We start from the raw sequence: 135116 nt of genomic DNA, 5'->3' as shown, positions 1-135116 counted from the left end.
TTCTCAGTTACAGAGGTTAATGCATATAAAATTCACTAGCTCTCTCAGTTATAAAGACAAAACAATTCCCAGATATAGAGGTTTGCTTCGTCCCACTAACAGAGGTATTTCAGGGCCAAAGTCTTGGGACCTCAGCATGAGTTCCAGTTATGGAAGTTTCTCACTTATCCAGATCCCACTTAACCAAGTTCCACTGTAGTACAGGGTTGTTTAGTAAGATTTTAACACCTGACCACTGATATCAGTGCGTTAAACAAAGGTACTCAAAACATTTAAATTTATTTTTAACGCTAAGATGTCAGCGCCGCGAGTCATAAAAATCTAACCATACCTGTTAGACGCTGATTTTTTCATTGAATGAAAAGACAAAAGATATCTACCTCATTTTATATTTGAATGTGCTGTTTCATATTTTCTCCCCTAGTCTTTTATAATTGCGATAGTTTTCCTACTTTTTGTACCATGTATATATGAAATATGTCCAAGGTATACTAAGTTTAGTTCCAAATTTATAACGCTTAAAAATATTGATGGTACGAACAAAAATTTGGTATAGGTGTTCATTAAATCACCTAATTAGTCCTTTTTCGGTTGTCTGCCTGTGAATACGATAACTCGAAAACGATAACGAAAAGAGATATCGAGCTAAAATTTATATAGCGTGCTCAGGGAGTAAAAATTGAGGTCGAGTTCGTAAACGAGGAACATAGGTCTTGGGTCCGTAGAACCCATCTTGTAAATCGTTAGAGATAGAACAAAAGTTTAAATGTAAAAAATTGTTTCTTATAAAAAAGTAAACAACTTTTGAAACGTTTTTTCGTAAACATCACTGTTTACCCGTGAGGACGCAAATTAGCTTAGAAACATTATATAATATGTATACAGGTACCTATTGTTTATATTTTAAATTTAAACGTTACATATATCATGTATATGATTGTTTGTTTATCTTTCTTTACTTTCCGTTTGACGTAAAAAAACAAAAGAATGCGTAATAAACACAGTCTATACATGGTATTTCAACAATTAACTGAGTCAATTGTTTGTTTTCACTTGTTTTTTTAGTAGTGTTGTTATATAAATTTTTTACATATAATTTTATATTTTTTCCGTTGAATATTATATATCTATGCAAGCTAACAGTTATAGTTCTTTTGTCTATGGCTAGATAGAGTCGTTCTTAGCATTAAAATTCATAATAAGTATTTGACTACCTTTTCAACAAATTATTAAACCACCTTCGGTATATATAAGTTTATCGTAATATTGCAAATGAATTTAAGGCGAGATTCTTTGCACAAAATTAAGGAAAAATGATCATAGGTAAGATGGAAGCTTTTAGCTTCCAAAATATACGATAGTAAATTTTCGAACTAAAAAGGTCAAATAATTAGTATATTAATGTGCGATATGAACTTATACTCAGGCTATCTATTTTCGAAATAAACAATTATAAAATTTTGAATTAATTTTTATGCCACTATACGGTGAAAATGAAAAGCAGAAGTTTCTGATCAAATATGAACTTATTTCTTATTTTAATGAACGTGGTTTCATGCGAAAAAAATTTACCATTTTTTAGTGTATCTCAAAAACTGAAAGTCTTTCATCATAAGTTTATATGACCTTTTTCTCATTTGTCTACAAAGAATAGTGTTTTGTAATATAAATTGTACACTCTGTAAATCCCCAGCATCACCAAATCAATTGTCCCCTGAACTCCCAAAATAGTATTCTAGGGTTTATAAAATGGACTCAAATTCATCCCTACGCCCCCTCGTTGACTTTCAATACTGCGCATAAACCAATATTTTCGGGGAAAATATGACTACAAACATTTAAAAAATAAATAAATAAAAATGTTTAACAAAAGTTGTTTTATTCAAAATAAAAAAAAATCAAAATTAAATTAAAAAAACAAATGAATTTGAACGCTTTTTAAATATGAACGATAATTTTATGGAAATAATCAAATAAAATGCATACATCCATCATCAGACTCAGACTCAAAATTGTTGTACAACATTTATCAGACGCATATCATTATTAATTCTTCACACTGAAATCAAATTGAATATATGATTTTTTTAATCACAAGAGCAAAAGAAAGAAAGAATTTATTAAAAATTTTGTTTTAAAATATTATATCTCAATGAAAATGATTAATCAATACATACAAATATAATAGTAAACATTAAAAAAATTAAAACAGCAACTATTTTTATTAAAGTCCAGAAGAATTGAGATCTTACGTATTCGAAGGTCGTGGTGCCATCTCATCGTAACAGGAATGTAAAAATATATAATTCTTCTTCATTGGGTTGTAAAATTCATGGCCCTATAAGCAAATTAAAATTTTGTTAGTTACAATCCAAAAAAACTATGTTAAAAGTATTATCCAATCTCCTCTAAAAGCCTAAGCAGATAGACCAGAACCTTTTATTCTTTTAATGGGAAATTTTCCGCGAACCTGTTTGCGGAACTTGGTGATAGTAAAAAAATTGAGTAGATTGGTACTTTTAATTAGTTAAATAGAAGTTCAATATTATTTTAAAAAGGCCTGTATGGTACTAATGTAAAAACATTTGTGATGTGAACTTAGACCTTGTTCACATTAGAACATTATTAATAATACGTAAGGGGTATATTAATAATACCGCCGAATAAAAAAATTATTGTTAATTTTTAAGGCAGCATGAGCACCAAGGCAATTTATGGTTGAAATTACTTGTACCTTATTTTCCACTTTGATGATGAATTTTCTAATAACTTCATGAATGTAGACGAAAAAATAATAAAACTTTCCCATATCTGTTATAAATGTTAGGTTCATATGGGTATGGTGTCACTTTGCATGAAGAAAAATGAATTAAAAAGGCCTGCGAAAGGATCACTTTGATTTTTAACGGTTAGACTCTTGCTCGCTACAGTCTAAATTGGACTTATCTACAATTGGTCCATTCAAATATGCTAGGTTAAAACAACCTAGGATTGCAAAAAGTAGTTGCAAAAAGTTCTGGGTCTTTTAACTAGATATGCCAATTGAAATACAATCTGACATCTACACAATCTGAGATTCTCTGACCAATAACTATAGGCAGCATAGATTATTTGGTTACAAAACTTTTAACCCATCTGCTTTGGAAGGATTTATATATACGGTATGATAAATTTTTTTTTCTTTATTTACCTTACTCCAGTCGTAACTAACGGAATATGCAAATATTTGACCAGTATGATTAATTGCACATCGTGTAATCGGTTGTTCCATTGTTTCGGATGGTTTTAATTTTGTTCGTGCATCTTTATCCCAAAATGAAAATGTCCCATCTGAACCTACTGTTGCTAAAGTTCCATGAATTGGATGAAAAGCTGAAAAATAATTATTATTAGTATACCGACATACATCATGAGAATGTGTCACATCGAATCTTACCTATATCGTTAACTGCGTATATATCTTGTACCCCATTTGGTACACCATTGGATCGATGGCACTTAAATGTAAAATTGTTCTTTGGATCTGTTGGATTCACGTACTGAATTGCAACGCGACCTTCAACACTACCTAACGCATATCCTGTAGGTACTTTTTTATCATCTCTAAAAATGGCCACACAACGATGTTGATACTTTAACGGCGATTCAACACGTTTAAATTCTTTTGGTTGTCCTTCTAATTGATATACAATTAAACCACGATTTGCAGTTCCAACAACAGCCATTGGATAATCAACATCAGCACAATAACAACGTTCCGGTAAATTTATACTTAACATTGGTGCAGGACTTCGTGTATCCCAAAATTTAAGCGTTTTATCCCACGATCCAGTCATTAAGCATGTATAGTTTGGTGCTTTTATCCAATGACAAGTTTTAACTGGAGCATCGTGCTGCGCAACTTGCATTGTTTGATTCGACGCTAAATCCCAAACTTTTACTTGTTTATCGCAACCAGCCATGAATACTTTTGTTCCATCCTAAATTAATATTAAAATTTCCTATAAAAATTTAGACCTCACATACCTACAAAGAGCATGCAACTTAAATACGTTAACAAAATTTATTAATTTAATTTGTTAATACACATAATCTCTATGTAAATAAAATCGTAATATTTTTCGTGTCTGAGCACGGAATGAAGCAATAGCTACCGAAAATACTCAAATCCGATTTGTTTTTGGAATTGTTATTGTAAACAATTTAAATTAGTTTTATATGACTACAAAAAGTCTACATTGTGTCCCAAAATTACCCCATACGAAGATCAGAGCGATATACAAGTAGTTGAGTAAATGAGGCATTTGATCAAGTAATCGACTCGTCGCCAGTTTATGGAAACCGGTTTAATAGAAACCGGTGGAAAATGTTTGTTAATGTGCACTCAACAAAATCATATTAATGGAAACTTGTAATTTTTCGATTTACTCTCATACGATCGGACAGAAGTATCCTAATTCCGGACATAAGTATCCTAATTTTGGACGATTCTGAGCCTTTTTTTATATCGAAACGTTTATATAAAAAATGGCGAGGGAAGGTAAAAAAGGTTTAGAGACAAAAAGCCTTTAAAATTGTCCAAAATATAAAGTCACATGGTTTTCACACAAATTTTTTATCAGAATCACAAAATAATCTTTATTTTCGTTAATAACAAATTTTCTGCAAAAATCCGTACTTTTTTTCTAAACGCTTATAATTCGAAAATGGTGAAGTTTGGTGAAAATTTCCACGAAAAAAAAAACTTGCCCGAAATATAACATAGAATGGATTTCAAATAAAATTTATGACCGTACCCACAAAATAATCTTTATTATCGTTAATAGCGAGTTTTCGGCGAAAATACGCAAATTTTGGTAAGAGGTAAGATAAAAAAAAACTTACTTTTTTTTAAGTAAAATAACGAGAATATGGTGTCCGGAAGCAGAGTACTTCTGCCCCACCGTATGGGCGTAAATCGAGAAAGCACAAATTCTCATGAATATGATTTTATTGAGTACACTCAGACAAACATTTTCCACCGGCTCCTATAAAAATCAACTGAAGAGCAGTCGATTTCTGGGATAGACTGTTGAATTTTTTTTATTTCCTCCGTTAAAGACAAAATTCTAAGCAAGGTCCTTTATATATTTTGGATCCATTATATCATTAAAAAGGTAGAGATTAGTTAACTATCGTTTTTTTGAGAATATCTCGATTAATATTAGAAAAAAAATGTTTAAATAGGTTTTTCGTTATAAAGGAAGTTTCTGCTTAAAATTTCATCCTCTATGTGCGATCTTTAATTTTTGCAAAACAAAAGGTCGTATGGGAAATTTATTTTTGTCAAAATGTTGAAATTTGTTCTTAGAATTCACAATTTTTATTTTGTTTATATATCTTACAAATTTACTTAGTTTAAACAAATTAGCTTATATATTTATAAGGTATTGCAACATTTGGTTACAGAAAACTACTATCAAGATGCAACACCCGGCAAATGAAAAATACAAAATTAAGGAAATTTTTAAGTCTAGGTTGACCTCAATCTGACCATAAGAATCGGAGATATCGAACATTTTGCGTTTGGCTGCCTCAATTGTTGATTAATTTTTTAACAAAAAACTGTTAAACTAACTAATTTTATATTTTCAATCAAATTTATGAAGTTTTTCAATTTTTTTTTTTGTTCTTAACATTAATTTATGAACGCGCTACAACGTCTTTATTGACCGTTTTCTTTAAAAAGTCGAAAAACTTTTTCCATTTTCTTTAAAAAGTCGATATACAATTTTCTGACGTAAGCCGATGTAGCTAATAATGTAGCAACGTAGCTAATAGTAAAAGTAGATATAGGATAGTTGTAGAGATTTTAAAGCAAATAAAAACTTATAGATGGGTGCAAATCGAATTGTGCTTATGAATTTGAAGTCATTTAATAAAGTCTTTAAATTTTACTTAAAAAAAAATATATTAATAACAGCTTGGTACCAGCTCGCTTCACTGGGCTTAAAAATAAAAGCCACCGCTTTATAAACCCCCCCCCCACCTCCGTAGATCTCACTTAGTAACTTTCCATAACACTGGAAGGGATTGTTTTACACAGCTAAAATATTTGCACAATTTTCAATTTTTTTAAGTGTAAGATAGTCATAATTCATAAAGTATATCAGAAAAGAAAGCCATGAATTGTTTGACAATTAATATTATACATTTTTACAATTGACAATTAATATTATATATATATATATATATTTAAATATATCTTTATAAATTATAGCTCATGTGTTATTCTGATGTATAATTTATATTGTTGTACAGTTTCATTCAAATCCATTCGATAGTTTTTGCGTGATAGCGTAACAAACAAACAAACAAACATTCTTTCTTTCACATGTATAATATGTATATATATAGATACTTACATCACTCCAACACACATCTAAAACTGGGCCAGCCATCGATTGCATGGACTTTGGAACTGTCTTTCCAGTTTGTTCGACTTCCCAACATCGTACCTTAAATGATTAAAATAAATGTAATCTTTAAACAATCTAAAAATATTTAATTTCAATAAACTTACATTACAATCCCAACTACCGGCAATTAAAAATATTTGTGGAAGTGAAGGTGGCGAAAATCTTAAGGAACTAACTGAATCTTCAGGGGGTGAAGTCACTTCAAAATCTTTCATAGGATTTACATTAACTGTAGTTGCTTGTTGAGTACCAAATGCCCCCAACGAACTCGGATTCATAAAAGACATTTTTGAAAAATTTCGTTATACTCAATTTGATTAACCTCAAAACTTATTTGGTTATAATTTTTTAACTATTTACACTTTAAGTTTTAATTTAAATATATATATTTTCATTCCTTATTCTTATTTTTTTAATCGAATCACAAGTTTAGAAACAATTAAATTATTTTTGTTTTTGTATTTACTTTCGCTTTCTCGAAAAGTTCCTTATACACACATTTCTTATATATGGCGGAAAATTTTGAAATATCAAAACATAGCTGAAGACATGACGACATGAGTCAATAAAGGTACTTAGTTAAAAATAAAAAATAATTTTAAATATTTTATTATATGATATCCATTTAATTATATCGAATAAATAAATTAATGAAATATAAATGAATGTATAACTTATAAAATATATTTATTTGTTAGAATTTCTTTTTTCCTTCATTAACTTTTTTTTTAAATATTTAATTTTTATAAAGCAGAATAGAACTAAAGTTCCTAAAAAATTTAAGATAATAATTTACACCAGACAAAATTTTTATTTTTCATTAAAACTACTTTTATTTACTTGGGAATTGTTTGGGAAGATTATTTAGGCTTGGAAATATAATATAAATATAAATAAAATTTGGGAATAATTAGTTTTCATGTAATTAATTATTTGTATACCATGTATATATGAAATATACATAGTATATTACGTTTAGTCCCAAGTTTGTAACGCTTAAAAATATTGATGATCATCTAATTAATCCATTTTCGGTTGTCCGTCCGTCCGTCCATCCGTCCGTTCGTCCATCTGTCAACTCGATAACTCAAAAACGAAAAAAGATATCAAGCTAATTTTTACAGCGCACTCAGGACGTAAAAAGTAAGGTCGAGTTCGCAAATTAGCAACATAGGTCAATTGGGTCTTGGGTCCGCAGGACCCATCTTGTAAACCGTTAGAGATAGAACAAAAGTTTAAACATAAAAAATGTTCCTTATCAAAAAATAAATAACTTTTGTTTGAAACATTTTTTTTGTAAATATCAACAATTAACTCAGTCAATTGTTTATTTTCACTTGTTTAAATTTATATTTATATAATAATATTATAAATAAAAAAATGTTTCAAACAAAAATTTTTTTTTTTTTAATAAGAAACATTTTTTACATTTATACATTTAAAGATACACGGATTAGTCACACGGATCTAAAAGAGCCAATCGACCTATATGTTGCTCAACTTTATCACTTTTTATGTCCTGAGCACGCTATAAAAATTTCAGATCGATATCGATATCTTTATCGTTTTTGGACTAGTCAGAGATTGTGTGTAATGTAAACAATATCTAGCCAACGACATAGATTAGACAAGGACACATAGGAACTAACTGGCAGTCTTCTCTCTCATTCATCATATCGCAAATTTTGGGCCATGGCGTTCTCTATGTATAATATCATAGATAAAATATAGTAGTGGGCATATAATATTCTATGGTATAGACAGTGTTGATTATGCAATCGTTTGTTTTATTACGTTATGTAAGTAAAGAAAAATAGCCACTCTTATAGGTAGCCATATACACATTACCGCATTACCGATATTCCCATATAATACATACTACATAATTTGCGCCTCATTTGCGCTCTCACAGGTAAATAGTGATGTTAACGAAAAAATGTTACCAATGAAAGTTGTTTACGGATATATTCTCTCACCCCAACTCTCTACAGGCACACAGCAGAAGAACTGTTGCATAGCTTAAAAGACATCGAAGTCACGATACAAGTCACTTTGCAATTTCACATAATATCTGAAAAATAAAAATTTTTTATGCCAAGCATATGGTGATTTATTATTATATCGGGAAACACACTAAATGACGTAAACTAATCAATATGGCAGTCAGAAAGCAGGATTAAATCTGAAAAAACAGCAGTAAAAGTCCATGGAACGATTAGCAACCATTAAAATAAGTGGTATATTTTTTTATTAGATAGTTTATTCATACATTTGGGAATTGGAAAGTATTGTTGTAAATTGCAATGGTTTCTTAATACCCTTCTATTTATTTAATTAACGCTTGCTGAAACCCTAGTTTTGAGAAAATGTAAGTCGTGCTTTACGATTAAGTTACATGCGTACCAGCCTTTACACTAATTTACTAATGTCAGTTATGTCAATCTTTGTTTTGAATTAGCAAACAAACAACATTGTATGTAATGTATAAAGGGCAAAGTAAAATCATATAAAAAAATTATTAAATTTATTAATTATGTGTTAATGAATTTCAAATGTTTTATTCATAATATGTCCAAAGAAAAATGTGATAATTGGAAAAACAACAAAACCGAAACACCAGAAAATCGTACAACACGACTGGAAAAAATGCGAGTAAGAATGGCAGTGGCTAGAGCAACAGAAACATTCCAAAGACGACAAATTCGGCTTGAAAAACAACGTGTTCGAACTGCAATGTCAAGAGCTACAGAATCAGACCGGCGAAGGAATAGTCGACTTGAAAAACAACGAATACGAACTGCTTTATCACGAGCGGGTGAAACAGAAGAACAACGTCAGACACGACTTCAACAAAATAGGACTTCGGTAGCATTAGCTAGAGCAACAGAAACAACACAACATCGAGAAGCTCGCCTCCAACGACAACGAATACGAACCGCCTTGATAAGGTCTATGAAACGCCAAGTTTTATCAAAATCTACAGAAGTCGTTCCGCAAAATAAACATAACGAGGTAGAACCTTCTCAAACGATGCATATTTTTAAGAATGTTAAACAAAATGAGCTAATAGAATCAAATACAATTCGGTTGAGTGATAAATATATGTTTGGAAAAGATACAGATGATATTAGATGTGAATTTGGTGAGCCCAATAGATCTTTCACTACAAAATGCGCTGACTCTCCCAGATATAAGTGTGAATTTTGTAATAGTTCACATTTTACACTAGTGTGTCCGGTAATGTCGTTGAATAATACCAGTTGAATACACAAAGAGATGATTTTGAGATGATTTATCAGAATATCTTCGTTGTTAAACAATTTTTGTTTGTTTAATTTTGGATGCAAGAAGATTACTCCAAACTCACAGGAATAAAGACAGCAGATATTAAAAGAAAGATTCGGCTATGATTAAAAAATGCGCAATAACAAAAGCAAGTTATATCAAAAAGAAACCTAATTTATCGTTTCCTATCACCGAAAATTCTTTACCACCGTAGCAGAATGGTTTCGCAAGAGGTTTTAACAGAGGAGCTTCTCCTATGATTTTCAACATGTTAAAACTAGTTAACTTGTTCAGTAATTAACGAGAATTAAATACAGTTACAAATCCGGTATAATTAGGTAAAGATGATTATTATTATATTTATTTATAATTTTGCACAAAATTTGTATCGCTCAATGCCGTTTTAAAAAAAATGTTTCACGTTAAAATTTCTTAAAAATAAAGATTCATGTAATTTAAATTTTTTTTGGTTACCGTATTTTTGTAAATAAAATTTTATGATTGGTAAAATGAAGAAAGATTTTTGCACACTTTTACCTATTGTTACTCGAATGAATGAAATCTCTAAACTGGAAAAATATTTGAGTGATTTGAGTAAATTTTATTTTATTATACCATGTATATGTGAAATATATCAATGTATATTAAATTTAGTCCCAAGTTTGTAACGTTTAAAAATATTGATGCTACGAACAAAATTTTGGTGTGCTTAGTCATGGTAGGGACAATAAAATCGATGCCAGGGCTTCCAGTGAGAAATTTTGGCGATAAAGGAGGCTGTTATGACTAATTTGCAATTGTTTACATGTTAATATTATAGAAAATGTCAAATTAAAATTATTGAAAAAAACTAATTAATTAAACTAAATGCATTAAAAATTGTGAAAATAAGAAATCAAATCGGACAAATATTATTTTTCAAATGTAAATTATCATAATTATTTATTTAAATTTGTGAGACAATAATATTAAATTTTCAATGTAAGTCCATAGATGCAATCCATACAATTATATATGCATCCATACAATTATATAATTAAAGTAGTGTATCGTTACCATGGAAACGCCTCCAATAAAACTCACGCACGGTGCGAATAGGTATTAATAAAATCACCTAATTAGTCCATTTTGAGTTGCCGCCTACCTGTCTGTGGACATGATAAATCAAGAACGAAAAGAGATATAATAAATTTTTATAGCGTGTTCAGGAATTAAAAAGTTAGATCGGGTTCGTAAATGACCAACATTGGTCGAGAACCCCTCCGTAAGACCCATCTTGTAAACCGTTAGAGATAGAACAAAAATTTAAATATTAAAAATGTTCCTTCTAAAAAAAATTAACAACTTTTGTTTAAAAAATTTTTTCGTAAACATCACTGTTTGCCCGTGGAGGCGCAAATTAGCTTGGAAACATATAGATAGTATGTACATAGCTATTGTTTATATTTTAAATTTATACGTTACATATATTATTCTGATTTTGAAACAATAACTTTAACAATAGCTGCTAGGCAGCCTATAATGCAATTTTAATAATAGCTGCTAGTCAGACTAATATTTATGTAAGCCGTAGATTCTAGCCGTGATAATAGCCACCATGTGTCCAAAAAATGTAATCTTACATGATCAAATAAATTATACATTAGTGCCGCTTTTCTCGATTTCATCATGCAGCAACGAGATTAATTAATAATTATGCAGAGATTTTAGGACAACGAAGAAAATGTTTTTTTTCTTAAATTATCGTAGGATGCTTTGTTACCGATCGCGCACAGCTTTTGCGAAGCACCTATTTGTGCATTTTCGCAAATTGTGCGGAAACCTAATATTATTTTGCAACGAAAATTATTTTACAAAAACATACTATTAAAAGCTAAAATTTAAGACCAGAATGGGTTTCTTGCAAGTCGCACATGCCGTGAAAATAAAAGTCGAAAAACGCGATAAAACCGTGTTTTCTCGTAAAGTTTCAAATGAATTTGACTTTAGCTAGTCTCTTTTTTTTTAATTTTTTTTAGCTCTGCTTTATTTTTGTTTTTTTTTATTAAAATGCTTTTTGCGCTTTCCGATTTTTTTAAACAACTTCCTTCAGTCTGAATTTTTTAAAAGTATGTTTCCTTAAAAACTGCTGTTTTTCTCCTTATTATTCCGTTGAAAAAACGGTCAGAATTATTTTTAATTTTAAACTTTTTTCTTGTACTAAATTAACCTATCGGCTTAAGAATCCCGGATACCTTGATCAGTGGCAAAGTATGAAAAACGCCGATCGTAAGAGTGTCATGAGCAGAATGGACACTATTTGCCGTGTGCTGTATTAGTCCCGGAGCTGACCGTAAGAACGCGAGCCGATCAGCGGTACGCATAAAATATATTTTCCCTACTACTACTAACCATAGTCAATAGGATGGGGCTTTAGTGCCTCAACGCAGTGGGCACATATAACATGGGTGCTTTCTTGAAAGTAAAATTTTTGTTGACGAACTGTACCAACTTTGTCCTGCTTGGTAATTACTTTAAAATCTTCTATTCATTGAATAGAACAAAATAATATTTAAGTGCCTCGACGCAACCGGTGATAACACGGTGGCACGGATTTTTCAATGAATTTTCCCGTGTGCACGAACTATACCCATTCCGATCCGCTTAAAACTTTAACCAAATGAAAATTTAAACAATTTTATATGCAAAAAAAAATAAGTGCCTCATTAGTTGCGGTTCTATATGCCTGGCAGGACGCCTAACATTTCGCGAGCTCCTATGCTACTATGTAGATAACTCGTCCGTCTGTGGTCACGATTACTCAAAAACGAAAAGAGATATCAAGCTGAAATTTTTACAGCGTGCTTAGGACGTAAAAAGTGAGGCCAAGTTCGTAAATGAGCAACATGGGTCAATTGGGTCATGGGTCCGTAGTACCCATCTTGTAAACCGTTAGAGATAGAATGAAAGTTTAAATGTAAAAAATGTTCCTTACAAAAAAATAAACAACTTTTGTTTGAAACATTTTTTTGTAAACATCACTGTTTACCCACGAGGGCGTTAATTAGGTACAAATTTTATAGTATGTATGTATTAATATAGGAATATCAAAGTGAATATCTTTTGTTATTTACATGATTGCGCATCAACACTTGCGCATTATATGAGAATATCAGTTAATTATGTCAGATATGTATGTACATATGTGAAATGTGACAGAGTTATCAACACTGCCTATACATGGTATTTCAACAATTAACTCAGTCAATTGTTTGTTTTCACTTGTTTAGAGTACTTTTAATATTTTGCTCAATTAAAAGCCTTATAAAACGATAAAAATGAAAAATCAGTGCTTTTTATGCCGTTATAGGTTTTTTATAAATTAATTTAAGTATATTGCTAATAAGATTATACCTTTTTCTATTAATATAAATTAAGATTAGCCTGTGTACATTGTGTTAAATAAAGTAAGAAATGCTTAAATGACAAGTAATAGATTATTGAAGTATTTATTCATCTTTCCCCATAAATCTCTACGATAATTGTGATCGAGAATCATTGGCCTTAGAAAAGGCGAAAATAGTTGTGATTGAAAAAATGTAGCATTTAATTAATAACAGAAATTCAGATCAATATTAAAAATATAAAAATTTTATTTTTTTAGAATTATTTGAGGAGATCGCCTCATATTACAACGGCATAAAAAGCACTGATTTTTCATTTTTATCGTTTTATAAGGCTTTTAATTGAGCAAAATATTAAAAGTACTCTAAACAAGTGAAAACAAACAATTGACTGAGTTAATTGTTGAAATACCATGTATAGGCAGTGTTGATAACTCTGTCACATTTCACATATGTACATACATATCTGACATAATTAACTGATATTCTCATATAATGCGCAAGTGTTGATGCGCAATCATGTAAATAACAAAAGATATTCACTTTGATATTCCTATATTAATACATACATACTATAAAATTTGTACCTAATTAACGCCCTCGTGGGTAAACAGTGATGTTTACAAAAAAATGTTTCAAACAAAAGTTGTTTATTTTTTTGTAAGGAACATTTTTTACATTTAAACTTTCATTCTATCTCTAACGGTTTACAAGATGGGTACTACGGACCCATGACCCAATTGACCCATGTTGCTCATTTACGAACTTGGCCTCACTTTTTACGTCCTAAGCACGCTGTAAAAATTTCAGCTTGATATCTCTTTTCGTTTTTGAGTAATCGTGACCACAGACGGACGAGTTATCTACATAGTAGCATAGGAGCTCGCGAAATGTTAGGCGTCCTGCCAGGCATATAGAACCGCAACTAATGAGGCACTTATTTTTTTTTGCATATAAAATTGTTTAAATTTTCATTTGGTTAAAGTTTTAAGCGGATCGGAATGGGTATAGTTCGTGCACACGGGAAAATTCATTGAAAAATCCGTGCCACCGTGTTATCACCGGTTGCGTCGAGGCACTTAAATATTATTTTGTTCTATTCAATGAATAGAAGATTTTAAAGTAATTACCAAGCAGGACAAAGTTGGTACAGTTCGTCAACAAAAATTTTACTTTCAAGAAAGCACCCATGTTATATGTGCCCACTGCGTTGAGGCACTAAAGCCCCATCCTATTGACTATGGTTAGTAGTAGTAAGGAAAATATATTTTATGCGTACCGCTGATCGGCTCGCGTTCTTACGGTCAGCTCCGGGACTATATTTGTAACAGCTAATGGCACTTCAGATCATTTATAATGAATCAACAGACAGGTTGGCATATGACAATATTACCTTAAACATTGTGATTGCATCTTTTATCTCCGGAATATGTCTTACACACAAAGAGAGCGTCTTCAACAAGTGCTCTTTAGTGAAATGCAATGCAATCATAGGTAACCAGTTGTGACATTCGTCATTCAAAGCTACCAAAACAAAGACGTATAAAGGCGGTTTTTCACTAAACGGATAGTTGAGTTTATGTTGTGTGTGTTTTCTAGAATCTGAAAAATAAAACTGAAACAAACCCAAAATAATAATTAACAAAACCCATATTTGATTATTATTATTAATTTCCATCTGTCGCAAAACACGCCGGTCTTCAAAGAGAGCGAAAATTTAAGTTATTATTTGAGTTGGTGTTTTGGTTTTGTTTGTACGTTTAGTGGAAAACCGACATAACATAAATACCTACGGGAAAGAGAAAAAATTTGTACGCGAGGACGAATGCACTTGATCGGGCTTTTATTAAAAACGTAAATAGGTTTAGGATTGACACGATAATGAAACGAAATTTTTGTAAAATAGTATACAAATCTTTATTTACAGTTTCATTAATTACAAAAAAATAAAAAAGTAAAAAATACAATATATAAAAATTTATTATATTAACAAATTATATCTCAATTTCGATACATCATTTTTTTATTTTGAGTTGGTTTTTTTAAATAAATAATTCTTAAATAATTTTTTTAATTAAATATAATAAAATAGGGCAGGCACTTTTTTTTAAATTTATAATTTCGTTTCATGTTTCACTTGGTTACGATATGCATACGGTCGTCGTAATACCATTTTATTACGTAAACCATTATTTACGGCACTTGAAGAATTATTGCTTGTATTTTGTGATTGAGGCAAGTTCGGTGGTTTTATTGATATCATCACACTGTCATCTGTATCATTATCATCGCCACTGTCAACATCACCTGTTAAAAAATAAAAATGCGTTCAATATATTGGGAGTAGATTCAAAAAAAAAAAAATTAATTAAAAAATCTTCTACATTCACAAAGTAAAAGAAAGAGTTGCTGAAGCTTTAGTTGGTTTGAAGACCAATCACTTTTTGGGACTTTAATATTTCGAAAGAAAAACATTTAACCTTTTGTCATACTCGGTAGATTTTATCTAAAAATTTCTTGATGAGTCTTTTCCGACTTTTAACAGTGCTGTAAGCCCTTTTAGTAAGTGTTTTACTTACGTATTGTTAAAATTTTTACTGTGTAACACCTTACACAGGATAGATCGTTCTTGTAAGGGTTGGAGCGGTATGAAAGAGAGAAAATGTAAAAAAAAACGGCTAGTGATTGTTGGTGTTAATTTATGTACAGTAGAATGAGCTACAAACAAAGTTGAATCAGCGACGATTAACTTTTTAACTTATAGGTATTGTATTTATGGATAAAACTTCAGTCAACGTGCTTAAAAAATTACTATCAAACGATTCTCGATCTAAAAATTTCAATAACTTAAAAACAAACTACAATGTACTACTGTAATAAGGGAAACAATGTACTCTACCACTTAAGGACGTCCATTTGCCACCCTGTTTTGCTACATGCGTTCATAGAGAAACTGTATATAAAGTTTAAATATTTTTAAATGAATAGGAAAGTGAAAAATTTTGTGAAATTCTGAAAATTTAAATAATAATTATTAACTGATAAAAGTTTCAAGTATAGTTATCGATATTATTTTTAAGAAATATCGATTTATATTTTCCGTTTAGTTCCATGTATAACCTTGCCTTTGTCACTTTTTAAACTTAAAATACAACGAAATTAACTAAAACCATTAAAAATTTTATATTATCATAATTTTTGTTATTTCTCTATTTCGGAAGTTCCCAAAAATTTACATTTTCTTAAGATCATCTTTAAATCGTGTATATGTTTCTCATTAATACCCGTTATAAGCGTGTAAATTTTTAGATTAAATCTGTATTTTTATGGCATTTGTTTGAGTACATATATATGGTAGATTCGAATGTAGCTCCGATTCAGATTTATTTTTAATAGTTCTATGATGATTTTAAGCTATACTACTTAATTACATCAACTCGCATAGAAAATCACTAAATTCTATAATAATTATCTGTAAACATTATTTAATGATTTAAGATAGTAGAAATCAGAGTAAAAATACTTCCTGATTGATAAGACCTGCAGAGTTGGAATCTTAAATTATACAATAAAGCTGAAGAGTTTTTTTGTTTGGTTGAACACGCTAATTTTGGGAACTACTGGTTCGAATTGAATAATTCTTTTAGTGTTGGGTAACCTTTTTATCGAGGAAGCTATAGCTCATACATCATAATAAAACATAGGCTTTAATTGACAAAGATACTAGCAGCAGTTACTCACAAGCTTAACTGGAAGATTACGAAAATTACTTACAATTATAATGAAAATTTACATTAATATAGCTCATACATCAGAATAACACATAGGCTAAACCCTCCCTCCCTCCGGACTTGTAACATATATTTCAAGTGTTATGCATGGTGGATGGAATAAGTGAGATAGCAAAGCGAAGCGGATAGGTTACATCTAGCTATTAAAAAAATGAGCTTGTATCAGCTAGTTTAACTTAAATATTCTTCATTTTTATCCAGATTTTTCGAATACTCGAGAAAATATAAATATTACCAAAATTCGATAATCGAATTTAAAAAAAGAGAGATAGAAGATAAAATTGTTAAAATAAAAATTTACCATCACTACTATTTGTCGATGCAATAAAATGATCATTACGTGTATTTTTTCGTACACGATTTCGTCGATAATATTTAAATTCTCTTGGCAATGTATATGATCTTGGTAATGATATTTGACTGTCGATATCAGATGGTGCTCGATACACTTTGTAATTAGTTTCATCTTGATGTATATCATGTTGTTCAATTATATTTTCATTATCACTAACACTATTTGGTTCATTGTTCGCCACTGATGAGACATGTTGTCGTTGTAATGTGCTATTGTTATCGTCGTTACTTAAAATTAAGTGTTGATCATGAATTCTGTAAATTAAAATTTAACTTATTAACATCAATTGAACGAGAAAAATCAATATTAAGAATCATTTTCTGGTTTTTACTGAAGAAAAATTATCTAAATTATAATATCGTCTTTGATACCATTTGTACAAATTAATCATCTCTTATATATTATACCAACGTTTATTTTTTGGTTCAACAAGAGCGACAAAAGCAGGGGACACTGATGGGATCATATATCTAATACTTCTGTATGGCAGTTGGCATGGGACAGAATATCCAAAAACTGCGGTGCCGACAATATATTATTCTCTATCTTCCATGACGCTTTGATCACGATGCGCATATTGTCAAATTTACTATTCTTTAAAATAACAGTAGCAGATACGCAGAACAGGCTTAGTCACTTGGAGGTTAGAGAGAGAGGGAGAGAGAGAGAGCGAAAACTATCAGTCTCCCTTTGCCGGGATACCTTCCACTTATAGGAGCTGGTCATACGGAAGTATTACATATATGGACAGCATCTCTTTATCTTATTCTTAAATTAAATGAAAGTTAAATGGTTTTAAATTTTACTGACATTCCAGACAGGGACGCGGACATAAAAATTATTAATAGTCCTCAATAAAATTTTTCAATTTAGAGCATTTACTCAGGTTTACTGCACTATAAAATAACACAAATAATAAAGTTTTTTGAGGGGCGGCTAATCGTTTATGGAGAACTTACTGCCATGAAGCAACATTCCAAGATGCTGGAGACCTCATTTTTGTCCACAGCGAATATTTAGAAAGAAAATATAATTAAAATAATATACATACCTATAAATATTGCTTTGCCCACAACGATCACCCCAATCATAATACACCCGTGTATTATCTAAATAATGCGGAGCTAATAATATTTCTGGAGTTTTACTTCGATTAATTTGTGTACGCACTGAAGAATTCACAATATTTTGTTTCGTTTTCGGTGGGGGAACAACATGATATGGTACAAATCTCGGTTGTGGATTAAAATTTTTAGTTGTAGATGCCGCATTTGTTGTCTGATATTGTGCACAATTCAAATTGATAATATCCCGTGGACTTAAACGAGCTGCACCATTATTTGTATCATCTAACGATAACATCATACGGCGATTATTTATATCGGCGATTTGTTGATGATGGCTTGTACATAAAATAATTCGTGGTTCACCACATTGCACATTTAATTTTGGACTGGCATCGTTATATAAACGTAAATTGTATATGGAATCGTTACTGTGTGATGTAAAACGTTGATTACGATTTAAATTCGACTCAGAATTAATACGCATTGGTTCGTTTTGATGAATATTTAAGCGGGGATCGTTCGGAGTTGCATCATACATTCTAGGGCTAATATTTAACGCGTTTCGTTCATCTGCATAATTACACGAGTGGTTCGAATTTAAACGTATTAATTCTTTATGTTGATACCGTTGATCAATCATTTCACGGCGTGGACTTTCACGATGTTGCGTCTCAATTTGATAATTCGTTCCACCTCGTACATTTAACATTGAATTATCGCATTTATATTCGTTTCGAGGACTCATATTTACAACACGTTGTAGGCGATTATTCGTAATTCGTTGTTGATCTTCTTTACGATTCATACGTGAATTATGAACCGATTTTTTTGGTAATTGTCGTGATACGATTTTTCGCGGCAGTGACCCGCTATCATCACTTCCCAGTATTGGACTTAAACCAACAATTTCATTGGAATTACCCCGTGGATCTATTGAACTGATATTTGGTTGATTATTTAGACCGGGTGATGAATTTGTGGACATACGATTCAAACTATTATTTAAAATTTGAGAATTGTAATTAAGATCGTTAAGTGTATTTAAATTATTTAAATTTTGTTTGTAGCTCGTTAATTTATTTAAATTTGTTGAATTTGTATTGATTTCACTTAAGTTATGTTGGTATTCGTTAATATTTTTGGTATACGCGTTTAAATCTGTTAAATCAGTTAAATCGGGGCTCGGTGGAGGCCAACAAATCGGTTCAACATGTTTCTTTGTTGTTGGTATCGGTTGACGGGGTAATGAATTAAATGTTTCGTCGGTGGCAGATAATGAATTTGTATTTGGTCCAACTAATTTTCCTTGTTTGATTTCTTCTTCAATTATTTTTAATTCGGCTAATTGTTTTTGCTTCTTTTCTTGAAGTTTTTGATGAATATTTACACGTGAACCAACGCTGCTGCCTTCATTTTCAGATGATCCGCCCTTAAAATAAATATTTAAAAAATATATGAATGAGGTCAGTTAAATGACTGACAAACAAAAATTTGCAAGTAAGAACGTGAAGTGATCATACGATGTTCTAAAATGTTTGAATGCATTAATTGATAGTAGCGACTTCACTCAATAAGTCACAAACGATTAGCGTCTTGGATATCAATATTCGAAATATTATGTCCAGTATATGGCTCAAGCTGCCCGACGTGGTCGAAAATCAGGCCTCTTGTTTTTAATAGAATAAAATATAATGGAAATGATGGCTAATTTTTTTTATCACTTCAGGTGAAGAATTATCACTGTATGAATAGCACAAAGAGGAAGATATCTTAAAAGTGACGTCATTGAACTGTATCTCCATAGAAATTATAAAACTCTGTTTTGCAAGAAAGAGATGGGCAATAATCTTTGAATGATTATAACTTCTTCGTTTTAATCAATTTTTAACTTTCAAATTTTGTTATGGTATCAAGTCTATTTTTACATTTTTATGGATAATGTGACAAATTCGTCATCAACCCAATTTGATGCTGAAATTTTTACCTGATGATTGTGCTGATTTGGTAAAGGTCGTCGCCAAAATGGAACTGAAGTTGGACCTAAATTTTGTGTTAATGTCATCGTCGGTGGTGGTACAAATGTTGTCGGTTTCTTCTTTTTCCTTTTAGTAGCGACACTAAAATATTGAGCAGTTTGTACATAAAAAACCAAAAAATGATTTAAATCAGAAAAGCGAAATTTTTTCGAGATAAAATTACCTAGCAATAACTGGATTTGAAAAGCGGCAATTAAATACGCCTGGTATTGAATGTTGATGATATCTATTGGTAGCAATTTTATTATTCTCCAAATTACTCATCTCATATTTCACATTTTCTTGATGAATTTCTTCTAGTTTAGAATTAGAAGGTGCTACCTGATTTTCATTACATTCACAAATTCCATTACACGATATACAATAGTTATTATTTGTATTCATTTGAGGTAATCTGTAATTCATGAGAAACTATTAATTTCAATAACAAAGAAATTCGACCAAGACATGATTCTAACCAAAATGATTATTTTTAATTTATGAGTTACTCTTAATAAGTACAGATAATAAGCCGGGGTGCATGGAAAAGTTGGGAAATAGCACCGATTTTAATGAAACTTTTTGTACCGTATTTATAGGACGTCGAGGAACATTTAGTCAACTTAATCTAGTCATAGGGGGCATATGTAGCCCAAGATTTTTTTGAAATGCTTATTTTGGCTTAAAATGTTATCTAGTAGATACTTTTGGCTGCTGAATACGAATCCTATGTCAGATAACACGGATGATTCTGTCACGTATTCCAAAATTCGTGTCATTTTTGACCAGCAATTCCACTTTCACAGTCCCAAAAATGTAAATTAAGTATTTTTTTCCTCCAAATTATGCTCTAGGAATTATGTTTGGTCGTTGATTACGAATTCGATGTCGAATTAAAAGGATTTCATCACGTCTTTCAAAAAATCGTGCCATTTTTTCCAGTACCAAAAAATTAAATATTTTTTCTGAACATAATCTCTAGAAACTACTAATACCTTGATTTAATTGTGAAAATCTTAAACTTAATAAAAGTGAAATTGTTGGAAAAAATGGGCCCCATTTTCGGAAGGCATAACAGAATCCGTGTTATCTGACATCGGATTGGTAATCAACGGCGAAAAATATCTACTAGGTGACAATCTTAAGCCAAAATAAACATTTCAAAAAAATTTTGGGCAACATATGCTCCCCACTGGGGCTCTATGTCTCCCTATGACTGAGTTAAGTTGGGTAAATGTCCATGTTTCCTTGGAGTGCTATAAACAATCTACAAAAAATTTCATTAAAATCGGTGAGGTTTCCCAAGTTGTCCACTATCGAGAGTTTTTTTCGGCTTATTTACTATATTAAACTGCATTTTTTAAGTCTCTAGTACGAGAACCCCAATGATCCCCAATTGCTACATTAATGCTGCCAGTCGTGTGGTTATTCAAGCGAAAATGAGATACCCTATGTTGTTTTTCTGGATAACAATGGCAATATCATTGCACCGCAGTTATCCATGTTAGTTTGTTTATAAAATTAATATTCAAAATAATTATAAAAAATACCTTCCACCAGCTTCGTATCCTAAACGACGTACGTGAAAATATCGATAATAAAGTAACATAAATACTAAGCCAATTGTAAAAAGGCCAGTCACTAAGAGAGGAACTATATACCAATCAGCAGGTTTATCGTACCAATTTCCTGCTAACCAGGCAGTTATTAATAATGAATTTTCTAACAACATCACTACGTAAAACGTCACCTAAAAAATAGCAATAGACATTTTTAGAAATGCTTTTCTTTACACAAACCTTACACCTACCATTTTTTGACGATGATTAACTTCTTGTAAATTTACATAAGCGAAGACATAAACAAAAGCGATTAATGCACTAAGATAAGCTTTACGGGGTTTGGAAATACGTTCACCATGGAAAACATTTTTTGGTGATATTAACCATAAAAACATACAAAACCAATGTAAACCAATTACAAGAAATATCCAATATCCGTATAATGAAGCATACATTGTTAATGATGTTACTCGAGCCGAAACGGTTCCAAGTCGCCATAAAAACTGTAAAAACAATATATAATTATTTAAAAATAAATAAAACAAGTGAAACTAAACAATTGACTGAGTTAATTGTTGAAATACCCTGTATAGACAGTATTGTATATCAGATGCTTTTTGAGTTATCTCGTGTTAACAGACGGATAAACGGAAATGGACTAATAAAGTGATTTTATGGACACCTATACCAAAATTTCCAAGTTTGTAAGACAATATCTAAGCGTTACAAACTTCTGACCAAATTTAATATATCTTGATATTTTTCACATTGGGGTATAAAAAATAAAACTGCTCAAATTTTATTTGAGCTATGAGTTATTTTAAAAAATGATAATTTGCAAATGAAGAACATGAATGTAATATGAAGACCGGTGGAAGACCTGTAGTAGATTGTGTATGCTTCACAAGTCAGACTCTCAACTTCCCAGAATAAAGCTGAAAGCTGAATGAGTCCAAGAAATCGAGTTTTATGTTTAAATGTTAATTTATGTTTAACGAGTATAAATTATGTTTTCAATCGTGGTTTAGAGATTCAAAGACTCAGTTATTAGGAACATTTGCGAATTTACACTTTTTACTCAAATAGGTACTGTCGAAAAAAGTCTCCACTTGTCTAAGTCCTGTGGCAGGTGGACAAATAGACACGAAAGTAATCCTATGAAAATCCTACCCAAAAGACGTTTTTGCTGTTTTTCCAAAATTTATTGATTGACGAAGTTTGGATCAATGATAATTTTAAACATAAACTTACCTGAAAAATAACACCAAGCCAAGTTAAAACTAATCGATGAACATTTTGTAGGCGAACATTTTTACTAAAACTAGCTAATGCCCAACAAACTGAAAATAATGATAAAACTGCAGACACAACATTTAAATCGTAGAATGGCTTTGAATGAGGTAAATCTGTTGATGGACACACCAATAAGTAGACTTGAAGTAATAACATTGGAGCTGCTTCCAAGAATGCATGCATTAATCGTAACATACCTAAAATATAAAAATTCGTTGAAAACAAAATGTGAAAAATACCAAAAAAAAGTATATTTTATCGAAAATGGTATTGTTTTATACCGATGATGAAATATTGCAAAAATTTCCTCAAAAATCCATCAATCATCCGTAAAAACATAGCGCACTTTCGCGCGGCCATAAACTCGATAGTATACGGGGAAAATAATTATGGGAAAAGTTAATTGCGCATTGGTTTGCATCAGATTCTGTCGCATAATTTCACTCTTAGTCAAAACCTTTTTGGTTAGAACTCAAATATCAAAAATTGCGATAAGTTAGCACTTTTTTACAATTTTATATTCATGTTTAACCAGCTTTTAAGCTCTTTCCATGACATGGTAAAATAAAAAAAATCTCAAGTAAATCTCAATCAGAACTGTTCTTAGGTGGTTGTGATGTGTTGCGGCAGGTTGGCATAAACTAATCATTTTTTGTGTGGACTCTTTTTCCAAAATAATATCTAACAAAAATTTCCCTATTTAGGCAGTGATGTTAGACCGCGGCTCAATAAGCCTGGCACACATGGCATTAAAAACTTACATTTGAAAAAAAAAATGGGCAATATCCTTGTATCAGTGAATGAACGCAGTCATAGGGAAAGCTATTAATTTTTTCTCCAAAAACTAGATAATTTTTTTCACGCTAATTATCTACTCCAAATTATCTTAACGTGAGTAGTGTATAGTGTCCGTATATCTTATTCGAAAATTTTAATGAAAAATAAAACTTACAGAGATCTCGAACTTCGTGTTTGACATGACGTAAATCAACAGGAATAAATAATTTTGCATATCTCCATAATACTCCACATTGGAAAATATGTAAAATTACTGCTAAATATACAGTCATTGTCCGATACAATGTTTTTTCTTTATTTGATTCACTTTGTCTTTGGGCTCTTGTATGTAAATACCATCTCAATGATACGATCTATAAATTAATATCATTTATAAACTAATTCTTTGCTTTGGCACTATAAATTTTGGGCACAAATAATTGAATACAATACCTGAGAAACAATTAAACTAAACGCAATCATTGTTAATGAGGCAATACAAATTAAAGTTTTTCCACGACCAGCAAGTGCCCAAGCCATAACTAAATCAAAAATTACATCACAAAAATACCCGGCTAAAGATATTACGGTGAACAAAACATCACAGAGTGGTAAAAATTCAGCCATTCTAAAAAGGATATCAACTCTTGGTGGGTGGTTTTTGTGTGATAGTTTTTGAAGAAGCTATCCACAATTATAATGAAAGAACCACATTCTAAAAATTAATAAAATCAATTATTATTTAATTCAATTATTGATTTATTATATATGTTGCAATTTACCTTCCCGATTTCCTTAAATTTAACCAAATATTATTTTCCACGTAAAAATAATTTTTTTTTTTTTTTTATTAAATAAATATTTTTTGTTAACCTACACTTTTTATTAACAAAAGGGCACTACTTATGTATATAAACATTTTTAATCATTTGGATTTATTCACATTTGACAATATTTAAAAACTTTAAAAGTTTTTTAAAACTTTTAAAATTCCTTTATCATAATTTTTCCAATAGTATGAGGAATAAAATGTTTTAATTCAAAAAATCCTTTCCAATATCAAAAATACCCTTAAATTCCTGAAATATTTTCGTAAAAAGTATGATTTTTAATTGAAGTAAAAACTATTTTTCTGAATAACTCTTTCTTAAAAATATATTTAATTTTAATTTTGGTAATTTATGAAAATAATCAATGGAAATTTATAAATTTTTGTATGAAAACTTGTTTGTAATGTTTTTTCTGTTTATGGTAAGAGTATAATTATAATTGAAGTCATATTTGAATACAGGTAAACGCAGATAAAGGTATTCTACCTTAAGGCAATTTAAAGAATGTGAAACAGTTATTAGAAAAGGAACAAATATTACTACGACATTGTGGAGTACATGAAGACAATATAATATTAACTAAGTATTCTTGTACTGAGTAATGAGTCTTTTTTCTCAAATATGTACATTATTATAATTGTTAAAAAAATTATTTACAATGTTTTGAGAAAGAATAGGTAATCAATTTTAATTATGTATTGAAATCATTTTAAAATTTAATTATTAACAAGTGAAAACAAACAATTGATTGAGTTAATTGTTGAAATAATATGTATAGACAGTATTTATTACTCTGTTACATTACACATACATACATGTAACACATACATAACTAATATTCCCATCTAATACAAACTAAAAAAATTACGCCTATTTTGCGCCCTCACGGCTAAACAATGGAGTTTATGAAAAAGTGTTTCAAATAAAAGTTGTTTACTTTTTTATAAGGAATATTTTTTACATTTAAACTTTTGTTCTATCTCTAACGTTTTACAAGATAGATCCTACGTACCCAAGACCCAATTGACCTATGTTTCTCATTTACGAACTCGACCTCAATTTTTACGTCCTGAATACGCTGTAAAAATATCATCTTGTATCTTTTCTCGTTTTTGAGTAATCGTGATGCAGACGGACAGACGACAGACAGACAGACAACCGGAAATGGACTAATTAGGTGATTTTGTGAACACCTATACCAAAATTTTTTTCGTACTATCAATATTTTTAAGCGTTACAAACTTGGGACTAAACTTAATATACTATGTATATTTCATATATACATGGTATAATAATACAAGCACATACAGCCATAGAAACTTCTCCAGGGATGTGATCAGAGGTTTCTTCTGGGGAGACAGGAAAGAGCATATTTTCTCAATTTTTGCAACAATTACCTTTTTTCAATATTGTTTGTCGAGAAAATAAAATTACATACAAGTGAAATTTACCAAATTAAAAAAATCCCTGAAAAATACGGTTTTTCCTTACAGGTCTCACCAAACTGAACCGATTTTCCAACTAAATACAATCTCGATTAAATTACCTTTCAAAAAAAAAAAAAATATCAAAATTGGTTCATCCGTTTAGGAGCCACGATGCCACAAACAGACAGACAAACACACATAGCGGTAAAACTAGTGCTATACTACCCTCTTTTTGCATCGGGGGTTAAAAAATCGTTTATCAGCTCAGAATGTTCAGAAATTAAAATAAAACTACGAAAATTATTTCACATACAACAAAGTTTTCCCGTAAAAATTTGCTATTAAAAAGATAATTATGCGATTCTTCATACCTGTTTTTTTAAATTTTTTTAATTTTTTGCTAAGCGATGGTCATCAAGATAGAAAGTTTGTTGTGTAGGAGTTCATACATAAACTTTTCATGAACGGATTTTGATCAGTAAATAATTTAATTTATATCTAATTTTTGTAGCGATTTGTGCACTGTATTTTTTTTGTTATATGAAATTAAATTACCGCGCCTCTCTATTTATGAGGTTTTTGCGATTTATTTATTTTTGGAACAACTTAGTTGTTGAACAAAATTTTTTTGACATAAATGGAAATATCGCTTATAAGTTATATAACAAAACTGTTCTTATTTTGTATTTTTTCATAATAATTTGAAAGTTAAATATAATTTTATATAATTTTCAAAAGAGAAACGAAAAAGCCCGAAGAAAAAATTTTCGTTAAACATCGTGTGACGTAATAATATTACGTATGCATGTTTATATTTATAAATAAGCTTTTGTATTTTAACATTTCTACGTCACGAACATAACACACTATGCCTAAATAACGTTTGCAATCTGTGAATTATTTTTAAAATTTTATTTATTTTAATTAACTTATATTAAATTACACATAGCTTTTAAACAGTTCTCTTGGCGAAGTTCAATAGTATTTATGATAAAAAATTGAATTAAAGTACAAAATATGATTATTTTTTATTCAACAACCCAATTGTGTTTCTTAATTTATAGATGAGGGAAGGGTTATATTGACCCGATAACTGTCTTTGGATTTGCCCTTGTTGATTACTAGGCCCTTGTTATCTGTAGTTTCACCAAAGAATTGTGTAACCTTGCTGTCAGCAAACAGGAATTTTCATAGAGATCAAAAAATGCCACCTATTCAGTTCAATTATGGGACAGTATGTATATGTAAATAGTTTGAAGCTGCTCATTTAGGCGCCCTTTATCTACTTACCTGAACTAATGAAAATTCAATACATGCATAATTTTTAGTCAGAATGACTCTTTTGGTCCAAAAAAGTATCATTTTTACAACATAAAATACAAAAAAAGGAAAATATAATCGTAAAATAAATACTTTTTTCAATAATTCCCACTGTGAGCAATTACGTTATGAAGTCGCGATCACTCCCAATGAATTGATTTCTAGCTAAAGATATGATTCGCGTCGATTTCAAATTTACTTGCTAATAATTAAAAAATGATTCATAGAATAAATATATTTTTAAAGTACTTTTTTACAATTGCAATATTTTTTTCGAAATCGATTCAAATCCACCGCGGTTGCTGTAATGTTTTTCAACAAAGCCCGTGTAATAAAAACTTTTTAGATAGGAAAAACGAAAAATTTATCAAGTTACAGATACTTGAAATTTTTTGAGGTAATTTATGTTTTTAAAATAACCAAATTGATAGAGTTTTAATTATAAATAGAAATTTTAAAGTTTGGGTTTCTGGGTAATTAATCAAAATCGGAATTTTAAAACAAAATAATTTATTTTAAAAACAACGAGTTTAAAAAATTAAGTACACTTAAATCACAACACTTAAAAATAAAAGTTTATTAAAAACCATTTAAACTCGATGTGAGTCATCGCCTCCAACATCAGCTGCTATTGCTTCTCGATTTTCATAAGCCCAAAAGCCATGATATTCAATTAAAATACTGATCATTGTATCGCCTTGTCCACTAAAATCAATAAGGAAAATCCAAATAGTATAAAAAATAATAATTAAACAATTAAACGAAAAACGTTTTACTTCTTAATAATAGGTATCTCTTAAGAACTATCATCTAAGGAATAAATTTGGAAAGCATTAAGATTCATTCTAGATAGCAAAAGTACACACCCTGAACGACGTTGCTAAGAACGCTAAGCATGTTTGTTCTTGCCTTATCGCAAGTTTTTTAGAAACGGCACTTTTCTGACCTTTAGAAAATTTTTTACCGATTTTTACCCGAAATTCGAATACGATATCTGGTAAATAAATAAAAAAATTTTAATTACTTACCAAGATATCAAATCTTGTAAAGTAATTTTTGTTGGATCAGCTGGTTTCACCATATCAAATATTTCATCTTTAATATCTTCAAAAATAACAGGCTCGGCACCGTGGGATACAAGTTGTTCTTGAATAGCCTGAAAATATCAAAACTTAATGGCTCAGAAAACTGCTCAAATTCTGCCGTAATATACAGGTAAAGTTTTTTTTTCTAAAATAATAAATCGTATATCGTAAATATAAAAATAAGTATCAATCGCGATCGTCATCCCAAAAATAAATGAAATTTAACGAGAAAAAATTATTCAACAAAAATTCCTGCTTGTCGATAAAGAAGACTACAATCTATAAAGTGTGGAAGCGATAAACATTTTTCTAAAAAAAAATTTTGAAACAAATGTGTCTTCTTTAGACCTAAATTTTGATATAAAAATCTCAGTTTTATTTTTTTAAATATAATTTTGAAACTTACACGAAAGAAGTAATTCAAATTAAAAGCTGTCAGATATCCTTGTGAATTAATATCAAGTATTCGAAATAAATAATGCAGGGATTGTGGTTCATGTCGATTTTCAAGGGCTAAAACAAAATCTAAATATGTTTTATAATCCATTTCACCATCATATGTTAAGCATTCTTGAAACACGCGATCCAAAAACACGCCAGTTAATGTTCCAGTACCGTATCCTGCTAATTCTTCTTTATTCAACATCCCATTATGATCCTTATCTAAATTTAGATATTGTCCATATACACGAAGTGCACTTGGTGCTGAAAACCAATTTTGTTCTTGCATATCTTTTGGAAAATCTTCATCCCTTAACTGAATAAAAATTAAGTTAAACCTTGCAAATTAATATTTGTTCGAGAGCTCTACAAATATCCTATGAATAAGATATACAAGGTGTCTAGCTAAGTTGGCAACATATGGAAAACTTCTTTTTATTCTATTTAAAAAACTCTGCTTTCAAAAATTTTAACATTCAGCTATTCACTTTTGACACCGAATATACAGGGTGTCCACAAATTGAGAAAGTTCTATAGGAATGTTAATAGCCGTTTAGGAATGTAGACCATTTTGAACAGATAATAAGAGAAACGGTTCAAGAAATCTTAAAAAAAGAAATTTGGAACGCATAGGTGGATACGTTGAGGCAAAAACGAACTGAAAATAACTGTTTTTACTAACGTCAACAATAATAATTGTAACATAATGTATGAAAAATAATTTTTGTGTATTAATTATTTTGTTATAAATGTTTCAAATTAACAAATAAACATTTTAAGTACGATGACTGGTTAATTTAGATAACAGATAACGTGTTTTCTAAATAGGATTTGCAAAATTTAATTTGAAATTGAAGTGGTCAAAACATCCCAATCCTTAACAATTCATTTCTAAACAGTTGTCTTCAGTTTGCTTTTGCCTCACCGTATCAACCTTCGTGTTCCGTACATTGTTCTTTTACAAAATTCTTTAAATATACTCATACATTTCTCGAAAATGGTCTACATTTCTAAACGGCCATTAACATTCCTATCGAATTTTCTCAATTTGTCAACACCCTGTATATTCGATGTCAAAAGTGAATAGCTGAATGTTAATATTTTTGAAGGCAGAGCTTTTAATAAAGAATAAATTTTTTTCGTAAACCTTATAATAAAAAAATTTTCCATATGTAGCCAACTTAGTTAGGATAAATGAATTTATGTACAAAATTTGCAAAGATGGTATTACAAAGATTTGAAGCTAATGTAGTCAAGATGTGGATTACTTAATAAAACAATGGCAATCTATTTTTTATAACTAATAGAGCCTAACATTATAATTTGAAAATAATATTATCGATATACTCAAAAACTTAAGAAAACATGGCTCACTATATGAATCCTTTTTAAAGCTTAATTTTCTAATTTGAAAGCATCATTTTAGCGCAAATTATTCGTAGGATATTATACGTACTGCTCATACAAAATGATAATCAATTTAGTTACCTCTAATAAATCATCTAAAAAACTACATGCTAAAATGTCTTGTATACGAATTCGGCCTGTTCGTAAAGGATCCAAAAAGAAGAAAAATTTTCGAACTGCAGTGCACATATAAAAACTATGAAATGATTTTTCCAATCCTTCTAATTGTGGTAATGTAGGTATTAATTCAAGAATGTAGTTTTCCAAATCCTTTAAAAAAGTAAAATTATTTTATTCTAGCTGTTATAGGCGAAAAACGTCAGGACTTAGATGAGTCCCTCGTCGAAAAATTATTTGAAGAAAGAATAAGTCTTAAAAACTCTGGAAAAGTCTTATGAACTCTGAATAACTCTGCATTTCTCAACGTTTTTGAACTGTCTAACTCAAAGTTATTCAGACTTATTAAGACTTTGGACAGTCCAAAAACGTTGAGAAATTCAAAATTCCCAAGGCTTATTATTTATTCAAATATTTTTTCCATCAGAAGTGTTATTGACAGACGTATAAAACAATTAATTTTATTTCACACTCATTTTACAACATTGGCAAAACACACTTAATGATTTTACTATTGCATTTCTACCAATTCTTTCAATTTTACGTTATAAAAATAAGTAAATAAATAAATAAATGAGTTTGATAGTTAATCGAGATAATAAAACCGCAAAATGACTAAAAAGTCGGAATTTAAAAGTACAACTCCGATTTTTACGGGAATGAGCGCAAACTGTTCGTATGAAGGTGTAGAAAAAGTCAGTTTGGTCAGTAAGTATAGGCTTTAAATTTACGTGCATGAGCACGCTTACAAGTTCGTAATTATCAATCATGATGAAAAATCATAAAAATAGAAAAAAATTCTATTGGATATTATACTTTGAGCTATTCTAAACGTTTTTTGTTAAACATTTTTCCTAAACCTCGCCGTTTTATAGTATAGCTTTCAAAAAAAAATTCGTTTTGATGAATAATAGATATTGACAAAATTATCGATTATATTGTGTTTTTGATCAAATATTTGATTTAAAAAAAATTGGACTTTTTTAACCTTACCTCACCGTTTTCAGGATGTCGACGTTTTAAAAAAAAATCGCTTTTCAGGCTAAAATTTCGTTATCAAATAATTTTTCACGACTATCGAGTGATTTTTATTAGAAAACCAAGTGATTTTATATTAAGCAATTAAAATGAGCATTTTTTGGAAATCAATAATAAAGGAAAAACTATTCAATGATTAATCTTACCGATTCTCGTAAATATCCTTGACCTGTGATATCGTATAATGATAAACCAATTCTTGTTTGATAAACCCAAACTTTTCGCATAACATAATTAAATAATGCAACTATCGAAATACGTCCATACGGATCACCTTGTTGTAATTTCGCAAAAACTGTTGCCGTAAAATATGATTTACATTTTGGATGTAACGACGCAACTTTCAAGAAATCCGTATAGTTAATAAACTGTTCTTCGGGGTTATATGGTGGTGAATGATGTTGATCTAATAACGACCATAATGTCTTCAACTCTTTATCATCTAATAAACCTCGACTACGTCTTTGTAAAAATAATGCACGAGTTTCTTCACGCAATTTTTGTGGAAGAATTTCATTATGTTTAGGTAATTTAAAATAAAATTTCGGTATTACTTTGTAAGTCTCGTCAACATCTTCCGGTAGTGTACCCTTCCAATTTTTATATAATTTTTGAAATTGTTCATCTTCAATTTTCTTATTAATTTCTTGTACATCTTCTTCTGTTAAATTCTTTTCGTTACGTTCAACTGAAAAAACATTTGTATTATCACTTTAATCAAATTTAGGAAGTTTTTCTATTTGAATTTTTAACAAACCTCTTATTTTTTCTACACGTTTCTTTAACAACGTCTTTATATCCATTATTTAAACAGATCTTTTAAAAATTTTAATTTTTGAAAACACTATTTAACTTTTAAAGTTCTTTAAAACTTAAAATAGAAATAAAAACAGATATTTGAAATACGTCATGTTGAAGGTTTGACAAGTTGTTTTTGTTCACAGGTGTTTCGTAACCAATAGCAACGTACACAGAGTGTATCAGAATCAAAGATATTGTAATAGTATTTATCTATGATCAGAATTGTTTCACAGTTTCTATTTTATTACAAAAATGTGACATAAATTCTCAATATTTTACATACTTTATCACAAATAAAAAATAAAAACGTATATTTTTAAATCCAATTTCATAAAAAACAGAAAGTCAATGGTATTATTCATTGGCATTTCTAATACTAGAAAGTCGATGGCAGAATCCTTGGTGTTCTCGTTACAAGTGCAAATACAATTACACCTACCTACAAAAAGCTCATATAAAAACATTTTATTTCGATAGTATGCGAAGGAATTTTAAAGCAGTAGCCTGGTCTCCCTTCTCGGTACGTCCATGACCTGCACATTCAACCGTCAAAGTTTACTTTCTCACTTTTTGGAGAGACGAGAGGGAAATTGTACCGGTTTGTACAGGGTGTACCGGTTTGGAAATTGTACAGGGAAATTTACCTCTCCGAATCCGTTTGCTGAACTCAACTAAAGCCAATCCAACAAATCAATTTTTTCAAATAAAATACACTCAAACTTAAAAATTTTCCCAATGGGAATATTTCATTCTCAATTGAATATATAACAATTTAAGATGCGTAAATTTTTGATTTATCCCCTGTACAATTCCTACTACCATTATTCCTTACTGTATTAAACACAATATTTAAACACAATATTTAGAAAATGGAACAACCTGTACACCCTGTATACAAATTTTGCAGCATGTTTACTTATAAAATGGAATTTTTATTTTCAAAATTTAAAATAATTTAATATAAATATAAGAATTTCTCATACATTTTTATAATAATTAATCTTGTTACTAATTTGGGCAGATATGTAAAAACTTTCATTTCGCCAAACGAAAACTCGGGTCTACATTTACCCTTATTTTTACCTATCCAAAATATTCAACAGGTTTAACATAAACGTACCAGAAAAACTTGTACCCTTGGTAGAACTAGACAACAAATTTTCATTATAAAAACAGACAACATGTTTGATCAATATTTCTTTTTAAATCCAAACGAAAGTTTTCCATCGTAACCGAGTGACAGAAATATTTTTGGTAAAAAAATTTAATTTACACGATGACTGAAAACGTTTTACTCGCAAGCGAAGCCGAATTTTACATAAATAATATCAGTATTGGAACTATAGAAGATATTGGAACTAAAAAGTATAAAAATAATCCTGTAGCTATAATTAATCATTAATTTCAATAATTTTCGTAGATGGATCAATTGGCACCAACGCTTACAAAAACTAAATCAACAAGCTGTTTTAGAGGCTAGTGAATTACGAGAAGAAGCAATTAAGGAATTTTTAGTTTCATACAATAAATTGAGTATTTTGGTACATGAAGCTATTTTAATGAGCGTATGGCGAACTAAAATTTTACCACGACTCTTAAAACTTCAACCTGAACCAGAAAATACATTCTTTCTGTATTCAGCTGTAAGTAGATTTTATGTAATTAAAAGTGTCGCCAGACCATTTCGAACAATAAACTGTAGATGTGATGCCTTTAAGAAACGTTAAGATTCGGTAAAACTACAGTAAACTCGGTATTTTACTTAATTTAAATTTTTACCGAAATAAAAAATTCATAATTTGCAAAATTAATCTAATATATAAGATAGTACAAGTAAAAGGTGAATAATTAGATTCGGTCCCGCGGCTAGAACTTTTATATAGTGGTTTTTGACGCAGTCGCCTAAAGGTTATTTTTATCTGAAACCGCAGTTAAAAAAATTATGAAAAACCGATTTTAAATCATTTTTCAATTTTTATATTTTGCAAAACACAAAAAATTTTGAAATGGCGATCACATATTGGTGCCCACTTTATATTGATGTGGGAATCCAATATTATGAAGCGACACCTCCAAAAAGCTATTCAAGTTTGTCTAATGCCTTTAACTTTTAAGCCCGTTTGCTAAAGCTTTTATTTGTTAAGTACAGTGTATTGGAATAAAGTGTTAAATAATCATTTAATCCTTCTAAAATATTCATACTTATTTGCCGTTTTGTTTCAGTTATATCATGAAGCGACAGCTATATCTTTGCTGGAAATTGTGCTCTATCATGCAGATAGCTGTGAAGTTCTAAATGATGTGGTCTTGGATCTAATCGATTATGTTTATGATGCTATTACATGTGTAATTGCATTAAAATCGAAAATAAAAACGTCGGTAACTGATGGTGAAAATATTACAGATATAGAACAAATTGTCCGTGAAGAATTCCCACGGCAAAGAGACAATTTGGTGTTTGATATTGGAATGCGTTGTATTTCAATAATATTTCATATAATTGTAAATGTAGAGAGGTAAAGTTAAATTAATAAAATTGTGACGTATTTTACTTTGTTCGTTATTAGATCAAAAACTGCTAAATGTATCAAGATATGGTATTTTTAATAGGACCACAGAAAACTATTTAAAAAAACTAAATTAAGTTTCTTATTTACAGATTTCCGCTGTGTGCGACTAATCGTATGTTAACAACGTTAGATGTTCCATTACTATTAGTCCAATTAATTGAAGATAAACCATGGATTAAAGTGAATTCTAAGAACGAAACTCTGCATTATATCGGTAATTATTCTGAAGATTATATTGTTAAGAATACAAATGTTATAATTTTTGTAATTTGAATTTTAGAAGGAAAATGGAAAGTTGTAACGGGTGAAGCTGAAATGAAATTAACTGGACATGAAGCGCATGTATGGTTAGCTTTACGGCAAATTTTGATGAATTCAAATACTCCTAATATTTATGAATACAATGAATATCGAAAAAATCAACTAATACGTGTAAGTCATAAAATGCGTAAGGATATATTTTTTGCTTTGAAAAGTACAAAATAATATATTATTCAATCTTTCAAGAATACAATTCATTTATGTAATACTCCTATATGGTCAGTTGGCATGGGACAAAATGTCCCAACATTACGGAACCAACAATATATATTATTCTCTCTACCCTCCAAGAGACGTTGACCACGACGGGGCCAACAATATATTATTTTCTCTACCCTCCAAAAGACTTTGGCCTTCATGCGCATGCTGGTCAACTTGGCAATTCCCTAAAATAATATTAGCAGATGCACATGAAGGATAAAGAGCACGAGAACTATCTGTCTCACATTGTAGGGACATCTTATAGGAACTGACCGTATAGGAATATTACATATATGGTACAATATATATATTTTGCAACTAGCATTACATTCTTGATTAATATAGTATAACTTTCATCACAGTTAACATTGTTGACAATAAACCTGCGTTAATTTTTCTATTATTTAATGCATTTCTATTATTTCGAAATATATCATAGGCTTTTAAAATAATTTTAATTACTTAATTAGTTACAGAAATACTTAACAGAAGTAGTTTTAGATCAAATACCGCCTTTAATTGATCTAAAACAATGGTTATGCCAATTAAGTGTAAGCGATCCTCCATCACAGAAAAAACCGATTATTATTGAGTTGGTCCCCGAGGTAAATAAATCATTAGTTATCTATTCATGATACACTAAATTGAAGTTTTTTGGGATCAGATAAAATACTCTTTTTGTATTTTTATAACCATTTTTTTTATTCCCTCGAAAAATGAAAAAAAAGCAACATTATTTTTATAATGACAAATTATGTATCGTATATTTCGATTTTTTATCTATAAAAGTTAAAAAAATTATTTCGTTTTAAGTTGATTAGAAAATATACATTTTTAACCATTTTCCGGAGTTGTTGTGTATCAGGCAAAACTAATGAGTTTCGAATTCCTTCGCAAATATAAAGGAGTAATTTTATCTGATACCCACCTTAAGAATTTCATTCTATTGGATTTTTAGTGACATATAAACTTACATGAAATGTAAAATGATAGTCTGTGTATACTTTTAGATAAAACAAAAAATTTTAAGTTCTATATCAAAGAAGTTAAAATCGATGACGATTACACATGCTAAACGATTTTTTACAACTAATAAAGATGAACTTTTGGAAATTGCTAATAGGTAATTTCATTAATATTTAAGATTTTCCTCTCTTTCACAATATCTTCTTCTCATACCAAAATTTAGGTTTGCCACCTTTAAATTTATTAATCTCGTTAAGCCTTACATGGAGGCGGTGAAAGTATTGGGATTTTTTACGAATTGTTTTCGTCGAGTTTTGTCCATAAAATCTCTACGTTACACTGGTCGAAACAAAAAAATTGATTCTTTTTTTGTCACATTGATGCCATGGGGTGATGAATTCGTGTTATTAAAACTTGGAAACCACTATTTTACTTCCCTCTTTCTTTAAAATACTTTTTTAATGCTTTTGATCTTTTTTGCTCTTCGAGAAATCATATATTTATTATAGTTAAAATGCACGTATAATTGTATCAAGTATGGTTATTTTTTACTCATGAATTATTATAATTAGTGCAATATTATTATAAATATTGCACTAAGATTCACATTAAGCACGTCAAAACCTATCAAAAAATACATGCTCCTAGGACAAAGTTTGTCTTGGCTAGTGTTATTATTCTAAATAACAAAATAACTCTACCTTTAGCAAAAGTGGAATTTGCAAAGAAAGTTTTAAATTAAAAAATAATTTTTAGTTTAAATGATGCGTACAATACTGATTTTCTCGAAAAAATGATAGAAAAATCGGAAAATAATCAAGGTCAAATTTGTGCGGGTTGTGGTCGCAATGGTTTAAAAAAATGTTCCAAATGTAAAAATGAATGGTACTGCGGTCGGTAAGTCTTAATGATCCCTGTATATAGTAAGTAATATTCACGAATACTTCATAATATTATTTTTTTTTAGTGAATGTCAAGTAAACCATTGGCCACAGCATAAAGAAAACTGTTTAGCAAATTAAATTTCTGAAAATTGTTAATAATTTAATGAATTGAAAATAAAAGTCTAATTTAAATTTTATAATTTTTTTATTATTTAATAATACAAAATTTACTTGGATGATTTACCAGACTTAAGGTAATCTTTAAGGACATCAAGAGCTTGTGATTCATCTCCATAATCCTATGAACAAAAAGAAAGATAATCGTTAAATTCTTTTTTTTTTTCTAAATTCACAAACTATATTTTTGAGATTTTTTTCAGTAGGCAGATTTTATCAGCATGATTTTTAAATTTGGGTTCTCTCAGAAGAGGGAGCCTGCCTTTAAATCATCACAAAAAAAAATTACCAAAAATTTCAATAGTAAACAAAAAATGAACAAACCTTAATGACAACACATGAACATCCTACAACTTTACGTGCTTTGCCCGTGCTGTCAATTTTACATAGTCCGGCCCATTCTCCTAATTTTTTGTTATTATCAACCTTAATTAATGGAATTTGATGTTCGTTACATAAACCACAAACTAATTTTTTGTACATTGGCTCATCGCAATTTTCAGCAAGAACACATAACATAGCTTGTCTCCTAAAACAATGTAATTATGATATTAGAAAAAATTATATGAAATCACTTCCTACAAGATATAACTAATGAAAATCAAGGGTTGATTTTCAGGGTTGAAGGAAATATTGATGCTTCGAACAAATTTAGATATGGATGTTCATAAAACCACCTAATTAGTTCATTTTCGGATGCGTGCCTGTCCGTGAAAACGATAACTCAAAAACGAAGAGATATCAGACTGAATTTTTTATAAAGTGAGTTTAATTAAAGTATTTCTAACGACATGTGCACGAAAAATTACCAAAGATTTATTAATTACCAACAATTTTTAGGGCTATTGTCCGTCTCTGTTAGCTGCTATAAATTTTCAGTTGTCAATATTTAATGTGTAATAAAATGAATAGCGCGAAAGCTACGTTAGCTAGACGAATTCCCTCAGATTCTAATAAAATAACGCATTTTTCTTAAAATCGAATATTAATTTTTCAAGAATTTTTATTTGGAAAACTAAACGCCTAGAGGCGGGCCCCATGGTCTAAGTGTGTTCCACCCTAGGATAGCCACTCTAACCTGACCTAAACGCCTAAAAGAAAATCACAAGTGCACTTTCTTGTTTAAAATTGATCAAAAAACACGAAAATACTTTTTTATTTTGAAAAAATTCGAAATTTTGTACTTTGCCGTTTAAGTTTACGAAAAAACAATAAACGAAGTTTATTTTTTTACGAATATTTAGTCTAATCAAAAGTTAAGCTGTATAAGCGACAACGTTGTTGAATTTACTATGTGCTGTGACTATGAAATATGATGATACGCAATGGACAATAATGGACAATAGACAGATGGACAATATATGATAGTATTCGTACAGTATTAACAGATTTATTTAAATAATACACTACTAGTTAAAGAACTATAATTTTTTGTCTGAAAGACATCGCATCGCGTTCTTTCATGTTAATAGAAATACCTTAAAAAGTTTTGTTGGAAACATTTTTTCCTAAACATCACTGTTTACCTGAGCAACAAAACTAACAAAAACTTTTACCGATGGATTCCTGTGAAATAAATTTTTTCACCTTAGCTAGACGAGTTGTTTTTGAACTATACAAATGAAAATTCGTTTTCTATGAACCGTAATCGCTCTAAAAAGTGAGTTTGTATTTTTCCATATCAAAGGCTCAAAAATTAACTTGATTGTCGTGAATTTATTTACTTTCTATTTAAGTGATAAGAAATATTCGAATTAAAGAACGATTTCGATTTTAAATATGGGATTTTGTCCCAATGCACAATCTGTTTAAAGAAACGATTTGTTAGTTTTGATACGAAAATAGAAATTAATGAAATATAAAATTTTAATGTTAGAAGACAAAAAAATACTTATTTTAAATATATTTTTATTGTGACATAGCAGGGAAACTAGTAATTGCATATAAAGACAACTACCGGTACTATGAGCATGTCATATTATAATCTTGGCTAAGTAAAAACAGTTCAATAATATTGAAAACATTAATGACCGCAAGCAAATCGTAGCCAATTTTTTAATAGAACGTTTGATAGAGTAATGGCCTTCATTATATTTAACTATCACAATTAAAAGAGATCTGGAGTTCAAATCCCGACTTTTGAGTGTATTTATTATAAAACACGAAATTAGTAATTAAGTGTTGGATTGATGGAGACCATTTCTCTACCTAACGTATAATTTCATATATAATATTAACTTACTTGTCAAGGGCTTTAGCAGCTTCATGTAATCCATGAACAACTCCATCGTGGATCAAAGATGTCTTTAAAACTTCTTGTAAAGCTTGGTTCACATCCATGGAACCTCCAGCAGTAACTGCGGAAGGAACATCATCGCTAAAATAAGTACCTTGTATTTAAAAACTATGATCTTACAAAATCAAATTACAATATTCGACATTATAAAAATTTAATCAGAAGGCAATTTCTCAGCAAATTTTTTTAAAAATTTGGGTTCTCTCAGAAGAGGGAGCCTGCCTTAAAAATCATCATGATAAACACGTTTTAAAATAAATACAAAATAAGGTTACTTACACCTCAACATCCGACATTGTGAATAAATATTTATATTACACCTAAAATATAAATAAAACTAATTACTACATAACAAAATATGTAATTATTAACAAATATTCTAAACAAAATGATAACAGATTGTTTAGAAATATATGGATAAAATGAAATAAATTTTCAAAGAGGAATGAAACATTACCTTCGTAAATGGTGAATGAAAAAGGAAGATTAAAAACAGTAAACACTACAAGTAAATTATTCTACGATACTTATTCCGTTTAAGAATAATCACTACGCGGTCATTTTAAAATTTAACTAACACAATTAAAAATTAATCGATTTTATTTGTTTATTTACTTTTAACCAACACTTTAAATTATTTTTAAATTATTAAATTAATTAAATAATTTAACTTAAATTAATTTTTAAATTCTAAAATCGTAATCAAATTTGTCCTTAATATAAAATTTTCTTAGTAATATACTGGGTGTAACAAAACGAACTAGACACACAAATAGATCACTATTTAAAAATAAATTTAAGGTACAGGGCACTTAGATACTGAGTTCACGATTGTGACACCTTTAACATTGTGTATTATTATCGTGGTAGCCCGTTACACCGATTTTACCACGTTTTTTATATCAACTCACTACGGCGGACGGCCACAATTTTTGACAAATCTCTCGTTTTACCGTGATTATTTTGATCTGTTTATATCGGCTTAGTTACTTCATTTTATATTTTTATTTAAGACTTCATCTACAAAGCTAAATTGTTTTGATTATTAAATTTAAAAAAAACCATTAGAGGATTATTTTTACGGATCATTATTCATACGGTGGGCAAACGTCTCTTTGAGAATTCATATACACATTTTCATACAATTTTGTTATTCCAGTTTTTGTGCCAGAACAACTTTCCTTACTTAACAGTTCTTAATTTCAAAGTGAGGCAGCTTGTTGTGAATTTGTCTTGGGACTCTTGGGTGGGTGAATCCTAACTGACAAGTGAGGGACGACCAATTTTTATATATTACTGTGAAATCTGATGATTTCGAAAAAATGTTTCCAACAGAAATTGTTTGATTTATTCTTTTTTAAAATTTTTCTTTATCCTCGTAGCATTATACTTTTCATTAAAACGTAGCAAAAGATTTAAAAACATAGTGGAAAACGAATTAATTAGAAACCTAAAAACTGTGTTTCATTAACTCACCCTGTTGAAATAATGCTTGGATTAAAAGAACAAATTAATTTTTGTTTATTTCACATTTATTTCGCTGTCTTAAAAATTTATAATTACAATTTATATTATTTTGGTCAGAACATTATTTTATTCTTTCATAAACAAAAAAGAATAATTAAATTAAATATCTATAATGTACATAGAAAAACTTAATAATAAAAACACCTTATTAATTTCCTCCTAACACGTTCCCTCTACCCCAGTTGTGCCCTCTAAATATTCCTCCAGCGGCTGGTTCTCTAGTTGGCTGTGCCCTACTTTGTGGTGGTAATCCAAAACCGTGAACACCTCTTGTTTCTGGGAAATAGCGTTTTCTATAACAAAAAATTATCTATTAATATTATAATTTAGAGAAAACAAATAGCTGCACCGGAATCGGTAACCAAAAAATTACAAAAGAGTTAATTTTTTTAATAAAATATTCTGAACAATATGAGTTACTTAAAAGTTCTCATTTATATAATAATTTTGCCTATATTTTTTAATAAATTTAAATTAACTATTTTTTATAGTGAGAAGTTGGTAGATTGGATACCCATGGCGCTACCTCATTTCTGAGGTAGTTGCCTCACCGCAGATCATATAGGGTCGTCAAAGATACTTTAAATTAACTTCTTCGTAATTTTTTCATTATGGGTGCTGCTAAATCATATTACTTACAAAATATTTGGAGTTGATAGCAAACTTGGACCGCCTAACTCTTGTGGATATTGGAACATTAAGAAGAAGTATAAGTGTCCAATTATAATTCCCATCAATTCCATAACACCTCTGAAATAAATTATCTTATAAAGTTTATTGAAAATAATATTTTCAATCGCTAACTTACCCTCCAGAGACAATTAAGTTGAACAAGAATAAGATCCATGGTAAATACATTGCTTTGAATCGTGTTCCAAACCAGAAATTCACGAGTACTTCTTTATTGAGTTGGCACCAAACATACAATACCGATAAAACCATTGGGTCCATTATATACTGAAAATATTATTTGTAAATGATACATATTAGTCTATTTCAATTTGTTTTTATCTCGGAAGCCAGTTTTTACTTTGAATATAACTATCTATATATCAAATATGGTGACACTACACACATTAAAAAATGTATATTTTTCAATTAGAAAATATATCTGATATATATAGTGTTGCGTTTTTATTGAACGCAAGCATACGTTAAGTTTAGTATAAAGTTTGTAAGGCTAAGAAATATTGATCGTCAGAAACCAATTTTTGAAAGGGTTAATTCCACGAGGCGCTGGATCAAAAAGAAAGCGATGATTATGTTAACGATATATTTTCCGTTTTTGATACCGGAATTTATAAAATATCCGTGCCTATCGATAAATGATAAGTAACAATTGTTAAGTCTAAATTGGAACTACTGAAAACGGGTTCACTTCCTGTTTTAGTTAGTACGAATTATTATCGCCAGTTATCGGAATTTATCTGATTTGAATATTTTTATTGGCCTTTAAAAATGGTATCTGGTAGTCTAAATTGGAAAAATTGAAAACGGGTCCACTCCTTTTGTTATTAGTGCAAATTATTATCGCCAGTTGGCGAGGTTGAAACTCCCAGTTATCAATCATTTCAGACACGGATATCTGTGGATATATAGTTTGAGTCACGGATTGAGAATTTTTTCTCGCGTGGTTTCACCCTGTGATCCGCGGGTTGGTAATGCCTTTAATGAAATCGAATTAGCACCGGTCCGCATAATCCTTAAAGGAATGGATTTCCGTGGCAGTTTGCAATAGCAGAACTCTTTTGAGATTTTTGCAAATCAAAAATTGTCCTCTTTTTATACACCTACATTCCAATTTTAGAAAAAATTAGCAATTTTTGAAGTGATAACTTCGGATGATTGATTCTTAGATTTGGCACAATGAAGAAATCATCCCAACACATTCATTATACTATAACTATTTTCCGAGAAACTATTTAATGGAATTGTTCCAAAATTTAAAGCTCACTTAAGAACTTTCTCAACTATTTGATCTACTTTTTTATATACTTACAATAAATTCTCCAAGAAGTCCCAAAACCACACAACATGCCCAATTAAATAAAAGCATGAAGAAATAGTCAGCTGGTTTTCCTGCATAAACTCCTGTTTCTAATCTCAGTGAATATTGATATAGGAAATAGCAGTTTATCAAAAAATGAAATCCAGTTTGTGGTGTGATGGGATAATAAAATAATCCTGTTGCTAAACGCCATATCTACAACGAGGTAAAAAAACTTAGCGTATTTATTCATATTTTTGGAGTTCCTCTTCGTTATTCTTTATTGAATGAAAATGTACTTACTTGAAATTTTTTTATTGGTTCATATAATAAGACTAGATAATATGGATGTAAAATATGAAAACGTCCCAATAAAGAAAATCCAAGCGTTAACGTTAACCACCATTTCGTAAAAAAGGGTAACGATTTAAACCAATCGGTTAAATCTGCCATTGTTGTAAAAACTTAAATTATGCTTTACCTTAAATGGGAAAACAATATTTTTATAAATTAAAATAATAGCAAACAAGTTGTTTCGCAATATTACGAATATAATTAGTACTTTTTCGATACCTTAAATACATTTAGATGGGATAAATCCTTTTAAATTGAGGGCATACGTGGAATTCAATGTTTGGATAAGTATTAAATGTCAAAATTTTGTATCATCATTTCAAAAACTTAAAATATAATTTACGATATATGTCCCTAAAAATATGCTAATTGATGGAAATAAAATCGTAACAAATTTAAACTTGGTTTTAAAATATTAAAGTAATTTAATTTTAAGTATTTACATTTATTAAAACTAATTAAATTCAAAGTTTTTGGCTACAAAATGAATTTTCGAATTTGTCTAGGGGATTTTATTTCTAAAGAAAACAGCTGATAAGTTAGTCGAATATTTCAGATTGATGAGGAGAAATCAAAAACTGAATGAAAAATAAGTCTATTTTCTTTTAAAATATAGAAGAATGGCTGTTTCAACACCAAGTCATGCACGTCAAGTTTGTACTTTGTACAAACGAGCTTTACGTAATTTAGAATGCTGGTATGATCGCAGGTTTGTGTATATTACATAATTTGACCCAAGGATAATATTTTGGAAGCAATGTCTAATAATACTTTCTTATTGCAGAGAAGGATACCGCTTTCAAGCTGTACTTCTACGAGACCGATTCGATAAAAATAAAAGTGAAAAGGATTTGGTAAAAGCTACACAACTTCTTAAAGAGGGCGAAGCTGAGCTTTTTAAATATATTCATTATCAACCCCGACAATGTATGTAAATATTATATCATTTGATTAATCTTTTTATTTAATTATGTAACGGGTTTTCAGTTCCTGAATCACCAGGAGGTGTTGCATACAAACGTCAAGTCATTCCCCCCGATTGGGTATTGGATTATTGGCATCCAATGGAAAAGGCTCAGTATCCTGATTATTTTGCTCGCCGAGAACAACGTAAAAAGGAATACTTAACCTGGTGGGAAAAACAGTATGGTCCACCTAGTGAGGCAGATTTAAAAGGAGGACATTGATCCTCTTTCGTTAAATCTTAAATGTTAGTTGAAATTGTGTTAAAATAATTACTGTAATATTTTGCAAATAAAATAAATATTCAAAATTAATAATTCAACAACATACGTTTCGCAACCTAGCCTTGAAGTGCAGAAAACAACGTACATACTTTCTCTTCAAATTTAAGCATTGTAAATTCAGCAGTAACAAAACGTAACAAAAATAGAAGAAAAATTCTTCAAAATACAAGTCATCTCATAAAAACAAGGTTTGTTATTTTGACGTGAAATAGTCACAAACACATTAAAGGCTACTGTGTTTTGTGGTGTATTTGTCAGAATTAATTCACAATATTTAATACACACGCCATTTGTTTTATATACAAACTAGAGTGTTACCCACCCGCTTTGTTGGGTTTAAAAGTAAAGATTGATAAAGATTGCTCTTGCTTATCCCCTTTCTATAACACTCGAAATAATGGTAAGGATTGTTTTACACAGGTAAAATATATTTATGGTTTTCTATTTTTTTTAAATGTATAATAGTCGTTATTATTCATTGAGTATATCAGAAAAGATGGCCGTGAAATATTTTATATTGACTATTTTTATAGAAATCTATAATTTATGGTAATGTCAAATGACTAATTTTACAGAAATCTCAAAGTCAAATTAAATTAATTTTTTTTTTAAATTAATATATCTTTATAAATTATATCTCATGTGTTATTCTGAAGTATGAGCGATATTGCTGTATAGTTTCATTAAAAACCATTCGCTAGTTTAAGCGTGAAAGCGTAACAAACAAATATGCTTACTTTCGCATTTATAATATATAGAGATAGAAATAGAGATTTCTGATGGATATATGGTTTTTTTTTAAATTATTAAATGTTATTGATTCAATTAGTGTGATACTCTTTATATGTAATCCTATGTGAGTGTGTAACTTCTGAGCGACTTAATCGATCAAATTCAAACAATATTTTATTTTTGTCGAGAGGAAAGCAAGCGAATGGAACAAGCTTTAAGATCCGAAGGTCTCTGCCGCACCCCCTTTTTATATATATAGGATTATGAAATATATCATAAAATTTTAAGTTCAGTCTCAAGTTTGTAACGCTTAGAAATATTGATGCTACAAAAAAATTTTGATTTAGATGTTCATAAATTCATCTTATTTAGTCCATTTCCGTTTGTCCCGGAGCATGGTAATTCAAAAACAAAAAGAGTTATTAAGTTGAAATTTTTACGTGTTCAGGAACTAAAAAGTGGCTTTGAGTTCGCAAATGAGTAATAGAGCCCAATTAGATAATAGGCTCGCAGGATCTATTTTTTGGAAAATAACAGATAGAACAAAAATTTAAATAAACTGTTCTAAAAATGAAAATTTTTTGTTTGAAATATTTTTCCGTTAATGTATTTTCCTTTTCTCGTCTCCAAAATAGGGAAAAACTATTTTCTATTTTCTCAAAAGCTATAAAAGATAGAGTTGAAAATTTGTAGGTGTAGCTTCAAATATTTAGTCTAATGATTCTAATTTCATACTAAACCCATCGAACAATACTATGAGGGTCAGAGATCAATTTTCAAGAAAAATTTTTTTTTGTAAACAAATTTGTTCAAGGTATGTAAATTCCAAAAACAAACAAAAATTCCTAGCAAAATTTTTGATTGAACACTGTCTATATAGAGTATTCCACAATTAACTCAGTCAATTGTTTATTTTCACTTGTTTGACTTGCTTTTAAAGTGTTACATGATACTTAAATATTAATATCATGAGGGAAGGTCTGATGCCGAAGACTGAACTCAGGTAATCGCGACTATGCTGACCATTAGAATTACTTGATATTAAATCATTTAAGGGAAATAATTATAAGATAATAAGGTGAGAATTCTAAATATTTTTAATTTTCGAGGAGAACTTAGGAAAAAATTTACTTGTAAAATTAATTTCGGTGTCAATATATAATTTTTATTAAACATAAAAGTTTTTCGTTTTTCTTTTAATACAAAATAGCAACTTTTTTTGTAAGCAATTCTAATCAGTTACATCGTTATTGAAAACACAAACAATAAAAAAAGAAAATTAAATAAAAATAATGAGAAAACAATAATAAAAATAAAACAATCAAATATTTTTCAATGATCCAAATTTAGGTCTAGGAGCAAGCACAATATTTGACAGTCATTTCAAAACGGCTGTAAAATTTGAGAGACCATTACCAAAGTTGAGTCAAACAACTTTTTAAAATATAAAAAAATTGCATAGCTAGGGAGTAGGAACTTCTCTTTCAGGGGGGCTGGAATATTTTTAAATGTGTTGCAAGATAAATTGAAAATAAATGGACGAATCATATTGTCTGAATCTCAACAAAGGCAAAGTGTTTGTGGCCCGACATCTTGAAAATTATTATTTTTCTAAGCTTCTTATGAGAGACGTTTCTGGCTATAAACATTTTTGTTATAGAAAAACTTGTTAAACACGATCTTGACAACAGTCTCACAAATTTCCAATCGTTCTGAAATGTTTGTCGAATACTACGTCTGGCCCTAGACATTTGGGTGATGTAAATCTAAAATTATCTAAATCAAAATAGTATACATTACATAATTTGTTGAAAATTTCAAAGAAATGATTAAGAATAAGCACAGTGCTATTTTAAGTCTTATTTTTTAAAGCAATAAATAGGCCCCCTTTTCTTAATTTCATTTCCCAAATAAAAACCGTATTACTCAAAATTGTCGAAATAATAAATAAATAATAATAAAAAAAAAAATAATTAAATCAAATATACTAATTTGTTTTATTCTCTTAATAAAAAAATTTCTCAATTATTTAGAGAAACAATTTCTTGAATAAAAAATAAAGCGTAAATTTCAATTAAAACATTTAACTGCATAAAAAATCGTTTAAATTTTCATTTTAAATTTACGTTCAATGTCAAAAAATAAATTTAACAATGAATAAATTAGTCCAATAAACTTGAAGTTACCTGCTGTAAAAGCAAGAAAAGCCTTCAGCTGTTTTTTCAAGTTATTATCCAGTCACAAATTCTAACAATCATAATTTTGTTTAACATTAAACAACACTTCTGTAATACAAAATTATAGAAAAAGAATTACAAAAAAATATTACCCGTTTTTTTCCATTGACTAAACCCGGGTAAATTACGTGTTAAATTTTTTTCGCACGCGGTTATTACATTATTACATTTTAAATAACGATTCATTTTTGTTTCGGACAGAATGTCTAAGAGTCAATGTGATAAATTGAATATTTTCTTTAACATATCCATTGCTGTCTATTTTTTATTTGTACCATTGTGAGAAGCTTGTAACAAGCATTGTTTTTCAAACTCGTACGAAAAGTGTGGCGTTTAAATACTAATAGTTAATGAAGATTAAATAACAGATCGGTTTTTCTTAGCTAAAAATATTTTTTTGTATATAAATATCCACAAATCGAATTGTTTAATCTAAAGATATTAAAGTTGAGTAGATTTTTGTTTTATAAAGGGCGAAAAAAATAGATTTTATAATTTTTGTTAATGTTCTTGTACACAAGACATGATTCAGATGATGAAAGCTAAAAAGCATTTCGTAACAATAATCATCGGACTTGGTAATCTTCAAGTTCAATTTTTTTTAATAAATTCATTACTAAATTAGTGATTTATCTAAGTTTAATGAGAAGAATATTGTTTAATATATTTCTATGTTTTAATTAGTAGTATAAACAATTAATTTTATTAATCCATAATTAACATATTTTAATTATATTTATATATATAATTTTGTTTTGAATAAATAAATTGGTTTTTCATCTAAATATACATACAATTGTATAATATTCAGTGTACACTATGTATAACATATCTATATAGTGAACACGCTTTATACTCTCTACTGGATAATACATCAAAACTCAAACTTTTTTTATACAAAAATTATAGATATTTTTATGAGATTTTTCGACAAAAGCTATGGAAAGGTTGTATTAGTAGCGTTTACGTTGCAATTGATGCTCATGAGGATAGTTCTCTTTAACTCAATGTATTGATAAAATTTCTTTGCTTTTTTTGTGATATCCCTGTGACTACAGACTTAATTATAAAAAACAATAAATTAAAATGCTTGAAATATTTTGCACTATTCTTGCGCTATTCAAGGAACTGGCGTAAGTATATTTTTATAGCCGAAAACCATACCTTCATAAATTGAATATCTACGACATAAAAATCAACCATAAAAGTAATAATACAAGCATATACAGTAGAATCTCGATAAGTTAAAGTCCAAGGGAAACACAAAATATTTTAAGTTATAGAGGTTTTAAGTTATCAAGAGTCTATGTTAGGTAAAGGTTAATATAGATGTATGTATATGTTTCTATGTACGCTAGTTAATATAGAGGTATGTACATGTTTCTATGTAGTTACTGAGGGCCTATACAGAGATTATTTATTTAAGTTATAGAGGTTGCGTATTTTAAGTTATAGAGGTTTTGGGCTCTGATGGGAAGGGAACATAGTATTTTTTGAAGTAACAGAGGTTTTTATGTTACCGAGGTTTAAGTTATCGAGATTCTACTGTAATATCATAAGAAAGGTCAAAGCTCTAATTCTGTAACAGTGATGACGAATCTATGGCCCCGCAAAGTTTCAAATAAACTTTGTTAGCATTTTTATAATATGAAATCTTGAAATTTAAAATTTTACTCTACTTCTTTGTTATTTTTAAATAAAATTATTAATTTTCGAACCAACACTAATAGATACAAACTGATTGTAAAGTGTCGATTCTAAGTTATGAATTGACAAAATTTTCCGTGATTAAATAAATTCAGAGCATAAAATGCATTCGCTAATCGATCTATAAGTTTATCAGAAGTTAAGTTTAAATCGAGTATCCCATAAAAATTTCTTTTAAATAATTTTTGGTATGAGTTATTGTACTTATCCGTTTGATTTTTGACAAACGATTCCCAGTATATATTTGTTGGAACTCCTTATGAAGACAAAAATAAAAATATATTATCTTCAATTTTTTTTTATATAAACAATTATATAACATCTATGAAATAAAATTAGTAGCGTAATCAGAGTATTAAAAGATTCTTCTAGAATCAAAATACATGCTTGCGTCATTTCAAAGTTTACTATTTCATCATCTTCATCCATAATATAAACTAAAGGAGCTCTCATTGTAATCCACACTGTCTCAATTTGTTACGCTTACAAGAGAAAACGCTACTAAATCAAAACAATTTCCCATTAATTTTCTCCTTTAATTTGAACTATCAGTTCCATTCTGAGCAACATTCTCAGTAGTTTCTACAACATCTGAATACATTTCAGATTTCTTATTCGAATCTAAATTTCTAACAGCATCATCAGTCGTTTCAGTATGTTCTGATTGTGGTGTCACACTCTCAACAGCATCGGATGTAGCTGGTGATGGTTGTTGATCAGTATTACTATCTAATGTATTATTTTCATTAGACATTTTTCTACCTCGTCCACGAGATATAAAATTGTTGTCGCTTTCACTTGGTGATATACGACCACGTCCACGTGGCGGTGTTACACTACCCGTATTATTATTTTCTGTTGGTGAGCTACGTCCACGACCTCGTGAAGATGTTCCTGAATTGGCACGCTCAGGTGGTGCAAGTATTGGTATTGCAGCTTTGGGACGTTTTAATGGTGCTTTTGGTGCAGCCGGTTGATTGTGTGGTGAATAATATGTGATACCACTTTGAGTTTGATATAATTCTTGAGGTGGCTGAGCCTAAATCAACAGAAACATATTAAGTTTATTCAGTAATATTTCTTTTATGATTTAAATCCGGTAAAGTTATCAAGTTTAAATAAATGAAAAACTTCCGAAAAAATATAGGAAATCGGATCAGACGGTCCATGATGTAACGGCTACCTAAGCGCGGGATATTTTCTATAATAAAACTGTCAGTCTACATTTAAAGTAAGTCTGTGTGAAATTTATTTTTCCTAAACTCGCTGTTTCTTTGTAAAGCAGTGTATCAGACACATCGAATTAATTAATTTCCAATAATATATTTTAGTTGAATGTTTATGCAATGCCAATTATGAAATTATGAATAATTAAATCATGACCAAATTTTTTGAATTTCAAACTTTTACTTAAACATGCAAATTATTTTATTAATAAAAAAACAAAATGAATACCGGTGGTGCAGTGTACGCTGGTTGATATGGGGGATATGGAGCCGGAGTGTACTGAGGAGGTTGAGCTCCTGGTGGTGCTTGCCCGTAAACAGAATTAATAACTCCATTCGGTTGTGATGGTATATAAGCCGTTGTACCAGCATTTACTGCTTGCTGTATATTATACACACCACTTGCGTTTCCTGCATTTGGTACCTGATATTGTGGGGCACCATATTGTGGATGAGTCTAAAAATTACACAAACAATATTCACAAAAAATAATCGGCACACACACAAAATATAAAGATTAATATTTGTTAATTACACAATACAATTATTTTGTCATGCAATTTGTCAGGAACGTAACAGAATTTAAATTTGTTTCTCAACATATAAGTGTATATATATGTGGTTTTGTATACGTGGGAAGAATTTTTTTCTAAAATTTGTAATAAATGAATTAGAAGTAATAATTTTATTTTCACTGAAAATAAAAAGTTGTACACAAACTTATCTTTATTATTATCCACGTTTATGAACATTATACAATGTGTTCATTTCCAAAGTATCTACCCTTAATAACTCTTGACTTGATTATAATTTCGAGTGAAAAATCGTCGATTTAGATATCGAGAGGGAAGTTCAAAAATGGTACCTAGAAAATTTAAGGTTTTTCATCCCTCCACCCCCCAGTTTCCCTAACTTTGAATTTTCCAATGGCACCCACTACCTTGTGATACGATATTTCAGGACGTTAAAAGTGAGATCGGATTCGTAAATGACCAGCCTCCATCATAACTCGAGAAGGGTTCAACCAATTCGATTGAAATTTATAAGGTAGATTCAGTACATGTAAACGCATGAAAATTTAAATCTTTAATAAATTTAAAATCATGATATTTTTTTCAACAATCTTCCAAAATCTAATTTTTAATACTTGCAGCTGATTCTAATTCATTCGTTGCATTTTTGCGTTAGCGACCATTTTTGGAGACGGGTGTCTTCGGAGTGGTACAACTTCCGTTCTAATATAGATGATTATTTGAAATTTGTTTTACATAATCTTAAAATAATAATTAATAAATGATAAAATTTTCAAAGTTCTATTTTTTCATTGTTCGTCAAAAGCAATTTGAAAAAATTCTTAAAAATGGGCCATCACACAGCGGGATCTCCTTTACGTAGGAAACTATGATCTTTTCAATAAATTTAGAAAAAAATAGTAGTTAAATGTGACCCTCAACACTACCATACTACCTTAAGTGTTTTTCGTAAGATTAAAAAAAATTTGAAATATTGTATTACCACAGTCTATAGTATTACTTCATAAATACTTCCAATAAAAATTATTTTAAGCGCGATGTTAATTAGAGGGGGCATATTTAAAGAAATAAATTTTATAATAATTTTATATTATCGCATCTTTTGGATACAATCGCCCTTCGTTTTGTGGGCTTATCAATGAACAGGTTTTTATGTTATAATGTATCTTTAACATCGAAACCTAAAGTTGATAACTTGTAATACTTTTCACGACAAAAAATGCAAAAATTTGTCTCAGATTTAAACACCAAATTTTGGGATCATACATTGTTTTAAGTATATTCTACAATAGTTGAATACAAATAATGGAAAGGGGTGTGCAAATCCCCTATTGTAACATTCACTTGTTTTGTCTTAAATATAGTTACGCTTCTGATTAGGTTACTCATTTTGTAAAAAACAAAAAACATCAAAAAACAAACAAAAAATGAATTTGTTAGTAGAAGAAAAGACAAAACATATCATATGATTGATGATGACAAACCTGCGCTGTTAATATTTGTTGTGACTGCGCATTCAGCATAGCTTGAGTTTGCGGAGACAAACCTTGCGCTTGTGTTAGTATGGGCTGATGCGGAGCAGGTTGCGGTAATGCATGAGTAATTATTGGCTGTGCATTCAACATTTGTTGATGACTCACTTGTGTATGCGCAGCAGCAGCCATTATAGCTGACTGTGCATTTAATATTTGATGATGTGGTGGGGGTGCTGGTGGGGCACCACCAACCGATTGTGGTTGTCCAGAAACACCTGCTGTATTGATATGAGCGGCACGAACTTGTGCATTTGTATGTGGTATCGGGATTCCCATAACAGATGCGGTTGATGGATTTGGTGATGATTGACTGATTATTTGCTGTGGTGGTATTTGATTCATCATTAGCGAAGATTGTGGTGGATTCGGTGACATTTGCATCTGTTGATGGATTGGATGTGTTGTATCAGTTTGTTGTGGGGTACCGGCTGTAAATTCTAAAACAGATTATTAAAAAAAAAAAGATTTTAAAATGGATCTCCACTTTAATTCTTATTATTCTTTAATCCCTGTTTCTCTTGATTCAGATTCTGATTTTCATGAGTATATTAAAACTTTCTATGGTCATAAATTCTTAAAATCATGAATCTTGAAAATAAAGGGGAGGTGTAGCAAAAGATTAAACACAGACAATGCACAAAGATAATATAAATATATAGTTGGAGATACAATGTCAATCCGGTCTTCGTTATTGGTATAATAGGCTATCCTTTCCCCTGCATTTAAGATTCTCCTCACCGAAATTTGTGATTCTCGTAGTATGTTCTTCGTAATTAAGGTTAAAATTCACTAGAATGTTTTTTAAGGCTACTATGGGAGATTGCTAACACCTCCACTCATTAGCAGAAGTTTGCTTTGTTTTGCGAGAACTCTAAGCAATAATCATGTATGGAGAATTATTGGAATTTAAGCAGTTATTTTTAGTAACTAACAGAGAGTATGACGCTAAATGTTCAGGAAATGCACAGTTGTTTCGGCCACAAGTCATGGTACTAGAGACCTGGTTGTAAAATTCTTTCTAAGTATCCTTTACTAATTTATTACCTGGTGTATAATAGCCAGTTGAATTAATCTGATGAGTTTGTGGAAAAGTTTGTGGTGTTGTTTCTGGTAAAGATCGTTGTCGCAATGAACTGTAACGTTTCGGTCCCATCCGCTGTTGTTCATTTTGAGTATGCTGTTGAAGTTGTTGCTGCTGTGCTTGTTGTTGTTGCAAACGTGGTGGAACACTAGCTTGTCTAATCAAATTATTTTGCTGTGGGTGTGTAATATTGTTACCACTATTTTCAATTACTTGTTGATCGACACTTAAATTATTCATATCTCTAGTAATCTCATAAGTATCATTTTTGATAATATTTTCGGTCATGGTTGAAGTAGTTTGTTTACTTCGATTCGAATTACTATAACTTTGTGAAGTAATTGGAGCAATTTTAGTTTGAATTTGATCTTCTTGTCGATATTTATTTGGTTTCGATTGTGGTGTTTGATTTATATTACGACCAGGACTGCTTTTTGGATTCTTTGTTACTTGCTGAGATTTTGATGAGACTTCTTTAACATGTACCACTTCATCGTTTCTACTATTTCTAGAAACTTTTGGAGTTTTATTTGACCTTTCTTTGGGTTGTGGTGGTGGTATATTATTTTCAATCGGAATTGCTTTTTTATCATCGAAATTCTTTTGTTTTTTCCAGCTTTTATTTGATCGAACACCACGCTCTTTTTTATTGGAACTAGCATCTCCACTGTTATCATTATTCTTATAATCTGAATGATTACGATGTTTAATTGGACTAACACTGCGAGATTTTCTTTCTGTTGGATTTAATGGTGGAAAATCTTCAGCAGTTGGTGGATTTTTCGGATTTTTACGTGTACGTAACTGTGTTGAACGGTTATATGCTTCTTCATCTTCCCAGTTTCGTGTGTATTTATTTGGGCCACGACTGTAACATAAAGTAACTTTTTTTAAGATTGTTTTAAAAAATAATATTTAGTTAGTTTCGAAGAATCTTTTCATTCTCTAAGAGAGTGGAAACAACTATTGAATTTCAAAATTAAATATTAACTCGAATATTAAGAGTTGATAATAGGGATTATGCATATCATATGAAAAAGATCTCTCATATCAAGGATATTCATTCTCTCAAGAGCCAAAATGAAAACTACCCTTAAAACAAAATAATACATTATTAAAGAGAATTGAAAAAAATACACTTGGATTCATGCCAAACACCTTAGACAATTCGTCCACACAAGCTCTACGCACTGAGTGTAATATTTGTTAACTCATCGAATTTTTATTTCTATCTATATATGTCAAATTTAACTTATTTATTTATTATTTATGTTTGGTTTACTAAATAAAAAAAATTTGTAATGTCAACTTTACCCATAAGGTAACCGGATAATTTTCATGTGAAATTATAGCTTTCACCTTTTCAAGAAATAATAGGTTGCCAGATCAACTCGGTGGATAAAGTATGATTAAAATCAATCTTATGGGTAAAGTTTGTATCCCAATATGGCATTACAAATTTCATCCCTCCTCCCACAGTCTAGTAGGGTTGCCATAGCCCATTCTTTTTATGGGATTACTACAACTTTTTTAGTTTAATTCAACTTATCGTTTCCATGGTAACGATACACTGCTTTATTAATATAATTATATTTTATATGGATGCATATATATACTTTTATCCCCTATTTCAACTCCTTAAAGCTTTAAAAAGTAGCCTATGTCCTTTTTCAGGCTCTAGAATATCTCTATACCAAGTTTCATTTAAATCGGTTGAGTAGTTTTTGACAGGCAGACAGAGTTATTTTCGCATTTATATTAGTAAGGAAGTAAGGATAAGGATAATACCAGACATTTTGAAAGCAAAGTGTTAATTTTGCTTTGTCAGTGATATCAGTGCTTTATTTAGACAAATATTGCAAGCTTTCGAGTACTTTTATTTTATACACAAAATAGTGTAAAATATTTTACATTTTATTTTATATTTCCCTGAATTGGGATGCAAATAACTCCCTACTCTAGACATTTCTTGTTAATTTATTTGAACTATTCAAAAGTTCTTGAATTTAAAATTACCCTACAATTAGTTCGAAATGAAATCACCACATAATTAACTAAATTGGTATGAACAGCAAATAAATTCAAATTTAAAAATCAATAGGAACAATTTTTTTAAGGTTAAGTAGGTTAATATAAATTTTTATTATAGTAATTTTTTTGAAAAGGCTTGTTATAAAAAATTGTAGCCATTTAAAAGAAGAAAAATAGTTCAAATTAGATATTAAAATATCTGAGAAATGATCAGCTTTAAAACACTTTTCCGAATAAATTCTTAAAAAAACCAAATGTTTATTTTGAAAAAAATGGAAATTTTTTAATTAAAATCATTTGCACTTTTTTATAGTACTTACCCGTATCGTCGTCTCCTTCTAGCTCTTGGAGGGCCATCTTCATTACGAATATCGTATCCGTAAGCATTAATCAATTCCTGTTTAGTTTTTGGTTGTTGTTCCTTTTCAATATATAAATCATGACCCCATTTTTCACCATCTTTCTCCTCCCAAACCTTCTTTCGCGAACGTGGAGTATCTTTTTCAACTTTTGCATTACCTTCAGTCGTATCAGAATTTTCATTTTCTGAATTCTCATCATCTTCTAACGTTCGATCGTCATGTTCGTAAAAATTTCCACGTTTTGGAATATATTGAGGATTCCTACGATCCTCATCATCATCAATTTTTTTATTTACAGTTAAATCTTGTTCTTGTCCATCGCCACGAAGTCGTTCGCCAACTATACTACCTTCAGGGCTACAATCTTCCTAAAATTTACATATGAAACGCAATTAAACGAAATATTGTTTTACTCTGATTCCAACTAAAGATTCTCATTTAAATTTTAAATAAGATAATTTTAAAATAGAATTAAGAATGTGAGTTCATTGGACCTCGAATATGCGGTCTTATGAGATTATTTAAGAAAAAAAAAAGTAAAGATAAAATAAAATAATGATAAATACCTTTTCAGAATCTGTAATTGATTCAGAATCTAATATCTCGCCTTCATCTAGATTTTTTATAGGTAAACTAACATTCGCAGACATTTCTAAAAATCCAATAACATTCGTCCAATAGACGTAATATATGCACGTACTCTTTTAATAAAAATAATAAAAACACAGACAAGTGCGGTGAATGTCTCTAATATCTTACAGAATTGCCAACTAAAGTAAAGTTCACACGTTTACTATATTCGATATTGAAGTTTGATTGAAGGTATTTTTCAGGTGTAATTTTATTAGATATTATTCATCTTCATATTTATTTACATTAAATATTTGTACACGTTCATGAACATAATAGTATTAGATAAATAATGCGCATGCTTATTAATATATTTATAATTATTTGTTTATTATTTATCATGTGATAATGATATGACCGTGCTGATGTCATTAAAAATTTAATTTTTATCATGATTAATCATAATTAATGTTTTTGTTACGAAATGTATTCTAAATCTTGATTACAGAATAAAATTTAGTTAAATTGAAATACGACATAAGGAAATGAGCTACAGATTATAGTTTATTACATAAAAAGATAGGCAACCACAGATTATAATTTATTTAATAAATAGATAGGCAACTCTACTGTACATGCAATGTTGTCCAAAAAGCCCCCTGAAGTAAGGCACTTACAGTGTACTATTTAAAAAAAAATGGCGGGAATTAGGTACTTTTTGAATTATTTCTATTCAGTTTATCTTCTTTTTTTTTTTTTTTAAATTTTTTTTGTATTTATTTGTCTTCCTATAAATAAAATAAATAGAATTTTTTTAAATAAAATAACAAATATTAATAAAAAAATAATTTATTGCAATATTTGAAACAAAATAGCATTTATTTTAATATGAACATTATTAATAACAATTAATTATTAGTTTGATGTAAGTTAAATGCAATGTTAAACCATTTTATTTCGTTATTAGTCAATTATAATCACAAATAAACACTACCTAAATGTAATAAATACGATTAACAAGACCTAAGCGCTAAAATAAAACCAGTAAATACCATAAAAAAATCGGACAATAATAAAAACACACGGAAATTAGGTATTTTTTGAATTATTTCTATTCAGTTAATCACTTTTTTAATTTTTTTCGTACTTATTTGTCTTCTAATTAAATAAAGTGAGGTTTTTAAATAAAATAACAAGTAAAATAATATAAAATAATAATTTATTGCAATATTTGAAACAAAATAGATACAATGTCTAACCATGTTACTTTGTTAATAGTCAATAATAATCACAATTCACAAATAATCACTACCTAAAGGTAAACAACACGATTTACAAGACCTAAACACTAAGATCAACTCAGTAAATCCCGTAAAAAAAATCAGAAAATACATTTACAAACACACCTAAAACGATCTAAATAGTTAATGAATATAATTAAAACGGCCTAAACACTTAAACAAAGTCACTACACAAATGGTCCAAAAAAAGTTAATAAACGCAATTAATTGAGAATATACACAAAACTTAACGAATTTTAACGACATGCAAAATTTTAAAGACGAATTATTTATTTATTTTAATATATATATAAAATATTATTTCCCCAACTACCATAAAAATATAGGTAAATTATTCTCAAAACTAATAGATTGCCCAATCATTGGATAGTACGTAGAGCCAACTGGAATAAGGCACCTTAGAACTAAAAATTGTAAAAATTTCTCAGAGAGTTGCACATCTGTTTTAAATTAAAAATTATGCATTTTTCTTCTAGGAGTGGTTAAAATTAAACATTATTATATCATAGTAAACTAAATTTAGCAACGTGTAATATATATTGCATATATTATTTTCATAAGCAATTAAGCAACTTAAAATGTTTGCTTGTAAAGATATAGAGATTATATTTTATCTTATAGTTAAGGTAATCAACATGTTACCAAATCACGGAATATATGTCACTGCATCGATTTCTCAGTATCCCCCAATGGTGTGCATCAATCTTCGATGGAGTGGTATCATTCAATATCTTTAATTGATTTTTCAACCTAAATTTTGTTTTGAATATGTCTTGTATTTCAATATTATAGGTCATTAGGAGGTCAATATAATACATTGTTCAACCAATTAGTTAGATTTTATATTATGTTTATAGTTTACTAGGACTAAGTAAATTGATGTTACATTAACTTTATATTAATAGTTTTTATGAATTTGGTTCCTATTCATCTTGAATAAAGGATCTTAAATATATTAAACTAGTGCTCAATATTGTAAATAGACGACAAAATGTACTTCAGAACGCACACTTTTAAATTCATCAATTTGTTTTCGGAAAAAGAGATTTAAATAATACTTGTCAAAAATCGAAATAAATAAAAATATGCAATTATCATGGAAAAAAATACTAAGTGCTAGTATGTAATTCTCATGCTCATTTTAACAATTTGTAGGAATATAATTTAGATATTCTTCGATATTAATTTATTCTACTAAAGAAAATTTTGAAGACAGGAAAATAAAGAAAATGTCTGTATATTTTGTAAACACGTGCGTATCAATAGTTTAAGAATAAAATTTTCACTAAATTTGCAAAAAATATAATTGTTTACAATTTTTTTCAGCGGTGAAACCGAAACTGAAGTTCGAGATGAAACACAAGCGGCCGAATTAAGTCCAACACAAACTGAGGCACAAACTGCCTTAGCGTCATTTTGGCCGAAGGTAATGGAAGATATAAAAAAAATCACACAAATGGATTTAAAACAACAAACATTACCTTTGGCTAGAATTAAAAAAATCATGAAATTAGATGAAGAAGTTAAGATGATCTCTGCTGAGGCGCCAATGTTATTTGCAAAGGCTGCTGAAATATTTATACATGAATTAACATTAAGAGCTTGGGTCCATACCGAAGACAACAAGCGACGTACATTACAGGTTTCATTTATATATATGAAATTATGCACTAGTGTTCCGTACAATGTTATTTAAGTGACATATATTTTCAATCTGTGATTGCATTCAAAGTGATCAGCTAATCCTCTATGATTGCGTCAATTCTCGGATCCACGGTTTGGTCATACATCTAATAAAGGCTACTTAGGAATGGCACACTTGAGAGTTAAGTTCACCCTGTGATCCACGAATTTATTAATAAAAAATTTGCACGGAACATAAATTGCGTAAATTCGATTTATCTTTAGCATTTCTTTACATTAAGTACTAATTTCGTTTTATATTCATTGTTAGCGTAATGATATTGCCATGGCAATTACCAAATATGATCAATTTGATTTCTTAATTGATATTGTACCACGCGATGAATTGAAGGCTTCAAAACCTAGAGAAGATGGACAAGTTAGATCGGTTAATGCAGATCAGGTAAATTAATCATTTCTAAACAAAGATTTTCAATTGAATCGATTATTTTAGTAAGGGCACATCTCCAGCAGACTAAATTTTACAGAAGGTACAAAAATTTTTTGTTGAATAAAAGACTATTGAAGTTTCTAAATAGTTTATGGAAATTAATAGGTCTATTCTAACACAACAGAGTTCTTTTTTGTGTTTTTATTTATTGGAAGTGACAGAAAATGTTAAAAAAAGGTGTTGGGCTTGTGTCCTTCCCAAAATTTACAAGAATATTCAAATAAGAAACTATATTATTAATAAAACACTGGACTTTATTGTTATAAAAACCTAAACAATTTAATATTAATTTTTTTAATACGATTAATTTTGTTACGGAGCATCTTCAATAGTTTCCGTTTCTTCGGTGGGCCATTTTGTAATCTAAAAAATTGAGTTAAGTATGCGGGCACACTTTACGTTAAGAGACGCATATTTTCACCGAGAATGGGTCTAGTCCAACTAATATTCTTTGAAATATGCCATTGTCATTTTCTGAGTTTGTTTTGGGAAGCGCAGGATATCCTGGACTAATGCCCTTCCTAAAATAAACGCAGAAAATGACAGTGGCATATTTCAAAGAATATTAGTTGAACTAGACCCGTTTTTGGTGAAAACACGCGTCTCTTAACGTAAAGTGTTATCGCATATTTAACTCGATTTCGAATAAATGTGGACTAGTGCCCTTCCCAAAAAAATGAATCAATTAAGTTTTACCCTTAGAATTATTTATACATTTTTTTCAGATCCACTATTATTTCCAACTAGCCCAGCAACATCAACAAGCTTTACAACAAACAACACCCATTGCGCAGGCGACCACACAGCAAGCAATACAAATTGTTCAACCTCAACAAATTCAAACGTTAACAGTAAATCCATTAGATCAGGTATTTGTACGTGGTTTTATTAAATTTCACTAATATAAATTATATAGATAGGCAACCCTAAATTTCCGTTTAAAACGATAAACCGGAGCAGTCATTGATTAGAGGGCATACATGCATTAAAACTCCAAAGACGAAGGTCTTTCCAAAGCAAAGCAGTAGTCGATACATGTCCCTCTAGTGTTTCCACGTTCAACATCAAACGTCTTTTTAAACATTCTAAACAACAGCGAACTACAGTCTGAAAGAAACTGAGGCGAAGGAAAAACTTTTCAATAATCCATATAAAACAAATAAATTCTTGATACAAAAATTATGATTTTATTTTCGTGGCAGAGAAAGTTTAAGTTTATAAATAAAATTTGAAAAAAGACAGTTCGCAACAAAGCCAATTTCATTTGTCAAAAAAAGTATCTTCAATAAAATTTTGAAACATACAAAACTATTCTTGAAAGGACCCCACACAATCACAGTCACAAAATTTTTAATGGGTAATTTCAAGCTACCATGTATGGAATGTGTGAATCACTGTTGAACATAGTCATGAATGTTTGTGTATCTTTAATCGCCTGTAGCCTGAAAGCCACCCCTTAACAATTTTTGTAGCCGTAAAGGCTTTTGACAGAACAAAAGACATTTTGGGAGCGGTTAGAAAAACTTTCACAGAAAGCCATTTTCGTATCTAATCGTGCGGGGTTCTTTGCTATTTATAAGAGTAATTGATCACTGTCTAAAATACTTAATTTATTTTGTATTTTAAGCTGTTTTTATTTCTGCTAAAAGGCTATAGAGAGAATCAGGATTTTTCGAAACACACTTTTAAAATTGCTAGCCTAGATGATATAATATAGACATGCATGTAATATATAAAAAAAAAAATTATTCTTTGGTTAGGCAAACAATCAACAAACCAGTACAAATGCAACTACACAGCAAGTGGCGCTACTACAACAAGCGGCAAGTACCGCAACTGTTGGACAAACGAATGTAACAAATACCCAACAGCAAACAACACCAAATATACAAATTGTGCAACAAATTGTAACACCAAATGGTGATGTACAACAGATACCTGTGCAATTAACACCACAGCAGTTACAAATGATACGAATGCAAGTACAAAGTGGTGGAAATGCTCAACCAATTATCATACAAGCGGCACCACAAATGCAAGCAACTACTGCAAATCAACCTCAGTTAATTCAAGTAAGTAGTACAAGTCTAATTTTCAAAAAAAGACTGACCAATTTTTGGAATGCGAAGTAAAATATAGTCGAGGAAATTCCATCATTTTCTATAAACGTCATTTGATAGGACAGGCGGTTATACTTACGGATATATAATCGTACCTAGGCCACTCCTACATAAAAAAGGGTAATTGTTGCTTTAAAACCAAATTAATATATTGCCTCGATTATTAAACTCAAAATTTCTTCTAAACTCGAAAATAATAACCTCATTAAAAAAAGTTGTCTATTATATGATAACTGGGAGTTGCAACCCGCCATCTGGCAATAATAATTCGTACTATTAAAAACAAGAAGTGGACTCGATTTAAGAAGTTCCATTTTAGACTACCAAATAGCAATACTTGTACTTAACATTTTGAAAGGCCAATCAAATCAGATAAATCCCGCCAACTGGCGATAAAAATTTGTACTTAAAAACAGGAAGTGGGCCGCCTTTTCAGTAGTTCCAATTTATACCAATAGGTTACTTACCCGTTATCAATAATTATAAATAATAAAGATAATAAAAGAAAGTAATTATATTTTATAAACTGTTTTACTGGTATAACAGTGCATAACCATAGCTAGGCCATTCGACTGTGCTTAGTTGAAACTCACAAGAACACAATAGAGAAGGGTGACGGAACTCTTAACAGGACACTGTCAATTGAACTACCACCTTCATGATTTGGGGATTTCTGATGATCCCACTTGTAGGGCCTGTATGGAGGACGATGAATCCTCCATACATTTCATTTGCACCTAAAGGATGTCATTATGGAATGTTTTGGTTCAAAACCTTGAATCTATCAATCCCGGCGAAGGAGTTCCGTGCTTTCTATGCGGCGTCTGGCCTCGACAGAATCCTAAAGTTTCATCTGCTTAAAATATCACCTCTTATCCGGAGACATCTTGCCTTGGGGTAACGTGACAAGTTGTTCTCAAGGAGGGCACAAACTCTTTTGTATTATTATTTTTTTTTTTTAATTTTAGGTATCACAGCAAGCAAATACAGCACAACCTGTGTATATTACACAAGCAACAAACAACCAAGGTGATGAACAAGAATGATAATGAACTAGTGAAAGTTTCTATTTGTTTGCAAATTAATTCTTAGAAGAATGTATTTATTACACAGTGAAGTAATCGGTTCTCAACTAAAATCGATGACATAAATTTTATAAGCAATTTGTGTAATTAACAAAAAATTTATATGAAATCGTAACCTCTGAATGTTATAAAATAATATAATTAATTATTTTAGATATATTGATACGGTTACGATTTTGTGGAAATTTATGTGATGGACATATTACATAAGTTTAATTGTAATTGATTTTGTATTTAATATTTAAATATAGTTTTACATATCTCGAATTGCTTCTTTTTTTTTTTAATATTATCTTAAAATGTAGACAAATCAAGTTGACTCATTTTCTCGCTTTTGTCTCAAAGCGGGTCGAAAAATATAACATTTTTGAGTGGAATGAGAAAAAACTATCGAAATTTCCGTGTGGTTAACATATCGAAAAATTAATTTATTTTTGGAGATTACCACGATTTTGTTGAAATGTTTACTTAGTGAATTTTATGATAGAACTTAGGCATTGGAAAACGGTACGCATTAAAGTTGAAATAAAAAAGAGATAATTTTCTAGGTAAATTATCTTTCATCTGAGAAGAAAATTTTAAACTATAATAAGGTTATACTAGTTATAAGATTATTGAAATACTAACTTAAAATTTGAAATTATAAGAATTCAGTTTTTTGCCATTTGGAAACGGAACCCTAAAAAGCAGTAAAATACAACTTTCAAAGAGTCCGAAATAACACACAGTAAAAATAATTACTAAAATTAAAATAAATAAAATCTATATTAATAGTTAATGATTATTACAAAAATATACATTATTAGAAATGAAAAACATATCTTGTAACTGAAATACAATTGACGATAAAATTACAAATCGACCTTTGGTCCTAATGATAAAGGTATCTCACGTAATTCAGTTCGTAAACATAAAAATTCGCCACATACACACATTAATGTTACACATGCAATATTCAAAAGCCACCATGATAATGAACTTGGAAAACTTCCATTATAACTCCAACATATCAGTAAATGTAACAAATGCCATGTACAACTGAAGTCGAGACATTGTTTGGTTCTTTGGACGATAAACCAAAGAACTAATGACCTAAAATAAATAATTAAAAATTTATAAATTAATTTCAATGTGTTATGAAAAACAATAAAAAAAACTAAAACTAATGAAAAACAATAAATGGAACAATTAAGACAATTAATTGTTTAAATCTCCTGTACATAGTTAAGTCCTGTACACTGATAATCAAGTATTAATGCTTGAATTAGATATAACATTAAATTTAGTTAAGGAAATAAGGCATTTGAGAATGAAGCTGAAGCTAGCAGCTGGGTTAAAAAAAACAGATATAACGATTTAATTTATAATAACTCTGGTTTGCAACATTGGGTCTGATTAAAAATTTACAAACGCGTTTGTAATAACATGACAAAACTCGGAAAATTTTTCATCTGGAAAATCCACTCCCTTCACTTGTTAAGGGTTGGTTAAATAATGGTAATGCTTATAACTCTGGACTGCAACACTAGATTTGCATCTAATAACATCAATTAACAGAGAAAAATTTTTCATCCGAGATACCCACCCCCTACACATACTAAGGGTTGATTAAATAACGTAAAGGCTTATAACTCTGGTCTGCATCACTAGATTTTGTTAAAAATGTACACAAAGCTTTATTATAACATCAATTAACAGAGAAAAAATTTTCATCCGGGATACCCACCCCCTACACATACTAAGGGTTGATTAAATAACGCCAAGGCTTATAACTCTGGTCTGCATCACTAGATTTTGTTAAAAATGTACACAAAGCTTTATTATAACATCAATTAACTGAGAAAAAATTTTCATCCGGGATACCTCACCCCTTTACATGCTAAGGGTTGATTAAATAATGTAAATGCTTATAACTCTGGTCTGCAACACTAGATTTGGTTAAAAATGAACACAAGGCTATATTATAACATCAATTAACTGGGCTTATTCGACGCGTAATCGCGTATTTAACAACTGAAAGAGTTTTCAGCAAAATTTTTTGAACCGTTTTTTAAAGGTAATAAAAAAAAAAGTAAATGAAACTCATCATTTATCTGTGGAGATCGTTCCAGCATAAGCTGCAAGACATGTTAGAAACATGATCTATAAATGCTAACAAGACCTATATAACTTTTTATTATACTGGGAACTTTTTCGTGTTAACCGAGGGTCGCACCAGACTCAAATTATTAATATAGTATTAAACCTCGTGATTTATATATTTGTAAGAAACAATATTTAACCACTTTACTACACTTAGTACTTCAAAATGGTGGTCTGATTATCGGACCATTTCAAATTTATTGATCCCAGCGTACACACATTTTTTTGCTTATGGCTCTCAGAGTATTAAAACTCCTAACTGTTTTTGATAAAAACTTAATTTTAGGCCTTAATCGACTACGTCGACCGAGAACGTTCCGCGTATGACAAATTGTTTTTTTCGGTATGAAGCCTTTTTAAAATCTATTCAATTCTAATTTAACTTGCGTTCTTAAAGTACTGCCCATGCTTCCCAGCCCGATTTGACATTTTATTATAAATTATTTAACATCATCATTCTGGTGATGCCCAACATAATTTCGGAACGCAATTACTTTATAAAATTTTCGATTCTGATTCTTACCCAATTAATGAATTTAATATAAACGCTATAATAACCATTCGACCTCCAACATCTCGAATATGTATTTCCTGGAACAAATATCCAAAAACTTAGCGATAACATTTGGTATTCAATAATACGCTTTTACTTACGTGATACTCAAATAAGTGTTCCAAAGAATTACTGTCTCCTGTTAATAAATCTAAAACAGCCATAATAATGCCTAAACTTAGATAAACAATACATTGAACCGCGATTATTTGGGAAATAATTAATGCTGGATCCCATTGCGTGTTTCGAAACGAACCACTCATTTTTTTCATCATTTTCACAGATTTATAATTAAAAAATGAATTTAAAATGAAAACATGACGAAATAATAAAATGTATTAGGCCATTTTTAACGCAATAATGATTCACAATAATTGTAATCTTTATTTTGGTTTCGTTTTGACAGCTGCATGACTTTTTTCTTGTAATATTTGACAGCTGTTTTAAAAAAAAAAAAATTTTTTTTAAGGTTAACAAAAATTTTAAGTCAGGCCTGAACAAAAGATAACAAGTTCTTATCAATAAATAATGATGCGACAAGTTGATAAAAATGACAGTTCATTTAGTAATATTGAAAAGTTAAATAATGAATTGCAAAATGTAAAATTGGATTCAAATCCTAAAGTTTCTGTATATTTTGAAACTGATTCGAAAAAGATGACTACATCACCATCTTTAAACAATTATTTTGGGGCAAATGAACAGAGTGATAATTTACAAGTTGTTAATTTTGGATCGACAAATTCGTCTAAAACTTCAGATACCGTAGATGCAACAGCAACGTCTTCTAGTAAAAGTGAACCAGTGGTATGTCGTATATTTGCTGAGACGCCACAACCAAAGAAATCAGTTGATCCAACATCAAGTTTTTTTGATACTATAATGCAACCAGATCCGCCTTCAGCAGCAAATTCATCAGGATTTATTTTAGATATGGGTTTAAATAATTATAATAATGAGGTATTTTTATTTTGAAAAAAATTTTGAAAGTTGAATGATATGCGAAATTTTTGATAGGAATCGTACAGTGGTGGACATGAAGTCAATCGACGAAGAGATGCATGGATTCCATCAGATCAAACAAGAGAAGCTTTAATTGCTAGTGCAACTTCACCGCCTGGTACTTACATTCCAAATTCGTATCAATTAACAATGCCTGGTGTTATTTTGGAAGATGATTTGGTAAATTTTTTTGCATTATCCATTGAGCACTATGAAATATGTAATTCGCTTATTCGATTTTTTATAGAATGATATGCTTCAAGAAGATGTGACTCATTATTTAGGAGCAGCTGAGGCTACTCAACGTAAAATATTGACAGCCGATGATGTAACACAAGATGATCGAGGATTACGAGAGTTAATTCAAGCAAATTGTTACCGTGCAGCTGTAAACTTAACTGGGAGGTTATTAAAAATTTATGGCCAAGGTGTTGGTGGATTAAATCGGCCCAGCAAACATACTCCTCACTCATTACAACTCTGGTTTACACGTATCGCTTTGCTAGTAAAAATTAAATCGTTTTCAGATGCGGAAAAAGAGAGTGAAGCATTTGGTGACCTCGACAATCCTGATTTGTATTTCCAAGTAAGTAATATTGCTGCTATTAAATATTCGATTCGTGAACAAATAAAACTGAATTCGTACTAATATATTGCTTTGTAGTTTTATCCAGATAAATTTGGTGGCAGACCTGGGTCAATTGTACCATTTTCATTTCGAATACTTTTAGCGGAATTACCAATGCATTGTGGAAAAGCTAAGGAATCAATGAATCGTTTAATAAAAATTTTAATTACTGTGCGACAAATTTTAACAAATTTAAATAATGGTGCTACAGAAGATGGTAATCCAATGGAACTAAGTGAAACAGATCGTAATGAGTCGATACAATTGTGGACAGATCGACAACGGCGTGTTCAACATTCTATTGTAAATTGTGCTTTGCAACAAGAGGTAAATTCGAAAATTTTATGTTTAATAAGTCTGAATTATTAAATTTCTTGAAATATTTTTAGTTAAATTTGAAGAGAATTTTTTATATTTGGTTATGAACTTACTGTTTGTCGGCGAGATTAAAATTTACAGATTACGTATCGTATTCGGAATACGATTTACAATAAATAGTATATTATACCTTTGGGAGCAGAGGTAAAGAATGTCTCAGAGCTCATGTTCATTGTCACCCGTAGTGAAGCCTAGGGTCGTAGCCAAATATAAAAAATAACCCTCTGTCCATTTCTCTCATTTGGCACATAGCACAATCCATTATAACTTTTTATAACAACATCCTCTTTATTTTATTTATGTTTGTTTACTCTCTTGTATACACATTTGTTTACCGTCAAAGTCTCCCGATTATAATTGACATTTTTATTATGATCAAAATGGCGTAAACGTTATATATATTGAAAAAATTACACTCTGTGTCTGGAGCTCTTAGGCCGAAATGGTTAAGCCGCTTAGCATGAATCCAAGAGGTCCGGGTTCGATCTTGGTGCGAGTGTATTTTTTTCAATTCTTTTTAATTAACATCATTGTTTTGCAATAAACGTTTGGCTAAAAACGTTGATCGATATAATTCGCAAGACGAAAGTTGTTGAATTAAAGTAATTTTATTTTCAGAATTATGAATTAGCTATACAAATTGTACAACAATTATTAACAGAAAAAGATTTAAAAATCAATCAACAAATTGCATTACATTCAACATTGGGACGCATTCTATTACAAGTTGGTGATATTGCAAGAGCTGATGAAAGTTTTATTAAAGCAAATGATTTAGCTGGGTAAATATATTATTATCTTATATATTATTTCACTAGTTCGATTTTCTTTTAACCCGCGAGATCTTAATTATTCATTTATCAAATTCCATGATTTACTCCTCATTTTAATGCATATCGTGTTGGCTAATGAGGAAAACTAGATTCACGGTCTATAAATGCACCGCACCGATTTAGTACGTACCAATTTGTTTTTTAAGACAACATTTTGTTCAGTATGTTATTTGTATATCATATCTGTAATAAAATTGCCTATACACAAAAGCAAGTAAATTACTCACTTATATATTATTTCTCTAGCCTGTTTTTAGCCACGGGTACCGCATTGCGGAATTCCGCGCGGGTCAACTAGTAAATCATATTTTTAGATAATGCTGGCATAAAATTTCAATTTTGGCATTGTTATTTTTCAAAATTTGCATAATTTGTTTTACTCAGTTTTCGTGATAGACCGTGGGACAATAACGGTACATTGTAAAATGATTAATACATACTTGAAACTTCATGAGTGGCTTACTTTTGGCGAGTCTACCAAATTTCACTTAACGACTTTTTTCGAAAGTGCTGCGTTCTCAAATAAGCACGATAACGTCATATTTCAGCTATTGGTCTGAAAAAACGCAGCAAGGAATTTTTCGGACACTATGACCATTTTTGATAAAATTAATCATTATTTTACAATTCAGCAAAAATGATGTATGTATTGAAAGGCAAAACATGCCGTACTTAAGTACGGCTTAATAATTATTAATTTTATCAAGTAGTTATAGTGTGCGACAAATTCCAAGCTTCGTTTTTTCAGACCGAAAGCTTAAATATGATGTTATCGTGCTCATTTGAGAATGCAGCACTTTCGAAAAAAGTCGTAAAGAGAAATCTGGAACGAAGTTTCAAGTATGTATTAATCATTTAACAAAGCACCCTTTTTGACCCACAGTCCTATGATAGGACAACCTTAAAAAATCTGATTTAATGTATACTTGATTCCATAAAAATCACAACAGTTAAAACATTCTAAGCGTACTCATCATATGTTATGTTATAATAGTAACACTTAGAATGTTTTAATTCGAGCGTTTTTAATGACATAGAGTATACTTATAGTATTTTCAAATAATGTATTCATGTTTTTGTGCTTTTTTTTTTTACAGAAATGTAACAGATGTTAGAAATATTGTGGATAGATCATTGGTAGAAATAGCTAAAAATAATTTCAGTGAAGCATATCAAATATTAGTACAAGGAAATCAAATTGATCCAGCCAATATAATGATATTAAATAATATGGCGGTATGTTTATTATATACAGGACGATTAAAAGAAGCAATATCACTATTAGAGAATGCAATCAATGCAAATCCAACAAAAGGTTTAAACGATTCATTATTGTTAAATTTATGTACATTATATGAATTAGAATCGTCACATAGCAATACAAAAAAATTAAATTTATTACGACAATTAGCTAGATATAAAGCTGATGCGGGTATGAATGTTCGTCAATGTTTGAAATTACCACTGTAAACTTGTTATTTTTTTTATTTAGATAGTTTTATGATTTTATTAAGTGTCGTATCTACTTACACAATAGCATTATAATCAATTTTTATTTACATTTAATATTTAAATTCGAATTGATGATAATCATATTATTCGAATCACCTACCATGAGATCAAGAATTGATTTTTTTTTAATCATAAAGAAAGATTTAAGAATAATCTGAGGCTTGAGTAGAAGCGTTTGTAATGATAGATGTTTAAAGTCTGTGATACAGAAATTTCACACTATTATTGAAAATATTGTTCAGTTACAGAAACAAACTACTTATGAGAGTCGAGAGTACTTTTATAACAACAAATTATATTATAGAAGTAGAATTGTCAATCATTTCCTCATATGATGTCGCTATGACCTTAGCCAGAAAAAATTCACAAAATAGGATAATAGAGAGATTTATAAAGAAGCCAATAGAGAGATTTATAAGGAAGATTTTCCACCAAATTTCAAAGGAATAGGTCGGGTAGAACTTGAGATATCATGTCAACCACTTCGAAAAAAGTAGTTTCGTTAAAAACGTGTTTCAAGTTTGAGAGACAAGTCCAGCAGATTAACTCTGATAATACGAATCCTCAAGTCATCGGGCAACATCTGTCGCGTATTGTGTGATGCGCTCTGTTCGGCCGGCTTAGATGCCGCGTCACAAAATCCACTGTATCTTCGTAAATTAGAATTTTGAAAAATTTGTTTAAGGGCACATTCTTAAGCGTTTAAACTTAAGAAGTGGATTTTTTCAAATTTCTAGATTGCCTTTAAAGAGCTTATTCTTTGAACAATTTTAAGTTGAAAGTGCCTTATATACTTTTGTCCAAAACTATTAAATTTAACCAATAAAGACATTGTTGAGTAAAGTAGTTGAATGTTTTCTAATTAAAATTTTCGTATTGCTAACACAAATATAATTAAAATTTCAATTCAAAATGTCCCCCCGCTACCTTCAATTATTAAAAGAGCAATAATGAATATGTTGAGAGATTGGACAAAGGGGAGACATTTTGAGCCAAAACTTTAATTACATTGGTGTTAGCAATACAAAAATTCTTAATTAATAAAACAATAAACTACTTTACTCAACAATGTCTTTACTTTTTTGGTTAAATTTAATAGTACACATAACTTCTTAACTATTGGGTTTTGGACAAAAGGTATATAAGGCACTTTTGCCTTAAAAAATTGTCCAAAGAATACGCTCTTAAACTAAAACTATCGAGTTACGGGACTCTGTATATTTGGACAAATGAATATGGGATAAAAATGGGAAACTAAACTTATTATCATAGCAAGAAACATTAAAAATTTCAATATCAATGTTATTTTTCTTAATAAATTAAACAAAATTCATTAATTTGAGAAAACGTAATCAATTATGGTGTGTGTTCTGAAATTCAATAAAGTTTACTGACCACAGTTTACTATGGCAGTTACATGGCTTATTCAGTCCAGTGCTAGTGTGCTGGATTACTGTTAAAAAAGACCCATTATAACGCTAACGTGTGACTAGATACTGTTTTAATACTGTTGTTCTAGTAATCTTTTATTTTGCTAATTTATACAATTCGTATGATGGAAGTAATTCCATGACTCTTAAAATTTAATCTTTTTATAGGAAAGAAATAAGGAACTTGCAAAAATTTTAATTAAGAATTTTGAAAATTCGTAAATTTTAAACTAAAAGCCATATTTTTCATTTATAATCTGATTTAGTATTTATTTTAAAAACTTTCGTTATTTTTTATTTATTTTATTTAAATATTGTAAACTTTTGTGTAATTGTGTAATATTGTTTTCTACTGAGAAATAATACTTTGAATTTGTCAAAGTGATCAAAATTATTATATTTTTATCTTAAAAATATCGTCGCCAAGTAGCCATAAATTAATATGTTAGCCTTATATTATATTCAATATTTAGGGCGTATATACCTTGATTTTATTGAAATACCACCTCTTAAAAAGAAGTGAAGAGAAGATTAAATTAACGACTTTCATTTTCATAAAGGAGCCCAAAATATGTATTTTAAGCCGAAAACGGTATTTTAATCATTTCAGTCATTTGTATTTTAAGTTGCAAAAAGCTATTTGTTTTTGGCTAAAAATATAAACTTTTGTTATGATCTATTTAAAATTTTTTTTGTATTGTATGTCTCTTCATAAGGTCTCATTTGTATTACAAATTATTACAAAAAGCTACTTGTTTTTGGCTAAAAATATTAACTTTTGTTATGATCTATTTAAAATTTTTTTTGTATTGTATGCCTCTTCATAAGGTCTCATATGTATTACAAATTATGCAAACCTGCAAATGGATTATAAAAGCAGTCTTGTGTAGCATAATTTGATAGAAAATCTAGAGTTTAAATGCGGGTGCAAGTTCTTAATTATTTATATACACGAAAAGTTTATAATATTTTATTTACGCCCGTGAGATAGGACCTATTTAATGAATTCATTACCACAATCCAAATTACTGTCAAAATCTAAACTAATAACAAGTTATTATAGTAAATTTTTTAATTTTCTATTTTTCTCAATAAGTCATGACAAATATTAAATAATATCATTTATTTTCACATTTTAGAGGCGTAGATAAAGTTTTGTACGATATACGTATGATAACGCCTTATTAACGTACTTCTGCGATTGTCCAACTCGTGCTACGCACTCGCAATGTAAATTTCACATGCATGCGTTAATAATGTTGTTATTTCACTTGTACCGTAAATCACCATAATTGTATTAATTGTATGCATTAATTCATAATAATGTGATGAGTCATATAAATCATCCTTTAAAACAACATCCATTTTACTACTTAAATTTCAAATTCACAAATTATCAATTATAAAAGAGCTTCCTTTGATTATCTTTAAGATAGAGTCATTGTTTATGGTGTCTCGTAATCTCTGCATGCGAATATTAAAGTGATTTAAAAAGTAAAAACGAGGTATGCTTACGTTAATTTTAATTAATTATACCAATAATTGCAGTAGTAGGTATGATTTAATGGTGACTCGTGTGGCCACGTCTTCGTTTTCACAGAAAATTTTTAGTAGCCTCAAAGAAAAGATTGGCAATAATGTATACGAGTGAGAATACAAGGGAAAACTTAAATCTTATTACACCGTATATGAGACTCATCGTATCACTTACGTTTTATGTAATTAGTTAATAATTGAGCTGTTTTGGAATTGATTAAAATGTGATAATTTTTTTTGGAGATTAAAATTGAATATTTTAATTGTATATTTCATAGATACCTACTACTTATCACCTATTTCTAAAATTAGCATTTATCTTGAATTCGATATAACAAAGCAGCTTTCATCTATTAAATAAAGTCGTCTACGGCATCTATGTTTAAAATTGATTTTGGAACTTTTATTAATGAACATGAGCATCAAGTGACAGATTAGTCGTTCTTTGCAAAATTACTGTCTCTTCACTATAAAATAGTTTAGCGGAAGATGTTAAAATAAATAAATTTCTATATAATTAATTATGATACGGGAGCTGGAAAAGTTTGCGAGGGTTATTTTAAGAAAACTCTTACCTATAAAATAATTTAGCGGAAGCTGTTACATGAAATAAATTTCTATATAAGTAATTATGATATGGGAGCTGGAAAAGTTTTCGAGCGTTATTTTAAGAAGACCGAATTTCGGATTTCTTTAATTATAAAACTAGATCTTGTTAAAATTACAGTCACACAAACATGATTTGAAAAAAGAATGTTCTTTTTTTGTTTAATTATCAGAATAATAAGTGGCGTAGTGTTAGTAATGGAAATACTATCTGGTAAAAATTTTCGCGAAGTTGATTGCATTGTATTTCTTTGAAAAATACAATACAATCAACAAAGTTGTTATTTCATTGAAAAAATATTGCTAATAATAAGTAAAATAGAATAATATGCAAGTTTTCTTTTACCCACGGGAGCAAAGTTGGCCGATATGAAAGTAGGCAACTGTAGGCCTTCTTCAGTGTTTTTTTACGAATACGAAATAAGTACCAACTTCAGTGATTGATGTTTCCATAAATATAATAAATGTACTATACAGCCAAAAGAGAAGGAGGTCCGGCGAAATCATTAGAGTGCAGACAATCGTTTTTCTCTCGCACAGTTTATTCTTCGCCTACGTTCGCGCATCATATACATCCTGCATGACAATGGTATATAAACACAATCAACGAAAATCTAACACCTCGTATTTTTTTTAACAAATGTTTTAAGTATGTTAAATAAATCATAAAAATAGCATTACAGAGCATATCGATGCGCTCACACGAAAGAAACTATTTTCGCCTCTCTTTGATTTCTTTCTTTCCTTTCCATGGAGTAAATGGGACACACGCTATATAGTATGTTTATTACATATATGGATGTATCGGTCGGTAATTAGATAATAGATTGGGAAATTTGACAAATGGAAGAGAGTACTTAAATTGTATTTATCCTGCATGATATTTGCTTGAAAAAGAACATTCCGTTATTTTAGAAAATATGTTTTAGTCCCAATTTTATATTAAATATGTTTACTTCATACTCTTTTGGAACTTATAATTAGTAGTTTTGAAATGTTGACTGAGAATCTATTTTTACGAGTATGGTTTCATTAAGCTTGCCTTACTTTGCAAGTATTATCATTTGTGCACAATAATATTTGCCTTGCAAAGGATTTATATGATGAGGAATAATTTACTTTTGCCCTCAATTTTAAATAGTTTTACTTCTTCCTCGTAAGCGCGTCTTTAGATCCACAAATATCCTTCCTACATAACCATTCATCAATACAATTCCAAAAATGATATTTTTTGCAATGTAAATTGGAAAAATTATCCAATAGAATCTGAAAGTGGAGACGAACAATTTTTTACAACAGAGAAACATTGTGAATAAACATTTAAAAAAGTTATTAAAAATGTTAAAATTTTGAATTATAATTTATTAAAAATAAATAATATACATATTAAATATACATAAAATTCTTGTTAATTTTTTTAAAATTAAGCATACAATAACAAAATAATATTGGCCAAAAACAGCACATAAATGGCTGTATGTTAAAATAGTTCCGTAGATGGTAAAATTATGTTTTCCTTAAGGCATTTCTATCGGAATGAGGTAGAACGCGATATCTTAGAAAAAAAAAAGTTCTCTAAAAATTAGTTGTAATATTGCAGTAAATATGTCAGTGATCCAACACAGTTACTCCCATATATTGCTCATCTGTGCACACAGAATATCAAGCAGCAGAGAAATAAATTGAACAACGTAGCCGCTTATACAATTCACTTCTGGATTAAATATTCGTAAAAAAGTAAACTTTGTTTATTGTTTTTTCGTAAATTAAACGGTCAATTACATCCTATTTAGGCTCAAAGCATCCTTAATAAGTTTATTTACATATAATCTAGTTTTATTTGCATAGTTACTTTCTGTAGCAAAAATGCGAATTAAAAAATGTTCAAAAATGTTTTGAATTCCTATCCTTTAATTGTTAAATATCGATGACTTTGAAAATTTATAGCAGCTGACAGAGCAATCGGTGCTTCTAAACTTACTTTCACTCTCATGTCGTTAGAAATACCTTAAAATTCAATGTGCATTGATCGTTATATTAAAATTGTTTCAATTCCAGTTATATTTATTTATAGTACGTTTATTAAGGACGGAGATGTGGGCTAAATGATTTTATTTTCAATAAAAAAAAAGATTGCAATAGGTCACTTAAATGCTAAGAGATAATATATCATTTTTTATTAAACTCTTTTTCTGTGATTATAAAAAAGGTGTATTAAAGAATATAATGTTTCTTTAATAACACTTTAATAGCCTATTCGAATGTTTTTGTATTGATAATAAAATCATTTTACTCAGGATCTCACTTATTTTTTGAACGTGGTATAGTACTGTATTATACCCTAGCCTCCGAAAATAAGTTGCCAAGAATTAAATTCTAACGATTAATTTAACTTTTAATTACTCTTACAGAGCTATTGTCTGGAAAATAGTATACAAAAATTAAGGAATCATATTTTTCTAACAAACAACACATTTTTTTTAAGTCCCTTTTAGGGTATTTAATTGACACTATTTTTGCCAAATCTAAGTCACTTTATTTTGGGTATATAATATTTTTAATTTCTTTTTCTGTTTGGTGAGATTTGTGTATACTATATACAGATTATTTCTTAGGACAAAAATATACTATGGCTAGATTTGATCTATGTACAGAGATTTTTTCCTGGGAGCTATATGCCATGAATTTAAGCATAGCATCGTGAGATGTGTATGAGGTTGCTCATACATTTTAATGCTGAAATATGCTATTCTTAAAAAATGCGAAATTTTGATATCATAATATCACACAGTTTTGATATTCTGTGTGATCTCTCAAGTAGAAATTTTCAAGAAGAACATCCTAGACCTAATTCGCTGATTTCTAAATGATTTAGCGTATGTGATTGTAGCCATCAACTAGCGACTTCACATATCTGTGTTTATTCATGCGTAAATCTATTTATGGTGAAATATTTTAAAACACCCTGAACACATGCTGTCTGTTAACTATCAAGTTGACTACTTCTAGAAACAGTGCTGCCTTGTATACTTTTTAGCAACGTTTATGCCAATAGACATAACAGAAACTATATCGTAAATAAAGAAACCCTACATATGCCCAAATCATGTTTAAAGTATTTCTATACCAGGTATAGGTGTAAAAATAAACATGATATCAAAATTTTTTTAATTTTACTTATCAATTAATCACCTTTTTATCCGTCTTTTGTAAAAAAATTATATCTATTCTCTGTATAGTTTATGAAAAATTAATTATTAAAGTCAACGCGACTTCAATAGTTAATTTCTCATAAGCCGTACAGAGAATCGATATGAATTTTTCAGAAAAGACATATAAAAGGTTGGTTGATTGATGAATAAAATTTTAAATTTTTTGTATCATTTTCATTTCACTCTTTATCACAAAAAAATGCACATGTGTTTTACCATTCTAGGTATAACATTATATGTGAATCACATATAATGTTATAGTAATAATACTTAGAATGGTTTAACTCGTGCGTTTTTAATGACATTGAGATATTGGTATCGAAATACTTTAAACATAAATTATATTATCTTTCCAATAAAGCCAATACCATGGTAATTAACATTAACAGCTCAAACTAGAACAGTATAGAGTTCTAACTACAGTCACTGTAGCTAAAGTAAATTCGTTGGGTTCATGCACACTCTCTGAATAGACGAAACGATGCTTACGCTCGTGTTGTTCAAAATTGACAAGCGAATACATGTAGGTTTAAATTATATGTAACTGTCAACTTTCAATTAAAACGTAAAAGCAAAATTTCTTTTTCTGCCACTGATAATGACGGCACTTTATGCACCGACGAATAATATGTACCTTAAAAGTAGTATGGTATAAGAATTAATCTGTATAAAGCTGCATAAACCTTGATAGTATCTCAGCTGTGTAGGGAAAAATGGTCATGATTGTTTCCTGACGGATTTTAGACATACACTATAAAACTACCAAGTCATTTCATCGAATTTTGTTCGAAAGATAGGGTGCCAACCATAAAAAAGGTTTAAAGTTAGGTAAATAAATTTATCTGCTTCCCGAGAACAATTGTGGAAACAGGTTAGTAATGTATCAGCTGACTCGAATATATAAAAGTCTGCCGATTCCAAGAAATTTCAGAATTAATAATTAGAATGATGGTTCGAAAGTTTTTTAAATTATTCTTCGAATTTTTGATATATTGATAAGTTTTTGTTACCTAAACTGTACCCTTCGTAAGACATTTTATCATTCTGCCTTTCGAACAAAAATTGGCGGATTTGTAGCAGGCAGCGCGTATTTTAGTGTATATCTTAATTTTGCCGGGAACTACTTATAACCATTCTTTCTAATATAGCTTCGATACTAAGACTGTTTCGGACGCATAAAATCACAGGGAATCCCATACAGTACAATCAAGCCTACGGAAATCTAATATAACAACTAAGCGAATCACATTTTTTTAAACAAATGACTCTCACCATTTCGAAAAAATATACTTTCTAAAAAAATAAATTTTATCACATTATAAATATTTAAAATAAATGAGCTTTTTATTTTATGCATCAAAATTTATCTTCCCAATTTTGGAATGTAGCAACAATATTTTATGTCCAGGTACGTACGTTATTTTTTATTTTTTTGAAATACTGAGCGCATTTTTTTAAATTTTTATTTATAATCTTTACATCATTTCGCTACCACACCGATAAATTTCGGTTATCACAACAATGTTAATACAAAAATAAAAGAACAAAATATATTTTATTTGGTGACTTGCACCAGAAGCTTAATTGATCAATAATCAATTTATTACATGGTGGCGAAAAACGAACGTTATAACTTGACTTTCTTTTTTATTTGAATGTTCCGCAGAGAACATGGATAGTTCTAAGATGGCTGTTCTCAACTATCCAAAAATTGATTTTTTTAAATTTATTATTCGTGTAGAAATGGAAATTTGCTGTAATAGTCCAAAGACCAGCACACTAATTGCTTGAGATGTATAAATTCAAAATTTATAAGAATACTTTTTGCGTTTTTCTTAAAATGAATGTTTAACTTGGTGGAAAAAATATTTGAAGAAAGAATAAGAAATTCTGAAAAAGTCTTAGGAACTTTGAATTTCTCAACGTTTTCGGACTAGTCTAATTCAGAGTTATTCAGAGTTCTTAATACTTTTTTAAAGTTTCTAAGACTTTTTCAGAGTTTCCTAAGACTTATTCTTTTTTCAAATATTTTTTCCACCAGGATATGCACTGTATTACTTGAGCGATTTAAAAAAAATTTGACATGTCCTGAACAGCAACAACTTCTCAAATTTCCAACCGTTCTGAAATGACCCTAGATTTATTAAATTAAGATTTTTTTTAATATTTTGATTTCAGTTCGCTCAGTCCTGAAGTTATCCCTAATGACAGAGATTATGGACTCCCTCATTATTACCTACTACCACCTGAAATAAAAAAATAACAATTGAATATAGACCCAAATCATTAATTTGAGAATATCCTTAAAGCAGAAAATACATAAACCGTTTGGCTGCAAATATGAGAAATGAAAAAATCATTTTAAATTTTCTTACTGACGCATCGCATACCATGAAGACGTTTATCAAGCAAAAGGGATTTTAATTGATCACCCTGTTTACCGAATTAAATCACTCCCATAAATTGTTTTAAGTCTAGGATATTTTAAAGAAAGAGCGTAAGTTATTATCTCACTCAAAAAAAAATTTTAAATCATAATGTTCATTTTGCGCCATCCTAATGGTTTCAATCACGAATAATAACAAATACAAAATACAATTAAAATTTATAAACGTCTACGATAAAATACTTAATTATGGTAATTCATATTTTTTTGTGATTGTGGCTATGCTCCCATCAATTATTAAGCCCGCGCTATTACTTAAGTGTTTATATCAACTTGTAAAAAAATATTATGCAAAATAGGGTGCAAATGATCCATTCAATTTGAAACATTTTGGTTTTGTAAAGTGCAAACACTTAAAATGTATGTACAAAATATTGGCTAAATTAAATATTTTAAGGCTGATTTCACATTAGCGGCCCAGTCTGAATTCTGCATTTTGATTTCATGCCTGAAAGCATGTTATATTTTTTCCAGTCTACATCAGAGACAATATTGTCTAAGCAAGTACCGAATATTTATTACCTGGAGGGTTTGGTGGATAGACATGGCAGAAATCTGACTTTAAACTTCGAAAAGTTCGACATTATACAAGGCTTTTCAATGGTTCATTTAATCTCTGGTCATCATTAAAAATCAAAATAAAGATTCTCAATTTTGTTCTTCTCTATGTTTGCGAGACATGGATTAATATTCAAAACTTAATAGGTCAGAGAAATATTTTATAAATCGAAAAACGTTTTTAAAATCAATTTCCACCGAAAATAGAGTTGGATAGTCTGTATTCAGAGAAGAGATAATAACACTAAGTAAGCAACAGCAACACTCAGTAAACAAGGAAGCTAAAATAACACGGAGTTAAAAGCTGTGGCCTCAAACATAGTTAAGTAGTATCGTAGTTGTAGCCAGAAGTTCCTAAATAGTGATAACAGAATTCTTATCCTTTAAATATATATATATATCCTTTTCTTACACCATTTTTGCAACACAATCGCATGTGTTGTACTTTTTATAAGCAACTAACGAACCCAATGCTACAATATTATTGTTTTTGCTTTTTCCCGATTATTTCTAAATCTCATAGATTTTTCAACATGCTACATATTATTGCTCTTACTTTTTCCCGATTATTTCTAAACTCATAGATTTTTCAAAAGAAGCAAGGCTCTTTATCAAATTTATTTGATTATTGAATCGCTTAACAGAGTGTACGAAAATGTGTAATGCTGAACTAATCTCGAATACTCGCGGAAAAGGCGATTAAGTTTTATGATCGAATTGATGCACTGACAATGTCTACATTTCTAGACAATTACACCAAAAACATGGTCGAACTCTGTGACTGTGCCTCCAATGTGAAACCAGTCTTTTAATTTCGCATTTATAGCTTTTAAAAGCTGATTTTGAGGTTACCACACCCCCTTCACCATGTTTCATGCGAAATTCCAAATATTACACGACTTTCAAATCGTATAATCAATCACCAGGATCCAATAAAGAATTTCGCAAGTATTATTATTTTTTTTAAATTCAGGTACGCGCTACTACAACATACAAATATAAAAATATTCAAAAGGCAATTTCTTTTTATGGGCAGAAAGTTACATATTCTTTGGTTCAAATATATAAATTTTTTTTGGTCAATTTTTACTAAAACTAGGTTTGTTTAACGCGTCATCATCTACTGCGTAATCGCTGCAATGTTTCAATGAGACAGTGCTACTGGAGGGATGTAATTTTGTGTAATATAAGAGCATAAATAATAATCCAAGGAAAAATGTTGATAATTGTGCACCGACAGCGCCATAATACAATCGTGGGTTTGTGGCAGAAGAATTTTCAACACACCTGAAAACAAATCATTTTGAATTATAATTTATCCTAATTAATGAAGGTGTAAAAATGTGTGCGCAAAGCTAGACAACTTAAAAATTCCTGTTTTGTGAAACACATATAGATTTTCTTGGATAATTAAAAAATTATTTTTTACTGATAATACGCCATTTGATTCGACCATTTGAAGATTTAAAAAAACACCCATCGAATGCGGGAAGTCAAATTTCATCAAGTTATGCCTGTCTGAAAGTTTAATAATTCTAGTATGAATTTATCCATAAAGCTTTTTAAAATTTTCATTGCTTTATCGATTCTTGAGTTATTTTGAAGGACAACATTTCCAATATCAAAGTTTCTATATTTTGACACAGGGTGAAAAATGAACATTGATAATTTCAAAACACAGTGAAAATCCTGTTTCGATGTCTATTAGTATTTAGAAGTTAGCTTTTTCTACTAGACTAAACAGAAGAAAAACTTCAAACTAGGATAACTTGGTTAATATTTAATCAAATTATATCGGCGAAATCAAATTCTATTTTTTTTTTTTTAATCTGTGTACTTTGTTATTGAGTTTGAACTCATGATTACCAACTAACAATATATTTTAAATTACGTAAATAAACAATTTCTATGTCAGATATTTCATCTTTTTTTGTCAAATGTTCAGCTTTTTGTATGAATGGCTTAAGCGGTCAACCAGACAGTTCATTAAATGTTGTATTAGACATTACAGCTAAATATCATTAAGGCCGCTAGTTAAACGGTGTTGTTTAGTAAAAAGGCTAGGCTGTTAAATGAACGGTTAATTAAGATATCTGGCTGCGACATATACGTTATCAGCGAAAATTAATATTTTTAAGTTTGAGTTTTATGTACAAAAAATGCTTTGGGAGCTTTACAAAAATAGGACATACTATAAACGTTATCAGACAAAAACCTGAAATAAAAGATAAATTTTAAAACATGAATTATCAACTTTAATTTTAAACATGACATTGTTTAATTAGGATTGTTTAAATTTAATTAGTTAAAGTGAAAAGATAAAAATCCACTCAAATTATTAATTTTTGTATCGTTTTCAATTTACATTAGATAACACACCTTGTTACACTTTTATCAATTGTTTGACAAGATTTTATTATATTTAATCGAGGAAATAAAACCGAAAAAACAATCTGACCCAGAAACAAAATACTCGTAAATTTTGTACAGTAAATTTTGATATGGAAACCGGTCTAAAATGTTCGTCTGAATGCACTCAACAAAATCATATTCATACGAACTTGTTCTTTTTACGCCCATAAAGTGGGACAAACTACTACCTACTTGCGGACTTCACATTCTCTTTATTTAACATTTAAAAAAACTATTGGATTTTATTATTATAATAAGCGAAGGATTTTTGGATCCGTGACATTTTTTACCTAACCTCACCCAATATAAAATCCCATAGCTTTTTTAATTTTAAATAAAGAGAATGTGATGTCCGGTAGTAAGGTAATTATGTTCAAATTTATGGGCATAAATCGAAAAAGAACAAGTTCGCATTAATGATTTTTTGAATACACTCAGAGAAACATTTTCCACGGCCTCCTATAATAATCTACTAGCGCGGAGATTTTTCCTGGGTCGAATGCCTTATTTCCTCGATTAATTGTTTTTATCAATATATTCAAAGAATTTTTTATTAAAATGAATATTCTAAGCAAATAAGATTAACTTATTTTCATTAAGCTTTCATACAAGCACATATTATAGTAATTGGTAATTATATTAATACATGGTGTTTATTGTAAACGTGTTAAAAATACAGTCAAACTTGAGTAAGCGACAGAGCAAGAGAATTTTTCCACATTTATAAAGGTTTAATCAAGTTTCTCACTTACAGGGGTAATCATTTCTGCTGTGATACCTAATCGATGTAAACATACAAAATTTTTTATACATACCAAACCACTAACGCTCCTGTATTCTCCATTAAACATACTAAATAATATACCAAGTATGAATATCTTGTTGGACCGTCACGCGTTGCAATAAATGCTGTTATGTAAGCGTATCCAAGCATTGCACTTAATATAAGCTCTTCACATCGATTTGTACACACTGTAGTCTGTACGTGCCCTAAAAAAATTAACAAAATTATACACAGCAAAAGTCATGTGTATTTATTTGCGCGCATTAGAAGTAATACTTCTTTGATTAGCGCAGTATGCGCGGCAAGATACGTTAGTATTAAAAAAATTAACCCGTCCTGTTTTTAAATTAACGTAATGCACATGTATGTATAAGCTGTCATATACAAACTGATATTTTCTCAAATTCGGATAAGGCTCGCCGTTTCGCGAGAAGGATAGATGGATATATGTCTGCACCGTAGGAGCTTCGCCCTGTTTGGATCCCTACTAACAATATAGGAGTATTAAATATACAATAATAACCAAATTGGTGCGGTACATTTTAAACCGTGGGTCTAGTTTTTGTCATTAGCCAGCATGATAAGCTTTAAAATGATGGGTAAATCATGGAATTTGACACAACAATAAGGAAGATTTCGCGGAGCAACAAAAAACAGACTAGAGAAATAATATATAAGATGAGTAACTGCAGTTGTCAACTTGAGTGACAGTGTGCGCGTGCATCGTAAAAATAAAGAATATTTCATAACGCAACAGCAAAAGTTTAATTTAAAACTCTCGAAAACTGATTTTTTTTTTTAATACAGGGAGGAAAATTAAAATATTTTAAATATTTACCAAATGCAAGCCAACTAGCCATCACAAACCAATGTAATACACAAACAGCACCAAACCAAGGTGGTATTACAGACGCTAGAATACTTAACGCTAGTAATCGTGAAGCTATACTTAATAAATTCCATAAAAACAGTATAAATGTATTACAGCAGGTTAAATTCTCTTTATCTTCACGAACAACACGAACAGCTCGATAGTATGCTGTTAAGCCCCATGCTATCGATATGATCCAATTTAAACATCCCACGCATTGTAAAATTATTAATGCTGTAAAAAAAAATAAAAATTAGCATAATATTACGCAACTTTATACGAACAACGGAATGTGAATTATCTAATAAAACTGGAAGTGGGTCAAGAAATTGAGTTCGAGGAAATAATTATAGTGTTTGCGTATTTCCAGGAAAAGTTATATTTACCTACACTTATAAATATAAAAAATTTTATTTATTAAATTATAAATAATAAACTATTTAATCCTTATTGATTCAAACACAATTCAATATTTAGAAATGAAAACATTTGGTAGGAAACAAATTTTTTTAAAATACATATTGATGGCTGTAGCGAAAAATAACACATTGTCAAAAGAAAACACGTTAACTATTTAATTTTAAACTAATTAATTTTTTTTAAATTAGTATTTTTCATTCTAATTTAACGAAAACGAAATAAAACAAGTGAAATCAAATAATTGACTGAGTTAATTGTTGAAATACTTTGTATAGAAAGTGTTGAATGCCAGTGCTTGCATTATTTTTAAAAAATTAGAGAAGTTTAAAAGAAACTTTCGAAAGTTTTTGACATTCAACACTTTCTATACAGGATATTCCAACAATTGACTCAGTCAAATATTTATTTTCACTGGTTATTATCAAAATTTGATTGCAAAACTTACTTCCATATTCAAAGGTTTCCAATAAAAGTTTTCGGGTTTTTACCATCAGCGGTGAGCAAGAGTTCATTTTTAATAACCTTCTATTTAGTCAAGGATTTCGGACATTTCTCACATCCCTTATAATCACAATTCAAGATAGCTCATTTGCTGGCAATGTATCTCTAAGGTCGCGCCTGATTAGCTTTCATTTCAAGATTTTAAAATGTGAATGTAAAAATGTGTTATCAAAACAATTAACAAATTGAAAAATTCTCAATGTAAACAAATATTGATAATTGACCCACAATTTAAAAAAAAATATGGGGTCTCCTTAAATTATCGCATTAGAAAAATAGAGTTAATAAATTATAAAGGATAAAATATTTTCCTGCAATTATCATTTATAATTTTGAGAATTTCTCGAATAATATTAGTTATATTGGAATTGATATAAGCAAAGTAGCAGAAAATAAATTTATTACAATTTATTTTTTTAGCATTTTTTCTCTTAGTTTCATATTTACGTAGATAGTAACGTTAATACCTCTAAAATACAAAATTTGTTTTTTTGTTTGTTAAAAAATTAATAATTATCTATTTTAGATTAGGAATTGAAAGTTAATAACTTCGTCAAAACTTATGAGAAAAAGAAGCCAAAAGAATAAATTTAGTTTTTATTTTCTACAACTTTGATTATTATTTTTGTTAAAATTTCGAGGCCCTATTTCGTTAATAATGGTACACTATATTAAAAAAAATTTCTCCTTCTATATCGCTCTTCTCTTCTATATAAAAACAAAATGGAAAATTGACTTACTTCTCCCTAATTTTGCAGTTTTTTCTGTAGTCCATAAGTGTTGAAATAACAAGAGTAGATGTAAAACAGCTTGCGGAGCTGCATGTAAAAAACAATGAAATAATCGTAATAAAGCACTGTTACAATATTCATCCAACATTTTCCGATAAACATGCTGTTGTTTTTCATTGTTATTTGTTTTCCGTAACACAAGAAATTTAATATTATAAAAAATTGTCTCGCCATAACGTAAAATTTGTACCATTTGTAATAATAATAAAATAATTCGAATGATCCATCGTATAATTGATGGTCGAGCTACTTGGTAATTATCTTCGTCAATTAAATACCTAAAAATAATTAAACGTTATAATTTTGAAACCTTTAATTTTTTTCGCTAATATAATTTTTTTAAAGAATTTTCAGGACTCGTATTCTCACAGCATCTGGCAAATTATATAATATATATGTATGTGGGCAGATCCATTACTTTTCGACATAAGTGTGCGGAACTGGGTCACTGATTTTGACGTCGATTTTTTCCTCAAAAGTGCATCAGAAAAGGAGATGATTCTGAAAATTTGAGCTCGATTCGATTAAATTTTTCTACTGGAGAATTTTTTGGTTTTGAAAAATGTCGATTTTTCAGTTATTTTCAAAAGTTTATATCTCAGACTTGTTTGAGGCGTCATTCTTCTCTGCAAAACCCTTTTCTTTTGAGAAAAAAATTGGTCTCTGTTTAAGAGAAATTTTGCCTATTTTTAAAGAGGGTCTACTAGCAGCTGATATTTTTTGTTCAGGTATACCCTGAAATCCATTTGAAATTTTTTAGGAGTACACTTCATTATATCTTCAAACAACCCTAAAAATTTCAATTTTGGAATAAAAGTAATTTTCGAGGTATGCATATTTTAAAATATCAATTTTTCGATTTATTATGATATTTTTGTTGTTTTATCATCAATTTTGTAATTTTAACGTAAATAGTTCATATTTTTCAGAAAATATATTCGAAAATAAGGAACAAAACGGATTGTTTAAGAAAAAGAAGAAATTTTCCAAAAATCAATCGGCTTTAGATATGGCCATAACATAACGAAATAGAAGCAATCAAGTAAAAAGTGGGTAAATTTATTCAAAGTATACCTGAACAAAATATATCAGCATTTTAAAAATAGAACAAAATTTCTCTGAAATCTTGGATTAGTTAACAGCTCGTTAACTTTTTTCTTAAAAGTAGAGGATTTACAGAGAAGAAAGCCGTCTCAAACAAGTCTCTATAGAAGCTGAGACAGAAACTTTTGAAAATGATTAAAAAATTGACTTATTTCAAAATTCCAAAAAATTCTCTAGTTACCAAATTTGATCGAATCGGGCTTAAATTTTCAGTGTCATCTCCTTTTCCGATATATTTTCGAGGAAAAAATCGCTAGCAATATCGGCGACCCACCCACTCCCGCACACTTTTGTCAAAAAATGCATAGTTCTGATTTAGGTTTTCACTGGTATTTTTTGCCTTTGTGGCTAAAATAATACATGAACTAGCTACACTTGTATCATTTTCTTTCCATAATTTCGATTTTGAATTCGAAATTTAAGATATACACATACCGATAGGCATATAATGTTTGTATGAATATTATATATTTAATGTATAATATTTCGGTGGTGCTATTGCCAAGCATTGGGTATCCGTCAATTTAATTAACGCTTGGATCACAGGGTGAACGCAAGGGCAAAAACTCGCACATCCGTGCTAACTCGACCCCCATTAAAGGCATGGACAACCCGTGGATCACAAGCTGGATCAATAACTGTATCCACAGATGTCCGGGTATACAAGCCAATGAATATCCGTGGCGGGTAGCAATAGGTGCTATAGTCAGGTGCTGTGAGAGTACAGGTTCCGAAAATCCTCTCGGTCTAATAATAGAATAGTTTCAAGAAAATAATTTTTTTAAATTATAGTCAATGATATGCAGTTAAAGAGTACTAATTGAGGTGAAAATATACTCAGGGAGTCAGGGTTAGTAAAATGGATACTTATTTCTATTGAAATCTGAAAATTTTCGATATCGCTACGAAGGTTACACAGATAGATCAATTACAAAATATTAAAAATAAAATTTTATCTCGGTTTTTTATTTTTCTATAGTGATTAAGAAGATTAGACCTCAAAAGTTATTAAAATTCAGTTTATTAGATAAATATTTTCAAAAAAATTTCCTTACACTTAATAGTATCAGAATTTTCTGGAAATAGTAACCCTTTAACATAAAGGACAGAGATAACAAAAATTGCGTAAAAGTAATTTTTTTATTATAACTAATTAAATTATCATTGAGAATTAATTATCCAAGAAATAATCACTAATCAAAGGTTAAATCTTGGTTTTATTTTGACTTTTGACTAACGCTAAAATCAAACCAAAACAAAACGTGATTATGACTTTGTAGTTTTTAATCATCGATTCGAATTAGATAACCAATTTTTCTAAAACTATAATTTCCCATATCTTAAACGTTATTATCGAATTTTATTTGAATTCCTGCACTGTATTTTACTTTAACTTTTTGATTTTTTTCGAAAACCAACATGAAAATCGAAAATTTTTATTACTTTTTGTGTTCCTTCTAAAGTTAACATCTATCATCAAAAATTTTTGTCTAAGAAATGATAATAAGGAATTACAAAATTTGAAACTTACCATCTCATACTAAACGCAGTTGTCGTTAAAATTGGTACCGCAATAAAAACAATTGTTAAAACAAAAAATGTAACTCTTCCTTGTGTAAAATAAAAGTAAGCAATTAATGCTGCAAACACTAAATCTGAGCAATATGTTAAAATTGAGATGCATAACATAAACATATGACAATAAACTTGTAATGAACTAGGCACTGATGAATTTTCACATTCATTTTGTGAATTTTCATTATTAGTTGAATCATTTCTTGGTCCAATTTCATGTTGAATTATATGAGCATTTGATGTTTTTGCATTAAATTTAACTGCAGTTGTTACACCAATTGTTTCATTCATTTTTAAAATTTTTTTTTTAATACTGTTTGTTTTGTTTTTATGATTTTAAAATCATGTTTTTGTTTTTGAATTGTTAATAATTATGCTTTGCTTACAAATAAATAATAAAAAATACTATAAAACTTGCGACATGTTTTTTACCTATGTAGGTAAATATTATAAATTGCTTGTTACGTCAAAATACTAGTGACGTAATGTACTTAATAATAATAATCTTGAAATTACGAGTTATTAGGTATAGATAGTACTGTCAAATTTAACTTGAAATTAAAAAAAACCATCAATGGATAGATAAGATAGGAAAAACGCGTGCCTGAATGTGAAGGAAAGCCTATGTAAAGGAAATTATTTATGAAAACTTAAAAAAGTCCCAGATTTTTTTACATTAAATTTTATTTGCATACGAAAGAATGCCAAATACCGGGTGTATCGAAAAATATATGTAAAAAAAAAAAAATGTCATTTTAGATATATCTACGCTGAGTACATAACACACATGGATCGTGCCCAAATTTTAGTTTAAGGGGGGCAAAACAAAAATTTTGACCTAGAGGAGGCAAATCAGAAATTTATTGCCCAAAAAATTTAATAAATTAAAAATTATTTTAGCATAAACCAATACTTAGCGAACAAAATCCATCGTAAGAAGAAGTCGCAGGGGAGGGAGCAGTTGCCCTGACTTCCCCTCCACTTGATACGCCCAAGATAGCATAGCTGACGCCATTGGTAGCAAATTTAATAACTTCATACTATGAGTTTTTAATATTGGATATGCAATACATACTATATTACGTATGCTATTGCTGAAATACGAAAAATTAAGTAAAAGATATATAATCGGTGGTTAAAACCTGGGGTCTTTTTAAAAATTTTAAGTTGACTTTGAAAAACGTTTAAGATCATCATCAAGTAATTATCTTTTAGGCCCGGGAGCGGACAGCAAAATCACTTGTGTCGTCAGTAACTGGTTCAAACTTTCTAATAAAGTGGCAATCAAATACCAACTCAATGAGACCGGTCGCAAAAATGAAGGATGGGCAATTTGCAATGGAAAATTGGGATACCAAATTAGCTCGTGAGGTAACCAGATAATTTTCACGTGAAATTATGGCTTTCAATCTATCTTTTCAAGAAAAAATAAGTTTGCCAACCCTATTGTACCGAACGAAATGTTTGGCAACCTTTATTTTTGTTTTTTGAGGTACCAACTCATTAAGGTAACCGGATAAATTATATAGCTTTCAATTTATCTTTTCATAAAAAAATAGGTTACCAGGCCAGATCGGTTGGAAAAGTTAGGCAATCTCCTTACATAGTACCTACTGTAATTTCGATTAATTGATACTTTTTTTCGTTATCATATATTGGCATTTTACTAAGACACTAAAAGAATCTGTTTTCATATCTAATACTCCCTAAAATTTTTATACCCTGTATATGAAATATACCAAGGTATACTAAGTTTAGTTCCAAGTTTGTAACGCTTAAAAATATTGATACTATGAACAAAATTTTGGTATAGGTGTTCATAAAATCACCTAATTAGCCAGGGCCGGATTAACCCTCAACGGGGCCCTAGGCAACCATCAATTTGGGGGCCCTTTTTTCACGTCCGTTCCCTTCTTTTTTCGATTAAAAAATACAAACTTTTATCTTTCATAAGAATTTTATTGTCCCAATGAAATAATATCAATAAAATTACTATCTACATTTTAAACATGTCGTTTTCTACATTTGTTTTCGGCAAATTCATCAATTAATAAGAGGACACAACTAGTCTTTTGTTCAAAAAAAAACGTTCCGATGAAAATAATTGTCGAGTTTTGGAACTTTTTCTAACACTGCACTTGTTCGTGATCGTTTTTCTTCGGCAACCTTTCTTTTTTGCGCGCCGCTTAAATATGAACGAGACATTTTTTTACATAATAACAACTTTAGACGCTAACGATAGTTTGAGTATTTACTAGTGTATTGCACTTAAACTATCACTCCCGAAAAATGATGGTCTCACTACGGTAAAGAAAAAAACGCGGACTTTTACGTGATAATAACAAGGATATTTTATTCACTTATTCACTTTACACTATGTAATTGTATGAAGGTATCTCAGTGAGTGCGAGTGTTGTTGACGAAGGTTGTGGACAAGCAGGCTGCGGGGAGTCAGTGAGTGCGAGTGTTGTTGACGAAGGTTGTGGACAAGCAGGCTGCGGGAAGTTGTGAGTAAGAAGTGTTACTGTGTATGTGGTATAGCAGCGCGTCTGAACTGTATTGTGTTTGGGCGAAAAGCAGCGTATTTAAACTGAAGTGTGTTTGGCGTATAACAGCGTATTTAAACTGTATTGTGTTTGGCGTATAGCAGCGTATTTAAACTGTATTGTGTTTGCTGTATAGCAGCGTATCTAAACTGTATTGAGGTTGTTGTATAGCAGCGTATCTAAACTGTATTACATGCGTTAATTTAGTATGAACACTGATGTGATTTATGTTTGTAAGAAAATTTTAGAAGTCTTTTTCATTTTTCGGGGGCCCCCTAAAATCGGGGGCCCCAGGCAACTGCCTATTCTGCCTACTTGTTAATCCGGCCCTGTAATTAGCCCATTTCCGGTTGTCTGTCTGTCGTCTACCTGTCCGTCTGTAATCACGATTACTCAAAAACGAAAAGAAATATCAAGCTGAAATTTTTATAGCGTGCTGAGGACGTAAAAGTTCGTAAAAGTCAAGTTCGTAAATGAGCAACATAGGTCACTTGGGTCTTGGGTCTATAAGACCCATCTTGTAAACCGTTAGAGATAGAACAATAGTTTAAATTTAAAAAATGTTTCTTATAAAAAAATAAACAACATTTTTTTCGTAAAGATCACTGTTTACCCGTGATATCGAAAATTGTATAGTATGTATTATATGGGAATATCAGTTATATATGTGTGACATGTATGTATGTGGTATGTAACAGAGTAATCAACACTGTCTATACATGGTATTTCAACAATTAACTCAGTCAATTGTTTGTTTTCACTTGTTTAAAAATGTAATAGACGATCATATCTCAAATAACTGAATCGTTAAATTTATTTACACTATGTAAGAAGGTTGCCTAACTTTTTCAACAAATTTGGCCTGGCAACCTATTTTTTTCATGAAAAGGTAAATTGAAAGCTATAATTTAACGTGAAAATTATCCGGCTACCTTATGAGTCAAGTTGGTACCCCATGAAAAATTTTAAGAGTTCAAAAACTTCATATCAACCGCACGCGGGGTACTTCATAGTACACAAAACTAACAAAAATTCACACTTTTAAATGCAATTTTTATAGAGCTAGCTTTAAAACATTCGATTTTAGAAATAAAATACACAAAAAATTTCCGCCGTTCTATATAAAGGGTACCCAAATAAAAGCCTAAATTCGTGAATAATTATGAAATAATCAAGCCTATGTGTTAAGCTTTCATATATTATGACTTTGCGTAATCGAATTACCTTAACTGCACTAAAATAGTAGAGGTACTATTACAATTTTCCTGACTTAGATAAATAAATTTTGACGCACTTTAACAACACTTTTACAAAGAATTTTTTTATCACATTAATGATAAACAGTTTTAACATGAATACTTAAGTTCGTTTTAAAATTCTAATAATATAGTTCTAAATTTATATTCAATAAAAGTACTACATACTTAAAATCAGTTTATTTATTACATATTTAGATTTTTATGTACAAAATAAGGTCAATTTAATTGATCTGTTTATTAGGCCTGATCAAATTTTTTAACAAGTTTTTAAATCGTCATAATTTGTTTAATGAAAATTTATAACTTTCATTTTTAAATTAAAAAAAAAAAAAAATTATTAATAAATAATTTTTTTATGTTAATTTTTGAAAATTTAACTCTCGCAAAATGTGGGCTACATAGGTAATAATTAAAGGGAATTTTTTAAATAATTTGTCAACCTCCGAGCCATTCTAAAAAAGGGAATACTCAATAACTTGTAATTTTTACGTAAACAATATTTTCATTTACGAACACAATCCATTAATTTTTAAATCGTAAATTAAGCAAATGTTAATACCTATACTTATGGAATATCGTGGAACTATCATATACGGAGAAAGTTTCCTTGCAGTTTTTGGATACTTGGAATATCCCCGACGAAATTCTGCGTTAATTATCATTTTCAATTTTTGGAATTTCTCGATTAATATTAGTATAATAAATATTTTATAATAAGCAGAGTTGCAGAAAATATAATTTACTACAGTTTGTTTCCTTTCCATTTTTTCTCTAATATTTACAGATATTGCGCTCCATATTAAAAAAAAAGTACTAATATTAATCGAGAAACTCACAAAACAAAGGTTTGAGAATGTAAAAGTTACGAAAAACTTTGTACACTCGAAACAAGGGCTATATATGAGGGTAAAAAGTGTAAAATTAAAAGGAACATAAAGTATAAAACAAAAATTTTATTTACTTAAATATATAAATAATTTTTTTTAAGCATTTCCCGTCATAATATTTTTGACTTTTCCATCAAATGTTCTGGAAAATAAAAAGTTATTTATAAACTTTTTTTTATAGATAAACTTGTACGTTTGTTTTTCATGAATACTTACTTTGATACAATTGGGGTTCCTGGTAAGTAGAATGGATTACAAATGTGATCTGCGTATAACGTGTGTAATTTTCTAAACATCTGCAAAAAAAAAAGTTTATTTATTTATTTTATTTTATGTTTTATTTTTTAAATCTGGAACTGACCAATTGGATTGGAGGCTATCATATTGATAGTCTTGATAGTATCAATGATTAAAGAGGCAAGCACCGATTATTAGAGAACAAAAGATTAGAGCGCAATTGAAAAACTTGTAAATATTAAACACCCATTTCTAATAACCTTTTTTGCATATAAGTTGATCTTTTTGTTTTCTTATAATTTTGAAATGTTATAGCTATGACCTAGTAGCCGCAAGACTAAAAATTGTACAAATTTTATAATATGAAGGTCTAAAGGTCAAGCATTGCTTTAAGAGCCAAAATCGATACTCGTAAGTAGTCTAGACTATAAAATATGATCTACGTTTTAGAAACTGCAAAATCTGCGGCAGCAATGATTTGAAGCTGATGCATTAGTTAGAAAGAGAGGCATCAGGCTTTTAATAAAATTAATTGAAAAATTAAGAAATTAAGATTTATTTCAAAAGTAATTTTTTAAATAAAAATCTATACTTAATAAATTGGAGATTTTTGGTATTTTGTTTTACACTAATCTTTATTTTTAATTTAAAAATTTTATAGAAACATATTCGTTATTTTAATTATCGATATTTTAAACAATTAAGACGTTGAATTGCCGCAACACTATGGCGAAAAAGGCCCTAATCAAATATTTGATACTATACGGCCCCCCCCCCCCCCTCATTATCAGCTACGCCACTGAATACGATATACATGTAGAAGCTGAATAACGTAATTTTTAACGCAGAAGAGGTCTATATAAACATAGCGCAAGTAATATCTAACAATTTTAGATTTAAAACGGCCTTTATCAAGATCACTTGATGTGCTCAACCAGGTTGAGATCTGGTAAATCCCACATAACGTCTAAAACAGGGTAAAACACATATTTCTTCAATAAACTGTTTGTGAAAAAATAACAACATTTTTTCTATCGTATCATTTGCGAACATGAGTTGAATTAGGAGGAAGATACCTATCCTCTACAAATAGGGTGATTTTTGTCCTAAACGGTTTATTGAAGAAAAATTTAGCTGTGGAGATAAAAATGGTGCACCTTATACAGGTTGGACCATTTTAATCTATTATGGCTAATAGCTCGTTTTGTAGTTAAACAATCAAAAAATAACTCAAACAAAAATAGCAAAAAGTTTGGTGGGAGACATCATGTTCTGACATCAGATTGGACCTAGTTTTCCGGGTTGCTTTAATAGTCAATTTAGTTCCTAAAAGGTAAAAGATGGAATAACACTTTAAATTAGAAAGTTGATCCTCATAAAATGCTAAAATTTTTTATTTTAAACATTTTTTCGAAAATCGTTAGCTTTCAAAAAAAAAAAAAAAAATATTTTTACATTTAATCGAAAGAAAGCACGGTAGCTACAGAAAAATGTTTTAGTCAAAAGTTATTAAAAAGAGCTGTTAGCAATAATAAATTAAAATGATCCACCCTATATATTTGATATTATGTTTATTTAATAAATTTATAATTACAAAATAAAAAACAATATTTTGCTTTATTCCACCGGTTATTTATTTTATTTTATTATTAATATTATTAGCTAATAAAATACAAATAAATAACTGGTGGAATACAATAAAGTATTGTTTTTAATTAAATTCATTAAATTGAAATATTCCACAAAGTAAATCTCCAAAGTATACAATAAATAGTTTGTTTATAGTTATTTTGTATTAGGTCTATAATAAAAACTATATTACCGCTCGAACTTCATTATCCCGTAAAGCTGTATTTGTTGAATCCACAACAATTACAAGTTTAATATTGGTATTTGTGACGTAACCAAAGCTACAACAATTAATAAAATATTAATTACAATAAAATATTAATAGATGCATTATTATGAAAAAATTATAAAAAACTGCATACATTTTATGCGTTTCTGTAGAAAATAATTGTCCAAAATATAATTCGTAATCCTCAAACACTTTTGTATCTTTTAATTTTTCTTCAATTACATCTAAGGAGGAATATACTTTATATTGAAAATTTAATTCATCATCTGGATTTAAACTGGAAAAATATTTTGGCGAATTCTAAAATATTTTTGAGAAAGGAATTAACGAATATTTTTAAATTGAGTGTCATTTAATGGCTAATCACTCTTACATCTTTTCCAATTATGGCTACACAAACAGCCATGGTTATTTAGTATTTTTCAACTTATTTGATATATTTTTCTATGGTATAAACAAAGTTGCTTCATTTGACAATTGGCTTTAGTCAATTAACACTTTTTGACAATTGACTTTTTGTACGTGACAAGTCGAACATACTTAGAGAATAGGTTCGTTCAGATGGCTGCTGGCTTTTTTGAGAACTTGATAATTGAGATCGATAAAATAGCGTCATTATTGCACTAATAAAATAACGTCATTTTATTGCAAAAGGACATATTTTTCAAATTTGATAAAATTACATCTTTTTGTATTGACTCGTTCTCAAATTGTCGTTGATTAACACAATCCCTAAGTTTTTCTTTCCGCACTGTTTTCCGTGTTACAAATAGCTGATTACACAATCAATGAACAAATAAATAATTTTAATATTGCACGGAAAATCTTATAGAGAGAGATTATCCCGCTTTTATTAAACAAATAGTTTTTGTAGCTTGGTATAGTTTGTACAGGCTGCTTAGACCATTAAGTACTTAGTGGTCTAAGACAGATTGTCTATTACCCACTCGAGCGGAAAAAAATTCACTTCGTGCAATTGACAATTTACGCACTCGTTCTTGACGCATATCGCTACACCGATGTAGTCTGTATCGTCCAGTGTGATTAAATTGGGTGATTTCTCTCTAAAAGTGGATATTATACGACCTGGTAGGAAAATCTACAGGATAAATTTTTAATGAGATTTGTTCAGGGTATTTTTTCTTTGATTTAAATAGAAAAGAATAAATTGACGTATAAAATACATATTAAAAATGTATATTAGTAAATTATAAATATGTTTGATAATAAAAAAATGTTTAGTTTGATACACATAATACTTTCTTTATTGGACGTCTCGCGACAGTATAGATTTAGCTGCAAGTAGAACGGTAAGAAATCAGTATAGTACTATGTACATCCACATTATTTAATTAACTATATTTATATAATTAATATCTTTTTACAAAGAAAATATCGGGTGGACATCGTTTACGACCATACTCAAGGGCTTAAAACTTTAAAACCCAACCAACTCCTCTATAGTCAACAAACTCAAATCGAGTTAATTGTTGAAATAAAATGTATAGACAGTGTTAATTAAGCAATCGTTTGTATTTTTACGTCATGTAAGTAAAGAAAAATTGCCACTCTTACAAACAAAGTAATAAGAGTATCCTTCATCTCACTTCCTCAGCGGATATAGTAATAAACAAACTATCACATATAATCATAACATATGTAACGTATAAATTAAAATATATACAATAGGTACAAACATATCTGTATACATAGATATACTATACAATACTTCTAACCTAATTTGCGCCCTCACGGGTAAACAGTCAGGTTTACAAAAAAATGTTTCAAACAAAAGTTGTTTATTTTTTTACAAGGAACAATTTTTACATTCAAACTTTTGTTTTACTTCTAACGGTTTACAAGACACAATTGACCTATACTTCTCAATTTTATTAGTCCTGAACACGCTATAAAAATTTCAGCTTGATATCTCTTTTCCTTTTTGAGCTATCGTGTCGCCAGGCAGACAGCCGAAAATGAACTAATTAGGTGATTTTATGAACAACTATACCATTTTGTTCAAAGCATCAATATTTTTAAGCGTTAAAAACTTGGGACTAAACTTAGTACACCTTGATATATTTCATATATATACATGGTATAAAAATTATTTTAAAAAAAGTTGTAGATTGCTGCTGAATTCGAATACATATTCATACTGTCGTGATATACTCTAAATTTTGTTTACTTAAAAACATAAACAATATTAATTATATAACTCTGATTTAAGGAATTTTTTCAATTTAGAGGAATCTCAGTGTGGAATTAAGGGAAAGTCAGTGAGCATATCTGATTCATCTTGCTATAATATCTCTATGAATCACCCTGATATCGGCTCTCAATACAACTGTGAACTGTGTTGACAGTGAGCACAATAACAAACCCAATAATCACCTTCATGTGTCTTTTAATTTGACTAAACTGTCAAAAAATAAAAACAGTATTTGTGTAAACATATAAAATCAATGGAATGTGCAAAAAGTAAAAGATGAATAATCAAAATAATCATGTTATTCGTTCACATCTGAATACTCAACAGACATTCTACACATTTCGTAATCTAACACACCGATCTGTTGATTTAATTTGGATAAACTTTGCTGGAAAGCTAGAATATGTACGAACATTACAACCAAATGAATTTGTTGACGTGAACACATTCCGATCACATGTATGGATGGCAATTGATACAATATTAAAACAGCGTATGAATATTGAGAATAAATCAATATTTCGATGTCCTGGTAATGCAGCACGGCGTGCCCGAAACGAACCAATTGCACGTATTACATTAAATATTTTATTACCTGTAAGATCTTTAAAATTAACTGTTATGTTAAATTTAATTGAACATAATTTAATACGGTCGTGTGAGGATGTTAAACAGTTAGGATTACCGTATACGTTGGAGTTTCATTTATGTGAAGCATTGAAACGAATTCATATATTGAAAACTGGTTCAATTATTATTCATAAGGATAGTTGAATAGTTTTGTATTTTATAAGAAATTCATTATTTTTTAAGTAATTTTTTGTAATTTATTTTGTGTTATGCATTTGTTCATGATTATATAATTTGCACGTTTTGAGTCATGTAGAATAGCAATTCTCAACTATCGAAATTTATGTATTAATTATTTTTTAACTATATTTGGACCCACTCTGAAAAATAGGTATATTTTTCATCTTTAGATCTTAAATGAATAAAAACCGTAAATTAAGTGCCTACGGTACGAAACAAAAGGATCGATAGGCCGACGAATTAATGGACAAATTGTACTTAATAGGATCAAATATAGCATTTCAATTCAGAATTGCACGAGATTTTCTCGAAAGTAACATAAAATACTTTGCACGTGGTGAATAAAAACAGTACAATATGTAATAGTATAGCTTCGTGAAAAGCTACCCACGATTTTTCGGGTATTCTACGGTAAGTTGTTTATTACTTTTCCGTCAAAATAAAAATCCACTATTCAAAGTTGAGAATTGCTGATGTAAAAGTCTGCATTGATTAACACTGGTCTTGTGCAAAATGTAAATGAGGCCATTTACTTGAGTAAATTTAACTTTGGCTTTTAAACAGGACCAGAATTTGATCTTTTTCTTAAGATTGGTACTACAATGATGCTAATTTTGGGAAACTGGACCAAAAATTAAAAAAAAAGAACCTTACTGTGATTCTTTGGATATTCACAATGATTTTTTAAAGTTTGTAGTGACGAAAGATTTTACAAAACTTTAAATAGGAAAGGAAGCATTTGGTTTAATTACGCTAGTATTTAAAGATGCGATAAACCAATGTTTTCAATTTTAGTCAAAATAATGATTTTTTAATACTGTTTTATTTGCATTAAACAAAATAATGAAATGATCAATAATCAATTAAATCAATTTGATTTAATCTATGATCTATATTTTTTGTAAAGTTACACAATAGAGTTGAAATGAAAAATTCTGATATAGGTTTCTTTGTAATAATAGTTCTTATAACCACACGGCTGAAACATAGAACCTAACTTTCTTGAAGTCGTTACTAATTGTTATTTGTTACTTTTAAATAAGCAAAATTTCCTTCTTTTTTAAATTATCTTACATAATAAGTATTTTTTAATTATTTTATATACCTAGGTATGTTGGACCTTGTAGCTATTTCACGAATTGACTAGTAAAAGATCTAGTAAATTCAATGCGATAATACCCAGCAGATGATGACTTGAAAAATTTTGTACAAAATTTGTACCAAATTCCTAGAATTTGTTACCATACATTTACAAATTCTGCGTATTTGAGACAAGTATTGTTAATTAAAAGAGCCCATTCTTAATAGCTAGTAAAACAACTCATTTACATGCTCGAAGTGCAATAGCCTTTTAATTTTAACCGTTTTCGTAAATTAAAATATGTAAAAATTTTCGATCCATAGTTCATTTAGTTAAATTTATTGCAAATTAGCTGACATTTTAAGGAAAACATTGAGAAACCAAACATCCATGTTATAGATTTTTAATTAAGAAAGACTATCTAGCGACAGAAAAAAGAACTATAGTTGTTAGCTAGCTAGCACAGATATATAATATTTAACGGAAATGTTGTTTACCATGTTGTATACCATACATATATACGATAGGTTAAAGTAACAATTTTTGACAATAAAAATTTTGTTGATGATTTATATAAAACATTAAAATAATCGTTTTTATTTTATTTGGGTCACTGTCGTTGTAGCGTATAATGTGCAATTCTTCAAAAAAAGTAAATCGCAACTCAAGTACATAAAATTATATGTACAAAATTTATATAAGAAAATTAGGAAAACTGTCGCAATTATAAAAGACTAAGGGAAAAAATTTGATACAGCACATTCAAATGTAAAATGAAGTAGGTATCTTTTGTCTTTTCATTTAATGAAAAAATCAGCTGAGTCTAACAGATGGTTTAATTTTTTTTTACTCGTGGAGCTGAATTCTCGTTAAAATTCCATAAATATTTAGTATCCCTTTTATATCGTGGACGTTATCACCACCGTTATCATAAAGATCACTACCAATGGCAAAAATATAGCTGTGAGAATTAAATCCATTTAATAATTTCTGCCTGGTGAAAAAATAACAAACATGGATCAAATGAATTTTAAGTATAAAATTACAACCACATAAATCATTAGGTCATGTTTTTTTCCTGACGGAAATATACGGTTTGCTAAGTGCAAACATGAACTTAGTGAATTAGTAAAAATACAAAAAATAGCTCATTCCTGAATCAGAATCAATTCAATCCAAGACTACTTACAAATGCAAGGTGGAATATGGGTGCGGTTACCAGACACAGAGAATCGACCGCTTAAAAGCGCGTTAAATCAACTTAAATGTATAACCACGACCAATAGTGTATATTTTTTATGTATATTTGTGTTTAATATATTATCATAATAAGTGAGAATGTAAGAATGTTTTATAAAAATAATATAATTAAAGTTGAAGTTAATAGTTTTTTGTTTTTTTATTAATTTTATCATAAACAAAGAAAATAAAACATAAATATGAGAAAGTAAAATAAGAGAAAAACATATTTATAAAAAAAACATGATTACTGTATTTTCCTGAAAAATTATTATTATGTAAATAATAAGTTAATAACACTTTCCCGTTTTGTTTTGTTTTTTTTATTATTATTATCCCTGTACAATTTTTAATTATTGCTAAAGAGCTGCTGCCTCTCAAATTTCTGCATTTACCTCAATTCATTCCCACTTTCCGTTTTGTATTTTTATTTATGCTTATATATTAATAAACTACATTTGTTTTTTTTCTTATGCGAAAACAGATAATTTATTTACAGAAAATTGTATTTTTAAATAAAAAGAAAAACACAATTTTGTTACCATTGAAATTATTTGAAAACAATGTTATCAATTCGTAAATATTATGTAATTCGCCATAATTGACAGAGTTCGTAAAATGGATTTTCTCTATATTGTGAAAACTTAATTTATGGGTGTCTCCATGCCAGGTTTTTCAGTAATTTCACACTTTTGACAACCAGGGGAAGTATATGGTCTTATTTTGATAAATGGTCTTAAGAACAGATTGGATATCTGAGCAGAAAAAAAAATCGCCCCTTAGTAGTTTAGACGCGTATCATCCTAGCACGAAGCTTGAAATTTTAATTTTTAGAAGGGCCAAATGCTCGCTTAAGTTACATAATATTTAAAAATTTTGATAACACTGTAAGAGACAACATACCATGCCTAAAATCATCTTAAAAAAACTTTAAGTTGCTTAGAGCAGTAATATTTCTCTATTAATAATCAAAATATTGAGTTTATTTTAATCTGATAGTTAATCAGTGCGTGGTTTCGGAAATAAATTGAAACGTACAAGATTTTATGAGACCCCACCACCTAATAACAAAAATGCACAATTTTTTTTCAATATTAAATTTTTTCTAGCAGCTTGAACCAAAAACTAAAATAAATAATGAAGCAATCTTGTATTTCAAATATATCTAGGTCCACACCTGATTGAAAACTGATTTTTTTTTCTTTGTTAAATATATTAATTTTCTTTTTTAAGATAATTTAAAAAAATAAATAATATATTATAGTAAATTATGGCAACAGTATAAAATATGTTCTTTTTATCTTAAAAAATACATAAATATTTAGATTAAGAAAATATAAACTTTTTGTTGTTGTAACGTATAGGCGATAATAGAATTAACGTTGCGCGTCCGGCGATTAAATAGTGTAACTAAAGCACGTCTGATGACGAAAATAGCTACGATTTCTATGGGGGTAATAAAGAATGAAGCAAATGAGGATTTTTTCACAATCTGATATATGTATTTTGTGTGAATTGGAATGTTAGCGACATAATTATTTTTGTTACCAAACAGCATATATTTACCAAAATGTTTTTGAATTAACTAACTTTTCTCGAAACAAAACAATTTTTTATCTAGGTAAGTCAATATACGACTAACTACATCGTAAGAATAATGACAGAACTGTTTATAAAGCGGATTGCTCTTCGCCTGAATAGAGAGGTTTGAAAGCACAAGACTCTCAATATGAATGGGTCATTTATCAAAAAAATCTTCTCAGTTTTGCACCGGATTTTAACTGGACTTTAAATGTGCTTTTTTCAATTTCTGGGCAAATATTGAAAAGGTAAGAGTCGTTTTGAAATATATTTAAACGGTAGAAATTGATTTTATGAAAGGAAAAAAAATGTATACGAAGATTACTGAGAGTTTTTCGCTCGCCTATAGTTACAAAAAAAATTTAAAAAAACCTTGATCAGAAATAAAAATAAGGCAGCTAGCTCGTGATATCGACTAACATTTATTTATTAGTTGAATAATAAAATATAAAAAATTAGATAACTTATATCTAACTGTTAAAAAAAATATGGTAAAATCACAAATTTGTAAAATCATTATGTCTAGTTGCCTGTCGAAGAGTCCACCGTAATCAGATCTTTTTTTAAATGTTACGGGCAATCGAGTTGTGAATAGTTTTATTAAAATGTATGATTAACATTGAAATTACTATATAATCGATATTACGAGCTAATTTCATCAACACAGGATATATCAAAAACGTAATAAACATTGGTTTAAATTTGAAAGTTTTAATTATTCAGCGTGCATTGATTTGTTTTTCGAATAACAGTTAAAATGATTTTATATTGAATTGCTTTTTTCATAGAAGCTACTTTATTCACTCTGTTAAAAAAGTACCGAGAATTTGCATTTAGTAATTCTATCCTTAGTCTTCCTATCGCTAAAATGAGCGCTTTGTGTTGACAATAAAAACTAAATATGCTAGAAATTATGTTTTGAATTAATTTTATAAAAAAAAAACGACCGATAAAAACACGAGGGACATAGAGCGAGGAGCCAAAGAATCTTTGGAGATAAAAATTTCTGGCAAATCTTTGCTAATAATCACCATTTCAAAAAAATTTCACCATTTTTAAAGCGATATCATGAGATCACATGATCACTCTTAACGTGAAAATTGTTTGTTCATTTAATTCCCGGTACTTTTTTGACAAAACAATATAAATATATAACGCATAAGTATATGCGTCATTAATTACCGAGTTTTTAACCAGTGGGAATAAATTTTAATTTTGAATTGTTTAAAAAACCAATGTTCTCACTTATTTGATAGATTCACATCAGAATTACAAGAAAATAATTAAACTAAAATAAAAAGATTTATACAAATTTGTATATGATTTGAGTTTGGCATTTGAGTTTCAACTACTACACCGTAAAAAGCTAAAATATTATAGCTCATATAGAAATTTGAATACTTGCGTAATATTTTCAGTAAGTACACTTGCTTTTTGAGATTAAAAAGTTTTTGCTAAATATTTATAAATTATCAAATGTTCTATAAAAAAGCCATAATTAAATTGTTTTTTAAATAAATTTTTCCCTACTTTTGTTTTTTTTACTCTAATTCTTAATATTATCAACAATTATATAAAATTTTTTTTTCTAACTTTTACAACTTTTGTTTTTTTTTAATAGAAATATTTTTTTAAAAATAATTTTAGCATATGAAGAGTCTTTTTTTAAATAAAAAATAGTTTTATGTTAATAAAAAATATTTAAGTATCAGAGTTATTAACTTTCATAGCATTGAAAATATTTAGATTTGTTTCTTTACTAAATACATTATAAACAGCGCATCGTTTTATATTATTTAAAAATACCTTAAATTTAATTGAGGTATCTAATTTTCATTTTAGATTTAAAGATTTGAACTAATTCTATATACGACAAATGATCGTAACGAGTGTGCCAAAGAATATTTCCTTTCAATATGTCATTTGACATACTTGTATCTAAATACTTAGCATTTTATCCGTTTTATTGCATTGGCTACAATAGTTTTTCAGTAAAATTTTTTTGCTTAGTTTATATTTACAAGCATATTTAATTGATTGATTATTTATTTATTTTAAATCGCTTTTTAACATCGAGGTCACAAGAATACTTGTTTTTAATTAAAGTAGTTTGTCGGTGAATTTCATTTTTTTAGTGCGTTAAGTTTGAAATACAACATATTATGCGACCAAGATTTAAGCCGGTATTCTCATGCGTAGAATTTATATCAAAATCCATTTTATTGAGCTACTGGTTAATATAGACATCGACCTTATTGCTCGTACGTACTTAAACAAATCTTTAGTCGCGTTTTTTTTCAAAAGATAGAGTAAAATTTGCTTTACAGGCAATAAACTATCTTTTGTCCGAAATATTTTAACGAAAATTCAACGGGTTCGCACAAACCCATAACAATGTCACAATGTGAATAGACTTAACGCCTCGGGCTCCTAGGAAAAGAGTGCGTTTCTAAGCCCAAATTTCCTGTACCATACAGTATCGACCATTTTTTGTAAAACACTCAGAACATTTTGAAAATTTGATTCGTAATTTTTACGAACGTGTATAGGTTACACAGAATAGCGTTGGTTTGATCACTTGCGTTCTAGCTTACATAACAAACTCTGAAGACATTCTTTTGTACTTGAATATATAATAAATATTATGTAGCAAAAAAACCTGAGTTACATACTTGCACAAACGTGAAAACAAATATAAAAAAGTGAGAATACCGCCTTAAAAGAAATGCAAAGCGCCAAAAAGTGTTTTAATAAAGCGAGCTTTTATGTTTTTTTTTTTATATTTGATGCCTAAACATTGAATATTATTATTAAAATTTTGAATTGTAACTCTACTGTCTAACTCACTAAAATATTTGATTACTGTTGTTCGTAAAATGTTTTAGAAAATAATCAAAACTATATACTTTCAATGAAAAAAAAATTATTTTGTTATAGCACCACAACTGCTCAATAATAATTGAATTCGATTTATAAAATTAGAATTAAATTTTTTTAGGACTAGCTACAAGTGTTTTCTCAAATTCTTTTTCTTCTTCACGGAAGAATATTTTTGTGATAACAATATCACCAGTGGATAATGTTTGACATGCAGCCTCCGATACAATTTTTGTACCACTTTGTACATCCATTTGTATATTTGTTGCTGTATTTGATATATCAATACTATCATCGTTCACTGCCATTTTAACATCATTATTATGTGATTTTGTTGGTGATGATATTATATGTTTGGGACTACCAGCGCTATTTGCATGACAATTGCATGTACAATTGTTTGATTTTGTTGTTTGGGCTGCGTACGATGATCTGAAAATAAAGAATTGATTTTTTGAATTAAATATAATAAATAAATTTACTTAAATGCAGCGACGTTTAAGGGACATTAAAAATGTGTAGTTCTTTATCACCATAAATAATTGAGTAATTTTTGGAATTTAGTCATGCTTAAAATTGATATTTCTTAAAATCGAAAAAAAAAATGTTTGTGATTTTAACTGCTTTCAGTTTTTTATGATTTAATCGAAAAACAAATTGCAAAAATTCAGTTTATTTGACTGGTAGACAAATATTTTCTTAGAAATCCCCTGAAATCAATCCGAGAAATCATTCCTTCCGAATAAAAAAGTTATTCGTAATTTTGTCGATTCTTCCTAGGGGGGAAGCCTCCTTAAAAAATTGCAAAAATTTGAGATAAATTTTCAATCTCCAGTTTCGGTAAAATTCTATACAATATTTATAGAAATCGAGTTCATTTGATGATTAGACTCGTAGTTTCTGTGATATCATCACCAATCTTCAATCGAACCTAATTTTTGTATTTTTGAGGCAAAATATACAGAATTTTATCATTGTACAAAGGAGTTCGAATTACAAAATGCATACGTTTTAGAGATAATATTGTCGAAAATCAACTGATCTGTATAGAACACTCTCTAGTAATGGTAACTGGTTTAATATGACTACTATGCCATGGATTTGTTTTTCAAAGCATAGGCTAAGTTAGGATCTGGTTGCGCACGAGGAGCACACTCAGATCCATTGTGAATTGTGATACCATGCATACACCAGGCACTACTCCATCCTATTAGAACTATTAATTAAACTGGTTTTATGTTGTGACGCGGAAATCAAATTCGCTACCCTAGTACTACCGCGTATGGAATTGGTTATGCTTTTAAACAACTGAGCCACTAGATTTACAAAGAATAAATGAAATTCAAAATTTACTGACATTATAGATTCTGGTGAGAGATCATCTGATGGCAACAATGTGGCTGCACTCAATATTGCTTCTAATTTTTCTATTTTTTCAAAACGATCCATTTTACCATCTGATAATATTTCATCCATCAGTTGCATGGATTCCGTTAAACTAGCTGGTTCTGAGCTTCGTGGAGATACTACACCTTAGAAATTTAAAAAAAAAATATAATATAAACGTAAAAAGTAATGTATGGCAATGTTCTTTACCTGTTAGAGAATTATCTGAAGGATAGCTGTCCAAACTTGGATACTCTTCATTCATTTCTTCATCATCGGAATCAGAATTATCCCGATCCTGTCCTAAATTTTCTAATTTCTCTAATTTTCTGGCTACTTTATAAGATCCTTTTAACTTTTCTTTTTCTTCTTCGGTTAAATCTAAATATCTATATTAAAAATAAATTTTCAGTTTAATCTGTCTTCCTTATAAGTTATTTCAAATCTTTGGATCGTATTTTAAGTGGCGTTACTTACCTTAAAAGTCTTATCTCTCTATTGGATAGCACAATATTCTTATTTGTTTGTGCTAATTTTTGTTTTAAATCAGATACTTCATTTTCAACTTTACGTTGCCGTTTTCTTTGTTTCACATCATTTGGTCGAATATTCATAAAAATTTGTTCCTCACATAATTCATTAAATAATTGCACATTTTCGGGTTTAATTGATCTAAAACAAAACAAGAACAGTAATTAAAAAATATACTTGCTGCATTCTGCATAATAGAAAAACAAAAAAATGTGTCGCAAGAAATTTTGTGAGCTTTATTTCGGTAAAAACTGACTAAGATTTTGTTTTTGTTTTGAAAATTTAAAATAGTATCAAGATCAACCGAGAGATGGTTTGTAAGATTTTAATGGATCCATTTTTTATCTTTAATTCACTGTCATCTAATATTTTGTAAAGGTGTCTCAATAAAATTGGAAACAATCATGAAAATCGCTTATAAAGACTATTGAACTTTGAATGCCAGTAAGATCAGCTGAAACTCAACCCAAAAGCAGATCACAGCAAAAAGTTCACCTCTTGATTAATTGACCAAATTGAAATATTTTGCACGCACAGTTATATAATTCGATCAATTTTGGTCAATTTTCGATCTTTTTTTTTTCGAGACTCGATCAATTTTGATCAAATTGAATTACAAAGCTCTGCAATCAAAATCTAGACACAACTTATGGGTTATAATCGACATTTTTTGTCCAAGTATTAGATATACAAAATGTAGCTTGCAATATATTACAAATATATTTTTGCCCAAATACACCGGTATCATCCAACTACACCTTGCTATCTCGTGAACGGAATCTAAAGTATCTTTAACGAGTCAAGCGAATGAAAAAGAGCATAATAATCACACGTACCTCATCATGGGAGAATACAATTGATCACTAACAAGACATAAAACATCTGCACCAGCATATAAAATCATATCTCTGCTTAATGGACGTCGAGACCAATATCGTTGATCACGTCTATAAATATTTTTCAATTGTTCTTTCATTGGATTGACTGGTGCATTATATATTTCACACAATGCATTCAATGATACATTTTTAACTTTATACACAGGTTTTGACGTTTCTTGGAATTGTAATACAGCATGAGCACTCTAAAATATTTAAAAAAATTATTCGAAATCAGCTCCTAATTAATTCTTTAATTGCCCATGATTGCATACAGGGTGGATCATTTTAATCTATTATGGCTAATAGTTCGTTTTGTATTTAACCATTAAAAAAGTAGTTTAAACAAAGTATGTTGAGTTTGATGGGAGACATTATGTTCTGATATCAGATTGAATCTAGTCTTCCGGGTTGCTTTAATAGTCAGATCCTAAACAGTAAGAGATTGAATACCACTTTAAATTTAGTAAGTTGATCCTCATACAAAAGCTAACATTTTTTATTCAAGATATTTTTCGAAAATCGCTATCTTTCGGAGGAAATGCGACTTATAAATATGTCATTATAACATTTAATCGAAAGAAACTGTACTAGCTTTAGGATAATGTTTTAGGAAAAAGTTATTAAGACAAAGGTCATTCACCTCTGTTAATAACTTTAAATCCCAGATAAATTTTCAAGTTCATTTGGAGATGAAGGTCAAATGACTTTGAAACTAGAATTTCAGATTTTTAGTTATGGACACATGTGAATGTCCTTTATTGCTATTGGCAGCTTTTGGCTAAAGCATTTTTCTGTAGCTAGCGTGTTTTCTTTCGATTAAATGCAATAATGACATATTTTTAAGCCACAATTCCTCCAAAAGCTTTAATTTAAAGTGTTATTCCATCTCTTACCTTTTAGGATCTAAATTGACTATTAAAGTAACTCCGAGAGAATTAAGTCCAATCTGATGTCAGAACATGACCCCCTCCCCTATATTAAGCTCTGTAACTTTTGTTTAAATGACTTTTGATTGCTTATAACTACAAAACGATCTATTAGCCATAATAATAGTTTAAAATGATCCACCCTGTATATGTAAACTAGTATTTTATATTTACCTGAGTATCAAATACATTTTGCAATGTAATACCAAATTGATTGTATAAATTGACAGAATCATTTCTACAATCGTGTATCACTTTTGTGATTGCATCAGATTCTAATAATTTTCGTAATCCATAATCAATCATACTTGGACATGTCATCAAATCAAAAATATATGCAAAACCTTGCATTGTTGCAATTTGGAATAATGTTAATTGTCCATTTATACCTAAATTAATACCTTCACAATCAAAACCAACTACAAATTTCTCATTTCTCTGCAAAAAAAATATATATAAGCATTTCTTTTACTATCTATTTTAAACTAAATTATCATACACTGCTCTACAAAAAAGGGATGCTCTTTAAAAAAATTCCATTTTATTCGTTTCCTAATAAAATTATTTCTACTCCTAATTTATTTCTGGTCATTAAAAACAGTGCCCGGTATTGTTCTTCCAGCCTATTGGTTTATTATATTCGCTCTATTGTTTTTAAATGCAATAAAATTACTGAGGAAAGAACTAATATCTCAATTTACAATCCTGTTAAATTCGCCCCTCCCCTGTTTTGGAGGACTAAGTTATGAGTTGACCAGGACCATTAACCGCCATCAGTCAAGCGTATATTACAATTCTCACTTTTCGGAACTGGTTTTCAATTTTTATTGGGACTGCTCAACGTAAATACTCTAAGTGTGAAAATAAGTACAGAAATTTTCAAAAAAGGGCTTGACCTTCATTCTTTTAACCTACTGACCTTAATTCTTTTGATTAGTTGATTACTCATCATTCTGTTTAGGCTAATAACTATTCAATTGTTTTAAGTGGGTAACGCATGCTAATTATTTGTTAACTAATTAAAATAGTTCGCTATTTTACTTTTTGCAAGTGGCAATTGCTCCCACCTGGATCTGCTTTTACTCAAGTAAAATATAAATCTTAACAAAAAATCAGCATTAAAAATCATTTTTCAAGGAAGGTACAGGTCTAAACTCTACATGCCCTTCTGTTTATTATTAAGCATGCCACTGTTCTCTTGTAGCAGTGTATACTTCATTGATACTTACAGAATTTTTAGCTTGCTGGAATAAATCTTCAATAATTTGTGAGCATTCTTTCGTATTCGCAATAACACGTGTATTCTGGAATATACGTATTTTCCATGTATCTCCATTAAAACCACTTAATACACCCGGTCCACAATTGGCAACGTTACTATTCAATGTACGATCTCTACAATTATTTTCCGCTAATGTTTTCATCACTAAACTATTAATACGTTGTTTTAACGTTTGATTTTGTATCGAATGACTAGGAGAATTTTGTGTTGATGAATTGGCACTATTTGGAGTTATTGTATTCCCTCCACCACCGCTACCTGGTGAATTACTTTGCATATTCAATCGATTACGATCATTTACAAATGTTGAATTCGTAGTACTATTTCTGCTGAGATTTTTTTCTGTATCAGTTAAACTGTTATTGTCTGGACTGTTTGAGGTAGAATTATTATTATTCGTAAAACTACAATATTCATCCATAGAATTTGGACTGGTATTCCTATTTTGATTTTGATAACGACCTAATCGAAAACTGATACTTGATTTCGGTTGCTGTGGTTGTTGAATTGTCTGTTGCGGTTGTGGTGGAATTGAAGGTTCTGCAGTTTCTTGTATATGACTTATCGGAGGTGACGAATCGTGATTTCGTGGTGATTGGGTGCGTTCATACGTTGGTTGTACGGGTTTTACTACTCCTAAGTTATTATTCTTTTGTTCAGCAAATAATCGTAAATCAAGTTTCGGTCGTTGTATTAATGTGATTAAATTTGATTGAACATGAAAAGCATCAGAGAACATTTTCAAAAATGTTGTCAAGTCTTGTGATGTTTTGAACATATGTGACCATTGATCTTGTGGAAATTTTGATGTTACCAAATGAAACAATTGATCCACTAATATTGGACCTTTGATTTCTATACATTGAGCAAAAAAATCCAATAATTTTTGTGTAACAAATGGATCAATTGTAACCGATGGTAATGTGTTACGGAATTCTTGATATTGGTTTTCATCGAAATTTCTTAAAATTACATTTTCATCAACCACATCAAATGTTTCGGGAAATTTTAATAAGAAATCACGAAATTCTTTGATATGTTGACCTAAAAAAATTCAATAATTCAATGTTAGAAAAAATAGTTGAATATACAATCAGACAAATATTTTCTAAGAAATTACCCTTCTTATTTCGTTCGACAAGTCAGAGACTACGTATCTGATTATCAAATAACTGGATTTTCCCATTTTTTGGGTCAAAATTACGCTATGAATTATGAGTTTTATCAAAATTGGTAACAAAAATTTTCTCAAAGGAAACCCCTTTGAAAAATCACCTACAACTTATTTTTTCGGAATTCACAATAAAGTAAAAAAATCTGGTTTGTTTGACAATTTTTCGAGAATGTATCGAAATTCTTTACGAAGGCGTATATTTTGTCTCATCTGGTCGTTAAATGAACTAGATTGTTATGTTTTGGGTTTTTTACGATTATGCTCCAAAAAATTTATTATTTTTAAAATAAAAAACCTTAAAATAAATCGTGGAAGATAGCAAATAAATTTATTAAACCACACAGTGGTATATTTTCGTTTTAATTAAAATAGTCCAGTCTGTACATTGATAAATCTTTCAAGTAAATGCATAAATTTGAAAAATTATTGTAATTAAAAATGTAGTTTCGAACAATATTTTACGCATTAAATTTTTCACATACCTGATATATGTCTAACTTCAGGGCTAGCTTGACTCCTATGTCCCAAAAGACTTTTAATTGGTACCTCTGTATTTGGACCATATTGAATCAATTTTTTTGAAAAATAATCAACTGCTTCAGCTGCATAATCTCGTTTACCAGATACTTTAGATCCTGGTATTGAATCATCTTTATCCTTTGTTGTAAACGAATTTACATCGACGTAATCACCATCGATCATAAACAAAGATGGATATTGTGAAAGGAATTTTTTCAGACCACTTTGTGAGCCACCAGCAATTTGCCGCATCTCTTTGGTAAATCCTTTTGCACCAAATTGGCATGATAAATCATGAAGACTTCGTGCACCACCACGATCCAATAAACGTTCCAAGAAAAATAATAAAGTCATATTACGAGCTAATTCATATTCCATACCATCCATATTTCCTTTTGAGTTTTGTCTTTTTTTGTTTGTACGTTAGTTTTTAAGAATTTTTACAATTTTTTTTTATAAATATTTACAATTTTTTTTTATGTATTTACAATATTTTTTACAATTTAAAAATATATGTCTGAAAATAAAAAGATTCTAGATTAGTCAAAGGTATTTATTACAGGTGTAAATCTATAATTTACGGATCGATTAAAAGATTTAATTAATTTTATAATGATTGTTGCAAGAGTTAGTGGGTGATGATTTTTATTCATTTAGAACGATCAGCGGCGGTGAGTGGGTAAGGAATTCAAAATCATTCATAGACATCTCAAATTTGAGATGTCTAAGGGCGGAAAAAGCTGTACTACATTATTTGTATTATTTATTATCACCCTATATGGGGTATCCTATAATTATCGTTTTAGGAGAGCACAGTGATGTAGAGAATAAAATTCCTTCGCAGTTTTTGGATCCGGAATACTATATTAACGAGATAGGGCTTTGTTAATGATCGTTTTTATACCATGTATATATGTGAAATATATCAAGGTATACTAAGTTTAGTCCCAAGTTTGTAACGCGTGAAAAAATTGATGCTACGAACAAAATTTTGGTAAAGGTGTTCATAAAATCACTTAATTAGTCAATTTTCGGTTGTCCGGCTGTCTGTGAACATGATAACTCAAAAACGAAAAGAAATATCAAGCTGAAATTTTTATAGCGTGTTCAGGACGTAAAAAGTGAGATTGAGTTTGTAAATGAGCAACATAGGTCAATTGAGTCTTGGGAACGCAGGACTCAACTTGTAAACCGTTAGAGATCGAACAAAAGTTAAAATATAAAACTGATCCTTATAAAAAAAATTAAAACTTTTATATGTTACATATATTATGTATGCATGTGCTTGTATGTTTGTTACTATATCCACAGAGGAATTGAGAGGAAAGACACTATTATTACTTTGTGTGTAAGAGTGCCTCTCTGTCTTTACTTACATGACGTAAAAAACCAACGATTCCATAATCAACTCTGTCTGTACATGGTATTTCAACAATTAACTCAGTCAATTGGTCAATTGTTTGTTTTCACTTGTTTTCTCTAGGTTTAATATTTATAGAGAATATTTATGTAATGCTATAAAATACAACATTTGAAATTTTTCAACAAAGATCAAATTTTGTATTTTAGAACAGTCAATGTAAATATTCTTTGTAAATATTAAACTAAACGAGAAAATAAGCTAAGAAGATAAATTATAATAAATTTTATTTTTTACAACTTTGCGTATTATAAAAATTTCAATTAATGATATACAGATTCAAAAACTGCAATGTATTCTCTTTTTGTCATTGTGCTTTTCGAATGCGATTGTTATCAATAGCACCATTTTTATGATACTAGAACAGTGGTGATAAACATTAATTCTTCCCTGCAGGAATAAACGGGGGAAATTAAGCACACTTTTCTGCAGAATTGCGCTCTACATTGTTCCCTGTATCAAAGCGTGGTGTGTATTGAAACTATTATATTTACAATTGTTCGTTTAGGCTTGGCCTTCCATATTCTTTCTTGCCTGAAAAAGTATCCGAGTATAGCGACGTATTGTGTTAAAGAAACATCATAATCTATTTAAGGGGCCAAGTTATAAAAATATTGTACGGTCAGAACTAATTTAACGTAATTACTGTCGTGGATTTGTAGATCAGATCCCTTTCAGGTTCATTGGGTTTATCACCATCCCTTTTTTAAGCTTTAGAGAAATTTCTCACGAAACCTCGAGCTATTTTGCAAACTAATATTCACTCTTCTATTGATAGTAAGATTTTCGACAAGGTTGCATTTTACTGACCGAGATGACTAGCATTTACAAACTTTGTCTAAACAATTCTAATATTTTTGACACCAGTACTTAAATTAAAAAAATTTAAACATCCTGATGAGGATCGAAGTCATGGTTTATTGCATTCCGGTTCAATAATCATCAACTGAGCCACAATAATAAAACTTTATAAGAAATTTAACTAATAACAATGAATGCGTGGGCAACAGTTTCCAATAAGAATTTTAAAAGAAAAAAAATTCAACATCTATCAAAAAATTTTTAACATTTATTACAAATAAATTTTATGCCTAAACTGATTTTATGTACCGATTTTTCGTTTGTTTACGAAATCAAAGTAATCTTTTATCCATATAGCACGATATTAAAATTATAGCTCGATATTCATTTTTAAATTTTCGTTACTATTATATTAATGAATAAGTAAAATCAAATTTTAAGGGTCATTTTAAAATACTACTTAAAATTCTACTAAAATTATTAATAATTTTTAAATTATTAAAAATAAATTCAAATATAAGTTAAAAATTGTAACTTTAGTTACGGTTTGGATGATTTTTGAAGGCATGTGAGTATAAAATATGCATATTATTAATGTTTAATTAATATTTCTTGACATTTTGCCTAATTAACAAAAAATTTTTGTCATTATAGTTTCTTACAAATCAATCAGCATTGATTAATTTTTGATATCTATTAATTTTACAATAGAAAACATAAACGAAGAATTTTCGTATTAAATTTTCTAATATGTATTATCTAAAAAAAAGGAAAAACAAATATCTTTCGTGTTTAAAAAATTCACCTTCAAATTTTCCTAACATTATTACAAATACTTATAGTAGATTTTCAATTTGAATATTTAAAAAAAATTTTAATTTAAAACAAATTAAAAATATGCAAATTAGAACATGTGGCTAACACATAAATTCCAATGGAAAATACTTGAAGAAAAACTTTTTGTTTTTTTTGTTATATGAAAAACAAGTATGGAAACTCTTAAATTAGAATACCATTTTATAGACATGCAATTTATTGAATATTTGTTCTAAAATATTTATGTCGTACTTGATTAAAAAAATGTACTGTATGTTCAAGAAGTAAAAAAAAAATAAGTTTGACATTTTACCTTTATATAATGTTATGTTACACTTAAAACCGATGAATACGATATAGAACCTCGTATTAGGATGAAAATTTATATTTTAAATTATATTACAAGAACACATATATTTTTAAATTATTATTTTTAAAAACGATTTATTAAAAAGAAGTGTTTCATAGCTACTAACCAGCTTAGTTAGGCAGACATTTTGCTCAGCTGATTGTAATTCTAGTTTTAGTCGTCATACACCTAAACACATATACACAAAAAGTTGTTTTTGTTTCTTTTTCAACAGAACAGGTGCAAGGTGCGAATTTTCACCTGAAATTGATTTATTTTTTTCTTATTTTAGACAAATCAATCGATATATGATATTTTTGTTTTCATAATACTTATTTTCCATTTCTTACATGAACTCTTCTTATCTTTTCCATTTTTTTTTATATATAGGTCATTTCTAAAATAATTTGATGATTAGAAATTTTTGTCACATACTCAAGAGCCGTATTTACATTTTTTTTACGAATAGCTACTGAAAATTTATTAGTTACACTAAACAAAATAATTTCGTTAAAATATTCTTAAAAAAATAAACTTACTGAAAATCGAAATTTTCACATAATTTTCCGAATGGATTAATGAATACACAAGTCGATTAATTTTTTTGGATCGATGTAATTTTTCTTATGATTTTTTTTAGCGTGGCTCCGAATAGTTATTTGTTTGTTTTCTAAATAAAGTTTTTGCCTAAAGCTTTTTTTTTATAGTAATTAAAGGTGAAAGTTAAATTAAAAGTGAAAAAAACCAGTACTTGAATGATATTACTAAATTAGATGCTGGCAATTTTCCAATCCCGTAAAACAAGAAATATACTTAATGTGTTTAAACACAAACTGATTAATTAATGATCTTTAAACTTGTGTACTTACCTATGCATTAAGTAATTATTACGTTCCTGGTATTTTAACGTTTGATAATTTTCAAACATAAATATTTTGAATTTTATGAAAATGATAACATTTAAAAAAAGTAAAAGTACATTATTACGGAAAAGACCGTAAATGCGGGAGTTTTTTTAATAAAAAAAGTGAGAAACACTATAGTGTTAAAATTGTTATAAATAAATTTTTTATTTGAAACAATAAAACAGCCTCTTAAAACATGAACAAAAAAAATTGGATATTTGAACAAATCTAATCAATTAAATGCCCATGCCGATCGAAAAATTATTTATTGTATTTAAATATATAAAAATATTAGATTGCGTAAACGATTTTGAGAAACAACTCAGAAACAACACTTTCATCGTCAAATGGACCCGATTTTTTTTTTGGGTCAAAATTTTTTTTTTTTTTTTTGGTATCCTAATATTCTATTATCAGTTCCTAAAGGAACTATAAATAGGTCTGATGAATAAAAATTACTCTAGAAAATAATTACAACCAGTTATGAGAAAAACAATGGGTACAATTTAAGCACCGGTACGTAATAGATTACTTTTTCGTATCTTCACTTGTTTTAATTAATTATTGCCTTATTACCCATTGTATACGTATACATATACATAGCCATACAACTACACTTCATACAACTAAGTTGTTTTACTGCTTACTTTAGTGTACACCACTACAATCAAATATAATACAATTAATATACATACACTCCCCCCCCCATTAAAAATAATACTCTAAATGTAATACCTAATATAATATTTTAGGGAAACTAAACGGTGAATAATTTTATTTTAAGTTTTTAATGATTCTAAATATAATATTCTTCCAAATATTAGTTTTTTGTCAAAACGGTAACTCTCTCTCACTGGAAAAAATTAAAAATATTGCCACTTTCACACGCTTCTCTTATGCTACGTGTGTTAAAAATGTAATTTTTAATTGCAATTATCTTATGTTAGTTGCGCTAAATTTTAACAGCGTGTATATTAAAGCTTTTAATTTCTTAGATTAAAAGTTTTGAAGATTTCTTAACATTTTGCCAAATTAATCCAACTACTTTAATTAAATTTGTATAAACTAACAACTACATATCTTTATATCATAAACATCGTTGATAATAGTTTTTACTCCTCTCACAAATAGTATGTTGAAACATAACTTATATGAAATAAAGATATATTGAAAGATATATCTTTCTTCAAAAAAATGGCAGAAAATTATTTTATTATATACGTTATGTTTCAACATGCCAACAGTGAGAGGAGTAAAGACTATTATCTGCGATGTGTATGATATAAAACTTACTTCTAGTAACAGCAACGACTGGAAAATATCACTTACTTCACTTAAGTTACTTCTAGTCATAACAAAATCGACTGACTGTGGTTGATGCACGCGCGTCACATATCTTTTATTTATAAATGTATCCTTGTAAAATTCTAACTTGAACTTTTATTTATAGTTTACGATAATATATCCGTTCCACCATAACTGCTTAGGATATATCCGCCTAAACTAATTTCAGGTTTATGACGCTTCCGGTTATACCGAAAGTTGACTCTAAAATCGTTATTTCAAATGAAATGGCCTATTTATTTTTAAAAAATGACCCCCCTTAATTTTTAAGGTTTTCGAGATAAACGATATTTATTGGAAATTTTGATACAAATAGACGTGTGGAAAAAAGGCTGTAACTTTCATACTAAATTTGAAATAACGATTTTAATGCAAAATAACTGCAAAGTTCACTTTGTCTTTATCATAACTTATGTACACTTACTGTCAAAAAAAGTGCCACAGTTAAAACATTCTAAGCGTACTCATCATATGTTATGTTATAATAGTAACACTTAGAATGTTTTAAAACGAGCATTTTTTGTGACATTGAGTATATGTTTATGCTTGTTGATATTTTGGTAAGATCATAAAATAATATATATAATACAACCAAAATCAACTGCTGTGATAGACTAATTACGTATTTTAAGTCAGTTCGTTAGATGCACAATCACAGTTGATAGTTAATTCATAGCTGCGGAGACTGACTGATATGTATAAATTTTTATACTTATACCGATACATAAAGAACAAACCATGGGCGAATCAAGCGGAGGGCAGGTTAGAGTAACTGACTCCCTCTCGCCCCAAGCCATTAAAACCTATAATTATACTTTATAAAATTTTCTGAAAATATGCAATTTTAGTGAAGAAAAAAAACACACAATTTTTTTTCATATTAATTTTATTAAAATTTTAATTTTAATAATTAAATTAACTGCAGTAAGCTTTTCATTTTAAACATGAAAAATAAATAATAAAGGAAGGAAAAAACATTCATATTATGCAGTCGATAATTCCATCTTTTTTAAATAACAACATAACATCTATTTCAGAATAAACTGGCGAAAAAGTAATGGCCACTGTTTATAAATTAAATATATATAATATCTCTATTTTTTATATTTATAAATTTGAAAAAATTTTTTATTTTATAATTCAAATTTGAATAAATAATTCCAAAAAATGTACAAAATGTTTACAAATATTGTATTTATAGTAAAATTATTATAGTGAAACCTCTTTTCTATAAATTCCTGATAGCACTTTAATAATTCCATCCCTCAGTCTAGTTATTATGCTAAAGTAAAGAACGTTTTCAAGTGTTAAGTTTGTATATTAATACTATGATCTCCGACCAAATTATCTCTACGTAATTTTGTCAAAGTTTGGCAACAAAATTAGTAATTCTAAAAATAATTAATTTTAATTATAAATAACATAATTATCTTATTAAACGGAAATATCATTGCTTGGTCGGATATGAATTCGAGTACAAACTTTGTCGTTGAATAACGATCTGCATAGTACAGTTATTTTAGGTTGAAATAAGAGCAAATTGAGAAAACACAAATATTAAATTTTTATACTTTTGTAACTTTGTATCATTAAAAATAAAGAATTTTCTATTATATCTGTTTTTGGAAAATATTTTTTCGAATTCTTTAAATTATCAATTATAATATTTAAACATTTAATGCATTGAAAACATATTGAAAGCAAAATTATATACTTTTTTCCACAATATTTTAACAAAAAATAAGCACTAGTTTACAAAATAAGTCATGCCCTTCCAGGTTCATTAACTTCGAACGGATTTTAACATAAATTTTCAAATTAACCATGGATTCAAAGGTCGTTTAAACGTACTGCGGATTTACTGTGATAGGCAAATAACCATCGGTATCATTTAAAAAAATAATCTGAGGTCAATTTGGCCTTAAAAAAAGTTGTACGAATCCAGATTACTAACAAATGCATATTTATGCTCATGGATGGTTCTACTTAAGAGTTGTCGTTACAAGTAGAAAGCTATAGAAAGGTCCAACCACCACTTTTGATAACTAAAAGAATAAATTAATCGATTTTCTTTTTTCTTTGCCATTCAACGAAGCCATAAAATCAAAAATGGAATTAACTATGTTTGACAACGATGATGATCAATTAATTGTCCCAAACGAAAAAATTCGCCGTGTAAAAAAAAAATGTAGCCAATCAAAAGAAAATAAAATTTTCACATTGTTTTAAAGACTTCAAAATTTTAATATTCATGTTTTTTCAATTTTAAACCTAAACTAACTCTACTATTTTTAAATATGTATAAATAATCCATTTGTTTGGATGTGATGCCCACATTTCTTTGGTTTGTGTAAAATTTTAGTTTTTTGTAAATTACGTACAATTTTATACAAAAAAAATAATAAACAAAAAAATTCTCTTTGGAGTATTTTGTTTTTTAATAACAAGAAAGAAATAAATAAATGCATCACAAGCCGAATAAAAAATTTCTCTAACTATGATGATGGGAAGCCGATGAGTTATTTGAATTTGGCGGTACTGGGCTCACATCTTTACATATATGACTTGTCATTTCAGCCAACGGTTCCAATTCCTTGGCACTTATTAAATTAAATTCTTGTACAAAATAATAAAAATGTTTGTAACAAGTATTCACGTGAGCTTCCTACAATTAAAAAAAAATTTATAAAATTTATCAGTGTCGTTAAGGGCTTTCAATCATTTTAAGGTTATTAGTAAACTACAAGTAAAATTTGGTTTGAAAAAACGGAGTTAAGTTTTGAGAATTTATACGTTAAAAATTGCTACTAAATTTTCAGAAAAAACAATATTTCGTTTCGTGTTTTCCGGGCATCCTGTACATTACGAAAATAATTTTAAAATTTACAGCCAATATGCCTCTATCTATCCCAGAAACAAAATTTTCTGAAAATTAAGCAGTTTAGCCTTACTTTTTTATGTCGAATAACATGGATAACCCTGTAAAATATTCTAGTAGAAAAATGGAGTCATTACAGTCGAACCTGGATAAGCGAAGTTCACGAGATCGCTATCTTTTTTTTCGCTTATGGAGGTTTGTCACCAAACCAGTTTCTCGATTATACATGTACAAGAATGGTTTTCTCACTTATAGAGGTTTTACACAAAAACAATTTTTGTTAGTTCCACGAAATTGAAGAATGGGTCATTAATAGCATATATTAAATACGCTCGACGGTCGCTTATCGAAGTACAGGCTAGAAACAGTCTTAGATATAGAGGTCTACAAGGAAAAAGAGAGGAAAAACTACATTCTCCTATAGAGGTTTTAGAAGGTTAAAATGACAAAACCTGGTATTCATTTTTAGAGTTTTTTCGCTTATTCAGGTCTCAATCACTCAGGTTTGACTGTATTAGTTTCATATGTAAAACTATATATTTCTGTTATCAAAGATAGTTGTGATACTCATTTTGAAATAGGTTTGTTTCTTGTTTGCATGTAAATTGAAAATATCACGTGTTTATTTGAAAAACACTTGGACTTCTTAGTCTAGTAAATAATTAAGTTGATTTTCAGCTTTAGTTTTTAGATCGAATAACTATTATGAGACAGTATGTTATATGTAACAAAAAAAAAACTTACAGCTCCAATTGATACAATCCGGTCAAAATGATGAATATATACATGGACAAAAACACGAAATAATCGAGTCAAAATTTTTCGACATAATGCATTGAACGTCTTAGGAAATGGTACATCCGTACTCACAGGAAATAATGTTTCATTATTTATTTGAGATTCAACCCAATCCATTAAGAGAGCTATGTATTGAGGAGCTGGTAACGCTGTTGGTTTTTTATACCTGAAAATAAATAAGGAACAAATAACCGATTGTTTGAAGTTGTCAATTATTTCGTTGAAAAATTATTTATTCACTGAAATAGAAAGGGCTAAAAGAAAAGTAGCCTCGATGTATTTCGCACTATAGTATTACTATAAATTTGGTGTTAGATTAATCTTGGCAAGTTTGGACATTTTGAATTCCGTATCCTAATTCCGTATCTTCATGGGTGTAAAGGGAGGAGGAGAGGAGATTTTGCCGAACAAAATATTACTTGAGCTAGCCGTTGGTCAATCAACGTTCAAATATTATGAAGAGTTATTCAAATCATCAAACTGCACATGGCTTAATACGGCTTGGCCTTTTGTTGTTAGCTCGCATTATAATCAAGGAAATAAAACCGACAAAACAGATCATTGATTATTACATACCTATGCACTTGAAATGTATATATGCCTTTATTCTAAAACTAGGAATCGACTCCTCGTCAATCGATTTTTATGGGTGCCGGTGGAAAATGTCTGCCTGAGTGTACTGAACAAATTCATATTCATACGAACTTGTTCCTTTTCACATACTTTTAAAGCCCGTACGGTGTAAATACGATGGGAAAGAAGTGCCTTACCTTCGAACACCACATTATTTTTATCTAGCATCTAGCAAAAAAAAACTGGTTTTGTCGAAAATAAAGATTATTTTGTGGTTCTCCATACGGTTTTTTTTGTCAAACGCTTATGTAACGAAAATAGTGGGTAAGGTAAAAAAAATATCAGGAATCAAAAAGTGTTTAGAATGGTCCAAAATATAATATCATATGGATTTTGAAATCAAATTTTTGACTAGATATACAAAGTAATCTTTACGTTCGTCAATAACCTTTTTTTTCAAACGCTTATATGTCAAAAACCGTGACGCTAAGTAAAAAATGTCAATAGTTAAAATTCAAATTTCAATAACAAGTTTTCAGCCAAAATTCGTACTTTATTTTTTTTTTCAAGTTGTATTACGAAAACGGCTAGGTTTGGGGAAAATTGTCACGAGAAATACTTATAATCGCCCAAAACTCTAAAGTATAATATCTAATGACTTTCATTAAAATTTTTGATCGGAATCAAAAAATAATCTTTATTTTCCTCAACGAGCTCTGGCGAAAATCCACATTTTCTGTACTTATATCGAGAAAACGGTTAGGTTACGTAAAAATTGTCAGAGCTCAAAAAACGCTGAGAATTGTCCAATATATAAGATACAATAGTTTTTTTTTAAATGTTAAATAAAGAGAATGTGGTGTCCGAAAGTAAGGTAATTCTATCCCACCGTATGAGTGTAAATCGTAAAAGCACAAGTACACATAAATATGACTTTGTTTAGTACACTCAGACAAACATTTTCCACCGGCTCCCATAAAAATCTAATGACGAGGTGTCGATTCCTGGGTCAAATACTTTATTTCCTACAGTTAAAAAAAAAGATATATATATACATTTCAAGTGCATAGGTATGTAATAATCAATGAAAATCGATAAATTAAATTGATGACATCATTGACCAATAAGTTAAACCGATGACATAAATTTTGCTAAGTATTTTAAAAATTGAATATTCAGCAATTGTTTTAAGTGATATAGGAACCGATATTGTTAAAAAAATATTTAATTAAAAAAAGTTTCTAAAAAAAAAAAAAACATTTTGAAAGAAATTATCACTTGTGATGAATTACTAAATTTACTACAGAGATATTTAATTAAAATAATCAAAATCAAGTCATTTCCGTTAAAACCACAATTTATATTCAGTTGTTTTTATAATAAAAAATGTGTTTTTCCACCCCGAAAATTAAATTTCAATTCAAATACTACAAAGCTATGATATATAGTGTGTCCCCGGATATAGCTAACTATACTTGTAAATTTTGCTGCATTTTAAGAAAAAAAGTCATTCTTTATAAGAAGTTTTGTTTATTCTGAAAAGTATGTAGGAATATTTAAAACTTCTTAAAAATGTACAGGGTAGCCAAAAATTTGGAATCATTATTTTTATTTTTGGTAAACTACCCTTCTTTTTTATAAGTTGGCGAAATATTACTAAGAAAAGTTACTCGCAATTAACAATTATGACTCTATACAAAATATCAAGAAGATCCCTGTACTTTAATTATAGCATAATTTTTTATTTGAACAAAAGCTGTAATTATAGAAAAACGTAACAAAGAAAATAATAATAAATAAATTAATATGTACTGTTCGAGAGTGTATTTTTTGTGGACTAGGCTAGAAAATTAAAAAGAAAATTTATTTTCTCGGATAAACATTCACTAAGAATGGAATTGTCAACTGTTATAAGCTAAAAATAATAATTAAGTAAAGATCATCAGTTGTTATATTTACCTATCACCATCAGCCCACATTAAATATTCAAATCGTGGACCACCTGACATTGTCGGGCATGATTTCGAATCACAATATTCAGAGACAGTACCATAAATTAAATTAATACGATTGAAAAAATCAACCACTAAAACAATTATAAACTAATTAGTATGGAAATTAATTCAATAAAATAATTAATATACATACCATGGACGGCAATCCAATCATTCAAATCTTCACCTTCAGGTAATTGCACGGCAGCACGTAAATTAATACCGGAATTCAGACTGGCCTGTGCTTGTTTATGTAACGAATATCTAATCGTTCCATGAGTGAATTTTTTCTTTGGTCGAAAAGTCTTAATGTAAAAAAATGTATAAATTATTTACTGCTTAATTATTTAAATAACAATGTTTTGAAAAAATTTTTAGTATACCAACCATACTCACCTTCCCTTTTTGGAAAAATTCAACGAATCCACTTAAAGCCATCGTATGCAAATAAAATGCGAAAATAAATGATAAATATAAGAATTATATTCTTAATTAAACTATAATAGTATTCATTGTGATTTAATTTGTACTTTATGTTATTTTATTATTATTGAAACTCCAAAAGTCACTCTTGTGAAGATGGTTATTTCCTGAATCGTTTTATTGCTTTCTCATTTTTGCATATTACATTGTTATCAATAGTGAGTAAGAGAGATAACACAATTTTAATACGCATAAAAATACAATTTTGGTAACATCTGCTTTAATACATTTTTTAACCGATAGATGGATTTTCATATTCGTTTTATACATTGACGTTAGAGTTACAGTTTTATATTAACGGTGTTGATAAGATAGGTAATATTAATTAGAAACAGAACAGAAAAAGTTAAGCTAATTATATTTTAATTATTTCCATTCTGACATTCAATAATACGTACCTATTACAGGATAGTCGACAGATCTGGAAAAACGCCATATATATGGATAAATTTTTTTTAAATAGTAAAGACGTGCGTTAAAAAAAAAACAATTAATCTCTCTTATTAAAATTTTTCTCTGGAACATTTGTAGTTTTTGACAAGGTTAAGTTCATTGTTTCTGGATGTCCTTTTCCTATCACGTCACCGCAACTTTCAGAACAATATGAAAATCTTTTCCCAAAATTTTAGTACACCGTTGTTCGTTAGGTATTGACACTTCAAATGCACGTAAAACATTTGCGTTTCAAAGCACGTAAAACTCGAAAATATGCAAACAATTTTTGTACGCCCTTGTGGAATTAAATCTGTTCTGGAACTCTGGAAAATTTAGTTTGAAATTCAAAAAAAGAATATGTGAAGTAAAACTATCCCTAAAAAAAGTCTAAAAATATTAAATAAATTATTAATCAAACATTTAATGACAGAAAATGGTAATAGATTGGTACTCTTTCGGAAGAAATATTCTGAGTTACTACTACTTTGTTACTACTTTTTCGAAAAAATTTTGAGTAACTCAGAATATTTCTTCCGGAAGAGTCTCAATCTATTACCATTTTCTGTTATTAAATAACTGATTAGTAATTTATTTAATGTTTTCAAAATTTTTCTGATTTTTTCAGAGATATATCTCTATAGTTTTATTTCACATATCCTTTCAAATTTCAAACTATGTAATCTTCAAACTATGAGTTCCAGAACAAATTTATTTCCACAAGGGTGGTACATGCAAATTTAATTTTCAGAGTTTTTTCCCGAAACTATAGATAGCCAATTGCTGAAGAATGATTCAAATTGCTGGCCAATTGATCCTAATTTCATACCAAAAGAATCCGATTTCTTACAATCTGTGTAATTCCTCTAAATTTCTTTGAGATTGCTATTAAAACGTTTTTGTGAATATTGTGCGCAAAACATTTAGAAGTTGCAACTTCTAAGATTATATGAGTAATCGGTTTTGAGCCACTATAATAACTAAAATCTCACACGTTATTAGATTTTAGAGAATGTGAAAAGTATAGGCAATTGCATAGTGTTTTAGTAATGAAATTTGCATAGAACGTTAATATAGTAAAATTTAACGCTATGTTATATTTTATGACGAAAAACATAAGATTCGAATGAATCGAATATACCGAATGTTCATTTTAATCTAACACCGCAAAAATTTTTAAAGAAGTGAAAAAGTTTCTAATTAAATTGAAAGACAATCGATTCAAAGGGGCTCATTTTATGCCTGCCTTATATTTAACCTCGCCTTTCAAGGTCAAAAGGCATCTTATTAGAGTAGCAGTATTTAAAAATGTCCAAAATATATGATCCAATTGGTCATGAATCACATATTTGATCAAAATCACACAATAATCGTTAATTTTGTCATTATCAAATTTTCATCAATATAACGAATTTTTTGAAAACGATGAGGATGGACAAAATATGCTAAGAATAGTTCAAAATATGAAATCCAGTAGTTTTTTTTTTATTCTCATGATTTTTCAGCACGATTGGCTATTACGAACTTGTAAGCGCGCTCACCCGCGTCAATTTTAAGACCATACTGATTTTTTCTACTCTCTCATACGAACAGTTTGTGGTCAGTCCGGTAAAAATCAGAGGTGTACTTTCAAATTCCGAGGATTAGGTAATTTTTTGGTTTTTATACTTCGGTTAAATAGTTTATAAAATTATAAGCAGACAAAACGAAATGACGCAACAGAAACGTTCGACAAAAATCATTCAACGTCAAATCCTATCTGACCGCCACACACTACCGAAAACATTGCCTGCTCATTGTGTCTCAACTTTCTTATCTCCAAAGAAACATTTCCATTAACCACACAATAATGTTTGGTGAAATAAAATCTGTGAGGCAAAGGGTCGCCGCCAGCTCCCATAAGCTGGCGGCGACCCTTGGCCGGCGAGGGCCAGAGGGAAGCAACCTGAGCAATATAGTGCTCAGGCGGTGAATATATGGTTCAGTATTGATATTGGCTCAATAATATTGATCATGTGAGGTAAATTGATCCTTTTAGTGTCTTCAATATATTTTCCATCAATATATAAACCTCAGACCATGTATAGATGGTTCAATATTGATGTCGGCTCAATAATATTGATCGAGTGAAATAAATTGCTCAATATTTTGCTCAATATCGATGTTGGCTCAATAATAACGATCGTGTGGGGCTAGAATAAGACGTATTATTGCTCATTCTTAGATATATATAAAAAGAGGTATCATTTGGAAAATTATTCGATTTTTAAAAGAGAAAAGTTTTACACCTTTTATTGACTTATTTGTAATGAATAAAATTTTAAAAATTTTAGTGGGTAGGTTCGTTAATAAATATTGTTAAATATACATATATACATAGATTGTTAAATACAATATATATAGATTAAACATTTTAAATATATTTTAATATTTATATTTATAGGTACTATGATAAAGCTTTTTAATTAGACATGCGGTATATTACAAAGTATGCATAAAAAATTAAAAATTCATATATACAACATTCCATGTAATTTTAATAAATATATATTATTATTATTAAAATAACATTAATTAACGATCTGATTGTTTAAAAAAAAAAATAAATGCTAGACAATATATCCCTAATCATGCATTAATGTTAGTCCAAGAACGAGGTTCACGCTATATGTGGATGAGGAACATTTTTATTATCAGGATAGGCAGGGCCGGATTTAAATTTCTGCCGCCCTGGGGCACTTTAGAAAATGCCGCTCTAATTTAAAAAAAAAATTAGAATAACTAATTAATTGCAGAAAATTTATTATGTATTACATATTATTTATTACTGTTCTTTTAAATTAAAATTAATTAGTATTATTTGATAATTCTCCAATTTTAGGAAAATTCATTGATCAATTAAAGTTTCTGTTATCAAAAAGACATACATAATTTGAAAATATTTTTAATTCTTCAAAAAAAGTATATTAATTTATCAATTCCAGAAAATAAAAATATCAAATTTTATTTTTGCAAACCTTTATGGAAATAAATTAATTAAACTATTTTAATAGTTTTCACTTAAATTTCCCATATTATAATATACAAAATTTTGATTTGATACATAATGCATAAATTATATTTCTTGAAAAATAAAATGTTTATTTAAAAGAATTAGTTAATTATATATTGTATAGAAAATATTTTCTCACATTCCAAATTTTGCCGCCCTAGAAAATTTACCGCCCTGGGCACTAGCCCCGACTGCCCCTAGTGTAAATCCACCACTGAGGATAGGTGACATTTGAGATAGGTAAATAAACGAAATTGATCCTTCTAAATAATTTCTCACTAAATTAAAAGTTCATTAAATTTTGCTGACGAGCTTTATTTTAACTCGTAGTCTCTATGCTTGCCTGCCGAAAACACTTTGAATCGATTTTTAACCCTTTTTAACTTTCCAATGGGATAGTTATTGTAATGGGTACGATTTTGCAAATTGAAAATTTAGACATATCCCTACGTTTCAAGGCCTTTAGAGTCGAATAGCATGGCTTTTAAAAGGATGCCCGTGTGTGCATATGTATGTATGTATGTATGTTCGGATTCAATTTTCGTCTCGCATATCTCGAGATAAAATGATTATTTTGGCATGGGACTAGTTTCATTTAACGCATAATTATGTAACTTAGACCTGATTAGGTTTTGAGCAAAATCGGTCAAACCGTTTTTTATATCGAATGAAAAATTGTACAATTGTCACTATTATCACTTATCATTTATATAGTTTTAACGTCATGGGGAATCAATAGAATACACTCAAGGGAAAAAACTTTGATCCCTTCCTCTCAAAAGTTTTATTTACGCTACACACAATTTTAGTTTTTTACAGTTTTTTTCCGAAAATATAGAAGATAGAAGATAATTTCATAACAAAAGCAACCGATTTCAGGCTATATGCAGTCCTAAAAATTGCTTAAAAAACACTGCTTCCTTTAATTTCTACAAGGAATTAGTATTATTTCTTGGACTATAAATACTGTGGTTTGATTAGAAAGAATCAATGTGAATGAGATATTTTCTATCTTTGATTGATTAGCGCGCGGCATACATGTGGAGTTAAAACATACTTTTATAAATGCTTATTAATAAAATGGCATTGTGTTGAAAATACTTAATAATTGCAGTAATAAATTAAAATATGTACTATTTTAATTATATCAGCTTTTTAAATTTTTTATACTGTTTGCAGTTTCATTTCAATTCAATGACAAAGTCCAATTTTGTTATTATTAGGGGATTCCTAAATTACGTAGAATTTTTAGAATATTGATGTGCATTGTACAAACTTTATGGCATGTTGAATTTTTATTAATGTGACATTTTTGTTAAGTATTTAATAAAAACAAAAATGGATTTTAACGCACTTATTTTTATACCATGTATATATATGAAATACCTATACATAGTATATTAAGTTTCGTCCCAAGTTTGTAACGCTTAAAAATATTGATGCCACGAACAAAATTTTGGTATAGGTGTTCATAGAATCACCTAATTAATCCATTTCCGGTTGTCCGTCCGTCCGTCCGGCTGTGGACACGATAACTCAAAAACGAAAAAAGATATCGATTTGAAATTTTTACAGCGTACTTAGGACGTAAAAAGTCAGGTCAAGTTCGTAAATGAGCATCATAGGTCAATTGGGTCTTGGGTCCGTAGGACCCATCTTGTAAACCGTTAGAGATAGAACAAAAATTTAAATGTAAAAAATGTTGCTTATAAAAAAATAAAAAACTTTTGTTTGAAACATTTTTTTGTAAACATCACTGTTTACCCACGAGGGCGTTAATTAGGTGCAAATTTTATAGTATGTATTAATATAGGAATATCAAAGTGAATATCTTTTATTTACGTGACGTCAAAAAAAAAAACAATTTAACCAAGGTTTAAGGCGAAATTAGATTCATTTTCCTATTTTACTATTTATAATTTCAAAAACAACTCTTTGAGTAAATATGGTTTTTTCAGAATCGTAGTAAACAGTTTTTTCAGAACTGTTTTAACAAACCACATTTTAAGGAAAACGATTAAAAGTTTTTATCTGAGTATATTATTAATATATACTTGATTTCGTTAAAATCGCAACAATTACAACACATCTAAGTCACATAAACACTCATCACATGTAATGATAATCATTTTATTAATCATTTACAGTAGAAAAAAAAAAATTATTAATCATGTGAAATCTGTAAGAAAACTTTTCATACAAGAGACAGTTTTACAACAACATAAATGTAGTAAAACCGAGGAAAAACCTGATATTTGTAATAGAACATTTTATAATAGAAGCAAAAAATTCTTAATAAATAGGGTCTATGAATAGTTATTACTACACTGTATCCGAATGACTTAATGTGTTTCGGTTTAGAAGGATGTGTTGTCGGTTTATACTTATTCGGTTTTCTCACTCAAATCCCGGATAAGTATAAACTTTAATTTTTTTTTTAATGAATTTATTAATATGATTTTTTGCAAATCAATTAAATTAATTTGAATACGCATTTATTTTGGAATAAGTTAAATTTATTTATTCATTAGGTTAATATAATTTTCTCACTGATATTAGCTTTTTAAATTGTATGTATATATATCGGGTCATATGGCGAAGTGGTAAGCGAGTCCGACTCGTAGTACTAAGATCGTGGGTTCGAAACCCACTTAAGTACAAAATTTTTTTTTTCCCTACGTTATTAATTTAAGTTTGTGTAACAATCCCACAGGTGTTTTAGTCACTCAAAGTTTTTCATTAGGTTTGTACAGCTTTATCACCGATAATGTCTCTTGATATTGTTTCATCATATAAGAGGTGTCGCAGCTCGGTGTTAAGCGAGTGCGACTCGTAGATCGATGGTCTATGGTTCAAAGCTCGGGCAAATAAAAATTTTAAATTTTTTCTCTACATTTCATGTTCTGATTTATTCAAATTAATTTCATTAATTTAAATGCGTGTTAAATTTCCGCGCTTTTTTCGGGTGTGGTCAATCAAAATTATTCATTAGGTCAGTAGTGTTTCATCGTTCATAGTGGTTAGTTGGTTACATTTGTGCTTTGTGTTTCACCTTCATTTGACTTCCAAACGTCAAATTTCATTTTCGAATTTGTTTCTGAGTAAGTTTTTGTTTTAATTTACATTTTTCTAATTCTTTTTTTGTACATTGTAAAATTCTATATTATATTTAATTTGTTTCATATTTTGTCTAAATACTTTTTTACACAAAAATTATGTTTGAGTCACTTGTTTATTTTTTCCAATTGAAATCACATTCTAGAATTAGTTGTTTTATTATTAGTGTACGACTACAAGTTTTTTTATTTGATTTCATTATTTTTCGAGCTTACATTTATTCCCAAGAGATTCAATCTAATTTATACAAAATTTATTTATAATAAATATAACAAAATGAATATGTACTATGGTTTCATAAAATTTTTTGACGTTAGTGTTATTTTAGATGTAGAGTTTACTAATAAACACACAGTTTTAATATTAATAATTATAATTTTTATTTAAGAACGTTCATTCATCAACTTAATTAAGAAATAATTTTGAATTTTTTTTGAAATTTTATTAAAATTTTTAATAATTACTAACTGATAAAAGTTTCAAGTATAGTTATCGATATAATTTTTGAGAAATATCGATTTATATTTTCCATTTAAACCTATGTTAAAGATTAATTTTTGTCACTTTTTGAATTTAAAATTTAACATTAATTACGTTTCGATTAATTTATATAATTGTATATTTTTTCTTTCTTAAATCATTTAAACTTTTTTATCATCATAATTATTTTTATTTGTCTACTTACAAGTCTCATGAATGTACGTCCTTAAATGAATAACTAAATATCTCTACAATCACTTGAACATTCATAATATTAATGAAATGTTTTAATATTATTGTTTTCATCAACAACTCCGTTACTAAATATCGAAAAAAATTCTATCAAAATAATAAATAAAACTAAACTTGTATTCAATTGATTTCAACACTCCGCTCAATTCAAACAAAACAGATTCCTATGGACTTAGCAAATTTGTGAAATTTTTGATTTGATAAACCTTTGGTACAAATATCAGCCAGTTCATTTTTTGTAGGTATATAATCAATTTTTTTTTAAATTCTGATCGAATGAAATGTTATTTAAGTTCACGTACATGCGTGAACCTGTTTTGCTACGTGCGTTCATAGGGAAACAGTATGTAACTTTTAAAGAATTTTAAATTAATAGAAATTTTTTTGAAATTCTATTAAAAGTTTAAATAATTATTACCTGGTAAAAGCTTGTAAAAAAAAGTATTGGTATCGATATAATTTTAGAAAAATATCGTATTTATATTTTCCATTTAGTCCCATATTAAATCTTACTTTTAGTCAATTTTTTAAACTTAAAATTCAATGAAAATAATTCGATAACAGGTTTTTTTTCTTGTCTTAAATCATAGAAAATCATTTAAACTATCGCATTACCATATTGTTTTTATTTCTCTACTATTATCGTTGACGCATGTACGCCCTTCAATTATTTGGAAATAATATATTTTGAAAATCTAAAAAACAGAATATTGCTGCATTAGCTAGCTGCGGTTTGTAAAATGAATGTTTTAATATTATCGTTAAACCAGTAATTTTTGAGGATAATCAATCAAGTATTCAATAAGTTAAGAATTGGGAAAGTAAAAGAAGTAAACATATTGACATTAAATACCATTTCATTCGATCAGAATTAAAAAAAGATAATTTAAAAATTGAACATATACCTACAGAGAATCAATTGGCTGATATTTGTACATACACTAATAATAAAATTATTTTTAATTATTTTAATTATTTATCACTAAAATATATTTATTCATTAGGTTGGTCCAGTTTTACATCAAGTCGTGTGGCAGAGAGTATAGTGAGTCCTACTCCTCTTACACAGGTATGGAGTTCAAAATCCAGGTAAGTAAAATTTTTATTTTCTAAATCTCATGTGATAATTTATTCTTAGTAATATAATTAATTTGAGTGTGTGTTTTACTATTCACTATGAATAGCTTATTTATTTGACATTTATCTATTCCCTTCATTTGAATTCCAAATCTTAAATTTCATTTTTGGGTTTGTTTCTAAGTAAGTTTATGTTAATAAAGGTAAATTAAGATTAAATGAGCCATCTTTAATTGTTTATGCATAAATATTATTGCAAATTAAGCAATTTTTAACTTTTATGCCCAGAGATATTTTTGTTTTTTTTCAATTTATTTTACTCTAAATATCAGTTCATTAATTTAAATTTGTAAAATCGGTCTGCCCTATATCCTGAGAAGCGACGTTGACTAACTAAGGTTAGTATGATGTTTCTCAGGAAAAACTCGTTCGATTTGTTGCATGTGTTATAACACTATGAGAAATTGTGTAGTCAAAAATCAATTTTTTCTCGTTATGTCTGTCTATAAGCCAAGCGCCTCGATAGGGGATTGTATCAACTCATGATGACGTTGAGACGGAACTTGCAACGTGCGCAGTCATCACTTAAAGTGAGTTAGGTATATCTAGACAGATAATGTACGGAAAAAATGATCTTGATTGCATGGATTTTTCGCCTGTGTTATAGCCTGTGATATATTGGATTGGTTTCATTCTGGGGTAAGTCTACTTATAACTGGGTTGAAAAATTGCCTAATTTTTCTTTTTAAATTTTTTTTATTTTCTTTTTTAAATATATTATTTTAAATTTGTAAATTCGGTCTGCCCTAAATTCTGAGAAGCGACGTTGACTAACTAAGGTTAGTATGATGTTTCTCAGGAAAAACTCGTTCGATTTGTTGCATGTGTTATAACACTATGAGAAATTGTGTAGTCAAAAATCAATTTTTTCTCGTTATGTCTGTCTATAAGCCAAGCGCCTCGATAGGGGATTGTATCAACTCATGATGACGTTGAGACGGAACTTGCAACGTGCGCAGTCATCACTTAAAGTGAGTTAGGTATATCTAGACAGATAATGTACGGAAAAAATGATCTTGATTGCATGGATTTTTCGCCTGTGTTATAGCCTGTGATATTTTGGATTGGTTTCATTCTGGGGTAAGTCTACTTATAACTAGGTTGATATGGTTAAGTCAAATGGACCTTCAGAAATATTTATGCATAAAGGTTATTGTAAATTAAGCAATTTTTATTTATTCCTTTTCTTTTTAAAATAATTGAATTTTTTTCCAGAGATATTTATGCTTTTTCATCTCCGACATTGTCATTTGTATAATTCTGTGTTTGTGACTTGTAAAATTCATATCCTATCCTAGAATTATCTTTTTTTATCATATCCTATCCTAGAACTTTCTTTAATTGTTTATGCATAAATATTATTGCAAATTAAGCAATTTTTAACTTTTATGCCCAGAGATATTTCTGTTTTTTTTTTCAATTTATTTTACTCTAAATATCAGTTCATTAATTTAAATTTGTAAAATCGGTCTGCCCTATATCCTGAGAAGCGACGTTGACTAACTAAGGTTAGTATGATGTTTCTCAGGAAAAACTCGTTCGATTTGTTGCATGTGTTATAACACTATGAGAAATTGTGTAGTCAAAAATCAATTTTTTCTCGTTATGTCTGTCTATAAGCCAAGCGCCTCGATAGGGGATTGTATCAACTCATGATGATGTTGAGACGGAACTTGCAACGTGCGCAGTCATCACTTAAAGTGAGTTAGGTATATCTAGACAGATAATGTACGGAAAAAATGATCTTGATTGCATGGATTTTTCGCCTGTGTTATAGCCTGTGATATATTGGATTGGTTTCATTCTGGGGTAAGTCTACTTATAACTGGGTTGAAAAATTGCCTAATTTTTCTTTTTAAATTTTTTTTATTTTCTTTTTTAAATATATTATTTTAAATTTGTAAATTCGGTCTGCCCTAAATTCTGAGAAGCGACGTTGACTAACTAAGGTTAGTATGATGTTTCTCAGGAAAAACTCGTTCGATTTGTTGCATGTGTTATAACACTATGAGAAATTGTGTAGTCAAAAATCAATTTTTTCTCGTTATGTCTGTCTATAAGCCAAGCGC

The 135116-nt window shown here is 29.1% G+C and overlaps 15 protein-coding genes across 20 annotated transcripts; 4 read left to right on the top strand and 11 right to left on the bottom strand.

Moving 5' to 3' along the window:
* Positions 1 to 1977: 1977 nt before the first annotated feature.
* Positions 1978 to 6964, bottom strand: LOC123290895 (protein Rae1). Its single transcript, XM_044871261.1, has 6 exons — positions 6563 to 6964; positions 6405 to 6497; positions 3437 to 3980; positions 3191 to 3372; positions 2253 to 2338; positions 1978 to 2059 (listed from the first exon to the last, which is right to left on the bottom strand). Exons 1-6 carry the CDS (start codon positions 6743 to 6745, stop codon positions 2047 to 2049), a joined length of 1101 nt encoding a protein of 366 aa, XP_044727196.1. The 5' UTR covers positions 6746 to 6964; the 3' UTR covers positions 1978 to 2046.
* Positions 6965 to 15221: 8257 nt separating this feature from the next.
* LOC123290890 (probable serine/threonine-protein kinase DDB_G0282963) lies at positions 15222 to 24870 on the bottom strand. Its single transcript, XM_044871253.1, has 11 exons — positions 24769 to 24870; positions 24440 to 24701; positions 24162 to 24360; positions 23168 to 23406; positions 22165 to 22419; positions 21905 to 22104; positions 20539 to 20769; positions 20324 to 20456; positions 18324 to 19768; positions 17219 to 17526; positions 15222 to 15433 (listed from the first exon to the last, which is right to left on the bottom strand). The coding sequence occupies exons 2-11, from the start codon at positions 24611 to 24613 to the stop codon at positions 15240 to 15242; spliced, it is 3378 nt and encodes a 1125-aa protein (XP_044727188.1). The 5' UTR covers positions 24614 to 24701; positions 24769 to 24870; the 3' UTR covers positions 15222 to 15239.
* Positions 24871 to 28116: 3246 nt separating this feature from the next.
* Positions 28117 to 32563, bottom strand: LOC123290894 (serine/threonine-protein phosphatase 2A regulatory subunit B'' subunit gamma-like). Its single transcript, XM_044871260.1, has 6 exons — positions 32409 to 32563; positions 31798 to 32339; positions 30578 to 30766; positions 29055 to 29405; positions 28592 to 28719; positions 28117 to 28268 (listed from the first exon to the last, which is right to left on the bottom strand). The coding sequence occupies exons 1-6, from the start codon at positions 32452 to 32454 to the stop codon at positions 28154 to 28156; spliced, it is 1371 nt and encodes a 456-aa protein (XP_044727195.1). The 5' UTR covers positions 32455 to 32563; the 3' UTR covers positions 28117 to 28153.
* Positions 32564 to 33683: 1120 nt separating this feature from the next.
* On the top strand, positions 33684 to 37532 carry LOC123298014 (zinc finger MYND domain-containing protein 10). Its single transcript, XM_044879917.1, has 9 exons — positions 33684 to 33817; positions 33873 to 34095; positions 34676 to 34968; positions 35112 to 35236; positions 35303 to 35454; positions 36015 to 36149; positions 36555 to 36667; positions 37267 to 37407; positions 37478 to 37532. Exons 1-9 carry the CDS (start codon positions 33729 to 33731, stop codon positions 37530 to 37532), a joined length of 1326 nt encoding a protein of 441 aa, XP_044735852.1. The 5' UTR covers positions 33684 to 33728.
* Positions 37533 to 37580: 48 nt separating this feature from the next.
* LOC123290901 (40S ribosomal protein S12) lies at positions 37581 to 40387 on the bottom strand. The gene is made up of 5 exons (XM_044871271.1): positions 40325 to 40387; positions 40147 to 40187; positions 39814 to 39948; positions 37896 to 38100; positions 37581 to 37693 (listed from the first exon to the last, which is right to left on the bottom strand). The coding sequence occupies exons 2-5, from the start codon at positions 40161 to 40163 to the stop codon at positions 37622 to 37624; spliced, it is 429 nt and encodes a 142-aa protein (XP_044727206.1). The 5' UTR covers positions 40164 to 40187; positions 40325 to 40387; the 3' UTR covers positions 37581 to 37621.
* A 1033-nt stretch (positions 40388 to 41420) lies between these two features.
* On the bottom strand, positions 41421 to 44034 carry LOC123290897 (derlin-1). 2 transcript variants are annotated; one of them, XM_044871264.1, is made up of 6 exons: positions 43955 to 44034; positions 43685 to 43862; positions 43394 to 43597; positions 42203 to 42351; positions 42034 to 42144; positions 41422 to 41687 (listed from the first exon to the last, which is right to left on the bottom strand). In XM_044871264.1, the coding sequence occupies exons 2-6, from the start codon at positions 43832 to 43834 to the stop codon at positions 41543 to 41545; spliced, it is 759 nt and encodes a 252-aa protein (XP_044727199.1). In that variant the 5' UTR covers positions 43835 to 43862; positions 43955 to 44034; the 3' UTR covers positions 41422 to 41542. The 2 variants fall into 2 exon arrangements, with proteins under 2 accessions (XP_044727201.1, XP_044727199.1); XM_044871266.1 differs by lacking the exon at positions 43955 to 44034 and having other exon boundaries at positions 41421 to 41687; positions 43685 to 43859.
* Positions 44035 to 44253: 219 nt separating this feature from the next.
* Positions 44254 to 44991, top strand: LOC123290900 (NADH dehydrogenase [ubiquinone] 1 beta subcomplex subunit 9). Its single transcript, XM_044871270.1, has 3 exons — positions 44254 to 44444; positions 44520 to 44662; positions 44723 to 44991. The coding sequence occupies exons 1-3, from the start codon at positions 44356 to 44358 to the stop codon at positions 44920 to 44922; spliced, it is 432 nt and encodes a 143-aa protein (XP_044727205.1). The 5' UTR covers positions 44254 to 44355; the 3' UTR covers positions 44923 to 44991.
* A 4631-nt stretch (positions 44992 to 49622) lies between these two features.
* On the bottom strand, positions 49623 to 57184 carry LOC123290892 (protein CASC3). 3 transcript variants are annotated; one of them, XM_044871255.1, is made up of 6 exons: positions 56993 to 57184; positions 56385 to 56794; positions 53997 to 54901; positions 52902 to 53389; positions 51114 to 51341; positions 49628 to 50697 (listed from the first exon to the last, which is right to left on the bottom strand). In XM_044871255.1, the coding sequence occupies exons 1-6, from the start codon at positions 57074 to 57076 to the stop codon at positions 50194 to 50196; spliced, it is 2619 nt and encodes an 872-aa protein (XP_044727190.1). In that variant the 5' UTR covers positions 57077 to 57184; the 3' UTR covers positions 49628 to 50193. The 3 variants fall into 3 exon arrangements, with proteins under 3 accessions (XP_044727193.1, XP_044727190.1, XP_044727191.1); XM_044871256.1 differs by having other exon boundaries at positions 53058 to 53389; XM_044871258.1 differs by lacking the exon at positions 51114 to 51341 and having other exon boundaries at positions 49623 to 50697; positions 53058 to 53389.
* Positions 57185 to 59337: 2153 nt separating this feature from the next.
* Positions 59338 to 63745, top strand: LOC123290896 (nuclear transcription factor Y subunit gamma). Of its 2 annotated transcripts, none has more exons than XM_044871262.1 (6): positions 59338 to 59549; positions 59624 to 59939; positions 60252 to 60383; positions 61157 to 61306; positions 62192 to 62503; positions 63520 to 63745. In XM_044871262.1, exons 1-6 carry the CDS (start codon positions 59527 to 59529, stop codon positions 63595 to 63597), a joined length of 1011 nt encoding a protein of 336 aa, XP_044727197.1. In that variant the 5' UTR covers positions 59338 to 59526; the 3' UTR covers positions 63598 to 63745. The 2 variants fall into 2 exon arrangements, with proteins under 2 accessions (XP_044727197.1, XP_044727198.1); XM_044871263.1 differs by having other exon boundaries at positions 61157 to 61300; positions 63520 to 63743.
* A 713-nt stretch (positions 63746 to 64458) lies between these two features.
* On the bottom strand, positions 64459 to 66779 carry LOC123290899 (protein SYS1 homolog). Its single transcript, XM_044871269.1, has 3 exons — positions 66433 to 66779; positions 66302 to 66369; positions 64459 to 64728 (listed from the first exon to the last, which is right to left on the bottom strand). Exons 1-3 carry the CDS (start codon positions 66604 to 66606, stop codon positions 64488 to 64490), a joined length of 483 nt encoding a protein of 160 aa, XP_044727204.1. The 5' UTR covers positions 66607 to 66779; the 3' UTR covers positions 64459 to 64487.
* Positions 66780 to 66851: 72 nt separating this feature from the next.
* On the top strand, positions 66852 to 70642 carry LOC123290893 (trafficking protein particle complex subunit 12). Its single transcript, XM_044871259.1, has 6 exons — positions 66852 to 67291; positions 67349 to 67513; positions 67581 to 67919; positions 67998 to 68288; positions 68958 to 69121; positions 70270 to 70642. Exons 1-6 carry the CDS (start codon positions 66860 to 66862, stop codon positions 70640 to 70642), a joined length of 1764 nt encoding a protein of 587 aa, XP_044727194.1. The 5' UTR covers positions 66852 to 66859.
* A 10497-nt stretch (positions 70643 to 81139) lies between these two features.
* On the bottom strand, positions 81140 to 89221 carry LOC123297924 (XK-related protein 6-like). Its single transcript, XM_044879795.1, has 5 exons — positions 88887 to 89221; positions 86201 to 86529; positions 84507 to 84773; positions 83700 to 83874; positions 81140 to 81759 (listed from the first exon to the last, which is right to left on the bottom strand). Exons 1-5 carry the CDS (start codon positions 89219 to 89221, stop codon positions 81552 to 81554), a joined length of 1314 nt encoding a protein of 437 aa, XP_044735730.1. The 3' UTR covers positions 81140 to 81551.
* A 4491-nt stretch (positions 89222 to 93712) lies between these two features.
* Positions 93713 to 96222, bottom strand: LOC123290902 (trafficking protein particle complex subunit 2-like protein). The gene is made up of 5 exons (XM_044871272.1): positions 96091 to 96222; positions 95851 to 96017; positions 95682 to 95769; positions 93839 to 93918; positions 93713 to 93764 (listed from the first exon to the last, which is right to left on the bottom strand). Exons 1-5 carry the CDS (start codon positions 96121 to 96123, stop codon positions 93719 to 93721), a joined length of 414 nt encoding a protein of 137 aa, XP_044727207.1. The 5' UTR covers positions 96124 to 96222; the 3' UTR covers positions 93713 to 93718.
* Positions 96223 to 105609: 9387 nt separating this feature from the next.
* Positions 105610 to 112642, bottom strand: LOC123290891. The gene is made up of 8 exons (XM_044871254.1): positions 112180 to 112642; positions 110471 to 111567; positions 109416 to 109679; positions 108271 to 108518; positions 107381 to 107575; positions 107114 to 107292; positions 106875 to 107049; positions 105610 to 105949 (listed from the first exon to the last, which is right to left on the bottom strand). The coding sequence occupies exons 1-8, from the start codon at positions 112601 to 112603 to the stop codon at positions 105625 to 105627; spliced, it is 2907 nt and encodes a 968-aa protein (XP_044727189.1). The 5' UTR covers positions 112604 to 112642; the 3' UTR covers positions 105610 to 105624.
* A 7652-nt stretch (positions 112643 to 120294) lies between these two features.
* Positions 120295 to 124690, bottom strand: LOC123290898 (MOB kinase activator-like 3). Of its 2 annotated transcripts, none has more exons than XM_044871267.1 (5): positions 124482 to 124690; positions 124249 to 124399; positions 124060 to 124186; positions 121474 to 121693; positions 120295 to 120516 (listed from the first exon to the last, which is right to left on the bottom strand). In XM_044871267.1, the coding sequence occupies exons 1-5, from the start codon at positions 124530 to 124532 to the stop codon at positions 120343 to 120345; spliced, it is 723 nt and encodes a 240-aa protein (XP_044727202.1). In that variant the 5' UTR covers positions 124533 to 124690; the 3' UTR covers positions 120295 to 120342. The 2 variants fall into 2 exon arrangements, with proteins under 2 accessions (XP_044727202.1, XP_044727203.1); XM_044871268.1 differs by having other exon boundaries at positions 124491 to 124690.
* Between the last annotated feature and the right edge of the window lie 10426 nt (positions 124691 to 135116).

The sequence above is a fragment of the Chrysoperla carnea genome, chromosome 1 (assembly GCF_905475395.1).
Source record: "Chrysoperla carnea chromosome 1, inChrCarn1.1, whole genome shotgun sequence".
In the NCBI taxonomy this organism is placed as follows: domain Eukaryota; kingdom Metazoa; phylum Arthropoda; class Insecta; order Neuroptera; family Chrysopidae; genus Chrysoperla; species Chrysoperla carnea.
The sequence above is the reverse complement of the archived record's forward strand: the minus strand, read 5'-3'. Positions and strand labels throughout refer to the sequence as shown.

Bases quoted from the DNA above. Each gene is read 5' to 3' on its own strand.
- LOC123290891 (XM_044871254.1), bottom strand. From the start codon at position 112,603: ATGGATGGTATGGAATATGAATTAGCTCGTAATATGACTTTATTATTT. The intron at 111,568-112,179 runs GTATGTGAAAAA...GAATTTTTTTAG, and splicing joins TGAAGTTAGACATATATCAG to GTCAACATATCAAAGAATTT. The intron at 109,680-110,470 runs GTAAGTATCAAT...TTTTTTTTGCAG, and splicing joins TCCAGCAAGCTAAAAATTCT to AGAAATGAGAAATTTGTAGT.
- LOC123290900 (XM_044871270.1), top strand. From the start codon at position 44,356: ATGGCTGTTTCAACACCAAGTCATGCACGTCAAGTTTGTACTTTGTAC. The intron at 44,445-44,519 runs GTTTGTGTATAT...TTCTTATTGCAG, and splicing joins GAATGCTGGTATGATCGCAG to AGAAGGATACCGCTTTCAAG. The intron at 44,663-44,722 runs GTATGTAAATAT...ACGGGTTTTCAG, and splicing joins TCATTATCAACCCCGACAAT to TTCCTGAATCACCAGGAGGT.
- LOC123290897 (XM_044871264.1), bottom strand. From the start codon at position 43,834: ATGGCAGATTTAACCGATTGGTTTAAATCGTTACCCTTTTTTACGAAA. The intron at 42,352-43,393 runs GTAAGTATATAA...TAATATTTTCAG, and splicing joins GACTTCTTGGAGAATTTATT to TATATAATGGACCCAATGGT. The intron at 41,688-42,033 runs GTAAGTAATATG...TTTTTGTTATAG, and splicing joins CTATCAACTCCAAATATTTT to AAAACGCTATTTCCCAGAAA.
- LOC123290892 (XM_044871255.1), bottom strand. From the start codon at position 57,076: ATGTCTGCGAATGTTAGTTTACCTATAAAAAATCTAGATGAAGGCGAG. The intron at 56,795-56,992 runs GTATTTATCATT...TGTAAATTTTAG, and splicing joins CAATTACAGATTCTGAAAAG to GAAGATTGTAGCCCTGAAGG. The intron at 50,698-51,113 runs GTATTCATTTTG...CTGTTGATTTAG, and splicing joins CAGCGTACACTGCACCACCG to GCTCAGCCACCTCAAGAATT.
- LOC123290901 (XM_044871271.1), bottom strand. The intron at 38,101-39,813 runs GTAAGTTAATAT...ACATTGTTTTAG, and splicing joins GCTGCTAAAGCCCTTGACAA to GAGACAAGCTATGTTATGTG. The intron at 37,694-37,895 runs GTTTGTTCATTT...TTTTGTTCATAG, and splicing joins GTTCATGTGTTGTCATTAAG to GATTATGGAGATGAATCACA.
- LOC123290896 (XM_044871262.1), top strand. From the start codon at position 59,527: ATGTCTGTATATTTTGTAAACAC. The intron at 59,550-59,623 runs GTGCGTATCAAT...AATTTTTTTCAG, and splicing joins TCTGTATATTTTGTAAACAC to CGGTGAAACCGAAACTGAAG. The intron at 62,504-63,519 runs GTAAGTAGTACA...TTTTAATTTTAG, and splicing joins ATCAACCTCAGTTAATTCAA to GTATCACAGCAAGCAAATAC.
- LOC123290890 (XM_044871253.1), bottom strand. From the start codon at position 24,613: ATGGCTGAATTTTTACCACTCTGTGATGTTTTGTTCACCGTAATATCT. The intron at 24,361-24,439 runs GTATTGTATTCA...ATTAATTTATAG, and splicing joins TTAGTTTAATTGTTTCTCAG to ATCGTATCATTGAGATGGTA. The intron at 20,457-20,538 runs GTAATTTTATCT...TCAATATTTTAG, and splicing joins TCAAATCCAGTTATTGCTAG to TGTCGCTACTAAAAGGAAAA.
- LOC123297924 (XM_044879795.1), bottom strand. From the start codon at position 89,221: ATGAATGAAACAATTGGTGTAACAACTGCAGTTAAATTTAATGCAAAA. The intron at 84,774-86,200 runs GTAAGTCAATTT...TTTTTTTTACAG, and splicing joins AACTGCAAAATTAGGGAGAA to CATTAATAATTTTACAATGC. The intron at 81,760-83,699 runs GTATGTATAAAA...ATTTGTTTTCAG, and splicing joins ACAGGAGCGTTAGTGGTTTG to GTGTGTTGAAAATTCTTCTG.
- LOC123290895 (XM_044871261.1), bottom strand. From the start codon at position 6,745: ATGTCTTTTATGAATCCGAGTTCGTTGGGGGCATTTGGTACTCAACAA. The intron at 3,981-6,404 runs GTAAGTATCTAT...ATATTAATTTAG, and splicing joins TAGATGTGTGTTGGAGTGAT to GATGGAACAAAAGTATTCAT. The intron at 3,373-3,436 runs GTAAGATTCGAT...ATTATTTTTCAG, and splicing joins ATACGCAGTTAACGATATAG to CTTTTCATCCAATTCATGGA.
- LOC123298014 (XM_044879917.1), top strand. From the start codon at position 33,729: ATGACTGAAAACGTTTTACTCGCAAGCGAAGCCGAATTTTACATAAAT. The intron at 34,969-35,111 runs GTAAAGTTAAAT...TCTTATTTACAG, and splicing joins ATAATTGTAAATGTAGAGAG to ATTTCCGCTGTGTGCGACTA. The intron at 35,455-36,014 runs GTAAGTCATAAA...TTACTTAATTAG, and splicing joins GAAAAAATCAACTAATACGT to TTACAGAAATACTTAACAGA.
- LOC123290899 (XM_044871269.1), bottom strand. From the start codon at position 66,606: ATGATGAAAAAAATGAGTGGTTCGTTTCGAAACACGCAATGGGATCCA. The intron at 66,370-66,432 runs GTAAGTAAAAGC...TATTTGTTCCAG, and splicing joins AACACTTATTTGAGTATCAC to GAAATACATATTCGAGATGT. The intron at 64,729-66,301 runs GTAAGAATCAGA...TATTTATTTTAG, and splicing joins ATATTAAATTCATTAATTGG to GTCATTAGTTCTTTGGTTTA.
- LOC123290898 (XM_044871267.1), bottom strand. From the start codon at position 124,532: ATGGCTTTAAGTGGATTCGTTGAATTTTTCCAAAAAGGGAAGGTGAGT. The intron at 124,187-124,248 runs GTATGTATATTA...TAATTGTTTTAG, and splicing joins TGATTGGATTGCCGTCCATG to TGGTTGATTTTTTCAATCGT. The intron at 120,517-121,473 runs GTAAGTTTTTTT...TTTTAATTGTAG, and splicing joins GGATTGTATCAATTGGAGCT to GAAGCTCACGTGAATACTTG.
- LOC123290902 (XM_044871272.1), bottom strand. From the start codon at position 96,123: ATGGCTGTTTGTGTAGCCATAATTGGAAAAGAT. The intron at 93,919-95,681 runs GTAATATAGTTT...TTTTTTTTGCAG, and splicing joins GGGATAATGAAGTTCGAGCG to ATGTTTAGAAAATTACACAC. The intron at 93,765-93,838 runs GTAAGTATTCAT...TTTATTTTCCAG, and splicing joins GGAACCCCAATTGTATCAAA to AACATTTGATGGAAAAGTCA.
- LOC123290893 (XM_044871259.1), top strand. From the start codon at position 66,860: ATGATGCGACAAGTTGATAAAAATGACAGTTCATTTAGTAATATTGAA. The intron at 67,292-67,348 runs GTATTTTTATTT...AATTTTTGATAG, and splicing joins TAAATAATTATAATAATGAG to GAATCGTACAGTGGTGGACA. The intron at 67,920-67,997 runs GTAAGTAATATT...ATTGCTTTGTAG, and splicing joins ATCCTGATTTGTATTTCCAA to TTTTATCCAGATAAATTTGG.
- LOC123290894 (XM_044871260.1), bottom strand. From the start codon at position 32,454: ATGGATATAAAGACGTTGTTAAAGAAACGTGTAGAAAAAATAAGAG. The intron at 32,340-32,408 runs GTTTGTTAAAAA...ATGTTTTTTCAG, and splicing joins ACGTGTAGAAAAAATAAGAG to TTGAACGTAACGAAAAGAAT. The intron at 29,406-30,577 runs GTAACTAAATTG...ATTTTTATTCAG, and splicing joins TTTTAGATGATTTATTAGAG to TTAAGGGATGAAGATTTTCC.